Below are 138,820 nucleotides of genomic sequence, written 5' to 3'. Positions count from 1 at the left end.
TTGACGATGGCCAGCAGCCCCTGGTAGCCGCCGGCGTGCAGGGGGTAGGGGCTGTACCTCTGCCCCGTGGTGTCGTAGCCGTTCACCGTCCGGTTAAGGTGCTTGTGCTGGGGGACCCTGATGTTGGTGGGGAAGATCTTGATGGTCAGCGGGCTGTTGGCCACCTTCTGTGCGTAGGCGTCCAGCTCGGCGGGGCTGGGGTAGCGCGGGGAATGCATGGGGGCCGTCTCGCCTGCGGGGGCAAAGCTTGGGGTGAATCCAGTGCCAGCAGGGTGAGGGCACCCAGCACCCCAGCACCGTCCTCCCACCATCCTCCCCCAGACCTCTCCAGGCAGAAACCAGGTCACGGCACGAGCTGTCCCCTCCCGCTGACGGGAGTCACTTGTAAGTGGCCTAAAATAAACTCGGTGTGGAGAATGGAAATGTCACTTTACCCAACGGGGGAATCTTTCTCTGAGATTGGATTTAAACTACATTATACAAGCAATTTCATGGGTGCTTTGCGCTGCTACGAGAACCTCACCAAAAATGGAAAAGCATTGCATTTACCAGCCATAAATCAGCAGTTCCTATAATGAGCACAAAAATGTCACTTTTATGCAATTTTACAGATGAACAAAACTGGTGAAATTAACTGTGGTAACCTACTGGAGTCAGCAAAAGCCACTGCAGAAAAAAAAATTATATATGTATATAGTTTTGTTCCTTTCAAACTCTTTCCTGAGCAAGTTTCTGCCATTCTGGTGTGAAAACTCATTTGTCGTTCCCATTATACTTTCATTTGGAGTTTATCTTGAGTATCCAATGAGCCACCAACTGTGAAAATGATTAAATCTACAAAATCTATCTAATAGATGGAATAAATTAGGTGTTTAAAATCTCCACACACTCACACACACACACACACACGCAGGCACGTGCATGTACACGTCGGAACACGGGAATGAGGGTTGGTTCCCAGCTGGTTCCCAAAATTCCCAGCCCTGCCAAGGGATGTCTGTGACACACTGGTAATACCAGACCTGGTGCCTGCCCAGAGGAAGGTTTTGCAAGGGAGAAATGGTAAAATTGGGGGGTGTGTGGAGGCCCAGCCTTCCCAGGCAGTTCAGCCCCTCAGTAGTACCTGGAGCATTCTGCTCCCGATGCCACCAGCATCAGCAACCCCTGATGCCACCACACCCTGGGTGGCAAAGCCACTACAGAAGAGCTGCACCTCTGGGTACATTCCACATTCCCTGTGAGGGGATTGCCTGTCCCAGTCCCACTCTGAGTGACATTTCCATGGCTGTGACACGCCCAGACGAACCAGGCATTGGTTAAAACCAGGATTCAGCAGGAGGGATGCACTGGAATCTGTGACTCTCCACGTCACCCCTGCTCCCAGCAGCAGAGGGGGGACACAGCAGAGAGGCTGTGGCTGCTCTCCATGCTCTCCATGCTCTCCATCCACGGCCACTCTCCGTGCTCCCCATGCTCTCCATCAGGGCAGTAATTGCACAGGCAGGATGCACCACCTGAACCAGCCATTGCTCTCATTAAGCTGATGTTATGGGCTTTTTACAGGTGTCTTAAATAGACATTGTTATTAACGAGTGTATTAAGCCAATTAAAAGCAGCGCCTTTGAGGAGGATTTAGAGGAGCTGTCGGAACACGGGAGGAACCAGCAGCTCCCTCTGGCAGGACACGCGAGGACGAGTGGCACCAGGACATCCCAGACTGAGCCTCCAGCCTCTGGGAAGCTCCTGCAGAGCCAGCAGGGCAGTGAGGGCACACTGAGGGGGCTCTGCTGGGCATGGGAACCCCCTAAGCCAGTGGGTGCAGGGGGCTGAGAACGGGACCCCTCTGCCCAGAGGCACAGCATGGAATGGCACAGCATGGAACAGCGCAGCACGGAACGGCACAGCACGCACATCTGCATTCCCCTTCATGCCAGCACCACTGTCCTTGGAGGTGGCAGCATTGTGAATACTCAATTAACATGACACTAATTAGCTGGTGACACTTGCAGAATCCCTAATGAGCCCATACTGTAGAAACGCTCCTTTCCGAGGAAAAAACATTAAAAAACCAAGGAGCTGTTGCGAGAGGGAGGGAAGGAAGTGGTGTCACCTGTGGTCACCACAGCTCCCTGAAGGGGATAACCAAAACCTCGTCCCCAAGCACTGAGGCTACAGGTGACACTTTAGGGCTGGCCCTGTGCCATGGGACAAGATGGGTGATCCGAGCCTGGATCTGAGCCTGGATCCGAGCCTGGATCCGAGCCTGGATTCGAGCCTGGATCCGAGCCTGGATCCGATCTTTTTACTTTAGCAAACTGGGGCTGGGGCGCGTGCCCGCCTCAGCCTTTGTCACCTCTTTGCTCCAGCTGCGTTGGATGTGACAAGCCACCGATTCGGTTGTGTTGTCACATCTCAGGGTGACGCAGCGCACCCCCGCCGGGAAAATTACAGAGAGCCGCTCTGGTGGCGGCGGCGGCGCTGCCGCTCTCCGCAGTAATTACTGCTTTCCAGGGGCTCTAATTGCTGCGGGATGCAAACTCGCCTGAGCCACCGCGGCACCAGCGGGAGCAGCCAGCCCCGACACTGCCGCTCGCTGTTTGTCCTTCCTGTCCGTCTCCTCCTGAACCTGGAGCATCAGAGCCAGCCCTGACACTGCCGCTCGCTGTTTGTCCTTCCTGTCTGTCTCCTCCTGAACCTGGAGCATCAGAGCCAGTCCCTGACAGCTGCCGCTCGCTGTTTGTCCTTCCTGTCCGTCTCCTCCTGAACCTGGAGCATCAGAGCCAGCCCTGACACTGCTGCTCGCTGTTTGTCCTTCCTGTCCGTCTCCTCCTGAACCTGGAACATCAGAGCCAGCCCCAACGCTGCCTCTCACTGTTTGTCCTTCCTGTCCGTCTCCTCCTGAACCTGGAGCATCAGAGCCAGCCCCAACACTGCCTCTCACTGTTTGCCCTTCCTGTCCGTCTCCTCCTGAACCTGGAACATCAGAGCCGGCCCCGATGCTGCTTCTCACTGTTTGTCCTTCCTGTCCATCTCCTCCTGAACCTGGAGCCAGCCTCAACACTGCCACTCGCTGTTTTTCCGCTGTGTCCATCTCCTCCTGAACCTGGAGCATCGCAGCCTGCAGGTCGGGGATGCACGGCTGATCCCCCGGCTGCCAGCACAGCCATCACCACCTCTTGCCATCCCTAAACCCAGCCCAGGCACAGCCATCACCACCTCTTGCCATCCCTAAACCCAGCCCAGGCACAGCCATCACCACCTCTTGCCATCCCTAAACCCAGCCCAGGCACAGCCATCACCACCTCCTGCCATCCCTAAACCCAGCCCAGGCACTGCCAGCCACTCCTCCTCCTCCCAGCTCCTTCCCTGCCTCCCAGCTCCCTCCCTCATTCCCATGGGATGTGTCCGGCACCCCCCTCCCTGGCCAAGATCCCCCTCCCTCCCTGACCTGCTCTATTTTTCCAGCCTGCACTCAATAACGGCTAAATAATTGAATCTGCTCAGCAGCCGAAGATTTGGTTTGAATTTTATTGGAATTTTAAATTGTTTTGTTTCTTCAGTATTTTATTACTGTAAATGGAAAATGCATCGCCCGCAGTAATAATCCGATGGCTTTTTATATTACTCTGAGCTTCTGCTTGGAGCATTATTGGAAAGCCAAGGCAGCGAGGAGACCCCAGCTAATGGCAGCACGGGCTTATGAGATTATGCCTCCAGCTAAACAACTTTTTACTTTAGCAAATTGGCCACCAAACCCAGTCCCAGACACAGATGTAAATCCCAGACCCTGCTGGGGCCATGGTCTAGGATAAATCTCGGTTTATGGAGCAGGAGCTCCATCCCTGCTGTGCCCAGAGCAGCAGGATGAGGCAAAATGTCCAACAGGGACCAGGGACGGCTGCAGGAAGGGTGGGAGAGGTGGGAGAAACCCTCCCAAAACCTCCTCAAATATGCCCATCTGCTGCTGGCATCACTCACATCCCCCACACATCCAGCATTCCCTGCATCTCCCAAATCCCCCCCATGCACAGTATTCCCTGCATCCACTGCATTCCTCTGATCCCTGGTGTCCCCAGGGACACCCACACCAAGCCTGGCTACAGCCACAGCCTACGAGGTCAAGGATAAAAAAGGAAGATGGGAAGAAAAAGGAGAAGGGAAGCTAACCAGCATTAGCTTGGTTTAATTGGTTAAAGCAGTTGTGGGATCAAAATGGCACCAGGAAGGATGGCCAGGAGCATCCTGGAGAGGAATGATGCTCAGGACCAGGAAGGATGCTCAATCCTGGAAGGATGCTCAGGACCAGGAGGAATGATAAGAACCAGGAAGGACAGAGTGGATCCTCACTACTGGAGGATGCTCAGTACTGGAAGGATGCTCTGGACCAGGAAGGGCAGGACAGACACTCAGCACACAGCAGGAAGCTCCACTCAGCTCCCACAGCCCAGGTGCCTGTGTGACCCCCAGGATGGTACTGGAACAACATCCCTGGCTGGGCTCCCTCTTCCCTGGATGATGATGAACACGGGCACCAGCAATTTGTGCCTTCAGTTCCAGTCCCTGAGGCTGCACTGCCTGGCAGCTGCCCAGCTCTGGAAGGAGATGGGGAGCATGAGGATGTTTGGGTGCACAGAAGGAACAATTTGGGGATCAGCACCAGCAGCACCACAGCTCTGAGCAAGGATTCCTCAGGGAGAAGCTGAGAGGGAATGTGGCAGGCCATGGCACCTCAGTGGTTAACAGCAGCACGAGAGACACGTGCTGCTCCCTCCCTCCCTCCCCCCCATTCCTTCCCAGATAAGATGGGACAATCCTTATTTTTACACATCGAAGGCGCTACAATATTTTGCAATAAATGAAAGAAGTAATCTCGGCAGGGAATCTTTATAAAGCTGCCAAAGGCGACGTGTGGCTGGCTGGAAGCTTCCCTGAGCAGGGGATGGGCCTGGCCTTCCCCGTGGTCCCAAAGGAAAAGGCTTTTCACCCCTTTTTCAGATGGGAAAAAAAGCTGCAATGGAGGGCTTGACCCCAAAAAAGCAGCTCAAGAGAAGTGTCTTCCCCAGCTCTGTCTTCATGTGGTCCCACTGCCACATTCACCCTGGGAAGGGGCATTTTCCTGGAGCCCTGAGCATCCTACCCAAGCTCACCCTCCCTGCTCATCCTCACTCTCCATCCCTGTCCTGCCCTGCCCCTCTTCCAGAACAGCACTGGCATTTCCAGCCCTGAGCTCCTGGTTTGTTCCTGCCCAGCCTCTCTGAGCTGGCAGGGCAGAAGGGCAGCAATTAGGCAGGATTTTTAATTGGCACAGGGGCAGGAGGGGTGGGAAGCGGAGCGATGCCGGGAGGAGGCAGGAGCACACTGGGGACCTGAGCAGCCCTGCCAATGGCTCTTATTAAAAAATAATAGTGCTGCAGCCTCCAAATGAATTAAATTCTGTGAGAGCAGAGAGCTCGTCCCCAGCTTTGGGACCAGGATCCCTGTTCCCCTCGCAGTAAGGCAATCCCAATGCCTTCAAAGCTTCAAAAAGCATCAAAAATCCCCCTTTTCTCTGCCTGCTGCACTGGGAACAGATTTTGTAAAAGCTAAACCCTAAATATTTGCAAAACACTTGGAAGAAACCTCAATATTTGGAAAACACTTGCAAGAAAACAAACAAAAGCTGCTACATTTAACAAATCAAGACAGTCCTTCAAGTTTTGGGTCTGTGCCCCAAGCAGCAAAGCTGCCTGGCAGGATCTGGCTGCCCTGGAGGGCAGAGCTGGCACAGCTGGCACACGGAGCCAGTGACCCCAGCCAAGGGCAGGACACATTCCAGGGGGTCCCAGACGGAGCTGGGGGGTGGCTGGGGGATGCTGCCCTGCCCAGACTGGGGTGCCCAATGGGTGGGCATGGGCAGAGCAGCCATGTGGTTTTTTGGGGGGGGGCTGTGGGCACTGTGCCCCTCACTCCGGGAGGGTTGGGCGGCTGCCACATCCCCCAGCCCTCCCACCCTGCATCAGCAGCAGTTTCTATGGTGACAGTGTCCCCAGGATGGGTGGCACAGAGTGGTGACAGCGTCCCCAGGATAGGGGGTGCAAAGGTGCCATGGGGGTCCCTGCCTGCCCTCCCTATCACTGCAGGGACAGCACCACCCTGTGCTGTCCCCAAAACTTGTGTCCCCACAGCACAGCCCCCACTGCAGGACCCCCTGGGCCTGGTGTGGAGCATCCCCCGTGCCAGGAGCTGAGACAAACCCCAGCTCTGGGGGCTTTAATTAACCCAACTCCAGCAATAACAGCGGGAGGAATCCATCTGAATAACCGTAGGTGGCAAACCCCGCGTGGCGGCGGCAGCGCCGGAATCTGCAAAGACAACAAAATTCATGACAAAGCACAAAGGGAAGCGCCGGGCTCGCCGTCCCCAGATATTCATCCGTTAACACGTTCCCTTTTTAGGCTGACATGTCATTTCAGACGGGCCTTTCTTCCTCCCCTTTCTTCTCCCCCTCGTCGCGCGCGGCTCTGCCGAGGCGGCTGCTGAATTGGATCACCTCGGGGCGAGCACTTTATTATCTGCAGTCAAAGCGTCACCACAAATACCCGTCTACACACACACGTGTCACTTCCCATTTGTCTCCTCCACGAGGTATCAGCCCTGCACAGGCACCGTGCTCTGTGCCACCACAGCCACCACAGCCACCGTGCCCCGGTGTGAGGATGCCCCGGTGCCACCCCAAAGCCAGCGTGGAGCTGCCCCACTGTCACCCCAAAGCCAGCGTGGTGCTCTCCCACTGTCACCCAAATCCATCCTGATGCTGCCCCACTGTCACCCAAATCCATCCTGATGCTGCCCCACTGTCACCCCAAAGCCATCCTGATGCTGCCCCAGTGGATCCTAATGCTGTCCTGATGCCACCCTCACGATACTCAAGTGCCACCTCAGCACCACCATGATACTGTCACAATACTGCCCTAATGTCACCTGTATGTCACCCAACGCTGCCCAAGCACAGCCCTGAGGGCACCCCAGCACAACTGCCATCCCAATGCCATCCCAGTGCCGCCTCTCAGCAGCCCTGATGCCATCAGGAGGGGACCCCACCACCTCTGTTGGCCCTGCAGCTCATCCCAGCTGCCCCCAGCCCCTCTGCTCACTCATCCACAGCCAATTAATATTTTAATTAATTTAAGATACGAGTTCTGTATCTGCCAAGGGGAGCAGGGTGGGCACCCCCAAAGCAGGGTGCCCCATCCTGGGGTCTGCCAGTGCCCAGGAACCTGCTCTGTGGCCAATGAACCATCACAATCCTGGGAAGTTTGGACACAAACCTCCTCGTGCACTGCACCATTACCACCCAAAGCCACCCCAAATCCAGGGCTCTGACCTGGCAGGAGATGGGCACTGAGCAGCCCCAGCTCACCCTCCACACATGACCAATGGAAAAGTGTTTTTGCAGCAATTCCTGGCAGGGAAAGTGCAAGTCAACAGCACATTTTGGGCCCAGCAGTTAATTGAACTCCTTTTTATGGCACGTATATAAATACACAGAACCATCATTAACCGATCCCTTCCAGAAACTGAAAATGAAAGAATTAATCTTACTTCACTCATGTGTAACCCCTCATGAAATTAAAATGATATTTTATGGGTGTGTACAAAAGCAAAGCCTCGCTGCAGCCACTCTAATGAAAATGCCCTTGGAACAAGCAGAATTGGGTAACGAGAGGCCATTACATGGGGCCTCATCCCGTGTGCAATTAACTGGTTTAACACTGATGAGAGTCCCCACAGGTGCAGGGAGAGCTGTGGGTGACCCTGGAGCTGAGTCCCTGGCAGGGAGCCCTGGCCATCACCTCTCATTAGGGCCATCCCCTCGTTAGTGTTTAAATACCCAGATGGGCCCCGGGAGGGTTTGTGCCACCCCCAAAGAGCCATTTATCACACTGTCCCCATGGGGCCGAGGTGACAGCTCCCATGGGACCCCTGGCATGGAGGATGCGAATGGTGAAAGAATCCCCAGGCTGGTTTGGGTTGCAGGGACCTTAAAGCCCATCCAGTGCCACCCCTGCCATGGGCAGGGACACCTTCCACTATCCCAGGTTGCTCCAAGACCTGTCAAGCCTGGCCTGGGACATTTCCAGGGACGGGGCAGCCACAGCTGCTCTGGGCACCCTGTGCCAGGGCCTCGCCTCTCTCACAAGGAAGAACTTTTTCCTAAAATCCATCTATCCCTTCCCTCTGGCAGTGTGAGGCCATTCCCACTCATCCTGCCATTCCACAGTATTGTAAATAACACCTCCCCATCTTTCTTGTAGGCCACAGAGGATGCTCAAGATGTTCCCCTCTGTGAACTCCCCATGGCTCCCAGCCCCTTTAGGGGGACACACATCCTGCTCCCTGCCACACTCCCAGCCCCAGGCTGCCTGGAGGAGGGCATATGGAATATAACATTCCATTAAACACCATCCACTGCTCCGTGCCTGCTGAGAGAGTGGGAGCAACCAAAGAGTTTGGCCAAGCTGAGAGGGGCATTTGATTTATAATTTAAATAAAGCTCAGGATTCCTGTAACGCGCCCAGGATAAAATCAAAAGGGACCAGGCTGCTGGAGTTAATTGGACGTGATATTTTCCTGAGGATGCTGCTGCTCTGCAGGCTCCTGCTCCTCTGCTGGAGGAGGGAGGCACAGATTGGGCTGGAAGGGCTCTGGCACCTTCCTGCATCCTCCTCAAGGCATGCCAGGCTGGTTCCTATGGAACAGCCTTGGGAATACCGCTGGCAGCAGCAGCAAAGTCACCTCCAGCTCTGTCAGGATGGATTTTGTGGGATGCTCCGGGCCTGCTGGGATGCAGCCACACCGATGTGGGAGGCACAGAGATGGGGGGGACAACAGTCAGCAGGAAAGGCCAGGGGCAGAACCGAGGGGTGAAGGCACCAGCAGCTCCCTGCGTGGGCAGGGAAATGAGTCAGCTCACCTTTTACGTGAAATTAATACCAAAATTAATCAGCGGCGCGGGCAGGATAATAGGATTTCACAGTGGTGCCGGGCCAGACGGCCAATGTGCCGAGAGCCAGACTCATTTAATATCGACAGAAACAATGCCAGAGGACAGAAATAAGACCCATAAAGATAATTACTGAGATACTCAGGAGCAAATTAAGTAATCAGAGGCACTTCTAAATTGCGCCTGGTTTGAAGAGCGCGCTCTCCGTGCCGATTCCCCGGCGGGCGCTCCGGTGGCAGCACCGTGCCTGCTCCCAGCTCCTCCACCCTGCTTCCCACAGGTGCCATAAATAAGGAAGGGGAAATTGTATTCCAAGCCAGATGCGTGGCCCTGGATGTCACCTGCAATTTAATTTGCGCTGGCAGGAGGCAGAGAGGAGCGAGACGTGCCGGATTTGCCCGTAATGAGCGGAAACATACGGGCAGCTAAACTTTGATTAAGGTGACCTGGCTGGTGGCAGCCCGTGGTGAGTGCAGCGTGGGGGTCTGGGCAGGAGCTTGGCTGCTGCCACCCATTCCAGGGGACACAAATCTCTTGGAGATCTCAGGTGAGCACGGTCCTGCCTGAGGGATGGGGTGAGACCAGTCAAAAACTCTCTCCAGGGTACCCCACACTGCCAGGGCTCAAACCTCTGCCCTCGTCCCACTGGCAAAACTCCAGGACCATTGGGATCCTGGGGCTGGGACCCTCCCAGGACACAAGCAGCTGTATCCAGAAGCATCTCTCACACCCAGTGAGAGATGCTTCACACATGTGGTGTCGCACCCATGGCACCGTATGTGACACAACATAAGAGCTCCTGCTTCCCAAACCTCCTTATTTCAGCACCTATGGCAGGGAGGGAAATGCTAGAAAGCACCACCCCCCCAGCAGGAAGGTGCCTCTGGGCTTTGTTCCATGAGCTGAGCTGGTCCTTAGCTCTGTTGGGAATGCTGTGGGGACCAGCAGGTGTATCCTGACCTCAGGAGCACAAGGAGCTCACACAGAGATTCTCCATGCTGAACACCTCCAGTCTCCAGAAAACCCTGTCAGGCTCATTTTGCCCATGTGTCTCAGACCATGTGGGCATGGCTGAGCTCACTATTCCATGGCAACGAGGTGCTCCAGGAGCTGGACACCTCTTAGCAGCCCTGTGCTGCTGTGATGCTCAGGCATGACGGATTACGAATAATTTTACAAGAGCAGCATCCTTTTTCCTTCCAGACGCCAATAAGGAAGAGACCTGGGAGACATTGCATGCTCCAGTGCAGTGCAAGCTGCACTGTGACACCTGGGTGCCCAAAACCCCACCTCTGGTCTGGGTGTCCTACTCTCTGTGCTGGCCATTGGGGAGCTTCACACAAAAAATAATGGAATCCAGAATGGTTTGTGTTGGAAGTGACCTTAAAGATCACCCACTTCCCCTACTGACATGAGCAGGCACACCTTCTGCTCCTTCTGCTCCAAGCCCTGTCCATGGCCATGAAAATGACAAGTTTCAGGGATAAAAGAACTTCCAGGGATAAATAACCCTCCTGGCTGGCAGTGCAATGCTGAAACAATGCTGGGGGTCCCCAGAGAGGCTGAGCATCGTCCAAAATCCATGCCCAGCTTGCCCAAACCCCATGCCCAGCTCACCTGGCTGCTCAGAGTGCCCAGGTAGAGGAGGAAAAAAAAACATCTACAGGAAAATCCAGCTCATTAAACAAACACCCGGGGGCTGTCACAGCCTAACAAGCAGAGCTTTAGCAGCTGATTTGTCTTCAGCCAGCAATGTTTAAAAATCCAACTGAGACCAGCAGAAAAATATCCACTCCCCTCTTTAAAACACACATTCATCACTTGAGAATCTTAATGCGTCTTTCCCAGCCGAGGAGGTCAAACACGCCTGCCTAAAGCAGGCTCATTAAATATACATTTAATCACGGTTTGGATTGAGAGACAAAGGCTGGGAGAGACAGGTGCTTTGCTGGAGTGACCTTTTGGATCCCATTTTAATGTAACTAGTTTACAGCTTATCTGAAAGGCCAGCTCCTGGGGAAGGCGAGCTGTAGCACAAACGGGGAAAGTAATTAGGGGGGGAAGGGCCGGGGAGGTTTGGGGGGCCGGCTGCACCATCCTCTGCTGCCACCACGCTTCCCAGGCAGCCCTGCAACATTTGCTGAAGTTGGACTTATCAACCACAGAACCCAATTTAATTTGCTTATCTTGGCTCCTTCCTCCCCCTCTCCTCCCCGCTTCTCCTGCTCTTTTTAATTATCGGTTAAATAAATGTCTTTTTCAATAAGGGAAACAGCATCAAAGCGGGCGCCCGCCCCCGGGGCACTTACACTTGCGTGGCTCCAGCGCCTTGTTGGGGCAGGGGAGGTGCTGGGCTGGGGGGTTCTGGGTCCTCTGCAGGCAGGCCAGCATGGTCTGGGCTTCCCTGCGGGCGTTGCCGCCCCACACCCTGCAAGAGAGGAGACACACGGTGAGCCAGGGACCTGCCACCCCCTGCCACCACCCCCTGCCACCACCCCCGTGGAGCTCCCCAGCACTCGGTGCCTTCGCTCCTCTGGAGATAAACAACCAACTCTGAAAGCCTGAAGTGAATAGGGATGTATATAAAATAAATATGAAGGTCTCAGCAGGTGATTTGTGCTTCCTGCGGAGCTTCCCGCCCTTCCCAACGGGAATGTGGCGGAGCCGGGGCGTCACAGCGGTGCCAGGCGTGCCAGCCGGTGCCTCCTGGCACGGAGTGACCCCGGCCAAGGCTGGGGAAAGACAGAGCTAACATCCCCACTCGGGGTCCTGGGATCTGTCGCCAGCTCCCAGCTGGCATCAAAATCTGCGTGACAAAAGCTGGAGGGTCAGGCCAAAGCTGTCGTCACCACGGTGCTGCTCATTGTACATCCGTCCCCAGCCGCCGCTGCCGGGGCCCTGAGGTATAACCAGTTGCTGCTGACACCCTCCCACTGCTCCAGCTGGCGCAGGGAGCGATATTCCCACTCGGAGAGGGCAGGGAGACGTGGGCAGGAGCAGCAGAAAAGCAGGCGTGGTGCCCATCCGCCAGCGTTTTGAGTCCTGTGCTGCTGCTCTCTGGCTGAACGTTCATGGCTGGCTGGGGGTCACAAGTGAACGTCATAGATGGGTGTCACTGTTGGGTCCATCACTCCATCTTCTCCCTCGTGGGGGAATCGTGCCCTCCTGCAGCCATCCAGGATGTTCCCCACGTGTCCCAGTGCAGGGGAGTGATGCGGTGGCCTCAGGCACGTGGTGGCCTCCGGCAGAGCCCGTGACCATCAGCACCAGGAAACAAAGCATGGATTGATGCTCCCTAAGCTGTGCCCGGGGCTCTCCAAGCTCTGCTGGTTTAAATGTCACCCTTTAAAACACCTTTGCAGCCACCATGGGACCTGTGCTGCTCGCCCCTGCCCTGTGCCCTCCACCAGGCAGGGGGTGCCAGGCTCTGGGATAATCCACAGGATGGGATCCATGCAGGGTGTCCATGCCTCAGCTGGACCCATCAGGCTCAGGGTCTCACCCTGACTCCCCCAGCAAACCAGGGACAAGGAGAGACTCGTCGGGAAAAGGTGTGAGGAAGAGGAGGAGGAGGAGGAGGAGGAAGAGGAGGAGGAGGAGGGGAGGAAGTCATCTAATACCGAGCAGGTGTCTGGAGAACCCAAATTGTGCTGTTTTCTCCTAATAATGAAGTATTCATGAGTAAAAGCCTTTTTCACTACTTTCTTAAGATACTAATTTCACAACAAGCGCCTTGTTACCATGCAATTATTCCAATCGTGCATTTCTCCCAGATTCCATCTGTCCTCGCGCTCTCTAAATGAAAGACAATCATGTAACCACCTTTCATTATTCACTATTTTACTTTCAGCAAAGGTACCCTGAAAGAAATGATTTCCTCTGAAAGGGACTTTTATTCAGTTTCAAAACCAATTTTCTCCTATTACTGTCTTAAAAAAAAAAAGGAGGGGGGCAGGGAGGTGTTTTTATTTCATGCATTACATATCCTTTGTTAACGCAGCTCGCAGTAAAAGCAGCCGTATCCATTTTCTGGCTTCGATTTCTGGTAATTTTAAAATATGCCATTACAATCAGGCAGAAATTATACAATTTGAAAGGAGAATGAAGTGCTTCTTATTCAGAGCCTGAACGCACTTGACTGCCAGGAGTTCTCCTCTCCCCGCCGGGACTCGGGGTTCATTACGCAGCCCCACTCCCGGCGCCTCGGCTCCCCGGGAACGTGCCCAGCACCCGGATTTTCCGTGGTGGGACCTGCCACCCTGACCTCATCCCTGTCCCCAAAGGGTGGCCCTGGATCAAAGCACCCACGGCCGTGCAGGAGATGGATGGTGGCACCAGCTCCTGCTGTACCTGAGCCCGAGCTCTGCGGTGACCTCAGGGCTGGCGTCCTGCCGGGTGTCACCATCTGGCCGATTAGTGGCGGACGTCACCCTCTCCCTGTGCCCAGGCAGCTCCTCATGGGGACACTGACCCGTGTCCCTGGCAGACACGGGCAGCGTGGGCGGCTCGTGGATCAGTTCCCTGCTGGTCCTTGGGGCACGCAGGGCTCAGAAAGCACCCAGGGGGTCACCAAACCCATGTGTGGGCACAGAGCGGGTGTGAATGCAGCGTGTCACAGGAGCTGAGGGCCCAGCAGAGCCCTACGCTGGCACAGGTCGTCCCCACCACTGCTCTCTGTGCCCTGCCATGCACAGCCCAGCTCCCTCCTGGAGCCATCCCGACCCTGGGCTCGGATCATCACCAGCAGCAGGCGGGAGAGCCACACACCAAACTGAATAAAGGCACCCGATTAATTCAGACCCTGCTCCCAGCGTCTCGCAGCCCAGATGATTTTTCCGACAGCTACGCTGCGCCTCACCCCACCTTCCCAGGCAAGGTTCTGGTGCCACAACCCCAGAACAGCGTCCATCTGTCCATCCCAGCACCCTGCAGGGAGCCCCAAGCCCCAGAAGGCCCGTGGGCGAGCGGGTGGGCGCCTGGCACAATGGGCATCTGTGCCACGGTGGCATTTCGCTAATGCCGCTCCGAAAAGCCCCTGAATCAGCTGATGGGAATTGGGCGCTGGGCTGTCCAACGCTTAGCGCCGGCTTAGTTAGCTCCATCTGCATTTGAACTAATTCCAATCAGCAGGATCCGATTTAGTTCAAGCTGCTCTGGCTCTTTCGTGGCAGGGAAGGCAACACTCAGCAGTTTTGCTGGAACGCCCCGAGTCCGCGCGGCCTCTGCCCGGGCTGTGCACGTGGACACGCCATCACCCAGCACTGGGGCACAGGGTGAGTCCCACCAACAGCGGGGTCATCTTGGGGACATCTGGAGCAAGGTCCTCCAGGTGCCCCAACCCCACACCCCACACCTCTGGCATCATAGAATCACCAAATGTTGGAAGGGACATTAAAGCCCATTCTGTCCCACTCCTTGCCATGCACAGGGATGTCTTCCACTAGCCCAGGTTGCTCCAAGCCCTGTCCAACCTGGCCTTGAACATTTCCAGGGATGGGAGAGCCACGGCTCCATCCTGCGCCTCTCCCACCACTCCATCCTGCCCCACACCCAGCTAATCCATCTCGACATCACACTATTTATAAGCCCAAGGTCTTTGTGACTTTAATAAAAAACACCACCCTCTATGTCTAAAGCCCCAGTGATGGGAGGGTTTGGCACCTCCTCTGACATCAGCAGCTGATAAGTCGGGCTTATCTCCTCCGAGAGCCCTGCGAAGGTCCCTCCCGCGAGATAAGGCCAGCGCAGCTGTCGATAGAGGCTTTTGCAGGCGAGGATTTAGATAAAAGAAAATGTGACGGGAGGGGGGGAGAAAAGAAAAAAGGAACTTTTAAAGTCTCAGCCCGAAGTGGGTCTGTGTGGCTGCTGAGCTGTGGCAGGGGAGGGATGGTGAGGGACAAGGTCTTGGTCACCATCCAGGCTGTGGTAGAATACATCCAGATCCTTCCCCGGGTGTTACTGGGGTGCAATCCTATCAAAAGGGAGCTTTTGGGGTTAGGAGAGGAAAGGGGGGCAGGACCAGGGATGCTGCAAAGCTGGTGGAGCCACATCATGGCCATGACCCCCTGGCTATCAAAAGCCAGCACTGGGTTTGGCACAAGGACAGGAGGTGAGGGGTGACCCCGGCTGGGAGAGGCACAGGAGGCTCCTGACAGTGCCAGACAGACACATGGACAGCACGGGGGCAAGGTTAAGGCTGGCAGCAACCAGAGAAACAAAACAAAAGCCCTCACTGGCCCCTGGTGTGCAGAGTACAACTGGGAACATCCCCGTCCCTCGTCCTTACACAGATGGAGGAGAATCCAACCACCTCACAGCCCCGGGGACATCGGAGCTCCCTGTCACCACCCCCTGCCACTGCCACCACCACTGGTCCCACATGATGAGATTTCCCATCCCATGGTGAGGGTGAGGAGGTGCCAGAGGAGGAAGGATTCCCCTCTGCACACAGTTGATGCCCACCCCATGGCAGGGTGAGCAGGATTTTGGCTGGTGCTGCTGCCTGGCACTGCCGTGCCCATCTCCCATCCAGATTTAGGGAGGAGGGGATGCAGCGACACCACAGCTCAGCCCTACAAGGGGTGAGCACAAAAAGGTCACCCCACAGTGAACCACGGGGAGCATCAGGTAAAATAAAACCCAAAGTTTGTCACCAAAGGTCACCCCATGACCTTCCCTGGCCCAACCTTCCCTCATCCCGCCCGGCTAATCCGCTCCCCTCCGCGTGCTCCAGCCCCGGGGCTTTCAGGGGGCCCTGTTAATAATTAAATGTTAATCTAAAAAGCAATTTTAGCTGCAGTGCTGCAGATCTGGTTAGAGATTACATTAGCATGTAAGAGTCAAGGGTAATTTTCTCTAACCCCTCTTGTGATCTTTAAAACCCGCAGATCTTAAAGCAACACCAGCTCCTCTGATTAAAATTGGAAGCTGGGGTTTGCGATGGATAATGATGCTGGAAGTGATTATTTTGCTGCTCAGGGGTTCACTGGGATGTGGGGACTGTGAGGGGCTGGGGAGGAGACCCAGAGCAGCCAAGCGGCTTCTCCCAGCCCATGCTCTGAGGAAATGCTGGGAAGGTGCTGGGGCGAGCCCTGGACCCAGCACTGAGCAGAGCTGTGACACCCTGAGCATCCTCCTTTCCCACTTTTTTGGGCTGCTGTGACACCAGGATGGCACAGAGCCCACCAGCTGTGGCACAGTGCCAGGGACAGAGTGGACCCTCACTGCTGGCATCCTACAGCAGCATCTCATGTCTCTCCCATCCCATCCAGAAATGAGGTTTCTGCTCTTGTGCAGCTCCAAGGAGAAACCCCTTGGACTGTTCAAGAGTCAACATGAAAAAATACCCTAAAATAACCTTTTGCTCACAAGCAGGGTGAAAGGAACTGGGACAGGGCACGGCAAATCACCTCCTGAGCACTCCCAAAGACCCTAAGGAAGAAATAGGGTATCAGATGCGTCCGCAACGATGGAATTTAAAAAAACCCAACAATTCGAGTGCTGTTGAGCATTTGCAGACGTCCCTGTGCAGGGCTTGGGCGGCCTGGTTAAATTTATGTGTCAGCTTTAAGGAGGCCTCTCATCAAATGAGCTATTTTGGGCAGAGATTAAAGATCTATTTTCGCTGTGAGCGGGAACAGCTCTCGAACAGGTTAATAATGATTCTGGAAAGCCAAGCGCCTCCAGCACCCCGAGGCAGGACCCCAGAGCCCTAGGTGCTTTTGGGGGGTTCCTGAGGCTCCCCTAGCCAGGAGGGTGGGGGATCAGAGTGCAGCATCCCCCCGCCCTGCTGCCATCCTGCCGGGGAGGAAGGAGCCCCGCGTGCTGCGGCGGGCGCCGAGCAGCCGTGGGTAATTGGAAGTGGCAGACGCTGGCACGGCGCTGCCGAGAAGGTCATTACGTGGGACTGGGAACAAAATGCCAGGAGCAAGGGGGGGAGCAGCCCTGTTAGCAAAGGTCAGGGCCCCGCTCGGGTGCCGTCGGTGTTTTTGGCAGGGCTCAGCCCCGGCTGTGCGCAGCGAGGTCCCGGCAGGGCCAGCGCACAGCGGGCGGGCAGGATCTGCCAGGTCTTGCCAGACATGTACAGACGTGGCCCCTTGGATGTGGCACCAGCTCCTCAGAGCAAAACCTCACTGATGTGACACAGTCGTGCCATGCCTTCCTCCTGTACACAGATTGGGGAGCTGTCCCTCATGGATCTTGGGATGCTCATGGGCTTTAGTCCCAGCCCTAGCACAGACCTGGGATCAACCAGCAGAAAAGCCAAGTGGCTCCATGCAGCAGCAACTAAAAGCATTCTGGACTCCAACAAGCCAGGAGCCAGCTCCAGCACGGGCAACCACACCATGGGCACTGGCAGCATCCACAGCTCCAGCTGAGACCAAGCAAACTCAGCAGTGCAGAGAGCAAAGCTTCCCATCACAGCTCCTGTCCCATCTTGGCTCACTCCTGCCTCATCCCAGGGGTTTGATTGTCCCTGCAGTGACATCCCTGTGCTCCCATGGCCATGGTGCCCCATCCAGCTGTCCCACACTCGGCAGCACTCCGTAATTACAGCCCCAAGAGCCGGAGCTGTGAAAGAATCTGACGAAGGAATCCAGGGTAGATCGCGCTGCTGAAATTACTATAATCAAAGGCTTTCACAAAGGCTTCAAATGCAACCAATTACCCTGAAAGGCGAGGCAAGAAAGAAAACAAATTAACATGTTTGCACAGAGCCCCGGCGCAGCGCACACATCGCCCCGCGCCGCCCTCGACCCCGGCCGGCCGCTGCTCTCCATCCCCGCTCCTCCTCCTCATCCATGGCCACCTCTCCTCATCCCTGGCTACCAGCTCCCCATCCCCACGGCTGGGCCCTATCCCACATCCTGCTCTGCTCACAGCTGCACACAAAGGGGCTCTGTGCCCGTCCCTCAGCCCGCAGCCACCCACTGCCCCCCGGCGCACAAAAGCCCTGCCTGTGCCACGGCCGGCTCCGGCGCAGGCTCGGGGGCTTGCCAGGGTGGCCTGGGGAAACCTCCCTGCCTCCCTCCCTCCTCCCCCAGAGCTGGAGGGGTCCCCAGGCCAAGGGAGGAGTGGGGGGTACTCAAAGGCACCCATTGAGCACAGCCCTGTGTCGCCCACCAACAGCTGGGGAGGCTTCTCACAGCAGGGACCCCTCACCCTCCCCTCCTTATGTTCCACTTTGTCTGCACTGCCGGTCTGGGGGGGAAAAAGAATAAAAAATCAACTTCTTCCTTTTAATATTTAACGTGAGTCCATCACCCTCAGTCTATTTGGTAACACAAAGCTCTGGAGATTTAAACCCTTCTCACCCGGAGAGATGGAAATGAATGGTGCTCTTTAATGAGCTGGTTCAGCAGAAAAGATAGATTTCCAAGATTACTGTAGGAATTCTTATAATTGATGTGTACTTTTGTAACAAGGATTATTCCACCATCCGGCCAAGTAATTCCAGCTCTTTTCCCCCCTTCTCCCAAGTTCACCCTGCTTTTGGGGTTCCCTGGGGAGAGGGACCAGGCTGTGTCCCCGTGGGGGAGAAAGCAACTCGAGAGGGGGAGGAAGAAAAAAGACAAAGAAAAACTAAACTGGTTTTTCTTATTTAGCCATAGACAACCTAAGGCAGCCACTGAATGGGAAAATAAGGCATCTCTCCAGATTTCTCTATTTGTTTTACAAATCCCTACTTTCCCCCACCGATCGGGAGGCCGGATGAGCCGCTGAATGCCGAGTAATTAAAAGGAACAGAGAACAATACTCAGCGCTGCCGAAGAACACGGAGTTTCCCTCAGATGTTTATAGCAATTGTATGAAAATGTACCAGGCGGGATGGGGAGAGCTGACAGCCGGGATTGGGAGCAGCAGCCGGGATCGGAGCTGGCTGCCTCCCCCGCCTGATTGGCATTAATTGTGCGCGTTTGCAAAGCAGAACGGAAAGTCTGACACGAGCTGCGAGCCAACATTTCTTTCTAATAGTCTTAATGATTACGACGAGAGCTGATGATCATCGCGGGGTGTTAATAGCCCCGGAGAGGAGCGGCTCCCGGTGGGGACAAGCGGGGATGCCCCCAGCCCAGCTGCCGCGGGTGGGCTGGGGGGCGGTGGGATGTGCTCAAGTGGTCCCATGCAGCCACATCACTGCCTGTCAGGCTGTAAAACTCGGACAAGGGGACAGGAAGGACACGGAGGGGACAGGAAGGACACGGAGGGCACAGCAGCCTCCGGCTCCATCCATCCCCAGGCTCTGCCCCATCGGAGGGGTGGCAACAGCAGGAGGGAGGATGTGTCCCACCCTGAGCCCCCTGTGCAGCAGGAGTGTCCCAAGGCTGAGGGGGACACCCTGCTCCCACAGGTGCCCCAAACCAGCTGCCACAGCCCCATCCCCAGCAGGTGCCACAGGAGAGGCTGGGGCTGCTGCCCTGGGGAACCAGGAGAGGCTGAAACACCCCACCGAACAGCAGAGCCCGTCATTAACGGCTGATTAATGAATCCCGAGTTTTCCCCACTCTTTACAAGGCTGTTTCTCCGGATGTCCTTGAGTTTCCCTGCTGCAGAGGCGAGCGGGAGCTGGGTGGGATCGGGCACCAGCACGGGCTGCTCTGACCACGACAGACACAGAGCCAGACGTGCACAAAAACCCGACCGGGCCGGGTTTACACGGGAGGAAAAATCGATGGCCATCGATCTGCAGTACAAAGGGACCGTGGTGCTGGCAGACGGCTGCCATCTGATGTGACCGCGCTGTGCAGGGGACACGGCTGGGGTCACCCACCCTGGGACACAGCCAGCAGCACCCACGGCCACCCCACCTGCACCGGGCCGGGCCATGTGCCACAAAGCCTCGCAGCAGCACATCCATGGTGTGTGGGTGGCCCTTGGCCGTGTCCTTGCTGTCACCTGCTCAGCCTCCCCCAGCTGGATGGAGAGATGGCCTCAGCCTGGCTCTGAGCTGTTTGATTTGTTTTATCATCTGCACTGGCCAACAGATCACTCAGCTTTGGGCTTTCTGAGCTCGCTAATAATTGTTCCCTGATGAAAAGGAATCGAGACTCGGTCCCTTTCTTCTTTCCCCCCTCATCTTTTCCAAAAAAAAAAAAAAAAATCAGTCCGTAAAGAAGAGCTATAAAAATGGCTTGTTATCTCACCTAGCGAGGCTCGGGCTGTATGTTATTGCTAATTGGGTATAACATCCTTGTCTTGTTCTGCTCTCTGAAGCTAAATCAAGAAAGCACCACTGCTGCGAACTAATTATATCTCTGGACTGCAGACTCCAGCTTGTCTTCCCCTTTATTGAGTTAAAAAATGGTCACTAACCTTAATCTCTCATATTCCCAAGAATTAGGGCTGCTGGAAACCCACCACTTCCACCTGCATCCTGCTCTGTGCTGGGAAAGACAGAGCACATGGCCTGAGGAAGGGTTTGTGCTGCTCTGGGACACAGCCCTGAGCCAGATCCCAGAGCTGCTCACCCCTGTGGCATCCCGTGACAATCACAGGCACTGCTCAGGTCCCTGTGCCATGGACACTTTCCCACACACAGCTCAGAGCCGTTCTGTGCGGCACACGCTCAAAGCCTGGCCACCTCTCCTCACAGGAGACCTCAACCTTCTTTCACTGGGATGCTTTTAAAATCTGTACCCCCCTCAGCATTCCCAGGCTTGGCAGATGTGGGCAGATGTGAAGACAGGGGTCATGTGCGCAGAAACAGAGGGGAGAGGATGCTGCTCCCAGTTCATCCACGTCAGCTCCCAGTCCCAGCCCAGGATGGACCCCCACGAACCTGTTAAAGCTGCTGCTCACCCTCGGGGTGCCCCACAGGAGCAGGGACACTGCAGCCACCCAGCTGTGCCACTACACGTGGCTATGGATCAATCTCTCTGGTTACTGGCACAGCTGCACCCTCTGGCACTGCAGCCATGGCACAGGCCCCAGGAGAGAGGACAAGCAGAGCCACAAAGGACACCGAGATGAGCAGTGGAGCTTGGGCCACACAGGACGGCCCTGTTCTTCCCTGTCCCTCAGCACCAGCAAGCTGGGGTCAGAAATACCAGCAGCAACGTGAGGCTGTGGGACAGGAGCTGGAGCAGTGGCACCAAGCTCAGCATCCTGCCTACCTCCATCCCCCTGCCCGTGGGCACCCACTCGTACAGATGGTGCTACTTTCCAAAGGCAAAGTCAAACTCCAGCTCTCCCCGCGAGCCAAGAGCATCCCTTAAAAAAAAATTGATACTTCCCTGACTATTAATTAACCTGAACCACTTAAAACTGCCTTCAATTTGTCAGGTTTAACTGCCAGCTCTCCTCGGTAAATCAAGCGTCGCGTGCAGATGGAGGCTGCGTGCGCGAGGCGGCGGCGGAGGAGGAGGCGGGGAGCACGGCGAGAGGGGCGCCCTGTGCCACGCTCACCACCCTGTCCCCTGAGAGCCCTGGCCATGATATTCACACCCCACAATTAGCCAGGGCACGGTATTAAACACGCCAGGCAGGCAGGAGCAGGCAGGGCAGCCAGCGGGGCTCGGAGCGCCCCACACCGCAGCCTTCCCGTCTCCCCCCACGGCGCCCTTGTCGTGCAGCCAAGGCTGAATTGGAAAGCAATATGAATATTTATCTCTGACAGTGAAATCTCCCCGCTGCAGGGTATTAAGGCTTTATTAGTGTGTGGTTACCAGCCACGCTAAGCCAGCCCCTGCTCTTGCCTGGAGCACAGCAGAGAGATGACCTACAAGAGGCAGATGGCAAAGCCTTGGAGAGCCCCCGACGCTGGGACGTGCCTCCTCAAAAAGGGGGCTGTGCATCCCAGTCCCGTGCAGGGACACAGAGCCAAGGTCCCCCTACCAAAGCCTCCTCCTCACCCAGCACCAGCCCCTCTGAAATGCCTCCCCAGGCTGGGGCTGTCCCCCCGCCCCCGCCGCGCGCAGCTCTCGCCGTTTTGGGTTAAAACGTTGATGTATTCTCTCTTTAGCAAAAGGAGTCCCAGGGGCTATAAAAACTCCCAGCAGGCTCCTGTCAGTCTCAGGTCATTAACTTTCTTTCATTGGGAGTTTGTTTACAGCCAGCCATAAATAGCGGCGCCCGCGCCGCTCGCTCGCCAGCAGGACAGGCTGGGATGGGATGGGGTGGGATGGGATGCCTGGGCAGGGGGACCCAGCACCCCAAGCTCCAAGGTGTGGGGTCCAACACTCGCTCTCCTCTATCAACTTTTCCCATGCCCCGTGTTCCCTGCGCCCCGTCCTGCTCAGAGCAGCGGCACCGTGTGCTCCGGCGCCACCTCAGCCCTGCAAATGGATGGGGTCACCTTGTGCACGGCCTGAGGGAGCTGCAATGTGCCTGCGGCTCAGCCCTGGCCTTTCCTGGAGGAGGAGGAAGGAGGCAGCTGGCTGGAGCTGTCCCCGTGGCCACCTGCCCCAAATCCTGCCCCACACTCTCACCCAGCCGAGCGCCAGCCCCTGTCACAAGCACCAACCTCAGTTCAGGACCTCTGCGTGTTTGAGGTGACCCAGTGCCAGTGCACAGAGCCCTGGGGGGACACCAAGACCCCTCATGCCCCCCCTGCCAGCACCTCAGAGCTCTGCTTTTCCAATAGCACGGGTAAAAACACAAAATTGAGCGCGCCACTGGCACAGCTAGCCTGGCATTCCTGCCAGGATGTTTCCCACACGTGGCTCCTCTGCACCCAGGCACAGATGGGACAATCTCAGAGCACCCACACCCTGCTCTCTGTCCAGGACAGGCACCCACAGCCCTAACACGGGGAGATCACCCTGGACCCTGTTGATGCCTCGGCAGCTCCAGCGAGCCAGCCTGCTGGGATCCTGCTGGATGCAGGTGCCCAGGGCTGGCACAGGTGCTTGGGAGCTTCATTTGCCATGGCTGCGTGAGCTCATCCCATGTGAACCCAGCTGGGGCTTCGGTGGTTCCACAGGTACCCCCAGACACCATTTCCACAGGTACTCCCTGCATGGGGGGGCTGAACAAGAAGCTCAGGCTGTCCCCTCGTGCCACCCCCATCAGCCCCACGCTGGCACAGATGGCTGGAGTGGGGACTCGGTGGCACAGCCCCCCCATGCCTCACCCCAGGCTGCAGAGGGGGGTCCTGGGGGTCCAGCTGGTTCTGGCAGCAGCCAGGAGCCCACCTCGCGTTGTAATTCACGATGGGATGGCTGCAGGACCAGCCCCCGGAGCATCACCACAACAGTCTGCGCACTGGGCTGAGGGATTAAACCCCAAACTCACACACGGGTGACTTGTGCTCTTCCACCCATCCCCAGGCGAGCAGGGACTTGCCAAAAATCCCAGCCTCATCCCTGCCGGTGCCCGGCATCTATGGAAATATCTGTGTTTTAACCCATATACTCGCCCAACCTGTAATCAGAGCAACACAAATAGCCCCTGCTTCCCATGTAAATTAAAAACACCCATTAGGCAGATTTCAAAAGATGTCAGTAGGCTTATAATTATACACGACATCCTTCCGAGATAAAAGCGATTACCGGGGATGCAAATCACTTAGCAACCAATCAGTGCCCCCAGAGTGCGGAGCACTGACCAGCCATCCATTTTCGCCTCGTCCTTTTATTCCCTGCATCGAGCAAATACAAACACAGATAAAGAGAGGCACAATAGCTCTTGACACGCAAATAGGTTAACATAATAAAGCCAGCTTTAGCCGGCTCACTCGAGGGAGAAAAGCAATTCTCAGGCAAGCAGGAGGTAATAAAACAGGGCTTTTGTGTTCCTGGCTCCCATTCTCACCCCTTCGCCAGCTTTGCTGCATTAGCTGATAGGCATCGTGGTTTGATTGAATTACCTTTCATGAATATTAGCTTTTTGAGGAATGCGCAGGCAGAAGAGAAAGAAGAAATGTCTTATTTTTGCATGCATGCGCCTGCTGCAGACGGACATGCGGCGGCACAGATGCCGGCAGGGGCCGGGAGAGGGGTCCCGGCAGGTGCAGCCCCCGGCCCACCCCGCCAGCTGCAGCATCCCCAGCCCTGGGGGGGGGGGGTCACACACACACACTCCCTGCATCCCAGGATGAGACACCACCAGCAAAGGACCTTCCCCAGGGACACGCATCCCGCTGTCCTTCTGCCATCACCCTCCACGCTCAGCACCCCGCATCCCTGCCCGTGGTACCCGAGCGCCGGAGGGGGCTGGGGTGGGCTGGCTCCCAGCGCACATTCCCGAGCCCACCGCGCTCCCTGTGCCGCAGGATCACGCCGGAGAAGGAGCAGGGGCTGCCCGGCTCCACCGCAGATTTTTTTTTTTCCCACACAAGTTGAGGCCACGCAGGAAACCTGCTCCAGGCAAAAATTAACTCCGGCGCCTGGCAGGGATGCGAGCGGCCGCCGCTAATGCCGCACGCACGGCGGGGACAGCTCGGGGACAGCTCGGGGACGGGACACCTGGCTCGGGGACATCACCCCCGTGGGGTCATAGCACCGGGAGACCCGTCGGTCCCACTGCCAGAGCCCTTCTCCTGACAGGGCAGCAGCACGCAATTAAAAACCAGCCTCAGGAGGGAAGGGACTGATCCACAGCCCGCTCAGGGATGGATGAATTTTAGGCTCAGATAAAACAGAGAACCAGAGGGGCTTAAAAGCTGAGCTGATGTGGCCTCAGCAGCCTGGCAGCAGCCATTCATGTCCTCCTTCCATGGGCTTCCCAGCTCCAGCCTGAGGGGAAATATTCACACCGAGATATTGCAATTTTTAACGACACGCTTGGCTGAAACAGGGCCCAGCTCACAGCATCCAGAACGTGCCCTACCGGTACCGACCCTCAAAGCAGCAGGAAAGCTGCTCCTGAGGCTGGGAAAACAAGCCGTGCTCCCAGGGAATGGCTTTCCCTTCCCCTGTTCCCACACAAGGGAAGCACACGGCAATGAGAGCTTCCCTCTCCTTCCACCACGGCTTCGACCAGACCGCACCCGGCTCACACCGCGGCTCCCGGCACCGCCAATCCACTCCTCAAAGTTTTATGGATCATTCACAAGAAAAATCCCTCGCAGGATGCCGGGTGCCCTCGGCCAGGGACGTTTCCCACCTCAGCCCCAGCACCACAGCCTGGGTGTGAGAGCTTTGAGTCCCACCAGAGCGATGGCCACGTGTGTGGCCACTGACCAGAGACACAGCGGGCAGTCAAAGCCCACCACAGGGCCTTGAGAAGGGATGAGACACCACCAGCAAAGTCCCAAAGTGCCAAATCCCACTAAATTATCCCGAGAAAGATGCTGGACGGTCCTTGTTGAGAGAGGGGCCGCGTGGCTCTGTCCCCATGCCTGCAGAGCCCCACGGTCACTCCATCCTCCATGAAAGCTCCTCACCCACCCGGACAAGCTGCCTGCAGCATCCCGAGCAGGAGGATGCACATTAAAAATATACATAAAATATATATAAACATACATATAAATACGTATCAAAAACCTCCCTACGGAGATCCCGACAAGCAGAGCCGGGCAGACCACCACTGCCCAACGCCAATGAATTCATCCCTCGGCAAACACCAAGCACGGCTGGAAACTTTGCCAGTGCCTCTCCTCGGAAATACCCCGCAGGGCCGGAGCCGAGCCCCGGTGGCAGTGAGCTGTGCCGTGCCGAGCCGTGCCGTGCCGCCGGCTCGCTGCGTCCAGGCCCTGCCTCTCCAGCCATTAAATCTCCACGACGTGACGGCTCTCCCCGGAGCTGGATTGGGACGCTGGGGCTGAGCTGCTGGCACCGGCAGCACCTCATTTCTGCCGGGGACCGAGCCGGAGAGGCGGCACAGCTCGCTCGTCCCGGCTGGAGCCGGCGGCCGCCCCGGTGGATGCCCAGCCGTGCTGCCCAGGAGATCTCGGGGACCACGATGCCTCGTCCCCGGTGAATCGTATTCCCAGCGCCGATGGTCCAGAAGACGCCACAGGGATGCTGCCTCAGCAGCGGAGCTTTTCCCAGAGGGGATTTTCCCCGGCAGAGCCTCCTGACCCGGCGGAGGCAGCCAGGGAGACGGGTGTTAAATAAACCATCGCTGGGTGGGTCCTTCTTCCCTCTCCTTTGTGACCGGCGGGATCCACACCAGGCGCGGGGTCCATGGCGGGGTCCTGCTCTGCCACCACCCGCTCCGGTGTCGCGGTGGGATCGGGCGCTTTCCTGCCCGGGACGGAGGAGAAAAACCTTTTTTTTTTTTTTTTTTTTTTTTTGTCCCCAGGCGGAAAGGGGCAGAAAAGGGTCGCAGCAAAGGTGGCAGCTCCCGGTCGGCTCCCGCTGGAAGTGTCTCAGCTTTCCTCCTGGAGGCACCCGTGGATATTTTATTTCCACTCAAGAGTCAGGCGACCCAAAAAGCCATTTTAAAAAAATCAAAAATCGGATTAAAAAAAAAAAAAAAACCTCAAAAAAAACCAAAAGTTGTTGCCGTTCCTCTCCGGTAGCGACGGGCGAACCGGGCTCCGGCGGCGACGGCTCCGCGGGCACCACCGGGCACCGCGCTGCGGCGGCACCGCCTCCGCTGCGCTCCGGGAGCTGGCGGAGCCCCCCACTCCCCGCGCCCCCGCCCGGTAACCCCCCCGACCTCCCCGGTGCCCGGACCCCCGTTACCGTCAGAGCTGGATCCGGGCCGGCTGCGGGCGCTGCGTTGCGGGGCGCGCCGGGCCGCCCCCCCCGGGCCGCGCAGCAGCAGCGGCGGCGCCCGCCCGGCCCCGCGCCCCGCCGGCGGCCCGCCCCGCCCCGTGCGCGGCCAGCGTGCGGGTCCCGGCGCTCGGCCCCGGGGGGGGACGGCGGGGAGCACCGCGGGGAAAGGAGCGGGGGGGGACGGGGGGTGGACAGCAACAGCAAAAATATCCGGGGAGAAAAAAATTAAAAAATAAATTAACCCCAAATCCACCCGGCGCGGCTGAGCTGGGGCGGCGCGGCGACCCCGCGGGGCATCACACCGCGGCTGCCCCCGGTTCCTTTGTGCGGCGGCGGCGGCGGCGGTCGGTGCCCGGCGGGGCGGGGCGGGGTGTGGGGGGTGGGTGTCGCGGGGGGCAGCAGCAGCGGCGGCGGCGGCGGCTCAGCGCTCCATGGCGGCGGCGGCGGCGGCGGGCGGGGGTCGCGGCGGGGCGGGGCGGGGCGGGGGGCGCTGGCGGGGCGGCCCCGGCGCTCGCGGCTCCCGCCCGGCGCGCGGCTGCGGCGGCTCTGAGCGCCCCGCGCGGGGCCCGGCGGCCGCACGCGGCTCGGCCCCGCCCCCGGCGCGTTGCCATGGCCACGGCGCCGCGTCCTGCGGGGAGGGAGGGAGGGGGAGAAAAGGGGGCGGGGCGTCCCCGCCGGACGTGCGGCGCCTTCCCCCCCCCCCCCCATCGGCTTCTCGAGCGGGAAAATCCGAACGGCGGGACTGCGCTTCCCGGCGTGCCCCGCGCGCCGCCGCCGCGCCGCGGGGCTGAGGGGCGCCGTGAGGCATCATGGGAGTTGTGGTCCTGCTGGCGGGAGGGGTTTGCCGCCGGGGAGCACGTGGGGACAGCGAGGTGACAAGTCCGGAGTTAACGGGGGATGAGAGCCAGCCTTGGAGAGACTGTGTTTATCTGTGCTTCAGATAAACACAGTGTTCATACAAACTTTGAGTTAGCAGATTTTGAACCTCAGGGCTTCGTTTGCCATACAAGATGACTGAAGCCTCCAGCAGAAAGATTGTTTAGTGAATGGGAAAAAACAAACATGTTCTCTTTGACTCTGCGTGTCATTAGCTATCATTTGTTTTTTTTTTTTTAAAGTGTCCTATTGAGTTATTTTCCTGTTGAGTTATCTTTTCTTTCTCTTTAATTAATTGTCTGGTGTTATCAGTGAGACCCCTGGTCTCACCCGGCGACCCCAATGGCCATGGCCACAGACACCCCTGAGCCCTGTGCACTGTGAGGTCTGAGCAGGCACTGCAGCGGCTGAAGCTGTCCCCTTAGCACAAGTCCTGGAATGCATTATTGCTTCCTCAAAATCTTTGACCCAGGTTCTTTGTGGCACTTCACGTGTATGAGGGTCTGTGGGAAGGGGGCAGCCTGTTCACTCTTGTCCATAATGGTCCCACACGGGCATAGGGCAGCTCCATCAGCAGCCCAGTGTGAGCCTCCAGGGCCCTTTACCTCCCTCCATCCTCTCCCTCCATCCCTCCTCCCTGTCTCCTGCCTCTCAGCACTGAGGTTTGGCCACTTTTGGGGAGATCTGACTTCTCTACAGAGTTTTGAGGAGTTTTGACTGGATCTGGCTTATTCTTGGGGCTTCTCCACCTCCTTCATAGGGGGAAGCACCAGCAGCTTTCCAGACATCCATAATCAGGGGTGGCAAGGGGAGAGCTGACACCCAGGGCCCATTTTCCAAAAACATGAAGCTGCTCCAGTCACCACTCCTGATCCAGCAAATGCTGAAGGTTGGGAAATTAAAATAATAGCTAGATCTGCTTTCAGGAGAGCGACTCCTCTGTGCAATTATAACACGTATTATCCTCCCTGTGAAAATACATTATATTGAATAAATTCCCTCTCAGAGCAGGGCTATTCATACTGCTCATTTGTTTCAGTTCAAACATTTTTAGCTCATCTCTCTGGCAGGTTCTGGTGCAGTTTTATACCTTCTCTGCAGCTTATTTATCTGCTTCCCCGTGTTGCAATAGAGGCCGGCGATAAGAATAAAACCATTACAGATTTGCGAACAGCACTTAGATTTTTCAGAGATAATTTAATCAAAGCTATTAGGAAGGCAGGAAGAAAGATTGCTCTTTATTCGGGGGGAAAAAAAAAGATATAAAAGATATAAAAAGGAACCTTCATTCTTCTCAGAAAATGTTTTAGCCACCTGAAGTCACTCACAGGGACTTGAAAGGGTGACGGCGTCTTTGCCAGGGAAGAGATCCATCCCGGAATAGCAAACTTCAAAAGGTGGGTGTTTTGGCACTGCCTTCAAGGAGATACTATTAAGCAGTTCTGACCTCCCCATTTCCATCCTTTTTCTCCTTTTTTTTTTTCTTTTTTTTTTGAAGAAACACTTTTGTGATTCAGGGAACCCGTGAATACTTTGCCGGAACATAAATTTCCCCCAGCGATGTTGGGAACACAAGGAGAGCCTTAATCTGCTAATGAATGAGCTCTGCAAAGTGAGACCGGCCCCGCTGCCACTTCCAGAGGGATTGAATTGCAGGGAGGAAGCTGGAGGAGAGAGATTTTTAAAAGTCCTTCTGCTTTAGCACAAATAAATAATGCATCAGCACGTCTGGGGTGGCGGCGGGTGAGTCCCTCCCCTGAGGCACTGGCGAGCCCACCAGAAGTTTTCCATGCTCCCAAAACAGGAATAACACTGGATTGTAGTGACAGGACAAGGGGAATGGCTTCAACCTGACAGAGAGTAGGTTAAGATTAAATGTGAGGAAGAAATTCTTCCTTGTGAGGGATGTGAGGCCCTGGCAGAGGTTGCCCAGAGAAGCTGTGGCTGTCCCATCCCTGGAAATCCTCAGGGCCAGGTTGGATGGGGCTTGGAGCAACCTGGGATGGTTGAAGATGTCCCTACCCATGGCAGAGGGTGGAACAGGATGAGCTTTAATGTCCCTCCCAACTCCAACCATTCATTGATTCTCCTCTCTGATTCTGTGCTCTTTCAGATAACGATATCCCTTTAATTTAATATCATTATTTTTGACCGGCACTGGCAATTTGGAGCACGGAGTGTCTCCATCTCTCATCCTGACAAATGCATGCTGTAATTCTTTGCCCAAAATGTCACTCTGCCCTGGCAATGCCTGGCCCTCAGAACGAGAAAGATTTCCCGGGGATTAAAACCGGGCCATTACTCTCTTGCTTTAAATGCATTCAAGGTTCTGAAAGCTGTATCTGCTCTCGTTCTTTTTGTAGGAAAAGTTATTGACTTATCAAGGTTAAAATCCATTCCGTATGGCCCAATAAAACAGGGATATCTCCGCATCCGTGCTGTCATTTGCAGGTCCGTTTTCATGGCAACAGGGCTCTTTTCTGCACATTAAACGGTTCAGTTGTGCAAAGTTCAGACATTACATAAACACAGAGGTAACAACAACAACAAAAAAAAAATCAATGAGCTCATAGGCATGGAAAGAGGAGATAGCATTGATCGGGGCCGCTGTCGATATTTGGGATCGCTGGCTCCTGCCCCGCACGCAGCCCTCCTGTGCTGGCAGCAGGGACACAAAGGGATGATGAAGGACACGGAGGGGAAAATGGCACCTTCAGCTCCCTGCCAGCTCCTGCCTGTGTTTAATGTCACCAGCAAGGGGTGCAGAGATGCCCAGCCACCCCATTGAGGTTTTTGGTGCCAGCGGTGCTGTTGTCACTTCAGTAGGTTCTTCCCATGGCTGATTTTGGCTCTCAACCCCAATTTCCATTCCCATCAAATCCTTAGAGGCTTCCCCCAGCTCCCAGCTGGGGGAAATGCAGCACTCCAAGGAACGGGGCTCTAAGAGGTGGCTCCAGGCAAGGACGGGACTCAAACACTGCCCTGGCAGCACCACACTGAGGACACGGAGCACTGGTGGGGTGTGGGGTGTTGGGGCCAGGCACTTTGATGCTGATGGGAGATGTCAAGCTTTTTGCTTCCCAGTCAGAGGGGAGAGAGAGAGATTCCGGCATTAAAATGCTCGTTAGAGGAGAGACACCAACATCTGTTGGGAAAGCAAATGGAGAGCAGAGTGAGACGGCCAGAGGCAGCCAGGCGTGAAGAGGAGGAGGAGGAGGAGGAGGAGGAGGAGGAGGAGGAGGAGGAAGGAAGGAAGGCAGGAGTGGGGGTCTCTCCAAGCTGCTGCTGTGGCACAGAGGATCTGCTGCGCCTCACCCTGTGCCGGTGCACGGGCACATTCCTGGATCCCAAATCTCATCAGAGTTAGAGCAGAATTTGCCCACAAAGAAAAACTGGTCCCTTACAGCTCCTTGCTGGGATCCTCGGGGTCTGAAGCTCCCTGAGTGCTGGGGCCAGACTCTCCAGGGAGAACAGAGGGCATGGAGGGCATGGAGGTTGATCCATGCACATGGGACAGGTGGCTGATCCAGGCTCAGAAATCTCCTGTTTGGCCGAGGAGCTGTGTCCAGCAGCATCCTCCCTGCTGTCCCCCTAGATGCCACTGCTCTGGGTGGGCACAGAGGTGCAGCTGGGCAGCATTTTGGGGCAGCTGCCTGGGGTGCTGCAGGGTCAGCGAGGCAGAAGCTCCCGTGCTCTGAGCTTGCTTCCCCTCGGTTTATTTATAGATTCAGCAAGTTATTCAGCTGAAACAAATCCCCTTTCCAGCCGGGTCCCGGGGCCAGCGGCGCCTGCGTCCTCTCCCAGTGCATCAGGCTGCGTTTTCTGGGGGCACTGGCGGCCCCACAACACCACCCTGGCATCTGCAGGGCCAGGGGGTGGCCTGGGCAGGGTGACAGTCCCCGGGGGACAGGTAGTGACACAAAAGCCACCCGAGAGCAAGCCAGGATGGACTGCCCGTGGTAGGGGATCAGGATGAGGGGTGAGGGGTGGGCTGGATGGGGTGAGGGGCTGGGGTCCACGCTGCCCCCCCTTCCAGCCCCCAGCCCCCTGACAGTGATGCCAGGAGCGAGTGCTCGCTGCCAGCCTGAGTCTATTTTTACTCCCTGCTTAAAAATATCCCAGTCCGGGTCACTGGCACATGATGGATCATCCTTCCTGCGACTGCCCTCGGGGTCTTCCCAGCTCCAACACAAGGAGCAGAGCCCAGCTTCCTGCCAGAGTCCCCCTCAACCTTCTCATCCTGCAAAAGCACCAAGGGGGACACCACAGACCCCACAGAAATATCCACGTGTTCCTGGGGCTGGAATGTGATGAGCCAGCCCTGTCCCAGCGTGGCCCTGTGCCAGCTCTGCATCCCAGCAGTGACCAGGAGCATCCTGAGGTCACTGTGTCCTCACTCTCTGCTGTCACTTCCCGAGCAGAATCTGTGCCTTTTTTCTTCCCTCCTGCTGGTATTTTGTGAAAAATCCAACCTATTTCACCAGAATCTTGGGTGAAAGCTCCAGTGAGCAGAGCTGGGAGCATAAGGAGGAGCCAATTCCAGCCTGTGGAGCATTTTCTATCCCTGCTAGTCCTGAGGCTCTGATGCCACCCGAGATAAGGTGCTGACTGACAGGTGATTTGGTTTTATCTCACTGGGAATGTTTCACATCCTGCACAGGGGCTGTTCCACAGCCTCTTTGTGCTGGAGTGCTCAAAAGCATCACTGGGTGGAGGCAAGGCCAGGAGGTTTCAGGGGGTCCCCAGCCCCCAGCTGCAGAGGGGACCCTCTGTGGGCAGACTCCCAGTGGTGCCACTCCCAGGGAGGGCTCCGTGGGCACACCTGGGTGTTGTCCTGTGGCCATCACCTCCTCCCTGCTGGTCCCCAGCGTGCCAGGGCCTCAGAGCCCATCACAGGGAATTCAGCAGCTCCTTGGCAAAGCCTTTTGGCTCTGGGAGTGACCATTTCCCAGAAGAGGACACGATTAGGGCCAGGTCTGGTGGTGCTGCTGGGCTTGTTCCTGCCCCATCTCTTGCACATGGTGTTCCCTCCCTACACCAATATTTTATCCCCCTCCCCTTGTTCTTTAACCAGTTTCCTTCTGCACCAAAATTCTCGACTGGGGTGTTTAACTGCATTTATGGAGCAGTGCTGGGATGTTTTTCCAGCCTGGATACAGGGTGGTCCCTGCCAAGGGGGGCAGCCCCAGGAAGCTGAGCTATGGGAACGAGAGCAGAGCGAGCTGGAGATTCCCAGGAGATCTTCACCTTTAACTTATTTGCTTCTTTCTCCTCCAAATCTGCTGACATTTGGAAAAGGGGAATCGTTGCAATTTGCTTGTTTCAGCAGGTTCCCCCTCTCCCCCGTGCTGCTCCCAGCTCTGCCGGGCTGTCAGCAGCCCCAGCACCGTGGAAGGCACTGACTGTGGTGGGAGAAGGAAGGTGAATGATCCCTGAACCTTCCAGCGTGGGACAGAGCAGTGCCCAGGGCACCAAGCAACACCCAGCAGCTCCAAGCAATGCCACATGGTGGGACCAGAACCCCTGTGCCCCCCATCAGGGCTGCCAGGAGAGCTGGCACAGCCCCCTGGCCTTTCAGCCAGGGAAAGCACCCAATTCAATCCCCCTGACAGTCAGGAATTTCAAATGATTTATTAAAAATGTATAGAGCTGGGTTGTCGGTGTCACTGCTCTGATAAGAGCTCGTCTCCCGTGGCAGCCGCCGGGTTTGTGTTCCCCTCACTCAGCCAGCTCCAGGGGGAAGGATCCTTCCACCTGCATATTAATTTTTGGCACATTGCTGCAGGCAAACCCATCCATGAGGTGCTACAGCTGAGCCATGACCTCTGGGAAGGCATTGTTGAGTCCCCTGGCCAGCCTGGCCGTGGCACTGTGGCCAGGACAGCACCAGGCACAGCTCTTCCTGCTCCCTCTGCCCCTTTTGGCTCCTTGGGATCTGGGGGTCCCTTCCTGATGACCCACAGCACCCAGGAAAGGTTAATGGAGACAGAGAGAGCACAAGGAACTCCATTCCCCACATGGTGTATTCTAGAGAAGGAGAAATGGGACATCTCGGCAGTTCTGCCATCCATCTGTGCCATCCCTGTCCCTGTTACCAGCCACTGGGACCTGCCCATGTCCTCAGCAGGATGTGCCCAAGCCCACTGCCTCCACAGCAGATGATCAATTAAAAACAGGATTTTCTCCTGTATTTTTCAAAAAATTCTTTCTCTGTGGCACCCAGGCTTTCCCTGGAAACCCAGCTGGCAGCGTTGGGCATCCCCAGCCCTGCTTGGGCTGTGATTGTCCTGTGGGACCATCCTCCCCACCCTCCCCACCCTCACCATGCTCAGCGTGGGGCTGGGGATGAGGCAGCCGGGTCTCGGTGACTGAGCCAGCACATCCGTCACCATCAGCACGGCCCTGCCTTTGTGTGACACCAGGACCGTGCAAATCAGGCTCTGTGTGCCCCCGAGCCAGGCTCTGCGTGGAGCCAGCCCCAAAATCCCTCCTGGAAAAGGCACAGCACTCTTGGGCAAGAGCCTTGTTGTTCCAGGATAACGGGAGCCTGGCAGGGCTCCCACGTGAGGGCTGCCAAGCCCAGTGGATTGGCAGGACCACCCCACCTCCTGTGGCATTCCTGATCCCAGATCCCACTCCCAGAACCCTGCTCCCAGTACCATTTTCTGGAAGTCAGGAAGTCAGTCCATGTCCCCAGGAATGTGCTCCCAACATCCCATCCCTGCATCCCTCCTCTCACAGCCCACTCACGCCACCCCCTCTCCCAGTTTTGAGTCCAATTATGGCTCAGAAACTAGCACGGTGCCCAGGTGTACAATCCCAATTAGGCTTTGCTTAAAACCAATTAACCACCGTGATAAGTTTTCCATTTTGGAGCAGGTTTCCACGGGACAACCTCTGTCCTGCTGGGCCTCCCAGAGATGGGTGCCAGCAGAGCTGCCAAAACCTGGGGCTGCCCTTGTGTGGGGGGGACACTCCTGACCCCACCTCATCATCCTGGGGTGGCTTCCCAGACCTGAACCCCTGTGGATGGTGCTGAGCACTGGGCTGGTCCCTGTCCCACCCCTGGGGACACATGGGGACACCCAACATTGGGCTGACAGCCATGATGAGGTGCTGGAGGCCTTGGCTCCTGCTGCATCCCACAGCAGTGGGGATCCCATGGGAACAGGGAGGAGGTGGCAGCTCTGGATGGTGCTGGACATCTCCAGGCTCTGGGGCCGGGGGCTCATGCTTGGCTGAGCTTTCCATGCGCTGCTGGTGCCCTCCCGCCGCGGGCTTTGATCCTCACGGCCAAAGAGCAAAGGCAGCGCCTTTGTGCGCCGGGAGGCTTTGAAGTCTCCCAAAATGGGGCACAGGGGAGTGACCGGCCCCTCTCTGCCTGCCCAGCCCCACTTTCACTCCCATTTTATTTCCTTCTTCCCAATTAGGAGCCACCTCCGGCAATAAAACCTGCAAACTTTCCCTGGCTGGGGCTGGGGGCTGTGACACCTCACAGAACCCCCTGGGGGTCGCAAAACGCCCCCTGCCACCCTCTGTGATCACACTGATGTGTTCCCCCAGCACAGGACATCAAGTGACTTCCCCTGCTCCAGGAGGCAACAGTCATGTCCTGCCCAGCGGGTGACACTAATTATCTCTGTCCTTAATTCTCATCCCATTTTTAATTTCCCACTCCAAAAGCAAGCACAAAATGTGCCTCTCTTCCAACCCCTCCTTTCCCTTTCGGTGGCTCCGCTGAGCCCGGGAGGTTGAGCGGAGCCCGGTGGGGACGTGCGAGCCTGGGTTTTTTTGTGAGAAAAATGCGCATTGATCATTTCTGGGAATCAGGCTGTGTTTTTTACTCTGAAGCATCCATTATACACAGCTGCTTAATTGACGAGCGCTGCCGAGTCACCTCGGCTGCCGGAGTAAAACAGCCTAAAAGCTCCAGCGCAGAGGAAGTCCGCGCTTTATAAATTGATTCAGTGGGAGAGAGAGAGAGCAAGTGAAAAAAAACATTAATTACAGATGCTTCTGTGGGCACTGTTTTATGGCAGCGAGACCAGGATGTGGGCAATTCTCCTAAATGTGCTGATTAGACAGCACTTCATGTCTGGGAGCACATTAAATGGGCTCTGTAAAGCTATTAAAGATGCAGCGCCATAAAGAATTGACAAGAGCGAGCGGCAGCGGCGCAGCCCCGGGCTCCTGCCGGGCTCCAGCTCAGCTCCTGCCCCATCCCTGCCCCAGGCTCCTGCCCCATTCCTGCCCTGGGCCCCAGCTCAGCTCCTGCCCCATCCCTGCCCCAGGCTCCTGCCCCATTCCTGCCCCAGGCTCCTGCCCCATTCCTGCCCCGGGCCCCAGCTCTGCTCCTGCCCCATTCCTGCCCCAGACTCCTGCCCCATTCCTGCCCTGGGCCCCAGCTCAGCTCCTGCCCCATCCCTGCCCCAGGCTCCTGCCCCATTCCTGCCCCAGGCTCCTGCCCCATTCCTGCCCCGGGCCCCAGCTCTGCTCCTGCCCCTTTCCTGCCCAGGCTCCTTCCCAGTTCCTGCCCCGGGCTTCTGCCCCATTCCTGCCCCATTCCTGTCCCAGGCACCTGCCTCACTCCTGCCTCACTCCTGCCCCATTCCTGCCCCTGGCTCCTTCCCAGCTCCTGCCCCACTCCTGCCCCAGGCCCCAGCTCTGCTCCTGCCCCTTTCCTGCCCCAGGCTCCTTCCCAGCTCCTGCCCCACTCCCATCCCAGGTTCCTGCCCAGCTTCTGGAAACTCCTGCTGTCCAGAGGACGGACCCCCTGGGACCAAACAGGATGAAAGTCAGGGGGCTTTGGGTGCTGCTCTGGCTTCACCCCCCATCTTTTCCCACCCCAGGATGGGCAGGAGATGGGGAGGAAGGAGCCATCCATGCTGTGGCTCCAGGATCCAATCCTGGCAGGCCGGAGTGACCCCGGCGCGGTGGGCGCGGGGCCGGCCGGGCGTGCGATGTTAACACAGCTCAAATCAATTTGTCAGGACACAGCTCACCAATTAGCACTGCTGGGATTATTACTCATTTGCGCACTGCAGGTTTCAGGGAATTAATCAAGGGCTCACGGGTAGCTGGGACAGCCAGGGAGGGAAGGGTGACGGCAGCACCCAGCACAGCTGATGGTGCCTGGAGCTGTGCTGGAGGTGTCCGGTATTTCCCTGGAACCAGGGGGATTTGGCCCTTGAAGGACACCCCAAAATAACAACCACCCCCTTCCTGGAGCCACACATCCGCACCCAGACCCCAACGGTGCCAGATCCTGGCTGCAGTGGGACAGGAGCAGCAAGAAGTGAGCCCAAGGCAAAATGACACTTCCCACATCATCCTAGGGAGCTGACACTGAATGGTGTCACCCAGCCACACCTGGCCTGGGGAGCAAGCAGGGCCCTGGTCCTGGCACGGCAGTGAGGGTCCTGAGGGAAGCAGGCGCTGGTGCCAGGGGTTTTTGGCACCAAATGGGTCACCCAGGGAGGATTGTGAGCAGGAATGGAGTCACAACCTGTGAGCAAACAGGACAGGAATTCACAACCCAGGCTATCAACTAAAACAGTGTGGGCTGGGCTGTTCACCCCTGGATCCCACTCTCCAGCACAGGAATATCCACCTTCCCAAGGTCCCTGTCCCTGCCCTGCTCAGGGGAACACTGGATCCAGGTGCCCGGGGGGTTCCCCTGGCCCTGCCCTGGCTGGGGGTCCCTGGGCTGCCTGGCTGTGGATGCCAAAGCGAGCTGGGAGCTGGGAGCTGGGAGCTGTGTGCAGTGCCAGCTCCAGCCGCCGTCCCTCTGATGGATAATCGATCCCTCCGAGCCGGGGAGAGACACCCTGTCCAAACGCATCAGCCTTGAAATGCCAACCTCCCTAATGCGATTTTACAATCTCCTATAATCGAGTGGCAGCAAAACTTCCCTTTCCCCAGGCTCCCCTCCCATCACAGAGCACGTGGACTGAGGCTGCATCCTCCCAAAGTCCTGCTCTCCATGGGGGTCAGCTCCCCTCTGGGATGAGATGTGGCCTCAGGGTGCCAGGGGCAGCCTTCTGCCAGCCCCCAGGACTGATGAACCTCTGCCCCAAAATATGGCCATGCTGACATTTGGGACAGCCACAGCTGTCCCAAACCCACAGCCATCCCAAATGCACCTCCCTGGGGTCCCTGCAGCTGGGTGAGCACCCCTTGTGCCTTCCCAGCCCCCCAAAATTACAAACTAAGCCCTAAGCATTGCCGTGGGTATTTGGGAGTCTTGTACCCCACCACAGGCTCCACAACCTCTGCCAGGGCCCAGGGGAAGGTGCAGAGCTGTCAGAGCTGAGATCCCAACACCCTTTTTTGTGGGAACAAAGCCACAGCAGCCCCTTGACCCCGTGTAAACCCCAAAGTCAGGCTGGGGGGCTGCAGGGGGGTCTGGCAGGACCGTGAGGCTGAGCCTGCTGGGAACCCCAGCGCAGCTCAAGGTTAGTGCCGGTAATTAAGGGCTGGGATTTGCATGCAGCAAATGACTCCAGCTAATTGCAGGTTTAAAAGGAAAATGATCGGAGAGAGGATTGTTTGCAAAATTGGGGCACGGCGGAGGAAGGGAGGTGGAGGAAGGGACGCTCTGCTCGGCTCTGGAGGTCACCAGGCTGGCTGTGCCACCGCTGCTGGGGACAGCACACCTGGGTGGCCGTGGCAGGAGCTGGCAGTGCCACCACGGCCCCGCAGGGTTGGACTACCAGGTCAACGAGCCCCGAGGGATGCAGAGTGACCCCCAGCTCTAGAGCTGCCCCCCAGCCCCAGGCCAGGCTCCCAGACCCCCCACACGTGGGCAGAGCGTGGCACTGTGGCTGCTGGGCCACTGCCAACTTACACCCCAAACCCCCCCCCACCCAAAAAAAAATAGTTACAAATGCCAAGGTGCTGAATTGATTCATTTAATTTTCCCTTCTCATTTGATCAAGAGCAGGGTGACATTTGGCAAAAGTTGCTGATGAGGGATTGAATGATTAATTGTCATGACAACCATTCCTGGTTAATGACAGGGATGAGATTGTGCCGGCATAAAAGCCGGAGAGTGGCCTTGAGTGCCGCGGTGCTAAATTACCAGGCATGTCACTGTTTGTGCTTTTGGTAAAACGTGGCCATGCGTTTCTAATGAGAGGTTAACTGTGTCCCCAAAGTAATTACAACTGATTGAAGAGGTAGTTAGTAATTAGAGGATTAACTGTAATGAGTCTCACCTGCAGCTGTTGCCATAGTTACAGTATTTTAGATGATCGGAGTTAAAATAGGACGAGGTGCTGGCAGAGGTGGTTCTGCCCCTTGGGGCACCCTGGGGGCCTGGGTGGGCTGGTGCCCCCACTGCACCCACCAGCCCACGGGGTGTGCCATGGGCTGGGCATGGAACTGCCAGGGAATCCCATCCCAAAGCCAGGGATGCCAGAGCGGAGCATCCCCCACAGCCCTGCCAGCCCTGGGGAGCAGCAGGTGGGAGCCCCAGGGCTGGCTCTGCCAGCAGGAGATTGCCAAGGGCAGGAAAGTCACCAAAAAACCTCAAATCTTCAAATTCTGACAGCCAGGGCTGGCTCTCTCGGGGAGCTGGGAAGGGGGGAGCACAAGCACGGGGATGGCCTCAGAGCATCACTGGTGTCCTCCAGAGTCCCTGAGCTCTGACTGCACCAAAGTGCCACCTCCACTGCCCAACCTGAGCTTGTTCCAGCTCTCCTGATTCTCTGCTCTCACGGCTGACAATTTACAGGCCCATGTAAAACCTCCAAGTACAGTATCTTTAATTATTCCATCCATAAATGATAAGAGCCATTCATTTCAGGGCTCTCATTACGAATTTATACCCCTGTTTAATGTGCTCACTAGCAGCAGACATCCCACAGCTCGCAGAGAAATATTGAACAATCCTTTCTGGAAGAGCCAAGCGGATACCAACGGAGCTATTTTGGACTTGGGAAGAGAGACGGGCAAAGCAGGGGGGATTGGGCTTTAAAATCAAGAGCAAACCCCTCACCCCAGGGAGGTCTGGGGGCTCCAAGGGCAGGTGGCTCAAAGCTTTTCATCCAGGTGCTTCCCAAGTGGAATTCTGCTGCTGGTTTTTTGAGGTTTTTTTGTTTTTTTTTTTTTTTTTGATATGCTGATGGTTGAAAGTGAGCTTCATTTTGATAGAAGTATAAAAATAGAGCTTCATATTTATATATATGACTATAACTACGGGGAGGCTTTTGCAAACACTTAACTTGAAATAAAAAAGTAAAAGAGAGAAATCCCAAATATTCACATTTCCAATCAAATACCCTGAGTTGCTTTGACCTTTCACAATTTTTTCCTGGATTTTTTTCCAGCACCCGTGTGCTCCCAGGTTGGAATCAACCCCTCCCACACAGTTTGCCTTTGGGAGCTGCCACCTCTGTTGCTTCTTTTCCACAGGGACAAGTGCATGTGCCCAGTTTTCGTTTTCCCAGGATTTCAAGGCATTTCCCCTCCTGCCCTGTCCTGCTGGTGATGTCCTGAGTCCCACAGGTGGGACCACAGTGATGGGGAAAAGGAGGGGGCATCATCCTGCCCCCAGCACCACATCCATCAGCCACGCTGGTGTTCTCCAGCCACCAGTGATGGAATCATGGAATCCCAGACTGGTTTGGGTGGGAAGGAACCTTAAAACTCATCCAGTTCCACTCCCTGCCATGGGCTGGGACACCTTGCACTAGACCAGGTTGCTCCAAGCTTCTCCCCAAACTTTGGGCTAGGATGTGTCTTTATGGAGACTTTCAAATCACTTCTGCAGAGCCTGGAGGGAAAACACACCGTGCCTGCTGTAAATTGGCAAAAAAACCCAAATGTAATGTAATTAATGGGAATATTGGCTCTCAGGTCTTGGGGTTTTATCAACAAATCTTAAATTTAGAAGCTGCCAGGGCTCTTTTAAAGAGGAATTAATCGGAAGTGGTGCTGTAATTGCCCACGAGGAGTAGCCACAGTGAGAGATAAGCTCATAATGAGCTGTCACTGCCGGTGGCTTTGGAGTATGAACACCCAAATTAATAAACAGGGATAATTGGAAGGAATCAGGAAGGGACCTTGCTGGTCCCTGCAATCCCTGCTGGAGCTGGAGATCACTGGGTGTGATGATGGATGGATGGATGGATGGATGGATGGATGGATGGATGGATGGATGGATGGATGGATGGATGGATGGGATGGATCCATGGATGGGATGGGATGGGATGGATGGATCTATGGATGGATGCATGGATGGGGATCTCTCCAGGTGGGATGGTGCCTGGCTGTGGTGCTTGGTGGGTGAGACACGGCCCAGAAGCAAAACCTGGCGTTTGGGATGCTCAATGGACGGGATGCCCAACAGGTGGGATATTCATGGGACTGGATGCTCACTCAATGGGATGCTCAGTGAATGGGATGCTCACCAGGCAGGATGGGATACCCCGTGGGTGGGACACCCCTTGGATAGGCTGTCTCAGGGCAGGACACCCACTGGATGCGATTCTCCCACGGGACACCTGGAATGCTCAGCAGGTTCTCCCTGGACACCATGGGATGCAGCGTGCCCTGCTCACCTCCCCTTCCAGCCCAGCTCCCACCCCTGCCCTGGGCTGAGCACCCAGAGCATCCCAGCCACGCCAGCCCCACTTCCCACTGAAATTAAAAATATAACTCATGGAACCCCTTCCACTTGTGCTGGGCTCGGAAAACACCAGGCTTCCTCCCCCTCCTTTTTAATAACATCCAAACTGTGGAGCTAAACTACTTGACAGAGGCCTTTAAATATGTGCAAATATATATTTGGACTCGGTCGGTTTTTTTTTTTCTTTCCTTTTCCCGGAGGCTCTTCCATTAGGTAATATTTGTTGCCAACATTAATTTCATTAGATTTTCATGGCATTTTAATAGGAGCCCCGGTGGTTTTTTGCATATATTAGCATGCGGGAGGAAGGAGAGTCACCAAATTAGAGTGTAAAAAAAAAAAATCTGGTGTAAGAGGCAGCAAAGGGAAATTCCTGGGACTGGGGGAGAAGGGGAACCGCGGCATTCCAGGTCTGGCATTCCAGGTCTGGCTCTTTCCCGTCGGCTCCGGAACCTGCCAGCCCTTAATGAAGATATTTCCACCCTGATTGTCAGCGGCGAGCGGAGCCTGATTAGAGCCCGAACCCGCGTGGAAGAGCTCGCAAATTAAATACGCGTTGATTATGCAAACTCGATCCCGGGTTTATCCCTCATAAATAAGGCATGAGCCGGGCTCGGCTCTCCGAGGGCAATATTTATTGTATGCAAATCGGGCACGGGGCTGGGAGGAGAAATAATCAAGTGTTTATCAGGCCAGGAGCTTGGGAATAATCACCCGGGTAAAGCTGGGGACGGGTGGAGGAGGAGGTGGGATGGGGGCGGACAGGGGTGGCACCGGCAGGTGACCGAAATGCCCGCGGGCACCTGCCTGGCACCGAGCCCGGGGCAGGATTGTGAGGTGGAAATTAATATTTTGGTGTCTAAAGGGATATTTTGGGGCGTATAGGGATATTTCGGGGTGTATAGAGATATTTTTGGGTGTATAAACTGGCACCAGTCCGGGAATCTGCAGGGAGGGATTTTAGGGCGGACATGAATATTTTGGTGTCTAAAGGGATATTTTGGGGTGTCTAGGGGTATATAGAGATATTTTGGGGTGTCTAAACTGGCACCAAGCCGGGAGTCTGCAAGGAGGAATTTTAGGTGTCTAAAGGAGGGATTTTGGTGTCTAAAGGGATATTTTTTGGGGAGTATAGGGGTATTTTGGGGTATATAGAGATACTTTGGGGTGTCTAAACTGGCACCAAGCCGGGAGTCTGCAAGGAGGAATTTTAGGTGTCTAAAGGAGGGATTTTGGTGTCTAAAGGGATATTTTTGGGGAGTATAGGGGTATTTTGGGGTATATAGAGATATTCTGGGGTGTATAAACTGGCACCAAGCCGGGAGTCTGCAGGGAGGGATTTTAGGGTGGACGTGAATATTTTGGTGTCTAAAGGGATATTTTAGGGTGTACAGGAGTATTTTACTCTGCATGGGGATATTTTAATGTGTATAGGGGACTTTTGGGGTGCAGGGAGTGTTTCAGGGTGTACAGGAATGTTTTTGGGTGTATAGGTGTATTTTAGGGTGCGTAGGGATCTTTTGGGGTGCACAGGAACATTTTGGTGTGTGTAGGAGTATTTTACTCTGCACAGGACTATTTTGGTATATATAGGTGTATTTTAGGATACAAACAGGTGTTTTAGAGAGCACAGGACACTCTTAGTGTGCACAGGGGTATTTCAGAGTGTTATAGGTGCATTTTAGGGGTATTTTACTCTGCACAGGGGCATTTCATCACCCACAGGTGCCTGTTCCTGTGCTCAGCTCTGCTCCACCCGATGCCATGCAATTCCCAGGAGCCGAGCTCCAGAATGTCCAGCACCTCCAGATCTCCCATGACCTTCTAGCAGAATGAAAAATGGCATTTAAAGTTTTTAGAAAAACCAGCCCTGGCAGCCTGTGTGGTCCTGCCCAGCGGTGCCCCTTCAGGGAGCTCTGGCAAGGAACATGTGATGATGATAAATGCATCCAGGGCGGGTTTTTCTTTTTTTTTTTTTCCCTCTTTTTCTTTTTTTCTTCCCTTTCCCCCCCACATCATTTTATAGGAAATACATGTTGGAAATGAAATTGAAATGAAAATGAATAAATATTTCATAGAATACAATTACCGTGGCTCAGGACCAAGACAACTGCAGCAGCTCCTGCTGCACACAGCACGTTTGCAATTCAGTGGCAAAGAATTGCTCTCTGGGCTTTTAATCTGCTTTTTTGCCAACACAAATAATCCCCCCAGCCCCCAGCAGGGAGGTGCCCATGGCAAGGCCTGGATCCAGGCATTCCCCATCACCCCAGGGTGCACGCTGGATTTGCCACCCCATTAAAAAAAAAGTCAACTTGAATTCAATCCTTCTGCCATAAAAGTGAAAAAGAGTGAAAAACCCAGCAGGGAACAGCCTGGAAGGGCTCAGCCTCAATAAAAGGTGACTTGGTGTCTGCCCTCTCCCTGCTGCTGCAGCTCCCGTGGAGCCAGGGACAAACATCCCGAGCTCTGGCGTGGTTTCCAGCCACCACCAGTCAATGGAGAAGAAAAAAAAGCTTTTTTTTTTGTTCCAGAGCACAGCGGGAAGTGGAGAATTTATGGGAAACAATTTGGTGTTGAGAGTTGGGTTTGTTTGTTTGCTTTGGCTGCCGGGGTGATGTGAGAGCGCCCCTGGGCTGTGACAGCAGCTGGGGCTCATCCCGAGGGATCCTGCTGGGATCTCCCAACTTCTCCGGCTCCGGGGGCATCAGTGGGTGCCCAAGCCAGGGCTGGCTGGCACTTCCCAGATCTCCAGGTGTTGTGTTGTGATTTCATGGTTTACCCCAGAACCCCAGGTCCCTCCCCTGATAATTCCCTCCCAGGTGTGTCCGTCACCTCTCCTTTCCCCTCCCAGCACTGTCTGTCAATCCTGGAATTCCAGAAGGGCTTCGAGTGATTGGCAGACTCAAAGGATGCCCTCTACCCCTGGGGGGCATTGGGCCATCCAGGTGTCCTTTGTCCCTTTGTCCCTCCCCTCCTGTCCCTGCTTGGTGCCTCCCTGCCCCTTCCTGCCCCTCTCCCCGGGGTTCAAAGGAGCAGCAGCCACAGGCTCAGGGAGTTCTGTTGGAGCTGGTGCTGCATTCAGAGGCCTGAGGGCCAGAATAAAGCTCTGGATCCAAACCCTCCATCAGAACCGACTCCTTTCCTTCACCATCGCCTTAAAGCTTCTCCACAGAGGTAAACCCCAGGAGCAGCCCTTGTTATGGGGGGAAGCTCCATCCCAGCACCACCAGAGCTCCTGCAGGCCTGGACTCATCTCCACGTGCCCAGCTGCAGCACCCAGCCAGCCAAAAGTGTCTCTGGGGTGAAACACCACACACCCAGCCAGGCAATAGTGTCCTTGGGGTGAAACACCACACACCCAGCCAGGCAAAAGTGTCTGTGGGGTGAAACACCACACACCCAGCCAGCCAAAAGTGTCTGTGGGGTGAAACACCACAGTTTCTGCCATTTGGTTCAGCACCAAGGGCCAGACAAGCCAAGGCACATCCCGCCTGCAATATTGGTGATATTCCAATAGCCATGAGCATCCTCCTCCCTCTCCCGGGGGGACACTCGGTGCTGTCACCCTGAGGGGACGCTTTGCCCGGGAATTCTCCCCATGCTCCCCTTCAAACCCAAGGAGAATCGCACAACCCCCGCACAAGCCCGCACCCATCCCCATCCAGCCCCCCCGAGCTCCCGGTGGGGCTTTGATGCCGGCGGCGGCGGGAGCGCGGGGCCGCGGCGCCGCTTTGAACAGGAATTACAGGGAAAACTCAACAAAATGGCACAGCCGCGGCGGCGGCGTCGTGTTCTCCCAAAGCAGGAATAAAACAGACGCGCAGACGGTGCTTTGCAAACAATTTAATTTGCCTGATGCTTTGATATAGATGAGGATGCGGCGAGGCGGGCGCGGGGAGAGATGAAACGGCGCTGTCGGAGGGAGGGGGGGGATGCGCCGTGGGAGATGTGCCGAGCACCGTGAGAGATGTGAGATGTGAGATGTGCCTGTGTGAGATGTGCCCGTGTGAGATGTGCCCGTGAGAAGTGTGCCCGGGAGAGATGTGAGATGTGCCCGTGTGAGGTGTGCCCATTAGAGATGTGCCCATGTACGGTGTGCCTGTGAGAGATGTGCCCTGCAGGGTGTGAGATGTGCCCCTGTGACATGTGCCCGTGTGAGGTGTGAGATATGAGATGTGCCCATGAGAGATGTGCCCTGCAGGGTGTGAGATGTGCTTGTGAGAGATGTGCCTGTGAGAGATGTGAGATGTGCCCATGAGAGATGTGCCCCTGTGAGTTGTGTCCCGTGAGAGATATGCCCATGTAAGATGTGCCCCTGTGAGATATGCCCGTGAGAGGTGTGCCCATGTAAGTTGTGCCCATGTAAGATGTGCCCCTGTGAGATGTGCCCTGCACAATGTGAGAGGTGCCAGTGGTGGCCAAAAGTGCCTCTGCCCATCTCTGACCTGCTGAAGTGACCACAAGCTCCTGCAGGACTGGAGCATCGTGTGATGGAGGGACACCACTCCATCAGGGACACTCTCTGTGGCCAGGGCAATGTGACACTCCAGGCTGTGACAGCAGCTGGAGCTGGGGCAGGTGCAAAACCTCATATCCTGTTGGGATATGTGAATATGCCCAGCTCTGAGGGGACATGGCAGTGTCACCCCGCCCTGCCCAATGCCCACACCGGGCTGGGTCTGTGAGAAACCTTCACCTCCCACCTCCTGCCATCGGTGCCAGGGTGACTCCAAGCTCCTGCACTGTGAGCATCCCATGCAGGGACACAGGTGACACTCAGGGACACGCGCGGTGCCACCCAGCCCTGCTCGACGCCCACGCCGGGCTGGGGCTGTGGGAAACCTCCACCCCCAGCAGCCGAAGAGGCAGGGCTGGGAGCGTGTGAGGAGCACTGCTGTCAGATATGGGGCACGCTGAAATATTAATGGAACTAACATTTCAATTACCTTTTATCTGTACAGGCTCAGGCTGCGGCGAGGGGGCTGGGGCGGGCCCCCCCCCGCGGGCTGTCACCCAGACATTCATGCTGTGCTGGTTCTTTTTATTGGTTTTCATCACTTTTGACATTGCCAACAATGAACCTTGAAGTAAATTTTCAGTAGTGACTGTGTCAGTGGAAAACCGTCTCCCTGTCATTTTTCTAAATTAGGCAATGATTCCAGTCCTTGGGGCTGGGGTGGGAGGGGGAAGGATGGGGCTGAGCAGCACGAAGGGGTGGCCATGGGGAGCCTCCTCCAGGCCCCCCTAGCAGGACAGGGGGACTGTCACCTCTTGCAGATGCCCCTCACCTCCCTCCTGACACTGTCCAAACCTGCCCCAGATGTGCCCTGAGCAGTGCCCAGATGTGCCCTGAGCTGCTGATGCTGCAAAACCTGCCCTGAGCAGCACCAGATGTGCCCTGGGGCAGGGCCAGCAGCAGAGCCACGGTCCAGCCGCCCACCCTGGCCCCCCATGGCACCTGTGACCCCCTCCCTGCCGTGCCATCAGTCACCCCATACCTGGCACTGCCACCCCTGTGTGACAGCGCTCAACCCAGGGCTGGCCCCCTGCTCCCAGCATTTCCTTGCCTTTGCTGGTCCCGGGAGCACTCAGGGCTGCAACGCGTCCTCTCCATCCCCACCCATCGCACCCCACACCCCTCGGTGATGCCAGGATCATCCCTCAGCCTGGCAGAGCCCTGGCACATGGGCGCCCCTCACCTCTGCTCCACCGCGGCCCCTCCTCGCCCCGAGGGGGGACACTGAGCAGAACTTTAATTTTAATGTTCATTGAGCATGTAAAGGGGGAAAAAAAAAATCAATTTAATAACCTCTCTTCACAAACAGTGCCTGGAGGCTGCTCGGCACACGCGGCTCCGCGAATTTCACAAAGTCTTTTGTGCCGGTTTTTATGGCGGGCATTAAACGGGGCCGGGAGGGGGAGCAGCTCCGGCGTTCCCGAGGGGACCTGGGGCGGCTCCAGCCCCACATCGGCAGCACCGGGTCCTGGAGGCGAAGCCAAGAGGGTGTAAAGGGGTGTGAGGGCTCACAAACATCACCGGGAAAAACTCCTCCCTCGGCTTTTCCAAAAGGAACGCTGCCCCTCCGTCACCCACTCCCCAAAAGCGGCTTCGGGGAGCCCCGAGGATGGAGCAGGAGTGGGGGGCTCTGGCTGGAGACCCAGGGAAGGATTTATTGTCGAGCTCCATGTGATTCCTGGAGGAATCATTCAGCAAACCCCCTCGATGCAGGGCAGGAGCCCCGGTGCTGCGGTGGGAGCAGTTTGCCTCCCAAAATGCAGCCCCAGAGCTGTGAGGGAGTGATGGGCACCGTCCCCGTCCCTGCAGCACCGTCCCCCTCTGCACAGAACAAGTGTTTGCCATCAGCTGTTGATTACAGCCTCCTTGTCTGCAAGTTTCAGCGCGGTTACAAATCCCAGTGTTATTCAAATTGCATCAATTATTCAATTCCTGCTGCTGGGAGGGTGATGGGAAGGTGGCTGGCGCTGAGCAGCACCCACCCAGCCTCCGTGGAGCGATTTCTGATTCCCATGGGAAACCTTTGATCCCGTGCCTTTGGCTCCTGTGGAATCAGAGAACTGCTCCCGAACCACTCACAAGTTCGTATCCAGAGGCAATTTGCAGTGGGAATGATCGAATAATCTTTCTGTTGGCTTTCTGAGCGATTTTCCCAGCATTTTTCCCAGCCCAACGCCTGGCACCCACCTCGTATTGGGCTTTAACAGCGGGGGGGGAGCGATGCCAGGGTCCTGTCCCCCCTCATCCCATCCCCATTCCAGCCCCAGCGATGCTCCAGAATCACTCCCAGGGGGAAAATCCACTCCCAGCATCATCACCGCGAGGGTCTTGGCCCCAAGGTGCCACCAGCACAGGGATGCCACCACCAGCCCCGCCGTGCCGCCCCCTCCCGCCCCGTTTGTGCCCTGCCGGGTGTCACGCAGACACAGAATTGTCGCTGTCATCGCTCCCTCCTGTCCCCAGGAGGTGTCACCGGGATTTATGGCACTGCCCCGGGCCCTGCTTGTCCCCAGGGTCGGCTCTGGGGACACCGGGCCTGTCCCTGTTGGGGACTCTGGGTGCTGCCAGCTCTTCCCGCGGGGTGCTGGGGGTCAGTAAATCACATTTATGCGGGGTTAAAAAGGGGGCTCAGGGCTCCTCTGGGGTGAGCCCGCTGCAGCATTCCCGGGAGAGGAGCAATCCCGGATTCCCTGCATCCCCCCTGCCTCGCTGCCTCCATTCTCGAGGCTGAGATTCCCGATGGGATTGAGGAGGAACAGGGGAATGCTCCGGGGAGCTGCGAGCTCCAGCGTTCACCCACAGGACCCTCCGAGGCTGAAATATTCCCTTGGTGCTCCAGATTCTGCTCTGCACAGCCCCCCCCTCCCCCTGCTTCATTCTACTGGAGGAAGCCAGAGGCAGATTTTGCCCGAGATCTCCAATATTGGTTCTTTCCCGCTGGGAAATTGTATAAAATTCCAGAGAAAACGCCACAGACCCAGAGCTGCTCAGAAATTGCCTCAGTTAAATGAAATCGAAATAAATTCAGAGACGTGGCTGACATGCAGAGGTGAGGGATGGCACACGGGTCCCCCTCCGTCCCTGCTCCATCCCCATCCCACCCCAGCATCCCGACCCCGCTCCTGCCACCCCCGTGTCGCTGCCTCCCCTCAAACGGGGGCCCAGATTTCTTTGCTTTCGGTGACTTTTTCCAGGCACGAGGATGATTAACACATCAAAAGGCTGTTTTGCTTTGCTTAACAATATTATCTGCTTAACTGCCCCGTTAATTGAATCAGGCAGCGTTTGTTTGCGCAGGGGGAGTCACCCCAACAAGTCTGTTTTATTTTGATGACTTTTGTGTCCTATTAGTGGTTTTTAATGCTGCCTCTGCCTCGCAGCAGAGCTGGGCAAGGACAAGCAGGATGGACGTGGAGCAATCCCGGTGTTTCATCCATGAAATCCTGGCTGCTGGATCCTATCCAGGGCACAAGGGGCAGGGATGGGACCCTCAGGGAGGGCAGAGCCCTGCGAGGTGAGCTCCTCTGGTGCCCTGAGTGTCCCCAGCTCCTCAGTCCAGGCAGATTCAGTCCCTGTGCCAGGTGCCAAAATCATTCCTGCCTCCACAGCTGGCAGATCCCTCTCCAGGGCTGGGAGCAGGGACAGGGACAGTGTCACCCCTGGGGTTGTGGGACCACAGGGATGCTGGGGGTGGAGTGGGTGCTCAACAACCCCAGTTGGTGTCCCAGTTTCCCAGATTTTGTTTGTTCTGGGGGGGGGGGGTTTTTTTTGTTTGGTTTGGTTTTGGTTTTTTTTCCGGTTTTTCTGCAGCCCCTCCATCTCAGGGTGGAAACCAAACTCCGCCGGATTGGGAGAACAGCCCCGGGGGTCCCCCCCAAAGCTCCCACTGAGGTTTTTCCCCCCCGGGCCTCTGAGACCTCCCTGGAGCTCCCTGGGCCCGCTCTCCCCCTCCCCTCCCAGGGCTCCCACGCCTGAAGTGCACGGAATCAGATGAAGGGCAGCGGAGAAAGCCCCGCACAGGAACAAACCCACGGGGCGGGAAGGGCCCCGGGGATGGGGTGGCCGGGCAGGGAACCGAGCCCCGTGTTCCCCACAGGGTCCCTGTCCCACCCCGAGGGACACAGGGACATCCCCCCGGTGAACACAGAGTGGGTTTCCAGGGAGGGTTTCCAGGCCCTGCTGGCGACAGGAGATGCGGGGATGTCTCAGGTGTGATGGGGACACCTGGGGACAGTGACCCCGGGGCAGGACCCGGTGCTGCAGGTTCAGGAGCTCAGGGCTCGGCCCCTGCAGGGGTTTTATCCTTCCACTGCTACCGGGGCCGCCACATCCCCGTTTTCCTTTGGTTCCCGGTGTTCCAGCCGGGCTGGGCTGGGGACAGGTTGGGGACAGGTTGGGGACAGTTGGCGGACAGGCTGGGTGATGCTGGGAGCGGAGGAGACGGGATCGCTGGAGAATCCAGACAGCAAATAATCTGGCTCTGAAAAGAGCTGCTGATGCCTCATTAGCAACTTTGAAAAGCATCCGGTGAAAAAGCCTCTGCCCTTGTGCTGGGGGGTTTCTGCTCATTCCTCCTCTTGTCCTTGATTAATAAGGACATTTGCATGTAAATTGGCTCCTGGATCCTTCCCAGCGGTGCCGGCTCGGCTCTGGCCCCACCTGAGGCTCTCCCAGTCTGTACCCACTGCCCTGGGAATGTCTGTGCGCCCCTGGCACGGCCTGGCACGGCACGGCTTTGTCCAGGATGGCACATGGAGCTGGGACGCGAATCTCTGCTCTGCTCTGCAGTAACAGCTCGAGTCACCAATGCCTGCAGGGCTGGGACACGGGGCAGGGACACGGGATGGGGACATGGGACAGGGATGCAGGGCAGGAAGATGCAGCTGGGATGGGGAATGGGTTGGGACACAGGACAAGGACACGGAGCTGGGATGTGGAATGGGGCCACAGAACAGCGACAGGGAGCAGGGACAGAGTGTGGGGACTCAGGGCCCCCTGGGGGAGCTGCCAGCCCAGCAGTGCCCAGATTCCTGCTGCTGCTGCCCAGCCGTGTGAGCAGCTCCACTCTGGATCCTACAAAGGCTTTTCCAGTGTTGGAACTCGCTCCCTCTCCCACCCGCACTCCCCTGGGATGGCATTTTCCAAAACAAATGCATTTGCTGGATGCATATGGGGAAGTGCCTCTCTGCCTGTTTGATGGCTGTTCCCACATCGTGTCCCGTTAAAAGGCAACTTTTTGTTCATGGAAAACACTGCCTGGCTCCTCCCTTTCCTCTCTCCCACCCTCGTTTGGTGGGGGGCAGGACAGAGGGACAGGGCATGTGCCACCAGCACTGCCCATGTGCCATCTGTGCTGCCACTTTCAGAGCAGTGGTGTGAGGAGCAGCAGACAGGACCCTGCCTGTGGGAAGGTGGCACAGGGAGCAAAGCTCAGCCCCCCAGCCACGGCAGGGAAAGGGGACAGTGGGGACAGCCAGGGGACAGAGGTGTCACTGCACCCTCCCATTGGGTACAGCCAGACCCCCATGGCAGGAGCTGTTCCTCCAGGGTCCTGCAGAGCTGGAGGGGTCCTACACTCCCAAAAGACACAGCCAGGCTCCATCTGCACCCCGACCCAGCCTTGGGAACCCCAACACCCATTCGGGCAAAGCCAAGCCTGCAAGGGGCCTGCAGAGCCACCAACTGTGTGACATCAGTGCCAACAGGGACTGGAGGCAAATCAGCAGGAGAAGGGCACTGCTTCTAGCTGGGCACCGAGTGCCACCACCACTGCCGTCACTGTCACCGCCTGCCAGCCCCTGGCGGTGGATGGAGGGGGCCGGCTCGGGGATGGCCCGGAGCCAGCGCTGCCACCGCTCGCTCGGGTGACGCTGATTTCCCAAACACGGCACAGCGAATTCCCCAGCCCCCGCTAATCAGCAGCCGGCGCTTAATTGGCACAGTTCTGCCTGGCTGGGGTCTCTGCCAAGGAGGGAACCTCGGCGCTGCCGGCAGCCGTGGCCTCCCGTGCCCTCGGTGGGGACAGAGCGGGGACAAACAGGGATGACCGCGGCCGCCCGCTTGGCTTGGCTTGGCCTGGCCGCATCCCTCATCCTCGGGTGTGCCCATGCCGGGGGCATCACGGAGTCCCCCGGAGCAGCCGTGCCGTGGCAGGGGTGACGCGGGTGACGCCGGCGGTGGCGCTGGCGCGAGCCCCCGGTTGTGTCGCTCCCAACCTGCCAGCGCGAATCAAAGGAGCTGCCACGCACGCCGCAGCCCTTTCTTCTCATATCACTCACACCACTGCCACGCTGCATTGTGACAATGGGGTGTAATTAAGGTGTCAGCATATCATTTAGCCTTTTCAATATAGAACCGGCAGAGAGACAGGCTGGGAAATCTGCGGTGTTCTCTTTAATGAGGAATGTAGGGGGGAAAGAGGAGAAGTGGAGGTAGTGGCTTGGCAAGGGCGGGACAAAAGGCACCTCTGTGGGGTGTGGGGTTCTGGAGGGTGCAGGGCACTGGGCTGGCACGCTGCTCTGTTCTGCTGGGACCGTCCTGCCCAGGAGGGAAAAGGGACCCTGCCAGGGCCAGGCACTGCCAAGGCTGTGGGAGCATCCCTGGGGGGCTGCAGGAGCCACCAGCACCTGGAGAAAGGGCCTGGCAGTGCCATGCAGGGCATTCCAGGCGTGTCCCACCTGGAAGTCGTGCTCAGATGTCGCTCCCACCCCGTGGGGGCCTTGCAGAGCTGTGTGGGACACACAAGGAGCTCATGGCATGACCATGACAAGGGATGGATGTGTGCCATAAGCTCACTCTGGTGCCACAGCAGCACCGGGTTTGATCAGTGCTGCATCCACCACGTCGCTGTTGGGGTCATCCCGGCCCTGTTAATATTTTTCCCCAATTCCCAGCAGTTCAGACCATGGCTGCATCCCCCCAAAAGTCACACATCCCTGTTGCCCCCACCATCCCATGGGCACCGAAGCTCTCCAGGGCCGGCTGCGATCCAGAGGGCAGCCAGCGAGTTCAACACCATCAATAATCCCTGATGGCTACAGAAAGAGCTTTCCCGAGGAATAAATTCTTGCTGCATCAAAAGGAAGCTGCAAATCAATGCGGGAATCGCTCATTCTGAACGATGGGAACTCGTCTCGCTACAGTGGGAAGCGTTAGCTGGGAACGGGGGGAGGACACGGGGCCGGGAGCACCAGTCCCGTCCATAAAATAGGAACAAAAATTAATGATGGGCTGGAACGGGAGCGGGATGATCCATCCCGGTGTCCCTGCTCATCCCTCCGCCGCGCCAGCCCTCGGAGCATGGCTGCAAACTCCTGACCCCGCTGCCTACGGAGCAGCAAATTCCAAATTCCATCGGGATTTTTTTTTTGTTTTGTCTTTGTATGATCCCCGACAACTTTTCCGCGCGGCGCATCCCGCTCGGGCCGGGCGGTTCAAAGCCGCAGCGGTGGTCCCGGAGCTGCCTCCGCCTCCATCCCCGCCTTTGTCTGCGCCGGCTCCGGCTCTCAGGGCACTTTGGGAGAGATGGATGTGCGGCCCCGCCGAGGCAGACATGTTCCAGGCGAGATCCTGGGAAGAGGTTTCCTTAGCAACAATAATGAAGTGTGAGCGAGAGAAAAGCTCTCCCGGCTCTGCTCCCTCCTCTGGGGACTCCCAGCAGGTTCGGGGACCCCAGGAGGAGGGAGGCATTCCAAGTGTCCGGGGTGAGTGCTGGAGCGGGAGTGGAGCTGCCGCAGATCCTGGCATCGGGATCAGCCGGGAGAGGGGATCTGGGTGTCAGTGCTGGTGTGTGGAGAAGCCAAACCAGAGCAGGAGTGGTGACCCTGGCACTGCCTGAGCATCCCATGGAGCAGCCTCACCTCCCAAATCTCTGAGCTGCACCTGCTCAAGAGGATGGAGATGTGCCATGGAAGCAGCCCCCTGAATCCCAGCTCTGGTGGGAAACCCTGGAATGCGTGACCCCATCCCTGGCAGCACCAGGAGGCACCCCCTGCCCGGCAGCTCCTGCTGGGATCCTTGGGAAGTGGGATGTGCTGTCCATACTCCGGGAAACATCTGCTGAGCAAGGGACGGGGGTGGCTGTGCCAGGACAGCCCCTGCTCCGTGCCCCATGTCCAGCAGGACCCTCCAGACCCCTCGGGGAGCTCCAGCCTGATCCGAGCTCCAGCCTCAGCTCCACGCCCCCTCCTCCCGGCCGGGGGGATGGCACTGTGCCTCGAATCACAATTACAGTAAATAAATCCTATTAGAAGGACTTTTACTACCGCATGCTCCTCATTACAATCTGCCCAAACCCCCGGCTCCTGGGATCGCCCTGGTAATGAGGCCGGGATGGATGGATGTGGGGAAATTAACGCTGCTACAAGTTAATTTGTTTTTATTAGCAGGCGGCGGCTGGCAGGGGGTGGGGGGTGGGTGCCATCCCGCTGGAGCAGCGCAGGGATGAGGATCCCTCGTGGCACCTGGATCGCTGCGTGTCACTGTCCCCTCAGCCGCTGCCTGGCTGCTCCTGGCCTTGGGGACAGCACTGTCCCACCCCAGGGCGGGACGGGCAGATGGCAGTGAGGAACCAGCTCGCTGGATGAGGTCACATCTCATTAATAAAGGCTAATTAAGAGTAAATCATCAAAAAGGGGGGTTGGAGTTGTCTGAATAACCCACGCAGGTGCTGCTGGTAATTAACTCGGGGCTGTGACAGCTCCTGTGGCACCGGGGGGTCACCTGGAGCATCCCCATCCCCATCCTCCGCCCTGTGGCCACCAAGTGTCCCCTTGTGCCCCCTGTGGCACCAAGAACTGTTCCTTGGGAACAGCTGGCCCTGGGAACAGCTGGGCCTTCCTTGGGCTTGGAAAATATAGATCCCACCGTTAATAATACATACATTTATTAAAATTAAACCACCGGCAGATATTACATCCAGCGGCACTGAATTATGGATAGACCTCAGCCCAACCTTTGTTTTTAATTAAAAAGCCCCTTTCAGTAATTCCATTAAAGCAGCAGCTTATGTTTTCCTCCTCTTCCCTCCCTTTCAAGCGCAATCCGGCAGCGTTCGGGTTGCGCTGATGAAACGGCTTTGAAGTTTCATGAATTGCTGATGTAATTGAATAAAAATAATATTAAGGGGAGAGAAGGGGCGGGGGGAGAGACAGAGACAGAGACATAGAGAGAGACTTTTCTCTAAACCTAAATCCTAATGAAATCACCTTAGTGCGCCCAGCAGAGTGACAGCGAGCCGCTGGATTTGCGCATATTCCCGTAATCCTAAACCCATTAGCCAGGAGGCTCCGTGTGAACCACATGTTGCGGATTACAGCCGGGAAAAAGGCTCCCACAAAACCCCAAACCTCCCTTTAACTGCCAGGGCGAGGTGCAGAGATCCCCCCACCCCGAGGATGGGAGGTGCAGCTCAGATTCCCCCTTGCCAGCAGCTCATTAATGGTTTTTTTTAAGGAATTAAAGTGGGGATATTTCCAATTATTTTGTCGTGTGTTGTCATTAAGGGAAATTGGGATTTTTGCCATCACTCACCTGGTTTTGGAAGAGCAGTGAGGGATGGCTGCCCCCAGGATACCCAGCTGGAGGGGATGCTTGGGATGAGCTCTGGTGCTTCCAGAGCCCAGGTGGGAAGGGGACCATGATCTCTGGGATTGGGAAGAGAAAGAAGCTCCTCTCCCCATGGAGAGGAACCTGCTCTGGTGGAAAGTGTCCATGGCATGGGGTTGGAACGAGATGATCCTTAAGGTCCCTTCCAACCCAAACCACTCCAGGATTCCATGATCCTATGACAAACTTCGCCTCTCCTTTCTTCTCTCTCTCCTAATTCCTTCCTTCCCAATTTAAGCTCCTCTCCAGAATAATGCAATAAAGACATGAAGCACCTAATTTTCGGTGGGGGACAACAGACGCGACGGTGTATTTACCCAGTCAAACCATTATGAAATCCTACAATTAAGGCTTCAATCAGATAAATGCAATTACATAATACGATCTTATACGATATAATTAAAAACATCTGCAATCAAACCGAAGCCGATGGTACAGTAATCCTCAATCAGAAATTACCCAGCTCCAGCAGAGAGGTTCCGTCCCGGAATCTGGTGGGACACGGTGGTGACGGTGCCATCCCTCACTGAGGGAGGATGATGGTGGCCATGGGGAGCTGGAGGGACCTCTAGGCCAGCCCATCTGGTCCCTGCCTTGCTGTGCCCCCAAATCCATGCCCACCTCCCCTGGGACATTGGCTCAGCAGGCACGGTGGCACACAGAGGTCATGCCACAAACAAGGAAGGTGTCCTCAGGCTGGCAGTCCCTGCCTGCAAAGCGACCAGGGATTTCCACTGGGAATGGACATCAACATCCACTTTTGGTTGTGCTGGCCATGCCATCCCCCATCCTGCTGCTGGGCCAGGCTGCAGCTCCAGGGCGCTGTGCCCAGCCCTGGCACGTCCCCGCAGCCGCCGGCTGGCACCAAATGAAGACAAATGGGCTGGGTGACACATCAGCATCCATTAACGGCAGCGCCGTGCCAGGAATGCTGGGGATGTGCCAGCACTGTGCCAGCACCAGCAGGAGGAGCAGCAGCACTGGGGCCAGCACCCCACCCCAGGGTCACAGGGGGTCAGCAGGGTCAGCCTTGGGCTTCCACACCCCCAGCTCGGCTCTGCTCGGAGCTGTTGGCAAGAGAAGGAGCTGGGTGGGATCCAGCCCTGGCAGCACAGCCCTGCCACATCCCCGAAGCTCTGAGCCCCTCACCCCTGCAGCCCCAGCTCCTGCCCTCCCTCACACCTGCCTCTCACAGGGAGCTTTTGGGGGTGCACACGAGAACCCTCTTTGCCCGTGCTGACTCATCTCTCAGCTGGCTCAGGTATACCAGAACAGCACGTGGCATTCCCAGCACTGGAAGGGATATCTCAGGCACTGGAATGGATATCCCAGCACTGGAAGGTATATCCCAGCACTGAAAGGGATATCCTAGCACTGGAAGGGATAGCCCAGCACTGGAAGGGATATCCCAGCACTGAAAGGGATATCCTAGCACTGGAAGGGATAGCCCAGCACTGGAAGGGATAGCCCAGCACTGGAAGGGATATCCCAGCACTGGAAGGGATATCCCAGCACTGGAAGGGATATCCAGCCCATGCAGTGTCTGTGCTGCAGTTGTCCAGGGGGCTCAGGAGCAGCCTCAGGATGAGGCAGGAGCACCGACCCTGCCAACCTTTTCCACCCCCTGACCTTTCCCCAGCCCCTCTCGGAAATGCCACGGAGCTCCTCGCCCGGCCAGACGAAATGTCAGGAAGGTGGATGGAATATTTCCAGCCGCTGAGCCGGGCGCTGCGGGCGGTTTTCCCCAGCGCTGTGAGTGGCTCCAGAGGGAGCAGGGGCCGTGCTCCAGCCTGTCCCCATCCTCGTCCCCATCCTCGTCCCTGTGCCACCCCAGCGCGGGGCCCAGCCGCGCTCGGCTGGCTGCGAGCGTTTAAGCAGAATTGAGTGTGTGTTCAGGCACTTTCAAACACAAGTAATCTTCATCTGGGAGACGGGAAGTGAAATATGTTATTGCCGAGCACAGTAAATTACCCGTGCCAGCCCCGGCGGATAAAACATCGCCGTCGCCGGCCGGCGCAGTCACTCACCCGCGCCGGGCCTCCACCGCCCCATCAATTACAAAACAAACGGCTGCTGGTCAGCCTGGACACTGCACTGGGACTTGTGTGGCCACTGTAGCGCTGGGACCTGCCTCAGGACTTGTGTGGCCACCGCGGCACCGAGCTGCCCCAGGACCAGGCAGGCACCCGGTGTTGGTGGATGGATTCCTCCTGGAAAGCACCAGAAGGGCAGCGGGAGCTGGGGATGGACTGGCTCTTCCAGCAGCTCCTCCAAGCAGCTTGTGCCGGCTGGTTCAGCCCCCGCTCCCCGGAGTGGCCCCAGCGGGGTGTCCTTGTCATCGTGGTGATGCTGCTTCGTCAGGGCTAACGAGCTGCTGAGCTGCCGCGGCGAAGCACCCGGGGAAGGCGGGAGGCGAGAGCGCAGCTCCCTCTCCTTTATTTTCCTGGGAAAGACCTTCAGAAAGCCAATCCCTAGCCCATAAAATAAATAAAATAAATTCCTGCAACTTTAACAATCATTGTGTTGGATTTGGGAGATGTTATTCCTCGTGACAGACAAGGGCAATTATCTGCTATCCGCCAGCAGTTTTAGCCTAATTTCATTACTGCTGTGCAATTCTTCCCGAGCCGCCAGTCTATCACTGTCTCCCAGAAAGGATTAGCCGGCACTTTCTTCATCTTCAAATGAATTTTAGCTGTCATGCCCTTGATGAATAGAAGAGGGAGGATGGTGAACCCACGCCGGTGAGCAGCAGCCTGGCTGTGCCAAGGCGCCAGCACCGGGACCGTGCCAGAGCATCACCAGAGCTGCCTGGCTGTGCCCTGGGATTTCCTGCCATGCAGGATGAATCAGCCATGGGGTTTTCTTGGAGAGCACCCTGGAAATGGGCAGGGCTGGAAGCTGGTGACCAGCATCCAGGAGGGATTAAAATGACAGGATCTGTAATACAAGGAAATAATGAACACGCCGTCCTTCCCCCTCGCCAGGAGATGCTTATCTGTCAGCCCAGGCCACTGAGGGATAGAGAAAAGCAATTTCAACTTCAGAGCTGAAACTGCAGAGGATGTTGCAGGGAGAATGTCCAGGAGATGGTGTCCCAGGAGGATCCACCACAGTCCTGAGCTGGAAGAATTGAGGGTTCGTTTTCCTGGCCGAGATGGAATAAGGCACACAGATCCCAGCTCAGTGTATGCTGGGATGCCTTGTCCCCATAGCCTCAAGCTGTGCCAGGGGAGGGCCAGGATGACGCCAGGAGAAATTTCCTCATGGAAAAGGTGGTCAGGCCTTAGCAGGGGCTGCCCAGGGAGGTTTGGAGTCCTTATCCCTGGAGAAGTGTCCAAAGAAAGCCTGGATGTGACACTCAGTGCTCCGGGCTGGTGACAAAGTGGGGATCGGGCACAGCTTGGACTCGATGCTCTTGGAGATCTTTCCCAAACTGAATGATCCAGGGATTGTTTGAAATACCTGAGCTTACCAGCAAGGAGGGCCCAGCTGGACACCCAGAGGGGGTGCAGAGCCCATCCTGGGTCCCCCCGGGACGTGGGACGTCACCTCGCGTAAACGGAAGCTGCGGAGCCGGGGGCTGGCACCGGCCCAGGGCTCCGTTATTTTTGTAAACGCTCATTCCCACCCGGCACAGCATCCTGGCAGAATATTTTAGCACCTTTAATGCAATTTCCTTCTCCCTCTGAAATATCATTTTAATAGAACCCAGCCACACCGTGTACCTGCTCCCTAATAAACCTCTGCGACTTTAATGAACTAAATAGCAAATTACTTTTTTATTCAAGAATGAAATTTCATCATATTCATAATTCATATTTTATTTCAGACATCTGCTGCTGATTACATTACATTTAACTAAAATTAGATGATGCTCAGAATGTAATTAAGCCCCTGCCAAATTCTCTGGCCCACCAATACCAGCCTCGCTCAGCGGGGGCCGCTTGGAACCTAATATGTAATTAGGAGCTATTTTCTAGCTGTTTTTAAAGTCTGAAAATTAGCTGCCTTTATTAATCACACAGACAAATATAAAGCAGAGCCAACGCTTGCTGAAATTTCTAAAAAGGATTTTTTTTTAATTATACACCACATAGCGCTGAGACTCATTTTGAATGTTGATTTGTTGTGCACTGACATTTTGACAACTAGTTCTCAATTTGTCTGTCGTAGTTAGGCAACAACAAAGCAGACGGTAATACTTAACTTTCAAAACCTTCAGCGTGCTGGGAGGGGAGAGGGATGGGGGGGAACACGGGGGACGGGCTCCCCACGAGCTCTGGGAATGGGGGAGCCCCAAAATCCCTTGGGATGAGAAACAGAGGGGACAAGGGAGGTGCCAGATGCACAAATGGCCCTTAAAATGGCTCTGGGGGGGTCCCTACTCGCCCCAGGGGACCTCCCAAACCCTCCAAGTGTGTCTGAGGACATGGCAGTGGCCCTGCAGGCCGTGCAGGGGGTCCCAGTGCCACCTCCTGTCCCCAGGAGGGACCCCTGGAGCAGCGGGAGCCCCGGGGGTGTGAGCAGCCCCCCAGCCCCGCCTGACTGCGCGCTGACATTTCCCCTCTCTCTCCCTGACCCTGTTCCTGCTCTCTCCGTGATCTCCAATAATGTCACTGCCTCCTCAGCATCTACTCAGCGGAGCAGAAAGAAGGCACTGCTGACACCGAGTGCAAACAAACAATAATACCATCTGTGCCTGCCAGGGCCGGCCGGGGAGCGCCGGGTCCGGCTCAGGGGAGGACGTGCAGGGAGGGCAGGAGCCCCTCGGGGCACCGGGACATTCCCCAGGGATAGGGGGAGACACCCCGGCAGAGATGCTGCCCCAGGCACTGGCTGTGAAGGACAAGGACGACTTTAAAAGGTATTTTTATTCAAAGTGTTTTCTTTTTGTTGTCACTAAACACCGGTGACCCCCAGTTCTCACCTCTGCAATTCCTCAATCCCTCCTTTAGGCTGGAGCACAGCCTCCCCTCCCCGTCCCTGTGCTGGCTATTAGAGGCAAAGCCAGGCTCGTTAGTCTTGCTGCAGAGCTCGTAATGTGAAAAATGAAGCTCAAGAAAAATTAGCCAAATTACCAGGCTAATCCTTCAGCAGCAATCGCTGCCCTGCTGCACATCCGTCCCGCGGGGTGCCTGCGAGAGGAGGGGCTGATCCGTGGGGAGAACACGCTCCACAGGCTTCAGTTTTGTTTCCAAAGCAGCAAAACACACAAGAGACAGAGCTGTGCCTCCTTCTGCCCCTCTCTGTGTCCCCGTGGGGCACCAGTCCCACGGCAGCAGCTGCTCCTGCCCCAGGCTGAGGAGGGGCAGGGATGGTTTTGTGTGTCCCAGGGCTCAGGAGTCGCAGCAGGAGGTTGGAACTCTGAGTGCAGGGGCGATTCCCGTGTGGAAGGTGGGGTCAGGGACATCCCAGCCACCCCTCGGGTTGTCCCTCTGGGTGTAGCAATGCCCCTGCAGAGCGTTTGATGGAGCTGGTGAAGGAGGAGTTTGGAAAGGATGGAATGGGCACTCCCGTGCTCACAGATGGATGTGAAATCTGTGCTCACTCCAGACTGGGACCGGCTCCAGCTGCTGACTTCGGCAGATCTGGTCCCTGTGGCACAGGGAAGGCAGATCCCAGCAGTGCCTGTGTCACCCTGGACCCTTCCCACAGACCCCAGCGTGGGTCACCCTGCTGCCACGACACCTGCCACCACCCTCCCTGCCCCAGAATGTCACCGCTTCCACTCTGCCACAGAGCAGAGCGGGATGAGGACTCAGGTTGGACATCAGGAGGAATTTCCTCATGGAAAGGGTGGTCCCTTTTGGGGAGGTTTGGAGTCCCCATCCCTGGAGGCATCCAAGGAATGCCTGGATGTGACACTCAGTGCTCTAGGCTGGGTGGGAAAGCGGGGATTGGTCACAGGCTGGACTTGGAAAGCTTTCCCATGCTGAATGATCCTGGGATTCTGTGAATTTCCCCTCAGTTCTACTCCCCAGCCCTCAGAGCCAACAAGGCTCAGCCCCAGACATGCTGCTTTGAAGGGAAGTTCCCCGTGCTGGATCTGGCATCTCTTTGTGCCAACATCACAAAGTCGACACATGTAAGTGGTTAAAGTCAACACGCTCCCAGATCCTCACATTGATTACACTGTATTAGAAAATGGTAAATTATTTATCAGCCTTTCTGACTTGTGATTAGTGTAAAGCAGCTCTCAGATGCAAATTGGAATTGTAATTAGACATGTAGAAAGGCAGCATCTGAGACCTGCTTTCCTGAAGCAGTGTAAGGTGCTTTTTTCCTTTTGTATCCAGCATAATTATCAAAGAACACTTTGCACTAAAAAAAACCCATGGATTTATTAAAACCAGAGACAGTTTTACATGGGATCAGGGAACTAAAGCTGGTCACCATGACGCTGGGAGTTTAGAGCTAGAACATCTCAGCTTCTCACAATTAGTTTTTTTTAACCCTGGGTTGGAAGTGGAAGGCAAATTCCCCACCTCTGCCAATTCATTACTCAGCTTTGAGTGAAGCGATTCTTGAACACAGCTACACTTAAAAACCCACTTAAAAAACCCACCCCAGACAAAGAGAGTGATGATAAAACCCCCTTGGCAGGTACAGCAGAGACCACAGTCCCTCAGAGTCAGCTCATGACTCCCAGAGATTCTGGCCTCAGCCACTTCCCTTTCATTCTGTGGCACAGCTCATTAAAATTTCAGGAGTAAAAAATGCATTTACATTTGTGTAATAAGTCTAAATGCATTTAGGTTTTAGAGTTTGTCAACTGCAACTTATGGTGAGCTTTTGAGGACGTGGTTTGGGTTTCTTTCCCCTACTTAATTACACCAAAGTAAACCCAACCCCAGGCAGGGTCAGGGACATGCTGGTTGAAGAGTGAAGTGTGAGAGAACAGCTTTTACAAGGAGGAATTTTAAGCCTGCCCTTGGCCTGGAGCTGCCCTCCTTGCAGGTGCTGTTTGAGCCAGACCTTGCACATGTGAATAAAAACCAGAGCCTGACTACAGCACTCTGCTTATCAGCCCAGGCAGAGATTATGGAAAAGAGTGAAAATCAGTAATTTCACTAGAATTGTGCTTTATCTTGCATTTTAATTACCCAACACTTAACCAATAGCAGGGAAGAGCTGTATTAAAGGTTTCCTCTTCGCTGGGAATGTAGTCCAGAAGAAACAGAGACCTGAGCATCAAGCCCTGAGCTGCCAAAGATGCTCTTCACCCAAAAACGTCAAAGCACCATGCACATCCACCTTGCCAGCTCCCACAGGACAGCAGGGATGAGGGAAGAGACACCACATGCATCTGAAGCAGCAAAGTGTCATTATCCACCCTGGAATCCAGCCAAGCCCCTCTTCTCCTGCCCCTTGGGATCAACACAGCAGTTGAGGAAGGAAATTCAAACCAAGATTTTTGAGAGCTTTGGTCAGACACCACTGGGTGGGTGCTCCCAGGTCCCCATTGCAGCCCCAAATCCCAGTGACACCAGGCCCCAAACTGGCTCCATACCCACATCTGGAGGCCCTCAGCCACACAGGAGAGGGGAAGGAAGTTTCCAGGCATCTGGGCACGCAGAGCTCTGAGGAGGTGGTGCCAAGAGGCAGCAGCTCAGCTCTGGGCGAGCGCGTGCAGCACTTGGGCACTCAGGGAGGAGCAGGAGTGCAGGGTCACCCCGGGGGCCCCAATCTTGGTCTCCCAGCATTCAAATCCACAGGCACACAAGTCTTGCTTGGCTGCTTCCACGGCCAGAGGGGAGGTGTCTGCCAAGAGCAAGGCAAGAGCAGCCAGCGAGTCAGCTCGGCCACTGCAGGGAGAGGGAAAGGGCCATGGCTCCTGCAAACACAGCCCCTGGCACAGGGCCAGTGCCCTCAGGGGCTGACACACATAAATGAACACTCTGAATCGGCCCTGGATCACACACTGCAACCCACAGTGCCAGGCAGTGCTGGGACACATCCCACCCATCCCTCCAGAGCCAGACCAGGGCTGGCAGTGATTCCTCTGCTCCCAGACCTGCCCCACCTCCCAGAGCTGTGAGGAAGAGGAAGATGCCCAAGGGGCTGTACTGACCTGGTGGCAGCAGGGTGATGCCACAGCCACCCCCACCAGCCCCTGTCAGTTTGCTGTGCAGGCTGTGGGATGCTGTCACCTGGCACAGCCTGTCCAGGGAGGGGTGGCCCACTCCAAGCACATTTAAGTGGTGTTGGTTTATGTCAAAGAATTCCTAAAAGCAACACAAAGAGAGGAGATGAGCACACACAGAGGCAGAGGCTCTTTACAGCAGTGGCAGCCCTGCCTTCCCAGCCATCCCTTCACAACCACCTCCTTTATGCAGAAATTTGGCCACCAGCTCCAAGGAGCAAGGTCAGGCCAGAGTGTGAGCTCTGAGCTGCTCATGTATCCCTGTCCCCCATCACAATTTGCACAGTGACAGTGGTACAACACTCCTGCACCTTCCAGGAAAATCCTGATCACTGCAAGCTGCCAGCAGGAATTTTTTCCAGAGCTCTCCAATGCCTCCTGACTGCTTCTCCTCTGCCCTGTCACTGAGTGCTGAGCAGGAGGCTGTGCAAGGCCCCTCGCTGGCCGTGGGAAGGGCACTGAGCCAGCAGCTCTCATTCCTGGCTGTCACCCTGCCCTGCTCTGCCATCCATCCAGCAAGGCCAAATCCAGGGACTTCTGACACGGCTGAGGCATCGCTGGAGAGGTGACACAGAGGGACGTCCCTTTGTTTGCTCTGTGCTGCACTTCTCCCTCCTCAAGGGCAGGGCCCGGGCCGGGAGCCAAAGAGCAGCACCACGCTGGACATCTGGCACCCAGCTCAAGTGAGGTCAAGAGGGTCCTTCCCTCTGGGAGCAGCACAGGCCCCTCTCTGAGTGAGCCCACCCTCCTGGCAGAGCTGTGGGAGCATCCCTGCCACACTTCCCAGCCAGCCAGACCTGCTACTCCTGGAGAAAGCTGCCCCAGCAGCAAGGTCCAAACAGCCTGAGGGATGGACAACACCACACAGAAATGGAAGTTACAGCTTCTCCCCTCCCAGCAGGACAGGTGAGGAACTCAGGAGCAGAGGGAAGGGCCTGGCCTGTGCTTGGAGTAAGTCTGGAGCAGGGCCAGGAGCAGACATCAGCTCCCTGAGCACCACGGGGCCCTCCCGGCCCTGTGCTCCCTCCCCCAGCAAGCAGCACTGAGCTGTTCCCTGCTTGCAGCTCCCTGTGAGCCAGGAGGGGCTCTGTGCACAGGGAGCACGGGGACAGGTGTCAGCCACAACCCCCTCCCTCAACTCCACCCGGGAATCCTGCCAACCTCACACAGGAGGGGACACTGCAGAAAGAATCCCTCTCCCCCCTCCAGAGAGAGCATTTCTGCCCAGTGCTTAAGGAACTGTGGGAAGAGCAAGGAGCGGGTGGCAGGCAGGGCTCAGCCACCACCCACTCCAGGCTGGGCAGGACACACGTCCATCCAGAGGCCTCTTTATATGCCTGAGTGAGGGCACAGCAGTGCCTGTGATGATCCAAGACACCTGTCATCTCCTGATCCAAAATCTGCCAGGAATCCGATGACAGCTTATGACACACTAGACTAGTTCCATGGTTCAAATACAGCGCTGGCCAGAGCTGCACATTTCAGAAACAGCCCAAAAGATGTATTTATATATCTGTGTGCTGCATCTAATCAGCTGGGCCCCTCTGGGCTCTTCAAGCACAAGACAAAACAACAAGATTCAAGACAGGAATCTGCTCACTGCAGTGCTGCTTCCCGGGTGTGGGACACAAGGATGCTTTGGCATTTTCCATGTGAGGAGCTCAAAGCACAACTCAAATTATCCCCTCTCTTCCCTGTCCCCTGACACTTCTGACAGCCTGAGGACGTGGAATTAAGATGAGTTATGTGAAGCTGTGCTGTGAACAGACCTCCCTCAGCTGATGGCAGCTCAGCCCACTGTGAGGGGTCCAGAATCCCACCCTGGTGCCACGGGAGCAGGACTCTGCTATGAATCCCATGGGAACAACCCAGAGCAAGAGCAAGGACAAGCAGAGATCCTCCTGAGAGCCAAGGGGAAGCATCCAGATGCCAACAAGGACTGGTACCAAATGGCTCCTGAGTGTCCAGGCTGGCTCCCAGGGCCAGGCCAGGTTTGCCTCAGCTGGGACACAGACACAAATCCCTCCCCCACGGTGCTGTGGAGCAGCATTACAGCACTCTCAGCACTTCTTCCACTCGGAAGCCTGTTCCTCCCCCCTCCCCAGCCTCTGCTCTTTGCTCAAAGCCAAGACAAACAGATCTTTGTGTGCACCTCGTGCATCAATGTCAGGTCAGCTCTGGGCACAGCTCTGTCTGTGGCTCTCTGGAGCCAGGATGAGCCTGGAGCACCAGGAGCTGGCTGGGAACCAGTCAGTCCATCACAAACCAGTGGCTCTGGGCTCTCCTCACCCCAGCCCTGGCAGTGACAGAGCTGTTGATTCACAGGCAGTGACTGCCAGAGCTGGGGCACTCAGTGTAAGAGAAACAAACCCTCCAGAGCCACAGGTCCCCAGAGCCCCAGGCCTGCCCCTCCCTCCCTGCACACAGCTGGGAAGAGGCACCAGCAGCAGCTTCTGGCTCCAGGAAGGGCATTAAAAGCAGCACACCCAGACCATGGTTTCACTCAGAACTGAACATTTCCTGCTATCACTTTTTTTTTTCCAGACCTAATGTTCTTTAAATGACATTTTGATGTTCAACAGTAACAGTGGCTAAAAATACTGGCGAGCAAGCCCCTTACCTCCAGCACAGGGTAATGCTCTGGTGATGGATTTGCAGGCATCGCTTCCAGAACACTTTGGCACTCCTGAGAAACGGCATCGATGGAGTCCAGCACCGGGTTCATGATGGCAGGGAACTGGAAAGGGGGAAGGAGGGATGTCAGGTGCCTGCTTGCTGCTCTTCCAAAACCACTGGGAGGAAACTGGTCCCAGTGTCTTTGAGCTGGGCAATTCCTCGCTCATTCCCAGAGCAGGGTGATGATAGCCTGCTCCTGGCTGCAGAAAAGGGAGGAAGAGAAGGAAACAAGCCAGAGGAAGGAAGTGCTCTTTTCATGGTCGCAAATTGGTGATTTTAACTCCTGTTAAACTGGAGGAAGGGAGGAGATGAGCTGAAACCCCATTCCCAAGCAGCTGGGAGACAGGAATACAGTGGCCACAGGAGAGATGTCCCAAAAGATCCTGTGGGACCTGCAGTCCAGGGTTATCTCCCAAAGGTTATCCCCCACTTCTCCATCCCACAACCACCTGCACCTTCAGGATCTTCTCCTTTACACCAGCCACCAGGACCTTGGTGCTCCGAGGGACTTTGGTGTTGGTCAGCAAGATCCTCAGTGTGGGCACCCTGGAAGCAACAGGAGACAGAGAATCCCAGAGTGTTTTGGATTGGAAGGGACCTTAAAAGCTCATCTCATTCCAACCCCCTGCCATGGGCAGGGAACATCTCCTGGCCTCTTTCCTTCACACTCCCCAAGGCTACAGCTTATTCTGCCTCAAAAGGCCTCCTTGAACAGGAACCTAAGATAAGGAGTCCCACTCATTTTACAAAACTTCAGCAGGTGTTTCAGTGCTGGCTGGGATCAGGCTTGTTCCTCCTGGATACAAGGAACAACTGTACTAGAGCTATAAATAGGACTCTAATGTATTTACTAAAATCCGTGTTTTTGAAGCAAATTTTTTCCTTTGAAATACTCTCTACAAGAGTAGCCAGCAGTGGCCATTAACTGCTAATAGAGCAATTTCATGCACTGTGAAAGATTTTAATGGAGTCAGATTATACTTCTCTGGCAGGAGGCAGAGGGAACACACAGGACCCAGATTTCTCTCTGCCAATGGGTTTTCCCACCACCAGGTAAGCACAAAGTTCCCCCTCCCCACAATGTCATTTGCTGCCAGGAGCAGATCCATTCCTGCTGCCCATAATGCCATGAAATTAATATTGATCCTTGCTGCTGTGTTCATCTAATGTCAGATAATGACCAAACGTTTTATTGTCCCCATCCACCCCAACAACTGAGGCTGCCCATACCCAAAATGGGGTTGCAGAGCCCTTCCCACACTCCAGCCATCTCCCATCATCCTCATACCCTCCAACATCCACCCAGAGCCTCTCTGACATGTTCCACCCACCGTGTGTGAGGGTTATTTTTAAACTCCAATATTACCTCTTTAACGGTGTGATTTTTCCTGCTTGGTATCTCAGGGCTCCACCTAAAGTAAAATACATGTTATTGTCTCAGCAGAGAGCGAGCTGAGAGATTAACACAGAAGGTCTTTCATCTTCAGAACCTCACCCAGAGCCTGTGACAGTAATTGCAAGAAACACCAGCTAAATGAACCATGTTCTCCAGCAGTACGGCCCTGCCTCACCCTGCGGCCTTAATGAGAGGGTCTGGCTGGACATGCTCAAGCCAAGGCCTTTCCCTTTGCTCTCCTCCTCCTCCAGGATCACATCAAATAAGTTTTAAAAAGGCAAAGAGTTTGGCCAGCACGAAACCTTTCCTGAGAAAACAGAATCCAGCAGAGCCAAGCACACGGGATTCCAGGGACTGAAGTGGTGTGCACTGGTGTCAGCAGCCATCCTGCAGCATGGAATTTCATTGTCCAGAAGGAATGTCTCACTTGGCTCCTACCCTCACACAGGCACTGTGATTAGGTCTCATTAGAAAGATTATTAACAGTCTCCAAGGACACTTTCAAAACACTGGGAAGTCTCTGCTAATTGAAACTAAATGACAGCTGTCCAACTGCATTTTCCCCTGCATTATCCCTGGGACAGGATTAGGTTTCTTTGTTCACTGCAGAATGTTTAAATATCAGTTATTTGCAGCAAGGTCTCTGCCCTGTGGCACCTGCCTGGGGGGGGGACAGAGCTCTGGTGCTCCTGCAGCCCATTCCCAACATTCCAGCTGGCTCCAGGCCCAGCTCACAGATGGGGCAGACTGAGACAGGGGTAGGATTCCCTGTGCTCAGGCCAGAACAGGGAGCTGAATTTGGGAGTTTCTGCCTGAGAAGCAGCAACCACACCTACCCCAGGTGCCAACAGCATTGTCCACACCCGATGGATTGCCATGGATCACCTGCTCCCCTCGGAAGGCCCAGCTGTTGATCAGTGTCAGCTCTTCTTCTGTCCACCTGGAAGGCAAGGAAATAACTCCAACCAAACAACTCCAAACCAGTGGATAAGGAGGAATCAGGTTCAGGGGGAAGATCCCAGCTTTGGCCTGGTGTAGATCAGATTTAATGGAATTCAAGTCCAGACTCATCCCCACCTCACCAAACAGGGTGTGTTACCACACACACTGGAAAGGCTGAGGGAGCTGGGATTGTTCAGGAGAGGAGTAGCTTTGAGGACACCTCATTCCAGTGCCTGAAGGAGCTACAAGAAAGATGGACAGAGACTATTCACAAGGGCCTGGAATGACAGGACAAGGGGGGATGGCTTTAAGTTGACAGAGATTGACAGGTTTAGATTGGATACTAGGAAAAAATTCTTCCCTGTGAGGGTGGTGAGGCCCTGGTTGGGCAGGGACACCTTCCACTGTCCCAGGTTGCTCCAAGCCCCATCCAACCTGGCCTTGGACACTTCCAGGGATGGGGCAGCCACAGCTGCTCTGGACAGCCTGTGCCAGAGCCTCACCATCCTCACAGGGAGAATTCCCAGTATCCCATTTAATCCTGCTCTCAGTCTGAGCACAAAAACACACCTCTGACCCTCCCTGCACACCACAAGTCCATTCAACAGGTATTCCATGCTGGGGCAGAGGCACAAATTCACAATTTGGGAAAGCCTTGCAGCGTCTTGCAAGGCAATGCAGAAATTCCAAGAGCCACCTTCTATCCAGAAACTGCTCCCCTTCACTCCTGCTTCCCTGGGCCTTGGCTGAATGTCCTTATCCATGTCCACACACCTTGCATTCCACCTGCCAGGATTTAATCTGGGAGCACTCAGCAAACAGCTCACAGCAGCAGCCTCAGGAACAGAGTAAACCACTTGTTTTTAATCCTCTTTGAGAGGCTGCAATTCCTCCCGACACAGGAGGCTTTCTATCCTGCTGTTCTTTTCTTGCCATGGGAAGCAAAACCCTTCTGAAGTCTGACAACCCCAGCTCTCTGCACACCAGCTGCAAGGCAGGAATTATGCTGGATCCATGCTGAAGCCACGGAGGGTGAGCAGGGAATGAAGACATCCTTGCTGCAACACTTAGAGCTGCCTTTTTATTTCCCAATTTGGGAGATTTGCTCAAGTGCTCCCAACAAGAACCTGTTTCTGGGTCAGGCTGCAAGTTCTGGCTCAGAAGCAGAACACAGAACCACCCTCCTTGCTGTCTCACTCTCAGCCCCACACAAAATCCCACACAACAGAGGTTCTGCCCCTCCAGCTTTGATTTTAAACAGCTTCAAACAGAGCTCCCTCTCACAGGGGCACAGCACTCCAGGTTTCCAAAGGGGAGCTCCAAGGGCAGAAGGAAAGAAACTCTCTTTCATCAGGTACTGATAAAAGGGAAAGACAGGCAGGAGATCAGGAGGAAATGTAGCACATGCAGAAAAGAATTCATGGGAAATGCAAAAGAAACCCTAGAAAGGATCCTCGAGGACTCAAAGCAAAACCTGGAAGATGCTCAGAGCAAGAGGAAACTGAGCTTGAAAATTTTCAGTGTGTTTTATTAGATTGAAAAAATAAGGGATTTCCCCCCCTTTTTAGGTATGGTTATCTGACCCTAAACAAGGGAAACGGGGAGTTTTACAAAGTCTGGGAGAAGGCTGGGAACACTGGGCATGGACAGGAGATGGGCTCAGGGTGTCACTTGTGGTGACAGCCAAGAGAGACCAGCAGAGGTGGCAGTGCCAGAATTCGTGCAGGCAAAAGGAAAGGTGGGGCACAGAGCTGTGCATGCCAGGCTGGAATTCCTTACCTGGCTGTGGATTCTCCCTCCTGCAGTGGGCAGGAGATGGCTCCACACAGCATGAGCAGGGCTGCAGCCAGGCACACAGCATAGGCAGCACTGGATCCCAGCCCTGCTCCCGTGGGCAGCTCCGACCACACCACGATATCCACGCTGGGAACATCCCTGGGGAAACAGACACACACACAGGGACTGGCACCAGCACCCTGAATTCCACCTCCACACACAGGGACTGGCGCCAGCACCCTGAATTCCACCTCCAGACAACACAAAAAAGGCAAAGAAGCCAGTTAGGAGGGATCACAGGGAAAGGTGGGTGAGGATTTGCAAATCAGCACGTGCATCTGACACACTGGGGCTGCAGGAGGGCTCATTCCTGAATGGGGCAGCCTGGCCAAGCCCTTGTGATGGAATAAAGCCCTCCTGAGCTGGATCCATGATAGGCACAGCTTGTCAGGCTGCTAGGAGGGGCTCTTGGTAACTAAATACCTGAGCAGCACCATAAAGAGCCCTTTCAGAGGTTGTTATAAACATATTTCTGAATAAAGTGTAAACATCCCAAATCTGTATTTGCACAGCCACATCCCACTGGAGCAAGAGGCTGGTGGGGGAGATGGAACATGAATCCACATTCCCTTGCTCCACTGAACACACCTGGGTTGTGTTACTGACTCCAAAATCAAGCCCAGGAGCTTTTCAGGGCTGCTGAGTGACAGTCCCAGTGCCACCCTGAGACTGCAGGGAAACCACAACCCAGCTGCACACCACAGTTCTTTATCCTTGGATTTCTTGGATGAGAAGATGGAAGTTGGGCTCTGCTTTGGTTTCTGACACTGCCCTGAGCACCCATCCAGTCACACAGAGATGGTGCTGGGCAAGGCTGAGAACTGGAACAGCTCCAAATTTTCAGAGTTTTAGGCAGATTCAGCCCATAAAGAGATCAGACTTAGTTCAGACAACAAATTCACAGTTTATTTCTGCTTTTCCAGCCTAAGCCAGGATGACAGGAGCTGCCTGCTGTGGGGAGGGGTGTGTGTGTTGTGTCTGTGGCATGAACTGCTCTGGTTTCAGCCCTTAAAACTAAGTGAGAGCAGAGGCTCCCAGCTCACCTTCCTGAAGCACCCACCCACCACTAAAATTTTGGGGCAGGAGCAGAGCCTTACCCATACTTAGCAGAAATAGCCAGGCACATATACAGGAAGGCAAGAGTAGCAAGACTTTCTGGAGCTGTGGCCCCGGCAGCAATTCCAGCAAACTCCCTCAGTGCATCCAGCTGTTCTGCACTGGGGGACTTGGACTCATCACCATCAGCTATGGAAGCAAGCAGGGGAGAGTTTAAACACTTAAACACCAGGGAATTGCTACACTGAGAGCAGTATTTACAACAAAACCTTCTGTTACAGCAGGCAGAAACAGCTGGGGCCCATTTCAGGTTCTACCTGAGGATCTGTGATGAAATAAAAGCAAAATCTCCACCAGGCACTCTGAAATCCCAAGGTTTCCACACTCCATATTTCCAAATGTTTCCCTCCCTACACCTGCCAGTGCATCCATCCATAATCACTATGGAAAACATGGCAAGTCACAAACTCTTCACTAAAGGATGTAGATATCTTGGGGATATCCTGGGGCTCCAGCCAGTGAAAGGTGCTGCAGAAATTCCTGTCGGGAGCTGGTGTGGGACAGACAGGCAGGAAAACAGACCCAGGCTGGCTCGAGGCACAACAGCACCAGAACAAGTCCCTGGAACCCAAACCAGGAGGGGACAGGGCCGCGCACGGACACCTGAGCATCAGCGGGGCCATCAGGGGAATGAATGTAAATAACTGTGAGAGGCAGGGACAGGTCAGTGAGCAAGGTCAGAGACAGCGAGGCCTCGAAACACTGCAGGGGGGACAAATAACCCCACAGGGGTCCCTGCAGAGTCACCCCACGGGAGGGTCCCAGCACGGTCACCGGGGTGTGGCAGGCACCGAACGGTGCCGAGAGCCCCTCAGTGCCCCAGGGCAGCTCCTCCTTCCTTCCCCCGGGCCTTGCCTGCGATCCGCTCCCGCAGGGCCCGGAGATCGGGGGTGTCCCAGCTCCTCCGGACGCCGACGCCGGGCAGGGAGACGCTCAGCCGGCCCTCAGCGCCAGGCCTCAGGCGGAGAAACGTCCGCAGGTCCAGCGCCACGGCCAGGGCCACCTGCGGGCGGAGAGCGGGGGTCAGCGGGGCCGGGCAGCCCCGGTTACCGAGCTGGGCAGCCCTTTCCGGGCCGGGCTTCCCTCGTTTCCCCGCCGTGCCCTCACCTTGCCCAGCACCACGGCGTGCTCCCCGTGCAGGATCACCTTCCCCGGCGCCGACACCGCCAGCTCCCGCGCCCACATCGCCTCACGGCAGCTCACGGCCCGCGCCGACTGACAGCCCCACCCACCAATCCGGGCCGCGCCCTGCCCCGCCTCCCTGCGCTCAGCCAATAGCTGGGCGTCGTGCGAGGGCGGGACTTTGCGGACGGCCAATGGGAAGGGGGCGTTGCGGGGTGGTGCGGCGCTGGGGTGACAGCGTGGTCTGAGGGCGGGACGGTGGCCGCGCGGGGTCACGGCGCGGCGGCGACGGCGGCCGGCAGGGATGTGGCGGCGGGCGGCGGCGGAACGGGGCCTGCGGGGGATGGCGGGGCGGCGGTGGCGGAGCGGGGCGGGCAGGTGAGCGTGTGAGGGCCGCGACCTCTTCACGGTGTCGTTCCGTCCCTCTCGGTGTCGCCGAGTCCCTCACGGTGTGTCCCACCCCTCACAGTGTCCCCTCACGGTTTGTGCCTCCACAGCTCCGAGCGCGCCGCTGGCGAGCGGGCCCCGAGGATCTACACGAGGACGGGAGACTCAGGTAGAGCCCGGGGGGCCCCGGGGGCCGCGGGCAGAGCTCCCCAGCCGGGCCCTGAGCGCCTCCCGCCCTTCCCAAAGGATTCTCCAGCACCTTCACCGGGGAGCGGCGGCCCAAGGGCGACCGGATCTTCGAGGCCCTCGGAGCCACGGATGAGCTGAGCTCGGCCATCGGGTAAGGACCGGCTGGGAGTATCCGAATCACATGGAAAAAAGTATGTTTGTTATGATTTCTTCATTCCCAGCTAACTGTGTTTTGCTTTTTTCTCTCTACCCAAGGCTGGCTGGTGAGTTTAGCAGTGAAAAGGGTTACACATTTGTTGATCAACTTCATAAAGTGAGTATTAATGATAATCATCATTCCAGTGCTATTAAAACATGAACTCCTTCATTTTAGCCGCAGTACTCACACTGACACACAGGAATTCAATACATCTAGTATTTTAATATATAAATCTTTAAGACTCCCTTGATTGCTCTCTAAGAGGCAAATTTCTTTAACCAAGAAGGAAGCTGGTAGATCAAATTATTAGTTATGGGCAGACAGATTAATCTCTAGGTTTATTCTAAGTCAGATCCACATTATTAACACGAGTTTTGTTGTAACAGAGCTCCAGCTTTGAAACTGGGACACAAACAACCACAAGGGCACAGCAGTGACACAGGTCCTGCCTGGGCAGCCTGTGAGTTTGGCTGATCAGCTCTGCTGAGCACAGCAATGCAAAAAGCCATGGCTGGGAGTGACAGCAGTTGTGGTTTTTGTCCAGGTGCAGTGCATGCTGCAGGATGTGGGCTCCAACATTGCCACACCACTCTCCTCAGCCAGGGAGGCTCACCGCAGTAAGTCCTGCCTTTCCTGGGGTGGCACAGCCTGTTGTGGGTGGTGGGATGCTGAGTATTTGGTTTCTTAGGACTTGCTGACACAAGAAAGCAAAGTGAGAGCTCAGCTTGTTGTCTGAATCACTGTTTTCCATCCGGTTCTTCTCTCCCCTCTATAGAGCGAACATCGTTCAGCGAGAAGCCCATCCTGGAGCTGGAGCAGTGGATTGACAGCTACTCAGAGCAGCTGCCTCCTCTCAGAGCCTTCATCCTGCCTGTAGGTGCTGCCTGTGCCACTCACCTCCTTGGGGTAGCCCTGCTGCTCTGCTTACCATGGGAAAACAGCCTGGGAGGCTGCTATTCCCATGGGTAAATGCCAAGAGAAAAGCAGAGCCAAGGAGCTGGGAGTTACATCTGCCCACCCTGCTGCACTGGGCTGTCCCTGCCTTGCCTGGCCATGGCACAGGGCTCAGTTCCCTGTGTGTGGGAGGGCAGGGGGAGCTGTCCCTGCTGGTGCAGACCCTGAGTGGTGTTTCCTTGCTGTTCCAGTCTGGAGGCAGGAGCAGTGCTGCTCTCCACTTCTCCCGAGCCGTGTGCCGCAGGGCTGAGAGGTGGTGAGTGCTGTGCTGGGATCACCCTGAGGAAAGGGGATGGGGACGCCCCAGTGACAGCAAACCAGGGCTGGGCTGGGCTGGGCTGGGCCTGGGGCTCAAGCCAAGCTTTTGTGTGTTTAGCCCAGTTCCAGGAGTGCAGGAGGCACAAAGCCAGGCTCTGTTCTTCCTTCCCCAACCTACCCTTTTGGGATTCTGCAGCCCCGTCCAGCCTGACCTTGGATGCTTCCAGGGATGGGACAGCCAGAGCTTCTCTGGGCAGCCTGTGCCAGGGCCTCACCACCCTCACAGGGAGGAACTTCTCCCAGTATCCCATCTAACCCTGCCTCTGGCAGTGGGAAGCCATTCCCTGTGTCCTGTCACTCCAGGCCCTTGTAAAGTCTCTGTCCAGTGATTTCCATGGATGAGTATCCTGGGAGGAGCAGAGCAGGGAGCTTCCAGGACAAACACAAGCATTTCTGGCATCATTTACCCCTCCCAGATCCCCCTGGGAAGCAAAGATCCTTCACTTCTGCAGGAGTCAAAGTGGGGACTCCATGGGGAGGTTTGGGGTGGGAAGGGGCTCCAGCCTTTGTGCACTCAGAGCTGGAAAATTAAACACCAGCATTTCCCTTTGCTTTTCCCAGTGTGGTCCCTTTAGTCCAAGCAGGGGAAGCAGATCCAAATGTGGCCAAGTATTTAAACAGGTAAAAAAATAAAATCCCAAACCATTGCCCTGCCCTACTGAAGCATTCCCTTAGTTCTGGGAATAAAACTGGGGGGTTTGCTTCTCAACAACCTTCTCTTCTGGAATAAGATCACTGGTTTTCCTGCTTTTCCCCTGTTTTCCAGGCTCAGTGATTATCTCTTTGTCCTGGCACGTTATGCTGCAATGAAGGAAGGGAAGGAAGAGAAAATCTACATAAAACCTGAGCCCTAGCTGGGAGCTGGAATGTTTTTTTCCTTGATCATGGGAAACTAAATCCAGTTGACTGCTTTTGTCCATCAAGGAAGGGAGAGAGAACAAGCCTGGACTGAAAATGGGAGCTGCCAAGGATTTCCATGTGAAATAACCAGGACCTTGTTGATAAATCCTGAGAGGAACAGAATCACAGAATATCCTGAGTTGGAAAGGACCCAAACACACCTGTCCTATTCCCTGGGCCTGGCCCACACATCCCATGTGGAGATGGCTCTGGAGCCACTGCTTCTCCTAGCTGGGAGTAGAGGCAGGAGAATTCCATAACATTTTGGAGATGCCTTCATTTCCCTGGGCAGCAGCAGGTGCTGTGGGAAGGCTCTGAGGGGACTCTGAGGGATGATGAAGGGAAAACAATCAGGAAAACAATCAGCTCCTCCTTTGAAGTCACAGTGCTCGTATGGAGCAGCAGCTGGGACCTTTGGGAATTTGTGTCCACAGCTCTGAAATAATAAATGTGAATTTCCTTGTACCAAAGGGCCACAAACTGTCACGTTTTAACACCGAGCCCTGTGAGCTTTGCTGCTCCAAGTCCCTTCCAATCCATCAGCTCTGGCTGGAGCTGAGCTGTACAGATTTACAGGAATGCACCAAGAATTCCTTGGCTCTGGCTGCCTCTCTTTGTGCATGTGAGGAATTCTCTGTGCTGACAATCCAGGGCATCCTCTGCCAGGCACAGGGGTGAAGCAGGAAAGGCCAAACCCCAGGGTCTGTGTGCTGGGGGTGTCTCCATGTGGAGATTGTCCCTTGGAATGGTGGGTCCAGCTGCCCCTCCAGCTGGGGGAGCAGAGCCCAGGGTCTGGGAGCACCCAGGGCACTGAGGGTGCAGGAAAAGGGGCTGGGGTGAGGAGCAGGGCCCTGCTGGAGCTGGGTGAGAGGGGCAGCACCCCGAGGGCTCCTCCCAGGGGGTCTGTGCTGAGCCTGGAATGTTTCTGCATGGAGCCCTCAGCAGAGCAGGCTGGAGAGAGCTCACACCCACATCACACACAATTCCAGCTTTGCACTCATTTTCCAGCTTGGAAATACAGCTGGGAAGAGCCCATGTGAAGCCTGCTGGTGTAATTTTCCCCCCTGGGAATGCTGTGGGCTGCAAGGTGGTGATGCCCATCCAAGGGCTTGTCCTGCTTTTAGTGGAGCAGCTTTTAAATCCATCCTGCCCCTTTTCCCATTCCATTATTTGAGTAGAACCAACCTTAAACTTGTTCTCCAAGGAATCTCTGGCTCTGTGTCCCTTTTTGGGCAGTGAGGAATGCCCAGGAATGAGTGAGGAGTGCCCGGCACTAACAGATCCCCCATCTCATCACTCACCTGGGTTTGAGGCAGATATTTCATGGCTCTTGTTAATGCACATTTTTCATGGAGTAATTTTCCAAGCCTCAGCCTGGAACACATCCCAGTGACAAATGCTCTGGATTTGGATGGTCCCATCAGCTGCAGTGTCACCTCAGCCATTCCCTCTGCCTGCTCCAGCCAGTTTTACGAGAGCTCTGGCTCTGGGACTGAACCTCAGGAATCAAGAGGCTTTTCAAGTTTAATTTAATAAAATCCTTTGCAATATAAATTCTTCATGAATGCTCCATAAATCAGCTTGGGGAGGGATTTATAGTATTTCCTTTTTTTTTTTTTTTTTCCCAGCTGGGGGGAAGAAATCTCACTACTGTTTTGGGACCAAAGCTGGCATTGTTTGGATTGCAAGGAGAAATAAATCAAGCTGCTACACTTAACATGATAGAGAGATTAAATTTACTGGGGTGCTCCCAGCTGCCCCCTCCCTCTCTACCCACAGCAGTTGTTTCTGGAGGGCTGAGGCAGAGGGAGGTTGCTGGGGTGACCCTTGGTGTGTCACTAAGCAGGGCTTGACTTAAAGAGGGAGTTGAGTCAAGGCCTGCAGCTCAGCAGGGCTGGGATATTCTGCCCTGAGAGTTGTCCCCAAGGTCACAGGACAGCCATGGGCTCTTGAGCTGGGGAAAAGGAGGCTCAGGGGGGACCTTGTGGCTCTGCACAGCTCCTGGCAGGAGGGGACAGCCGGGGGTGTCAGGCTCTGCTCCCAGGGAACAAGGACAGGAGAGAGGAAACTGCATCAAACTGTGCCAGGGGAGGGTCAGGCTGGACACCAGGAGGAATTTCCTCATGGAAAGGGTGCTCAGGGACTTGGAAGGGGCTGCCCAGGGAGGTTTGGAGTCCCCATCCCCAGAGGTGTCCAAGGAATTCCTGGATGTGGCACTCAGTGCTCTGGGCTGGTGACAAGGTGGGGATCAGGCACAGGTTGGACTCGATCTTGGAGGCTTTTCCAACCTGGATGATCCTGGAATTCTGTGATTCCCCAGGGCTCTGGTGTACCCTCCTCACCAGGCTGGAGCAGAGGCACAGGGCAGCTGAGCTGCCCCTGCTGCTGACCCCACAAGGTCAGCCAGGCAGCAGCAGCAGCAGAGTGACCAAAACAAAACCCAGCCTCTCAATCCAAATAAACCTCCCTTGCTCTGGGCTGGCAGTTGTTTTTCCAAGCTCTTTGTCTCTTCCCAGCCATACAGCATAGGGATTCCAGTGCCTGCACCTCATTAATATCACGGGGGAAGGCAGATGCTTTGTCCAGGCTGCCCAGCTCCAGCGCCCAGCAACATTCCTGCCTCGCAGGGTGCCTGATCTGGGACTGCTCTGGAGCTGCCAGCACAGCCATATGTTGCTAAGGGTCGTTTATTCTTGTTTGTAAAATGTATGGCTGCTCCCAGCTTCCACACTGTCAAAACGAGAAGAACTGGCCCCAAAATCTCTTGCTGCATGATTGGATCAGACGCCCGTACATCTGTTAACGCTGTAGGAGCTGTAAAATGGAATAAGTTGGGCTATAACTCAAGCACCTCGATTACCACCACGATGTGGGAGCAGCAGAACGGCTGCTGCTCCGCCAGCAACGACACAAACATCCATTGTGCCAAGTCAGATGTAAATTTACACAAGGCAGCATTTCCTGGGCCAGGGCTCAGAAGGGAGGAGAGGGATGAGAGCCCCCACCTTGTCAGGGTGTGCTGGAGCCCCAGCATGGCGAGTTTTGGGGTGCACAGCCCTGGCAGTGGGGAGCCAACAGCTCCACTGGAGCTGCAGGAGCAGAGAGAACCACAGGGCAAGTCCTGTGGGCTCACAAGCTCCTGAAACCGCCTTTTAGCCTGGAAATGGGCAAAGAAAAACCCTCCCCATCCCAGGGCAGGAACCATCAGCTCTGTGCCTGACAGGAGCAGGCTGAGCCTGTCTGTGGAGGAAGGGGCTGCCTGGGACCCTCAGCTCCCCCCTGTGCTGCAGCCTGGCCCAAAGTGCCCACCCCAATGCCCACCTCACCCCAGTGCCCCATCCCTGCCTTGGCAGGGCAGGCACAGAGAGGCAGAGCAGCACAGGGAGGGCTCAAACCACCCCAGGGACACTGGAGAGGGTCAGGCTTGAAGAATTTGACCTCAGAAACAGCCACAAAAGCAGTTTGTGAGCACCAGTTCAGTGCCACTTACCCAGGTGGTGACAGTGCCAAGTGCCACATGGTGTGACCAGTCCAGCACCTGCTGCAGGAGCTGCTGCACCTCTTGGTAAATGGGAGCAAACACAAAAATGAGCTGCAGAGACATCAGGGATGTGGAGACCAGAGCACAGCATAGCTTCGTCTTCATCCTAACCTGGAATCCAGCAAGGGGCACAGGTGCAGAACAGAGGGATCAAGCAGAGGGAACACCAGCCTGGGTGTGAGCCAGGGGTTTGGGACAGCCTGTAGGAGCAGGAGAGGGGCAGCAGGAGCTGCTGTTTGCTCCTGAACACTCCATGCCTGCAGCAGGTTGGGACACCCAGCTCTGCTCTGTGCCAGCACTGAGTGAGCACCAGGTTCCAGGGATCTCTCCCAACCTCCAGGGATCCCTCCCATCCTCCAGGGATCCCTCCCATCCTCCGGGGATCTCTCCCAACCTCCAGGGATCTCTCCCATCCTCCAGGGATCCCTCCCAGCTCCTCACCCCACAGTTCCCGGTTTTATGGGGTAGCCACGGCCGCATCTCCCCTCGGTGGCCCCGAGTGATGCGTGCCCAGGTCCCGGCCGATGCCAGGGAAGCTGGGGCTGTGCAGGCCTGGCTGCTGCCAGCTCTGCCTTGGCAGCAGCTGCTCTGGGCTTGCTTTTTGCTGTTCCTGACAGTGCCAGATGCCTCTGTGTCAAAACAATGGCACTTGCACACTGACTGGGAGCCTCTCCCTCGCTCCCACCGTGCTCCCGCTCCCAGCAGAGCCAGAGAGGGCTGGGAATGGCCAGGGGGGCAGGAGGGCTCCAGGCAGGGATGGAGGGGCACTGAAGGGCTCCAAACCCAAAGTCAGAGGGAAGCTGGAGCAGCAGGCACAGCTCTCACTCCTCCAAGGAGCTTCCAGCAGGCAGAAACACACAATATTATGATATTGTTATTAACATCAAAGCCATGTCAGCTCCAGTGGCTGCTCCTCGGGACTGCCCCCACTCCTGCACTGGGGGATCCCACTTGGATTTCCAGCCTGTTTCCCTCTCCCCCAGTGGCTCCAGTCACCATTCCCAGATGTGCACTGAGCATTGCTGATTGCAGCACTGCCCCTGCACCCGAGGAGCACCAACACCCTCAGGAAGGACCAAAGTGCCAGCACTGTGCAGGACCAGGCAGGACTTCTGCAAGCATATTCCAACATGAGAAAATCCTGCTTCAAACAGTGCTGCCAGGTCCCTTTGGGCTCAGCAGGCCTCTTATCCCCCCATCTGGAGCACCCCACAGCTCTCAGGGGCACCAGGAACCAGCCTGGCAACAGGAATTGCCATGGGAGCAGAAGGCTCCATGCCCAGACTCACAGAATCCCAGACTGGTTTTGGCTGGAAGGAAACTCAAAGCTCATCCCAATCCACCCCCTGCCATGGGCAGGGACACCTTCCACTAGCCCAGGCTGCTCCAAACCCTGTCCAGCCTGACTTTGGACACTTCCAGGGATGCTCTGGGCACCCTGTGGCAGGGCTTCCTCACCCTTGGAATAAAGGCAGGTGCTCTCTGAGAGGTGCCAGGGCCCCAGTGCCCTGCTCTGCTTTGCCAGGAGTATCCCACCAGCACATTCCCTGCCCTAGGAAAGGACCAGGAGACACCCAACCACCTGAACTCATCCCAGCTTTATTTTCTCTGCAGCTCAGACACACAGGGATGGAACCAAGGTCTCCACAACAGCAACTCTTGGATAGAAAAGATCCTTGTGAATCTCCTGTGGCAAAACCATCCCTGGGCAGAATCCATGGAGCAGGCAGGGACTGACACAGCCTCCCTGGGACACAGGAATCAGCCCCTCCACAGGAATCCTTGCCTGCATCCACTGGGAATTCCCCAGACATTTATCACATTTTCCACACCAGCTCCAGCACGGGAGCAGTGTCTGTAGTGCAACATCTCCAGGTTTGGAGGGACCGAGCTTAGTCTGCAGTAAGATTTTTCCTAGGAATTGCACTCCTGAGGAACAAAGGGAAAAGGGGAGCAAGGGTTTGATCTCAGTGTTCAACAACTCATTTCACTGAATGCTCATTGTGCTCTAGTCAGACACACTGCACTTCCTAGAAGGAAAAAGGAGATTTTGGGTGATATTTAAACTCTGAGAGGTCCAAGGCAGTGCCTAAACCTCCCAACTACACAGTCACCAACTGGTTAATGCCGAAATGTTCTATGTATTAAAAAAAAAAGAAATTTACTATCATCTTTAATTTCTGTGACTCACAGCCCAGTGTCCTGAACTCTCTGGATGCAGACATTCTTGTCTGCACCAACACTTCCCATCACTCTGTTTAATCTCACTGATTTGACAGAGAAGAATCCTGACATTGCTTTCCAGATGCATTTCCAGGCACTGGCTCTAAAAAAAGGGTTATTTCTCTGAAATCCATCTGAAGCACGACAGGAGGAGGATGAAGCCAAGGCCATCCCGCTGCTCGGTGCTGAGGGTTTTCTGACCCCTTGGAAATCTTGTGAAATCTTGTAGTTAAGGGGATCTTCCAGAGCCTAGGGTGTGGAGATCTGTGCTCTACTGAGCTCACCTGGGCACAGGAATCCCATGGGATGGACCAGGCAGGGCAGCAGGAGAGGTGGGATATGGCCAGGGAGGGGAATGAGGATCCCCAGTGCCACAGGGAGGGAAGGAGGGAGAGAAAACCCTGGGCAGAAGCCAGAAGCCTGTGCAGGAGCTTGTTTTAGCAGTGAGGTGAAGGGCAGGAGGTGACTGGCTTTTAACCCTGCCCCAAAAGGGCAATGCCATGGCTCTGCTCTGTACCAGAATCCCAGCAGGGCCAGGACAGTCCAGGAGCAGCCCAGTCTCTCCTCTCTCCAGCCTGGGCCAGGGCAGGGCTCACAGCAGTTCAAGGGACCAAAGATGGGAAGCTGCAGAGACACTTTATGAGTGTCTCAGAAATGGCAGGAAGGATCCACACCTTCCCAAGTCACCCCCTGCAAAAGCTGCCTGCTCCAGGCAAACACCAACTGACAGAAATAAGGCCAGAAAGAGACAAAGCGACAAAATAAAAGAGTTTGGCAACAAAGCAAATGTGGCCATTACACAGAGAGCCTGCCCTGGGTCCAAACAACTCCCTAAGAAAGGGCCTGCAAGCAAAGGGAAACTTCCATCCCAGAGGGATTCTGCCAGTGGAGGTTCCCAGAGGATTTGACACATTCCCCTGGTTCCAGAGAGGAACCTGCCCCACCTGAGCACCGTGCTGGAGAGCCAGAGTGTGTGCCAGCTCCTCTCCTCTGGAAGCCAAGGAAAATGAATCCTTTCCTGCTCCTGAGAAATTGAGACATGACTCTTTCTGTCCCAAGGCCTGGTCTGGCAGGAGCCTGGCAGAGGCACAGCTGGCTGAGCCCACTCCCGCTGCTCCAGCCCTTAACCTCCAGCATTCCAAAGCCTTCCTGAGAGCCACAGGGTCCATCTGCTCCTGCTGAAGCTGCTGCTTCCCTGTGATTCCTTCTCCAAGACACACCTAAGACCCTGCAGGAGCAGGGACACCTGGAATCCCCCTGTCCTGAGAGAGCAGTGCCCATCCAGGCACTTCCAACGCTGCCATCTCCTCGTGGGCTCTGCCTCCCCTGTGCCTTTGTGCAGCTTCCCAGACTTGCTTCCAGCCAGCCCAGCTCCTGGGGAAGGAAAAAGCAGCACTCCCATGCCCAGCCTGCTGGGGGGTCTCACTGTCACTAATCTGGGTGGCACTTGGAGCATTCCTTCCATGCTCCCTTGGGGTTTGCTTTTAAGGACAATTTCCGTGGGTGTCAAGTGAAGGGCTTAAAGTCAGGCCCATCCCCTCCTCCAGCCTGGAGCCGTGCCTAAGTAAAACCAGCCCTGAGCCCAGCAGCTCTTCCCTGGATCCCTGTGAACCTCCACTAGCAGCTGCCTCTCCAGGCCTCCAGCGAGCACTCAGCTCCCGCCGAGCTGCTCCGGGCTCCACGTGGGAAGGGCTCCCCCTTCCTGCAGCAGCTCCAAGCCCCATCCCGAGCCCAGGCCGTGCCTAGGACAGCTCGAAGCCGGTGTTCATGCTGATGGCGTAGCGCAGCTTCTCCCTCAGGATGCTCTTCTTGCTGTAGTTGGGGAGCTTGAGGAGGTTGAAGCACGTGGAGGAGGTGGGGAGGCGCCCGCCCGGCTCCTTCTTGCGGATGGTGAAGAAACCGCGCAAAACGCTGCCCAGGGTGTCCCCCGTGTCCTGCAAGGGCACACAGCTGTCACCTCCCTCTGTGGGCTCCTGGCACAGAGGCACGGGGCAGAGGCGCCAGCACAACATCTGGCACTGGGAATAGGGAGAGCCACAGCCCAAAGCTCAGTTTCCCACCCTTCTCCAAGGAGCTTTGCTGGTAACTCAATGGCTGACACGGGCAGGGTGTGCAGGGAGACAGGAGGGACACAGGGAGATCCCAAACACAGCCCTGGAGGAACCCAGGGAATCCAGGCAGAAGAGTCTGGAGCTGCTCTGTGTGTCTGTGTGTGTGCAGCCATGAGCATCCTATTGGGGTAGGGCTGTTTTCAGGTACAGAATCCCAGAACAGTTTGGGTTGGAAGGGACCTTAAAGCTCATCCCATTCCATCCCCTTGCCATGGGCAGCAACACCTTCCAGTATCCCAGGTTGCTCCAAGTCCCATCTAACCTGGCTTGGGAGGGACCTCTCCAGGGATGGGGCAGTTACAGCTCCCCTGTGCCAGGGCCTCACCAGCCTCACAGGGAGGCATTTCTCCCTGATATCTAATCCTAACATCTCATCTTCCCACGTTAAGGGTCTCCAGGTCAGATGGAGGGGAGGAAGCTGGGCAGGGAATTCCCAAGCCCTGAGAGCAGGATGCCTACCTGGTCATCAGACACTTCCACGCAGCGGATGGAGAAAGGAGGCTTGAGGTAGGCAAAGCCCAGAAGTGGAGGCCTGGAGCAGCTGGTGACAAACTGCAAAGTGCCACATGGTGATGATGGGAGCACAACAGCCACACAGTGACACAGTCCCAGCACTTCTGGGACTGGCACTGAGCACCCCCAGTGTGTGTCTGACAGCCTTTGGGGAGTGCCACCTCTGCAGGGCCACTCATGATGACACCACAGCATCCGCAGAGCTCTGCTGGGCACTTCCAGGTGTCAGGAATTCTGGTACTCCTTCAGAGAGCACCCAGCTAACTGGACAACAGCCCTGGCCCCACCACCCCAGATCCCAGCTGGGCGGGGATGGCTCCTCACTCACCTTGAGGAACATGGCTCTCTCCTCAGGGCTGAAGTCGTTGGCCAGGATGTCCCAGAGCCAGATGATGACACGGTGACTGCCATGGAAGCCCCCGTAGTACACCGTGTGTTTCCTGGGGAGGGAAAGGCTCTGACAGGCCTGCCACTGCAGCAGGAGGGGCACAAGTGCTGGAAAGGTGGGATGGCTTGGAAGGGTCCTTAAAGCTCATCTTGTTGCACCCCCTAATTCCAGTAGCCCAGGTTGCTCCAACACCTGCGATGGGTCAGGGTTCACTGCTGACACTGAGCCCCCAGCACTCCCAGGGCACTTGATCAGAGGAAAGGGAAAAGCAGACAGGAATGCTGCTCCCAGGAGCCAATGGAAGAAAGGACCCGTCCCAAATTAGCCTTAAGGAACACATTCCAAAGCTCTGCTCCTCCAAGTAGGAGCAGCAGAAATTGTGGCCAAGTCACTGTCCTGCCACCTCCCAGGAGCTCTGCAAAGGAAAAGCTCAGCTCCCAGGCCAGATGAAGGATGCCCAGCAGCCCCAGGTGTCACTTACTTCAGGTCCTCGAGGTCGATCTCGGCGTTGTCCCCGGAGATGAGGCGCTGCAGCTCGGGCGCGGAGAACATGCGGATCCACTCGGGCTTGATGATGGCCCTGAAGCCACCAATGAGGGCAGAGGTCTGGCTCTTGATCTGGGTGTGCATCCGGAAATGAGCCATCAGGTGGATGTAGCTGATCCTGGGTGTGAAAAATGCGTATTTTATTATTGGTTTTGGAGAATATGAGGATCCACTCGGGCTTGATGATGGCCCTGAAGGCACCGATGAGAGCAGAGGTCTGGCTCTTGATCTGGGTGTGCATCTGGAAATGAGCCATCAGGTGGATGTAGCTGATCCTGGGTGTGAAAAATGTGTGGTTTATGATTGGCTTTTTGCAAATATTAAAATGAATATTAGATGTGTTATGTTAAAAGTCACGCTGTATTAATTTTTTTTAGTAGTGCGTTAAATATAGTTTTAAGTTATAACATAATGTTAAAATAAAAACTATGTTATATAAGACACTTTTCTTAAAGAGAGGACTTGCAGTGAGATAGCAGCCACAGGACACCTAAATCTTTCAGAGAAAGGGAATTTATTGCTCTCTTATCAGAAGAAATGAACTTCTTCCCACCTCGCTCAGCCATGAAGATATTGTTAGGATTAAGAGGAAGAAGTTGATGCTGACCAGACAGAATCCTGTGTTTTAATGGAATTTATGCATCAAGTATGAGATGTATGAGTATGCAACAGGCTATTGCTTTTAAGGGTTAATCCTTTGTTAATGTGTGTCCTTTTTTGGGCTTATTTTGCCCAGAAAGATGTACCCAGACATCTGTAACTGTTTGTTTTTATTGTCTCATATTGTCCTAATCCAAACTGTCCAAATTATTATTACTCTAATTATATTGCTATTTTTATAACCATTTCGTTATCATTAAACTTTTAAAATTTTAAAAAAGAAGTGATTGGCCTTTTCACACTGTGGGACAGGCAGGTGCCACGGGGGACATGCAGCTGACAGGGACACCCAGCACTGAACTGGCCTGATGAGCTTCTCCAGCCCCAGAAGGACTGGGGCAGCCTGGACAGGGCTGTACTTCTCCCTCCAGGCCCTGCTTGTTATTTAAGCAGATGAAGATGTTTTATCTGCCTCTTTCCCCTCCTCTGGGACTCTGCTCATTTCTCAGAGCTCCTGCCCAGCTCAGGACTAATTGGCTTTAATAACTCCTTGATCAACCTTGGCTTGGACAGAGCTCCGAGTCCTTTTAACAGCTCAGCTCTCCTCTAGGTCTGACCAACAGCTCACTGGGCTCTGCTGCCCCATGGCTGGAGAAACACCACAGCAAAACCATGAAGCAGTTTCCCACCTTCCTGCAGGATGTGGGAAAGGTGAACTTTTGTTAGAGAGAGGCTCTTCCTCTTCTCACCTCCAGGCAAAACACCTGAACTTGCTGATTCTTCTTCAGTAGCTCCCACACAGACCCCACCTCAATTCCACTGCCTGGGTTTTTGGCAAGGTCACCTCAGCATCCCCAGGCAGAGCTGTTTCCAGATTGCTGCCATTCCCAACACTTCTGCTCCCTCCCAACTCCCAATTTGGGTGCAAAAGCTTTAAATTTCTGCTATAAATTACTAGAGCAGCATCCAGGACTTTCAACTTTTTTCCCCCTGAGCTGACTTTCGACAAGCCAGAGGAAAATCCTTTCAAATGCAAACTCCCTGGTCAGAGCTGGAGAAGAGAAAAGCCTGGAAACATCAGACTGCATAGCGCAGATCCAGGTGGGATCCAGCTTCCATTTGTCAGGGAAAAGATAACAACTCCCAGATCACCAGTTCAAACACACATTTGCTTAATAGATATTTCATTCTGCTTTTATGAGCACTGAAGGGGATAAGGAATGGAAAAAAAAAAGAAGGAACAAAAAGGTGGGGTTGGTTTTCAGGCTCCGGAGTTGACATTTCTGATAACGATCTAAAAGCCGGTTATCTGTGAAAACAGCCCCGGGGCTCGGTGTCTCCTCTGATTTCCTGGCTCTAAAGAACGACTGTCGAGTACATTTGAATTCAGCACTGTCTGCTCGGAACACGGTGCTTTATACAACTGCCACATGTTATCATTCTGAGGAGATCTGTCTGCTCCAAGGTGTCTTTGAGCATCTGTGCCCTCTGTGTTCACGACTGTGTGCCTGAATTGCTTTGAATCCATCTGTCTGTATCCATCACCATCATTAAATCCTGCAAAATCTCCCTGACTGGGTGCCTTTGACCTCAGAAGTGCTGTTTCAAGAAGTAAATTGTCAATTTTTATTTTGCAAATCAAATTTAATACAATTTCTGCCGATGAACTGTAACCAGCAAATTCTATTAAGATATTTATGTGCTCCTTCTGCTCCAATCTATCTCAATTCATTCCAGATGCAAGCCCAAGGAACCAGAATAAAGTATTGTGCAGTGGTGACCTTAAAAATCTAATTGCTGTACTTACTTATTTTCATTGGTAACAGGAATGGTCTTCCCTCCAGGAACAAGTTCATGGCAAACCAGCTGAGGGAAGAAATGATTGGATTGCTAATTACTGCCTGGAACCACAATGGAAGGAAATGCCATGCTAAGCTGTTACCTCCCAATAAAACATTTATTTTTACAATAAAACAGCAGGATTTAAAATTTAAGTAATAATCCTGCTTCTGCCTTGAACCAGTTTCACTTAACTATTAACAGAGTAATTGAACAGTAGGAACTGCAGCTCTCCCACCAGTGCAGCCAGCCCTTCTCCAAGGAAGCCTCCTCTGCAGTCTGATCCATCACTGCTGAACCACACACAAATCAATTCCAAGAGCCCTGGGGGACTGTCACAATCCCAGAATCCAGAGGCTGAGCAAGCTCAGAGAGCTCAGCCTGACAGCACAACCCCAAGCTGGCTGAGCCGCAGGTCCCATGCAGGAGCTCTGTCCCTGCAGCTGGGCGCTCCAGGCAGGAAGGCAGAGAGCCAGGAGGGATCTCCCAGTGCCTGCTGATCTCCTGCAGCTCAGGGCCAGGGCAGGACCCTCCAGGTGCTGCCTGCAGAGTCCCTACTCCTCTTTGCCCACTTTACAGAGGCCTCTGTGTGCGGCTCCAGGAGAATTCCAAGGTCAGACTGAAGCCAGCACAGCGAATGACCTCAGCTGTGACATGGCTGTGGCTGCAGGGACACAGAGTTCAGTCAGGGTGACCCCACCTGGCTCCTTCAGCACGACCAAAGCACTGGGGAAACAGGAGTGCCTGGGTTATTTTATTTTTAACCTCAGTGAAACACAGCCTGCAGCGTCTCATTGCCGGGCTCCACATCCTGCTCCTACCTTCATTTTTCACATGGAAGAACCCTCCAAGCTGAAACCTCAGCAATCCTGCAGCAGCAGCAGGTGTCCCCCATGGCTCCCCATGGAATTTGCAGCAAAAAGCATTTTTATCTTATCTCTCTCCAGATTTTCCAGCTCTGCACACACAACTTCACAGGGCTCAAGTGAAACCAGGTGCCTCCAAGTCTTCCTAAGGGACTGCCAAACAGCTTTTCATTCTCTAGGCCAAGAGACCTCCTGACACACTTGGGAGTTTCCCTGACAGAAACATCTATGTGGGAAGAAAAGGAATTTCTCCCTATTGACAGGCTCTTCTTTTAAGAGGGGAACACCAGTTATGCAGGGGAAGCATTAAACACTTTTCAACCCTGGAAGCAGAAAAATTAAGGGTCAGAGGGGAACCTTTTCTTGTGGAAAAAGCTGCTTTCTGCCCACAGGTACATATTGAATCCCATGGCTGAGTTCAGACAAGCTGAGAGGACAAAGCAGAGGTAAGGTCAAAAAAATCACTGAATAAAAACCTACCTGACCCATCACATCTTCATCATAGGACAGTGTCAAGCCCAGGTCACTGATATCACCATCATAACGCTGGAGAACAACAAGGAGAAGGAAAAAAAAAGGGAAAAAAGGTCAGGGCTCAGCAGCAGAACCACCAGTCACTCCCAGTTTGTAACAACAGGAAGCAATCAGGGAGGTGAATGACAGGAAAATTCTTGCTCCAACCTTAATTGAAGTGAGATTTTTATAGAACTCTGAGTCCAAGGAGGGCAGCTCATCCACGGAGCTGTAGAAGACACTGTGGTGGTGCCCAAGGAGCTGACTCAAAAAGAAGGAAGCAAATGGCACATCCACAACTATGCCCTGTGGACAAGAAGAATGCACAGGTAAGGTCCTGCCACACACTTGTGTTTATGGCATCTTTGGTTACCTGCAAGGCAGATCTTGTGATGTGGAACAAGTGCAAAGAGCACTTTGCAAGGCACCAAAATCAGCTACAAATCCCACATTCTCTTAAAATCCATTAATTAGTAAGGCAGGTGCAAAAAGGCACTTGGGGAACTCAGTGTGTTCTTTAAAAGAACTGCATTGCATGGTTTGAACTGAAAGAGGAGAAATTTAGTGAGATACATGGAAAAATCCTTCCCTGTGAGGGAAGTGAGGCCCTGGCACAGGGTGCCCAGAGCAGCTGTGGCTGCCCCTGGATCCCTGGAAGTGCCCAAGGCCAGGCTGGACAGGGCTTGGAGCACCCTGGGACAGTGGAAGGTGTCCCTGCCCATGGGAAGGGGATTGGACTAGAACGTTCCCTTTCAACCCAAATCATTCTATCAGAGTCATTCTGTTATTTCATCCTCCTTTTTGCCTCATGTCCCTTTAAGGTATCCACAAATGGGTGTTTGTAAGGTGTAACACCAAAAAACCAGGCTGGTGTCCCAGCACCATGAGGAACATTCAATGCATGACCCAGGTTTTACCTCCAAAATTATTTTAAACATATGCCTAAAGAAATTCCAGTCTGTTCCACTAAGAGGATCTTTATCCAAGCCGTTTTCCCAAACTCCACTCTTCAATAAAACCCCCCCAAGCAGGACAGGTGCCCTCAAAGGCACCATGACTGACAAGATCCCAACCTGGTGCTCCTGGCTCACCTCATACACAGCCTTCCCAAGCATCTTCCCCACAAACTCAAAGAGCTGCAGGTAGTTCTCATGGATGTAGGATGTTGGGGATGGATACAGCCTCTCATCACCACTGGTGGTCTGCACAAAGAGATAAGAGCCCAGTGAGGCAGAATGGCTTTGCCTGCATCAGGTCACCTCAGGTGGCACCTGTGTCCTACCTTGAATAGGTTCAGTGCAGGGTCAAACACCTTTTTAATGATTTCTTCCAGGAACTCTTTGAAGACCCCATCTTGATCAATACCAGCCTCATCAACCCCCAGGTCATTGACAAACTTCACCCTGATCACTCCCTTCATGGCGTTCTGGGAAAGCTGCCGGAGCTGTTCGTACCCATCCTACACAGAGCAGAAAATCCAGAGGATAATCCCAGAGAGAGACACGTGAAACACCCATCCAGAGATGCAGCAGAGACAGGACACAGGCCCACCAAAGAAATCTGAATTTGTCATATGGTCTTGAGCTCAAAAAACCAGCATTTTCCGAGTCAAAATTCCAGGTTTGCAGGCAGCCTGAGCTGAACGAGGATCCAGCATTCTCCTGGAATGTCAGCTCTGGGTGTGGGTGCCTCAGCAGCCACAGAGAAGGTAAAATCACACCTCCCTGCCCTGTTTTTGTCAGGCCAGGCTGCTGCCCTGTGGGCTGGCTCGTGTCCCTCACCTCGAGCATGCGGGAGCGGCGGATGGTGATGTGGGTGACGTGAGGGGACGCCGAGCTCGTCTCCACCAGCCCCAGCTTCTCCTTCTCCTTGGTGACCATGTTCCGGAAGAGCAGCACCCTCTGCACAAAGAAAACAAATGGACAATCCATGGGGATCCTTCATCCTGCAGGGCAGCAGGGGTTTGGGAGGCTCCTGACACACAGAACTGCTGCTGGTTGTCCTGATCCCAGCTGTTCCCAGTGGTGCCACTGTCACCCACTCACTGCGTGCAGCTGCACACACAGATCAGTTCTGTCTCAACACAGAGATCAAGGCATTTGAAGGAAATGCACTGGGAAGGGGTGAGGACACAGATCAGTCCTCTCTCAGTGACAGAAATCAAGATATCTAGAGGAAATCTGTTGGGGAAGGTGAGGATGAAGGAGAAGATTTTTATTCAGCTGGCATTTCAAAAGAAGCTCCATGTCACAAAATGCTCCAGACATGTGTCCCTCCCACCACAATGGTCACCCAGGCTATTGATTCCCAGCCTCCACCCTCTGCCCCCATCCCACTCACGTTCTTGTGGGGAATGACATGTGGGATGTACTGCAGGAGCAGCTGGGCTCGTTTCTTGTCCTTGTCCAGCTCCTGGAAGAGCACACTGGGCTTGAGGTCCCTTGACAAAGAAAGGCAGAGATTCAGAGATCCCAGGTATGAAAGAGAGGGAACAGGCAGTGATTCCAAAGATGACTGCAGTGCTCAGTTTACACACTAAGAAGGTAAAAGGGGCCAGGGACACCCAAGCTCTTGGGTGCTGAGTCAGTTTTCAAAGCACCACCTAAACCTCCCACCACAGAGAAAAGCACAACACGAGGGGCGTCCTTAACTGCAAATACAGGCAGCAGTTCCACCTCGATCCCACAGGCAGAATGTCAATAAGGAATCCCAAATCAGGCTCCCCAGAGGATGTGGGGCAGTGGGACAAGCCTGGAGCTGCCCAGGATCCCTGCCCTGGGCCACTCACTTGCGCAGCCAGTGATCCTCGGGAGCGAAGCGCCGGCGACAATCCCGCTCGTACAGCACCATGAGCCAGCCATGCACAGAATGGAACAGCTCCAGGGTCTCCCCTCGGGCATTCTCTGCACAAAAGGAACAAGGCAGCAAAGTCCAGGCACCCCTGGCACCAGCAGGAGCCACGCCTTGATTATCCTCCCCACAGAAACATCACTGGGGTGCTTTCCTGATCTGCACGGCCTCTGGAGGGAAGGATTTTGTGCCTCTGGGAAGAGAGATGGTCCCTTCTTTAAACAGAGCTAATCAAAGCCATCTCATTTCACATCCGAGCTGGATAGCTCAGCTAATTACCAGAGAGCTGAGCTCTACCCAAATTATACCAGCAGAGAGATCCACAGCAGATTCTACAGAGACCCAAGCAAGCTGCTCTGCCTGGTCACAGCACTGCCCTGCTCTTGTCCAACACATGGCCCAGCCTTGCTAAACCTCATCTCTGCCAAAAACCAACACGCCCATCATGTCTGTTACAGAAATCCTTACTGGAAATAGGGAAGTGCTCTGGATTTGGCACAAAGCATGATCGTGGCATCTGGACATCAAAAGACTGGGACATATTCCCACATTGAAGTGCTTTCTGTGCCAAGGAATAATTAGCAGAAGCTTCAAATTCCAAAATTAATGCCATTTGTGGTTCTAAGAGTAACATCAACTCAATCTACTAAAAGCACTCACCTACAATTCCATCCCAGATCATCTTAAACACAAAGGAATTCAGGAAAGAGGAGATGGTCACCAGTTCTTCCAGTTTGAATGAAATCTGCTCTTCGTAGACCTCGATGTCATCCAGAATCCTGTCAGAGCAAACAAATGCAAATGCACAAGTGTAAATTTAATTCCCTGTTGAAATTTTCATAAAGGCACATTATCCTTTAGCAGCAGCTCTTATTTCTATGACAACTGACACCCATGAGGATCCAAAGTCATAAACAACCAAACCTTATTTATGGATTTTGACTGATAGCAGATCCTCACAGAAGATTGTATGAGAGGCTGAGATACAAGCAAAGTCAGTGTTTCAGGCTTAAAAAAACCTTTTCCATTCCAAAGAAAATTTTTATTTTTTTATTCAAGAGGAGAGAATTGTCTCTAGTGACCAGCAAGGGCAATTTTCCACCCCCTTTCCCACTTTCTGCGTTGTTTCTTTTCCTCTTCCTGCCCAGTTTTGTCACCAGCTGCAAGCAGCACATGGCTGAGGGAAAAAAGTCCTTTTGAAGCCTTTTATTTTTCAGGAATCAATCCCAAAAGCTTGCTGCTTTACCCTGCCTACTTATCTTCATGAAAAGACATAAACCCTTAAATGTTTCTCTTGAACCTGAAGGACCACAACAGCTCCATGTCACAAATCCAGGGATCCCCATCCAAGTGCTACCTACGTGATGAGGTGACGGGAGCAGTCACAGAAGAGCATCAACATGGCCAGCAGCCTCTTGGATTCCTCTGTGTCGTTGTTCAAACACTCCAAAAAGAGTTTCAGGCCTCCCTGTGGTCCCAGCTCACAGATGAAAGCCCACAATTTGGGCAGCAGATCATCCAGGTAAGTGAGACCTATGAAAATATAAAGTGCACCCAGTAAAGCTCATTCTGCTGCTTGTGAAAGCTCAGAGAGGTGAAGCTTGAAGCTGAAAAAGCCTTTTGCAAAGCAGAAGAGGAACATGAGCATCCGAATTGGCTCCCAGGCCTGTCTGCATTAACAGGAGAGGGACAATCATCCAGAAAAGCACAAAAAAACCCCCCAAGCTTTTAGTGAGGCATTGTTTGCACATCTTAAACCTCTTCCCCCTAATTCTTTTGCAGCTTTAGAAAATAATGAATTCGTGTGATCCCATATCCACCTTAGGGATGAGAACACAACAGGGCTGCACCCATGGTCACTACAAAGCACCCAAAGCTCTGGACTCACTCCCTGCTCTACCCAACAGACCAAAACAGTGATCTCCTCCTCCACCCCTTCCCAAGACAGGCAATTTGTTCTCAAGACATATGAAAGCATTCAGTGTTCCCATCACAGAAAGATTAATATTGCCAGGCTCCCCAAAAACCCTGACTCAGGCTGAAGATTGAGAGGGAGTAGGCAAGGTTTCATGAGAGGAAAACTTGCTTTAATTTGTATTCTTGAGAGTTTGTGCTTGATCAAGTGGTGCTGAATGTTATTGATCCCACGGATGATTCAGGATGGAACAAGCCTTCCCCAGCCAGTCAATAACGTGTTGGCAGTGATAAAACTCCCAACAAATCAACAGAAATAAGAAAAAAAAAAAAAAGGATTTGAGCAGCAGGGAGGTGGCCTGACCTGTGAGGATCTGCAGGCGGATCTGGGTGAGGGTGGTCAGGGTGGTTTGGTACAGGACACAGATGCTGCAAACCTTCTGCACCTCGGCAGAATCCACGCGCTTCCCTCCCACCGGCTTCAGGATGTTCCGGACCGAGGCCGACTTCTGGAAAGCTCTCTTGAACAGGTCTGGGGGCAGAAACACAGGAGGAATGCCAGAAGGCAGGGTTAGAAGGGATTTTGGGAAGGAATTCTTCCCTGTGAGGGTGGGGAAGCCCAGGCACAGGGTACCCAGAGAAGCTGTGGCTGTCCCTGGATCCCTGAAGTGTCCAAGGCCAGGCTGGATAGGGCTTGGAGCAGCCTGAGACAGGGGAAGGTGTCCCTGCCCATGGCCCCAAATCCCTTCCAATTCACACCATTTCACAGTTCTGTACATGCTCTACAGGACAAGGTGAAAAGAATGAGCTGTGAGTGCCCTTCCAACCCAAACCACTCGTGATCCACAGTCCTGACCACAGCAAATAACGACCACAGGATCCTGTGTTATGAGCAACAGCTAGAAAATATCAGATTTACAGTTATCTTATCCCAAATCCTTTTCTGCAGGACCACCACACCTCACAGGTGCAGGATCCAGCTTCACCTTGCTTCCCACATGGGAAGCTGAGCTCTCATCTCCCCTTGGAAGTCTTAAGTTTTGCCAAAAGCACTTCAGCTTTTTGAAAAGAAACTGCTAAAACAAGCAAATATTTTTCTAGCACTAAAGAAAGAGACTTGCCCCAGGTCACAGAAGCATTCCAAGGAGGAATTACAAATAGGAGGCATCACATCTCCACCTAAGCAGCAGCAGCTGCTGCAAGTAATTATTCAAAGCTTTTGGCATAAGTGGAAAAGTCAAAGCTCTGCAAGTCAGGGGAGAGATCCACATAAACACACACACACATGGAGACAAAAAAATCCCAAAACCCTCCAGAACTGACTTTTCATAGGAAGGCTGTTCTGAGGGGAGATTGGCTGTGCTGGCAGCTGAGCTATCTCCTGATTTTCCAGCAGTTTCTTGCTGAGCACATCATTGAAGAGGATGCGGATCATGTGGACCCCCCAGAGGTGCTGCAGCTGCTTGGTCAGCAGGGGCATGGACTCGTTCAGCCTGGAAGACAGAGCAGGGAGACAGCTTAGAAGGCAGCTTGGAATAAAACACCAGGCAGTGATACTGATCCATATAGCTCATAATCCCAACTGGAATATGCACCCACCCATGGAATAGTCTGTGCAGGAATGCTGCAGTTTATTGTGCAGCTAGAACCTGAAAGAGCTGAGAAATTCTTCTCACTGTTCATCTCAAAACATACAAGACTTTGCAACATATTAAAAAAATTAAAAATAAAAGGAGAGGCTTCATCATCTCTCCCTGAGAGGTCCTTCCCACTCACCCATAATCCACAGTCTGTGAGAACCAGCCCAGCACAGGGTGCCAGTGGGTGAGGTTGGATTTCTTCTGGGACACGTACTTCTGGCAGTAGGAGAGCATCTGGATGAGCACCCCCACAAAATGAGCTGTCTCCTCCTCCAGCACCTGGTCATTCAGGGAGCCCAGGAACACCAGATTGCCTGGAGGAAGACCAGCACAGCAAGGCTTAAGGAGGAACAGATGCTGTGGGACAGGGGTCACAGGTCAGTGAATGCTCTCCCAGTCCCAGGAGAGGATTTGTGTCAGCAGTGATCTCAGAGGCCACCCTGCAGGAAGCCATTTCCAGCACACATCAACCCCTGATGTGACATGTCCCTTTGGCCACCTTCCCACCAACACCTTCTACAAACTACTAGAAGTTACAACCCACGGTTATCCCAGAGTCCCAACTGGTAATCTTGTTACTTTTGCAGAAATGTGAATTTAAATATGTAGCAGCATTTAGAGGATGGAGATCCAAGTCTGCCACACTCCAAGACTTGCTCAGAGTCCAAGTGAAAAGCTGGCAGAGACGATGCATGACATGGGTACAAGAACAAATCTCTGGCCCTTCTTCCCTTTGCAAAGGTCTCAAACCTTTTCTGTAACATCCCAAAACACACCTCACTTATTACTTAGAGAAAACTATCAAAATAACAATTAAAAATACTGAGTTGGAGGCACTTCTGCCTCGTGAAAAAAGAAGATCTGAATCAAAACTCTATTTCAAAGCCAGCAGAAGAGGTGGAGGTGCTCACCCAGCAAGCAGAGGGTGTGACTGCCCTCCAGGCACACGCACACGTCCCGGCACTGCGACTCCCGGCTCAGGAACAGGATGAACTTGCGGAAGAGATCGTGGGATTCCATCACTGCCAGGCGCTGGAACACAGCATGGAGGGGCCACTGAGGCTGGAGAGCAGCACAGTCCCTCTCCTCACCTGCCAGCAGCACCTGGCACTGGCTTTTCTTCCCAAAGAAAGCAGCAAGTTGAGGCTGTTTTAGTGTCAACACTCTGCCCCATAGAGTGTTTGACACGGAGCTGGGCTGGGAAATAAAACCCCTGGCAGGTGAACAGGTCATGCTGGAGATAAGAGCCAGATCTTTGCCATGATCTGTCTGCAAGAACACAGGATTTGCCCATTTGGCACAAAACCTGCCTGTCTGCACCAAGCAGATTGAATTGGATTAGTGGGCAGCACACTTGTCACCCCCACAGAGCCTCTGCCACCCAAAAGGGTGATTTTGGCTTTGGGTCTGTCTGTGGTTATGGAAAAGGAAGAGCAAGGACATGAAAAATTCAAGCTGTGGGTCATATATGCCTTTATTATTTATTTATTTAGGTATTTTAGGGCAGTTCAGCCCATCATCCCACTGGTGTTAAAACTTCTGCATTAGAAATCCAGAGTATTTGTAAGGCTTTCACAACAGAGAATTGAAACAGGCAAAGAGAAATGCCAAAACTCTGTTCCAAGAGCTAGTAAAATGGAATAACAAGTGGCCTGATGTGATAATTAGTCCTCTGAGATCACCCACTTACCTCAGGGGTGAGAGTAGCAAGGTGAGTCATTATAGCAGGCACAGACATGACATGGATCAGGAAGGACCTCAGCAGATTGTCTGAGAACTGTGCAGCAACCACAGGGCTACAGAGAGAGAGAGAGAAACACTTCAGAGCTCCACTCAACCTGGGAAAGCAACACAGCCTCCAAATGAGCCATCCAGAACTGGATCCAGGGAATTCCCTCAGCAAGAACCACAGACACAGGGAATGGGTTGGGCTGGAAGGGAACTTAAAGCTCAGCACATCCCACACCCCTGCCATGGGCAGGGACCCCTTCCACTATCCCAGGTTGTTCCAAGCCCTTTCCAACCTGGCTCTGAAGCATCCCAGGGAAAATATCAAAAGATCATTCACTCACACTTCTGTTCTCAGAGCAAGCTCACCCTGAACTGAACTGCACCCTCAAGTTTAGGCTCACACTAATTCCTGACTTAAAACCACTCTAATCTGAAAAAGGGTGACAGCAAAGTGAGCCATTTGCCTAGAGCAACTTCTTTCCTCAGGGTGATATTCTCAATGGCAGAAAACCACTGAAAGAATGAGAAGTCTTAAAAAAAACCAAAAAAAAACAGTAAAAAAGGACAAGTTTGGCTGCAAATCCCCCCAGGCTGCTCCAGCTGACTCACCGCAAGGCGAGTGAGAAGATGGCAGTTAAGGAACCTTTGGACAGGGAAGGTCTGGATCTTGCCAAGCCATTAGTTAGCAAAATCTGGAATGGAAAAAAAGAAATAAAAATATAAAAACCCTGTAGTACTCAGAAAAAAAATACTATTACTCCTGAAAGAGATTAAGGTTATTTAATGCAGAGAAAAAGAACAGCAGAGCAGCCTAAAATCCAGTTCTTACAAGTTGTTTGGCACAACTAGAAGGGCTTCAGGTTAATAATGGCAGAAGAGAGATACTGCAATGAAATCAGACACTCTGCAGGACTTATTTCCCTAGAACCTGTGCTCACAGGCTTTAAAAATTAACAGGCAAGGCTCAGAGTTTGGTAATGTAATTCTTATTTAAAAGATTCATTACATCAGTTCCTTTTCCCAGCAGAGCAGCAAACAAACCCAACCAATACAATGTGGCAGCTGCAAAGTCTGGCAAAATTATGTAGGACTTGTCCCTGTTCATCTCATGATGAGGTGATTGAGCAGGATTTAGGTTCAGCAGCAGTGACAGAAGGGGAAGGGTGGATTTGGTCTCAGGTGGGGACACTGCTTTACTTGAGAAACTTGAGAGATTTTTGCTTTGCTTGAGAAAAATATAATTATGCACAAATCACCAGCAGCTCATCCCTGAGACCCCAGCACAGGCCCAAAGAGCTCCTCAGGAGAGGGGCACAGGCAGGGCTAGGGCTGGTTTGGGTGGAGCTGGGGCTGTGGCAGCCCAGACTGACCTGCAGCACGGAGTAGAAGCCCTTCTGGTTCAGGTGGCCCATGATGTTGGCACAGATGTGGTTCATGGCAGGTCTCAGGGTCTCACCTTTGGGTTAAAGCACTGATGTCACTCCCACTGGAGGTTTGTCACTGTCCAAGCCCTCCTGACACAAAGTCCTTGTCCTTCTACACAAACCCATCATTCTGGCAGCATTTCACACTGTATTGTTCAGGCTCTAAGAGTCTCATTTCCTCCCACTACTTGTCTGCCCTTTCTACACCTATTTCCCACAAGACCCCAGAGCTAGGAGCACATTCCCTTATCCTCTGAACACTTCTTGTGTGGGGGTTTTTGGAATATTATAAAATGCTGTAACAGCTGTTGGTGTCCTAAGGGAAACGGCCTAATCCCAAGGGGAACCAGACTAATCCCAAAGGAATCCTTGTTTTGGGCAAACACAGGAGCAGAATGAATGTTTGTGGCAACCAATGAATCTTTGTGGAAACTGTTTTTTTTTTTCCTGCAGAAACAGAATCCCAGAACAGTTTGGGTTGGAAGGAATGTTAAGGATCATCCCATCCCAAACCCCTGCCAAGGGCAGGGACACCTCCCACTATCCCAGGTTGCTCCAAACCCTCTCCAAGGCCAGCTTGGACACTTCCAGGGATGGAGCAGCCACAGCTTCTCTGGAACTTGTGCCAGAGCATTCAGTAAATTTTAACATCAAGCCCCAAATCAGTGGCTTAAAGATTTGGATGCACCAACCTTTTCCCCGGAGGATTTTCCAGGTGGAAGTGTCTGTGAAGGTGACCAGCATTGTGAGGTGCAAGTTCACCAGTCTGGAGTCCTGCAGGATGTCAGGCTGGGATAACAAACAGAGAGTTAACAAATCCCCTGAGCCTTGTGCCACCTGCCAAATGCAGGGAGAGAAAACACAAGAATAGTCCTTACCTTGAGCTGCTTGAGGAATTCACAGCAAAACCACAGGATGTCTTTGATCTGTTTGATCCAGAGTAGTGTGAGGTCCTTGGAGAGTGCCAGTGACACATACCACACCTGAGCAAGGGAGGGATGCACAGAGGGATCAGGGTTTGTGCTGCTGCTGGGCAGAGTTTGGGAACTGAACACAGCAGTGGGACCAAGATACTCCTCTCCCCAAATTCTCACATCCCTCACCCCAGAAACCAAGTGTCCTTCAACTCCTGTGGCTGTACAGAGTAAAAATAACCTAGGAATACTAAAGGATTTGTCCAAACTTTCCCTGTGGAATCTCCACAGTGCTCATGGGCTTCTGAAAGCTGAAAATTACATACTAGCAAAGTGAATCCCCACACAGAGAGTTAAAAACAAGCACCAAGCCCTCCCCACTCCAAACCAACCTCCCCTGCTGACCTTGGGCTCGTTCTCCACATCCATGCTGTTCAGGATACAACGGCACAGCTTTTCAAACCTCTGGGAAAATCCAAAGGTGGGATTAGTTCTAACTACAGAAAGAGCTGGAAAAGCACAAGAACAGCTCAGCAGAGGGAGGAAGATCTCTCTGTCCCAAATCAGCAAATGTCCCAGCATATTCCCTACAGGAACCCTGATGGCTCCTTCCCTGGGAGCACACACATCACACTGCTGCTGTGTGCAGGATTCCCTCCTTTTTTTGGGTTTTTTTTTGGGTGCTGTACCTACAGAAAACTGCATTTGAGCACAGATTTCCATGGGATAGAGATTAACAAATCCCTCACTGCTGCTGCCATTGGAACACAGCTTTCCATCTTCCAGCTGGTTTCCTTCCAGTCAGCCCTCACAGCTTCCTGGGATGATCATTTCAGGGCTTCACTCTGAACCCACAAGTTCAGGGCATGGTGAGAAAAGCTGCTGGGGGACAAACAGCCTTCCCTGTGCCAGCTCTGATCTCTGGGAGCTGTCCCAATGTACCTGGGGTGTGCCAAAATCCCCAGGCACTGCTCAGCTCCTGCAGCTGGCACAGTCACCAGGAAAAACATCCATTAAAGGACGTCCCAAATACAGAACCACTGCTGAAAAATTCAAGGCTTCTCCTGTTTCAATTCTTCAGGAAGAGCCAGGAGTCAGAGAGAACATTGCTGAAGGGAAAATATATTGCAAGAACCCCCAAAATCACATGGTAAGGAATTAAACATATTTAACCTGTTCCCAAAAGCAGGGCAGGATGTCAGGGCAGTGTCCTCACCTCCTTGTCCTCCTTGGGACTGAACACAAACAGCAGCTTCCTGGCAATCCTGAACACAGACAGGGCACTTCTTTTACTTGAGCCACATTCATTTGTCCCAAAGAAATCATCCACCTCTCTCCTAGCAAAGAGGGAAAAACAAGGAGTTAAAAAAAGCAATCACAGAGCAAAGAATTCCTTCCCTGAAGGGCCCCATGAGGAAGATGGAGAGAGACTTTTACAAAGGTCTGGAATGACAGGAAAAAGGGGAATGGACTCAAACTGACACAGCACAGGGTTAGATGGGATATTGGGAAGAAATCCTTCCCTGTGAGGGTGGAAGAAGCTGTGGCTGCCTCACCCCTGGTAATATTCAAGGCCAGGCTGAAGCAACCTGGGCCAGTGAAAAGCAGCGAGGGGTTTGGAATGAGATGAGCTTTAAGGACCCTTCCAAGCCGACCCATTGCATGATGCCATGAATCCCACACACCTGATGTCCCTCTGCAGGTGGCAGCGACACAGAAACCTCCTGACCAGGGCCTGGAGCTGCACTGCTGCTCTCTCCCTCTCCTTCAGCTCCCGCCTCTCCTCCCGCGCCTGCCGCGCCTTGTCCAGGAACTGCGCCCTGGAGGATTGGCTGGCACTGAACATGGCAAAGGGAGCAAAGGATCCTCACAGCAAACACCTGGAAAAACAGAGCAGAGTGGAAAAAACACCCATAGAAAGGCAGTTCTTGGCTCCCTGCAGGGGAGAATCCGACAGCAGAGGGAAAAGTGGGAATAAAAAATCGCCAGTGACTGTCACGGGGCTGCAGCAGGGACACAAAAACACTGGCAGGGAATCCTTCCAGCACAGCCCACAGCCTGCTGCAGGCTGGGAGGTTTTAAGTGGAAAAATAAACAAATCAGTGGTTTTGACACTGTGCTCCACCCTCCCCTCTCCAGCCTCTGTTCTTTCCTTGGTAACAGATAAGAACAATTCCCCGGCCAGGGACAGGAGGCAAAGGGCACAAGGGACACTGATTTACTGCCACTCACCAGATAAAACACCCAGGGCCAACCAGAGCTTTATAAACAGCAACAAAGAACTCACCTGAGGGGTCACTTCTTCGAGGGAAGAGTGTGATGCTCATTCACACACGCACATGATCCTCATCCAGAGGCTTTGGGCAGCTCCTGCATGGACGAACACATTCCCTGCGGCTGATTTGGGGATTTAGACTTTCCCTCCACACTCCCGAGTCCTTTGGACCCGATTTACCCCTCCCTGCACCCGCAAGGAAAACGGTAAGTGGGAGGAGAAGCAGCACCGCGGCTCGGCAGCGGTCACCAGCACAGGCAGCTGGAGGGGACGGATAACTCCGTCTGTGACAGCACGGAAGGACAAAGCGACCCAGGCCGCCGGGGACCGGAGCAGGTGCCACCCCCGAACAGGACCCGAGAGCCACCCACAGCCTCGAGCTGGGCTGCAGCTCCTGGGACTCGCCCACGGCGCAGCCACCGAGCCCCCTCAGCCCCTGTGACAGCGCCCGCATCCCTCCCACAGCTCCCGTTCGCAACCCCAGCATCCCCGGGCCCAGGCTCGCCTCGCCGGGCCCCGCCGCTGCCGGCAGCCTCCCCGCAGCCCCCAGGCGCTCACCCTCGTCCCGGCGGACACCGGGCCGGGCGGGCCGGGCCGAGCGGCCCCGGAACCCCCCGGTCCGTCCCGGTTCCCCCGCCCAGGCCGCGGCCGCAGCCCCCTCCGCGCCCCGTGTCCGCGCTCCCCGTCCGGCCGCCAACCCGCCCCGCCGCTGCCGTTCCGCCGGCCCGCTCACCGGCTCGGCGCAGGCAGAGCAGCCGGCCCTGCGTCGCGGTGATACCGGGAAGGTCGAACCAAGCCGGGCCGAACCGGGCCGGGCCAAGCCCGTGAGGCGGCAGCGCAGCGCGGCAGCGGCCGGGGGGGGCCCGCGGACCATCGGACGGGTTTGGGGGCGCACCCGGGCGGCGCCGGAAGCGAGGCGAGGGGCGGAAGTTCCCCCGCCCGGCGCTCCCGCTCGCTCGGTCCGAGGGGCTCGGTCCGTTCATGGTGAGGGGGAAAGGGCGGCGCGGGGCCCGGGGGACGCGCCTGCTGGGCCGGGATGGGCTCTGGTCCTCGCAGGGGAGGAGGGGCTGCAGGGCTGTGGGGCTGGTGGCGAACGGGGGAATGGGGAGGAGGGTGTGAGAGGCTGTGGGGCCTCGGTGGGGCAGGGGGAGCTGAGGGGGCTCCGGCCCTCAGGGGGGTTTTAAGGGACTCTGGGCCGGGGGGCTCAGGGAGGTTTGGGCCATGGGAGGGGGCTGAGAGAGGCGGAGGGGCCGGTTGCGGGTAGCGGTCCTGCCCGGGGGTGCGTGCGGGGGCCGCTGCCCTAGGGAGGAGTCGGGATGAGGATTTGGGGGTCCGGATGAGGATTTGGGGCTCCGGCCCCCAGAGCGATGCGGGTGTTGAGGAGCGGCAGCCCCCAGGGCCGGTCTGGGCCAGCCCCGAGGCTGGAGAGAGTGGCCCGGGGGGAGTCTGACCACCGGTCATTGTCCGGTTTGTGTGTGTCCCGTCCCCAGCGTGGTTTGGGGACGGCAGGGCTGCGATTTGGGGTCTCTCAGTGGTGGGATCGATCCCCTCTGGAACCCCGAGCCCATTCCTGCCCAAGCTGGGGCGTTCCGGTACCGGAGGGAGCTGGAACGTGAGCTGAGGTTGCTGCCGGTGCATGCCGGAGATGATGGGATCGTGTCTAGGCCATCCCTACCCCTCCTGCTCCCTCTCCTGTTCCGCACAGCTCCGGCTCTTTTGGGAGTTTCATGGCCGTGAAGCAAAAATCCTTCGGTTCGGCTCATCCTGGAGCCGTGGGAGCTGCAGGAGCAGGGATGGAGGGGGTTAATTATCCCACCCTGTCCCATCCTGAGGAAAGGAGGCTCCAAGTGATTAAGGATTTATCGGCTCTGGGGGCATTTGTGCAGCTGAGCCTCCTGTGCCAGTGTGACCTCGGTGACAGGGAGGTGACAGGAATGTGGCTGGAGGCTGCTCTGTCCGGCTGGATTTTGGTGCTCTGAGCAGCGTGGGAGGGCAGGGAAGAGCAGGAAAAGCTCCTGTGTGCTCTCCCTGTTTGCTCTGAGGGAAAAAGCCTTGAAAACCTGCGGATATTCTGCATTTTAGCACTGGGGAATCTGTTGATTTCTGCATTTGAACTCGCAGGAATCATCTGTTCCACTTGTGTGTGTTGGGAATTGCCCAATTCCATCCCAGATTATTGATGGAGTAAGAGCTTTAAGCTGTGGAGTTGTGTAAGAAATGAAAGCAGTTGTTGTGGGGAAGCATTGGCTTTGCAGTGCAAAACCCAGCTCAGCATTCCCAGGGTTTTTCCCCGGGAAAAAAACGGGGGCTGTGTCCACGAGTGTCCTTCAGTTCCTGAGAATGAAACATTTAAAACGCTTGAGAACTTCTCACAGAGAGCCAGGGGAGGAGCCAAGGTGTGAAACACCCGGTGGGAACGGGGGTGTCACACTGCAGGGTGGGAACTGTTCCTTTGGGCTGGGAGGTCCTTCCTTGAGCTGGGAACTGCACTCTTGAGCTGGGAACTGCTCCTTTGAACTGGAAAGTCCTTCCTTGAGCTGGGAACTGCTCCTTTGAACTGGAAAATCCTTCCTTGAGCTGGGAGCTGCTCCTTTGGGCTGGGAACTGCTCCCTTTGAGCCGGGAAGTCCTTCCTTGAACTGGAAAGTCCTACCTTGAGCTGGGAGCTGCTCCCTTGAGCTGAGACCTCCTTCCTTGAACTGGGAGCTGCTCCTTTGGGCTGGGGAGTCCTTCCTTGAACTGGAAAGTCCTCCCTTGAGCTGCAAAGTCCTTCCTTGAGCTGGAAATTGCACTCTTGAAGTGGGACCTCCTTCCTTGAACTGGAAAGTCTTTCCTTGAGCTGGGAGCTGCTCCCTTGAGCTGGAAATTGCACTCTTGAGCTTGGAAGACTTTCCTTGAACTGGAAAGTCTTTCCTTGAGCTGGGAGCTGCTCCCTTGAGCTGGGAGCTGCTCCCTTGAGCTAGGACCTCCTTCCTTGAGCTGGGAATTTCTTCCTTGAACTGGAAAGTCCTTCCTTTGAGGTGGGAGCTGCTCCCTTGAGCTGAGAGGTCTTTCCTTGAGCTGGAAATTGCACTCTTGAAGTGGGACCTCCTTCCTTGAGCTGGGGGCTGCTCCCTTGAGCTGAGAGGTCCTTCCTTGAGCTGGGAATTGCACTCTTGAAGTGGGACCTCCTTCCCTGAGCTGGTGACCCCGTTCCTTGCAGGAAGAGATGTCGGGAGAGAGCGTGGTGAGCTCAGCAGTGCCGGCGGCCGCGACGCGCACGACGTCCTTCAAGGGGAGCAGCCCCAGCTCCAAGTACGTGAAGCTGAACGTGGGGGGGGCCCTGTACTACACCACCATGCAGACCCTGACCAAGCAGGACACCATGCTCAAGGCCATGTTCAGCGGGCGCATGGAGGTGCTCACGGACAGTGAAGGTAAGGATTGGGGTGTTCCTGGTGCCCTCCACGTCCCTCCTGGGCAGGGAAAGTCACAGGGGTCATGGGAAGGGCAGAGGAACTTCTGTGCCCTCCGATGTCCCTCCTGGGCAGGGAAAGTCACAGGGGTCATGGGAAGGGCAGAGGAACTTCTGTTGGTAGGGTGAAGGTAAGGATTGGGGTGTTCCTGGTGCCCTCCACGTCCCTCCTGGGCAGGGAAAGTCACAGGGGTCATGGGAAGGGCAGAGGAACTTCTGTTGGTAGGGTTGGAGGGATGGAGGATGACTCCTGCAAGGGAGGGTTAGGATTGTTCAGCCTGGACAAAAGGCAGGTTTGGGGTGACCTAATTGTGGCCTTACAGTGCTTGAAGGAGCAACAAGAACCACAGAGAGAATATTTATAAGGCCCTGGAGTGGCAGGACAAGAGAATAGGTTTGGATTAGATATTGGGATGAAGTCTTTCCCTGTGAGGGTGCTGAGGCCCTGGCACAGGGTGCCCAAAGCAGCTGGGGCTGTCCCTGGATCCCTGGAAGTGTCCCAGGCCGGGTTGGACAGGGCTTGGAGCAACCTGGGGTAGTAGGAGGTGTCCCTGCCCATGGCAAGGAGTGGACTAAATAATCTTCAAGGACTAAATCATCTTCAAGGACTAAATAATCTTCAGTCTCCCAACCCAACCCATGCTGTTGTTCCATGATGCCATGATTATACAGCTGGGAAAAATGTGGAACAAAAGACAAGGATGACCTGAGTGGTTGCTTGAACAGCAGAAGGACACTAAGAAGTGCCAGAGCTCCTGTCAGGCCCAGGTGACACCTGGAGCATCTTTTCCTTTCAGAATACTGACACTAAAGCTCTGAAGCCCATGGAGAAAGGTGGGGATGGTGATTAGGAATCTTTGAGTTGGGATCTGTGTGTCCTTTGGAAGCTCAGGATGCTATTCCCTCTTATTGTCTCCTTGCTTATAAATAAAATATAAAATATGCTCTGAACATAGGTATAAATGAGTTAAAAGCTGATTTTTTAAAATGAAACACTTTTCTTGTGGGACTATTGACAGCTGATTTCCCTATAACAGAACCAGTTGCAGGATTTTCAAAAAAATTGGAATTTTATCTCCACATTCCCACATTGTAGGTGTGCCAGAGTTTAATTGGAAGCTCAGCTTTATTTTCACTCTGATGTTTTACCCATAACAATATTTAAGAACCTTTGTCTTTAACTGCAGCCTCTGCAAAGCTGATCCTGGAGATTCAAACACCTCCCTTGGGATTAGTTAATTATTATTAGAAAATTTTGTTAGAATTTGCTGAAAATAGAGGAAATATATTACAGGGTGGACTGAGTTTTGAGTGCTTTAAAACAGTCTGTTTAGAGGTTTATGATAAGCTTTCCTGAGATAAAATGAAGTGGATTTGAAGGGGAAAAATGTAAAAATAGAGCCTGATTAGCTGAATATTCCTGGTTTAGCCAGAAGTCTTTATATTTAAGCTGGGGAAAACAAAGCTGTGTTGTTCCAGGTGTAATTCCAGGCCAGGATAAAGCAGGAATGTGGATGCTGTGATTTGGATCAAAGGGTCTCTGGGATACTTATCCTGGATACAGACCATGGAGGTTGCATTGAAAAAGTCAGTCTGTGGGTCAAATTTGGGGAAAAAAGTCAAATGGGAATCCACACTGGGTCCAGTTTTGGAAATAAACTGTCAAATGGGAATCAACACCTTGACTGGGAGCACTGGAGCAGTGGAAATGTTGTGAACATTCTCCCTTTGCTAAACTTGGGCTGGATCTTCCTGTCCCTCCCTGAAGCTGCTGTGCTGAATTTGATAATTCCAGACTTCCTGTGGTTGGAAATGGATTGGAAATTCCAAATTCATTTTGGAAACTCACCCTGGCATGATCCCAGTGTCCCGGGCAGGTACAGGAGGGTTGGGACATCCCATTCCCAGGGCTCAGAGGCTCTGGAAGTGCAGGTGCTGTTTGCACCCCAAATCTGAGGATAACTGGAGTTTCTCCCACTAAAATACCACGTTTGGGATGTAAAATCCCAAGTTTGTTTTGCTGTGACTCCCACAGTGTGTGTGTGGGATTGTTCCATGGAACCAGTTTGTGTTTTAAGAGGAATTTGATACTTCCTGTGTGTTGTAACACAGACACTCCCATTGCAGGAGTTCTTGCTTTATCTCCCCTTGCCTGGAAACTGGGACAATAGCACTGGGGCTGCTAAAGGAAACACTTTTTATCTGGAATTCTTCAAAATCCTCCTCATTGGTCACACCCTAAACCTGGCACCAAACAAAATGTTTCTTAGGAGAAGAAGCCAGGCTTGGGGAGCAACTGGAAGGAGTTGAGTTTAACCAGTCTGGAATTTGGGTCCTGCTTTGTGTCTGGGATTGAGATCGCAGCTCCTCCTCCCAGCTGAACAATTCCAACCTGCTGCTCCTCAGGCTGGAGGAGAACAGTCTGGGCTTCTCTGGCTGTGGGTGGTAGATGATTGTTTTCAGCTTAGAAATTATTGATGAACTGTAGCAAATCAGCATATTTGGAACATTTTCTTTGGACGGTAATGAGCAGGGAGAAGGATGTGAGTTTTCCAGGTGCATCCACCTGTTTCCAATTCTCTTTTTTTCCCTGACTCCCTGCTGCTGTTGATGGGGAAGCTGTTCCTGGTCCTGCTGCTGATAAGAGAGTGGAGCCTCAGGCAGTGTCCAGTGTCAGGCTCCTGTTTCACCTGCCAGGGCTTGCTTGGAAAATATCTGTTTTTAGCTGGAGTGTTTGGATCCTGTCCCTAAGAATTCCTATAAGACAAAGATGAAGTGCCAAAGGTGATGTGTCCATGGACAAAGGCAGTGAGGGGAGGGGGCTCTGCCCCTCTGCCCAGGTGAGACCCCCACCTGCAGAGCTGCCCCAGCACAGGGAGGAGCTGGAGCTGCTGGAGGGAGCCCAGAGGAGACACCAGGATGATCAGAGGGATGGAGCAGCTCTGCTGGGAGGAAAGGCTGGGATTGTTCAGCCTGGAGAAGGGAAGGAGCTGACAGAAATGAGGGAAAGGACTATTTGCAGGGCTTGGAGTGACAGGACAAGTGGGGATGGCTTCAAATTGCCAGAAGGCAGGAATAGATGGGATATTGGGAAGAAATCCACCCTGTGAGGGTGGTGAGAGGCTGGGATGGAATTCCCAGAGAAGCTGGGGCTGCCCCATCCCTGGAAGTGTCCAAGGCCAGGGCTTGGAGCAGCCTGGGATAGTGGAAGGTGACTCTGCCCAAGGCAGGGGGTTGGAACTGGATAAACTTTAAGTTCCCTTTCAACCCAAAGCATTCCATGATTCTATGTTCCATAGAGCCCATGGATTCCATGCCCATGTTCCTAAATCGATCACAGGATGTTTTTGGAACACTGCAATTAAAAAAACGGCTCCAAAAGACTTCAGCCCACTTGTTGGCTCTGCTGTGGCCGAGTGGCACCGGGGTCACTTCCCTGTGACTCATCTCCTTTGGGCTGTTTGGGGGAAGCAGAAGGGTTTTTAAAAGCTCTTCTAGTGGTCACTCTGATTTTGCAATGCTACTGGAAGTGTTTTCTCATCCCCACATGAAAATGAGCAACTCTGCTTCAGTTTCACCATCTGTAAACATGAAGTTGCAGCAGATTTTTGCAGCCTACGAGGAATCACAGAGGAGTTTGGGGATGGTAATTCTGCTCTCAGCTGGCCCTTTACCTTCCTGTGTGCTCCAGTGAGCTTGGGAAGAAGCTGCATTTGTGGATGTCCTGGTTTGTTACCATGGCTTGTGCTTCCTCTTTATCACAGAATCCCAGAATGGTTTGGGTAGGAAAAGACTTTAAAGCTCACCTTGTTCCACCCCTGCCATGGGCAGAGACACCTTCCACTAAACCTCCCACTAAAATGGGATTTCTTGCTTTCCATAGTCTGCACTGCCAAATGGGCTTTTTTCTGCTCCAGTTGGATTAGCCATTAGTTCGGATCAGTCCTTTCTTCCATCATTTCTTTCTCTAGTTTGTTGTTCCAGCCTGTAAAATCACACTTGGAGCACACTTTGTGTTGTCTGTGGACAGCAGGAATGAGGGAGCTGGGAAGCCTGGAGTGAGCTGCTGCAGAGTGTCTCCTTTTCCCTCAGAAAGGGCCGTGTTCCCTCTCCAGACTGAACCAAATGTTCAGACTTTCCCTCGTAATTCCATTCATGCAGAGCACACAGGGGCTGCTTTAACCTACTTTCCTTATTTGTCCAAAATATGACTCCTTCCCCACAAGCGTTTCCTCATTGCATTCCTGAGCCTCAGCCCGTGAGAGTGGCCATCTGTTCACTCAGGGAAACTCCAGCCTTGGCACTGCCTGACTTCTCCAGGGTCCAGCCTCATCCCAGCAGTGAGAGGTGAAGTGTGGATGCTGCACCCACAGCTTTGGTTGTAGCTCTTTTCTTCACTGGAGAAGAAAAGGCTCCAAGGAGACCTTGGAGCATTTTGCAGTGCCTAAAGGGGCTCCAGAAGAGCTGGAAGAGAGACTTTGGGCAAGGGCATGGAGGGACAAGACAAGGGGGAATGGCTTCCCAGTGCCAGAGGCAGGGTTAGATGGGATATTGAGGAGAAGTCCTTCCCTGTGAGAGTGCTGAGGCCCTGGCTCAGGGTGCCCAGAGCAGCTGTGGCTGCCCCTGGATCCCTGGAAGTGCCCAAGGCCAGGTTGGATGGAGCTTGGAGCAGCCTGGGATGGTGGAAGGTGTCGCTGCCCATGGATTTAAGGTCTCTTCCCACCCAAACCATTCTGTGATTTCCATCAGCCTTGAACACCCCCAATGCCTCTCTCTGGTCAGGGCAGGGTCAGGGGTTATTTTTACTCACCCTTCACAGACTCCTCAGTAGGAGGAGAACACATGAATATATTCCTAGGGACTGGATGGGCTTTAAGTTCCCTTCCAACCCAAACCCTTCCATGATTCTCCTCCCGCCATGGTCCAGCTGTGCTGCACTCCCTGCTCACATTCCCCATTCCATCCTCCCACTCGCAGTTCCATCATGTCCTTCACCAGTTTGCTCTGCCAAGGCCTTTTGCCACATTGATCTCAGCTTGCCCTCACTGTGGCCTTCCTGTGTCCCCAGGCTGGATCCTGATCGACCGCTGTGGGAAGCACTTTGGGACAATCCTGAACTACCTGCGGGACGGGGCCGTGCCGCTCCCGGAGAGCCGCCGGGAGATCGAGGAGCTGCTGGCTGAGGCCAAGTACTACCTGGTGCAGGGGCTGGTGGATGAATGCCAGGCAGCCCTGCAGGTGGGCACGGGGCTCAGGGGCAGCTGAGGGTGGGCAGGATTTTCTCCTGGTCTTCATGTGGTGATTTTGGAGGCTTGGGATGGAAATGGGAGTAGTTCACGTTGTCATCTGCTGGAGTCTGGTCACATCTAGGAGAACCAGCTTCTTCCCAGAGCTGCTGGAGTCCTGTTGTGATCTTTGTTATGCTCTGAGGTTGCCATCTTGGGTTTGATGCCACTGTCACTGATGTCCTGTTTGAGAGAAGCCCCATTCCAGATCCTGCTGTTTAACTGGGCACAGAACATTCAGTGGTGGAGCACAGGAGTGAACACACATCAGGTGCTCCCTGAAGAATGGTACCTGGCCAGCCACAGCTCCCCAGGGACACCACAGGGACAGAGTGGACACTGACCCCTCAGCAGAGATCATTCCCAGGAAATGTGGCTGTGCCCTGGGAGCTGCTGTCACTCAGCTGCTGTTTGGTTCTTCTCTCACAGAACAAGGACACCTACGAGCCCTTCTGCAAGGTCCCGGTGATCACCTCCTCCAAGGAGGAGCAGAAGCTGATTGCAACCTCCAACAAGGTGAGAGAGACTGAGGTGTGCCATGGAGAGAGCTGGGGGTGTCCAGCCTGGAGAGGAGAACCTTTTTTGGAGACCTCAGAGCTCCTTCCAGTGCCTAAAGGGGCTCCAAGAGAACTGGAGTACTGGACAAGGGACGGAGTGACAGGATAAGGGGTGATGCCTTTAGGCTGAAGGAGGGCAGGGTTAGATGGAATTTTAGGAAAAAATTCTTCCCTGTGAGGGTGGTGAGGCCCTGGCTCAGGGTGCCCAGAGAAGCTGTGGCTGCCCCTGGATCCCTGGAAGTGTCCAAGGCCAGGCTGGATGGGGCTTGGAGCAACCTGGGATAGTGGGAGGTGTCCCTGCACATAGCAGGGGGTGCTGATAAGACAGAGGGAAGATAAGAATAGGTGAGGATCCAGTCCCAGAACGGGTCAGGAGGGATTGCAACCCCATTGCCAACCTGTGCATCACAGGTTTGCAGCAGCAGCAGTAACACCACTGAAATCCCCCTGGGAATTTGTCATTGCAGTTTCTCTGTGGGACCTTGGGCTGAGCTGAGGTTCCAGCTCAGGCTGTGCTCCCTGGAACTCATCTGTGCTTTGTTTTTTACAGCCAGCAGTGAAGCTGCTCTATAACAGAAGCAACAACAAATATTCCTACACCAGGTAAGTGACTTCAGCTGGAATTGTTGGAAGTTTTTCATAGACTAAAATCTACTATAAAAGTTTCCTTTTTCTTCCCCCAGACCCAATGACAGATTGGTGTTGGCAGGCACTCCATTTTTTCCCAATTAATTTCAAACTGAAGTCAGAAGGGAGTCTGCTGCCATCCATGAGCCTGTGCTATTTCTGTGCCAGAGGAGTTCCTCTAATCCTTAGGTGCAGCTGGCAGAGGCTCCTGGCCAAGTGCTGTCTGCGTTCCCATGGACTGCAGTGTGGTAGTTGAACACAGGGAGCTCAGTGAGTGGTGAAATCATCACACTGGGGCCCTTGTCCTTTTTCCCTTATTCCCTTATAAGTTTCATGACATAACAGTGCCCATCCAGGGTGCTGAGCTCAGGAATGGTTTGAAGTGAAATAATAAGAATAAATTTCTTTGGTTTGCCCCATGCCTGGAAGTATCCAAGGCCAGGTTGGATGGGGCTTGGAGCAGCCTGGGATGGTGGAAGGTGCCCCTGCCCATGTCACAGGGTGGCACTGGATGGGCTTTAAGGTCCCTGCAACCCAAACCATCCTGGGATTCTGTGACACAGGAATCTGGGACCTCAGAGCTGTCAGCACTCACTGCTCCCACTCTTTGCACGTGCTCTGTAAATTCCTGCTGCTGCCTCCATTCCCACAGCAACTCTGATGACAACATGCTGAAGAACATTGAGCTCTTTGACAAGCTGTCCCTGAGGTTCAACGGGAGGGTGCTCTTCATCAAGGATGTCATTGGGGACGAGATCTGCTGCTGGTCCTTCTACGGGCAGGGCCGCAAGATCGCCGAGGTCTGCTGCACCTCCATCGTTTATGCCACCGAGAAGAAGCAGACCAAGGTACAGGAAAACTGGGAATGCTCCAGCCTGGCACCCTGACAGCTGAACAGGCTGGCACTTTGTCATTGTTCAGCACCTCTGGAGGGTAATCAGTGCATTGAGAGTGGGGCAGCAGCTGGAGCTCACCCTGGGGGTACAGCAGGAGCTGCCTGCACTGGGCAGTTGGGATATTCCATAAAGCCCTGTGGTATTCCATAGTGCATCATGACATCCATAATGTTCAGTCCAGCTCTATCTCCAGACAAACTGGTGCATTTAGCTACATTTGGGTTTGGGAGTTGCAAGTAGATGACCTAGGGATGAAACTGATGATTTTTAAGGTCCCTCCCAACCCAAACCATTCCCTGGCTCTACACCCCCATGTAAGGAGGGATCCAGCAATGCACACCTTCCCTGTATTCTTCCCTTTCCCAGGCGAGATCTGCCTGGTTCTGGTAAAAACCCAACTTGTTGTTGGACTCAAAAGCTGGAAGCAAAAAATGGAATAGGAAGGATTGTGCCTGAAAGGGTTTCTGTGGCTGGGGTGCAGTCAGGGAACTGCAACACCGGGTGTCAGGAACCCAAACCGAGGTAACCTGGCCCCTGCAGTCAGCGCCCTTCTCTCCCCTCCCTGCCAGGTGGAGTTCCCAGAAGCCCGAATTTACGAGGAGACCCTGAACATTCTCCTGTACGAATCCCAGGACGGGAGGGGGCCGGACAATGCCCTCCTGGAAGCCACGGGAGGGGCTGCAGGGCGCTCCCACCACCTGGAGGAGGACGAGGAGCGGGAGCGCATCGAGCGCGTGCGGAGGATCCACATCAAGCGCCCCGACGACAGGGCCCACCTGCACCAGTGAGCCAGCCTGGGGACCCCCTCAGCCCTGGGGAAGGGGCTGCCCTGCAGCAGGACCAGGCAGTGCAACTCCTGTCCAGCACAGTCTGTAAATTGGGATTTGTAACAAACTCTAGGTTATTTGGGGTATTTAAACGCGGTAGTTGTAGGGCGAGGATCCGTGAGGTGACTGGGCAGCCTGGAAGGGCCTGTTGAGCAGCTGGAGAAATGCCCAGAATTTTTAGCACTCTTGTCTGTTGCTGTTTTGTGCTGGAGAGGAGGAGGACTGGCTTCCTGTGACTTTGGTAATGATCCTGCACTTTAAAACCAAAACAACAAACAAAAGGTCAGCCAGCCACCCTCCTTCCCTCCAGGCACTCCCTGACCCTCCTGGGCTGGAGGGAAAGGCAGGAACCTGGACCCAGGGCTGCTGCAGAGCTCCCTGGCTCCTGGGAGAGAGCTTGGGAGTGCCTTGGGTGACTCCCCAAAGAACAAATGGCACAGGCTGATGAGATTCCTGGAGTCTGGGGGCAGAGGATTCCCTCAGAGCAGTGGGAGGGAGCAGGGGTGCTCCCTCAGGTTCCCCACAGCTCTCAGGATCTGCTCCTCCAAGGGTTCAGTGGGGCTTCTGCAGCACTGAGCTGGGAACACCCATCCCTGTTTTATCCCTCCAGTTCAAGGTTAAAATTCCTCCCAAACGAGGAGAATCAGGAGCAAACTGTCCACGGTTGCTTTCCCTAGGAGTGGTGTTGGTACTGGTCAGTGCTTAGAGCTTCTGCCTGAGCCTGGATCTCAGCTGGGGGGTTGGTTTCCAGCAGCTCCCAGGTACCAGGAGTCACAGCAGGTTCAATCCCCCCATTTTGGGGGTGCTGGTGGGGGGCAGCAGCCCTGGTTCCCTTCTGGAGCTGATCCAGGAGCATTGCCCTGCTCTGAGTGAGGGGAAACAGAAGCAGGCAGTGACCCAGAGGCAGATATTCCCTGTTTGACTTCACCCTGAGGCCGTTCCAAACCTTCCCAGCCTTGGCAGCTGTGTGTGGAAGGGCAGAGCATGGAGAAGGCCACTGCACTGTGGTTTTCTACAAGTGCTTTTCTCTTTCAATGAATATTTTATCTACCTCCTTGTCTCCTGTTGCCTGTTGTGGAGTCAAGTGACAGCAGTGGTGGGAGGTGGGCTGTCATTCCATAGGGCTGAGCAGAGCCACAGCTGTGACAGTTCAGGTCACCAGTCCTGGGAGGGAGAGAAACCTGAGGTAGGAAGTGTTAAATTTGCACTGCAGCAGCACCCACGGGTGACACCAGAGCACTCTGCCCTGGGCTAGAGTTTCTTTTGACCCTTTTTCTGGAATATTTAGCACTGGCTTTAACAGCCACACTCCTCTGGAGCATCAGCTCTGTGTTCCTGCTCCAAGGATCCCTGCTCCTGGCTCAGGGCTGCTGAGGACATGGGAACAGTGAAACCAAAGGTGCTGCAGCAGCACCAGCCACGTTCTTCTGTTCCACAGAGCTCGTTGGTAGAGGCTGAAACACACCAGGAAGTGGCTGTACAGTTTTGGATCATCAAGTAAAGCTCAAAGATTTTCAATTTAATGTGAGGCCATCTTTCTAGTAACCAAAGACTTCTCCACATTGCAGGCAGCTGCTGGCTGTGGCAGGTGGGGGTGTTATACCTGCCTCCTCTCCTCTTTCTCCTGCAGCTGCTGATTGTTCACTGAGAGCTCCACAGTCTCCTGGGGGTTCAGCAGCTTCAGCTCTGTCCTGACACCTCAGGACTTCCAGTTTGAGTTGTACTTAAACCTGTTTGCAGCACCCTCTAGGGCTGGAGCAGTGCAGAGGGGGAAGGAGCCAGTGCCTCTCCCCTCAGGGCTGGGGTAAGCTGAGGGTGAGGCAGGGAAGTCCTGGATTGCTGTTTCTCCAGCACTGTGTACTTTGGCACTTACTGGTGATTACTGGGCTGTCACTGGGCTTCTCAGCATCTGGAGCAGCCCTTGGGGGTGGAGGCTGTGTCCCAGCAGAGGGGGACCAGGGAGCAGCCCCAGTCCTGCAGCAAACCCTGCTCACTCCAGCTGGGAGCTGCTCTCCAGCTCATCCCCGGCTGTGCTGACCTGCAGACCCCAGACCCAATCCAGTCCTGTGGGGCAGAGCAGCTTCAGCCCCAGGAGGTGACACCAGTACTAAGCACCTGACAGGTCACAGCTACGTGATTAACTTCTCTGTAAATAGATCCTTAACTGGCTTCAGGCTTTTCCCTTTCAGGATATGCAAACTAAGTTCTTAAAAACCAGGGGAGGGCTGTTTTTAATCTTTGTACAGCGCTTTGTAGAGCTGTTTAGCAAAGTCACTCCAGGAGAGTAAAAGTTTCCATTTCAGCTTTGTTACTTCGTTTGTGGGCAGACTCTGTCTTAACTCACTCCTGAGCTCACCCTCGGGGTGCTGGAGTGGTGCAGCCAAGCTGTGCTGTCCTGGGGCCTGTCCTTTACCTGCTGTCCCTGTCCTTGCTCTGGCCACACCCTGGTCATGCCCTTGCACAAATGCTCTCAGCCCTGAGCCTCGTTACTCTAAATGGTTTTACTCTGAGCTCTCAGGTGCAGCTGGGGCTCAGGGCAGGTGTCCTGGGCACAAGCAGCTCTTCAGATTATCCTTCCCTGCCTCCCAGTGCCAGGGAGAGCAGAGCTGGCTGCTTCCATCCCCCAGCACCAGCAGTGCCAGCACGGCCCAGGGGAGCTGAGCAAAGTCCCCCTGGGGAAGGGATTTTGTCCCCTCCCAGCTCCTGACACGGGTGGGGCTGCACAAGGAGGGGACAGGGACCAGCCCTGGTGCCCCTTTCCCCCCTCTCTCCCTGTAACAGCTGCTCCTGCACTTCCCCAAGGCAGGTTTGGATCCCCTGAGCAGCACCTGGGCAAGGCTCCAAGCTCCCATCCTACCTTAGAGCAAAGCATAGGTAGAACCTTTCAGTCTTAATGGAATTGTTTCATGGACAACAGCAAATTCCTGTTCTGTACAATCATTCCCACCTGTCCAGACTTCTGCACAGAACAAGCTTCAGCTGGATTTCAGTGTATGGTTGATGTTTGCAATATGTACTTTTGTTTTTTTTTTTAATATAACACAATAAATTAGAAGATATTTCATATTTACATGCGTGTCACTTTATTACTTGCTTGGAGCTCCATGGCCTCATGGGCTGTGTGACTGGAGGAACTTTTGGGATGAAATATCAGATCTCCATCCTAATTAATGTCAGTTTGACCTCCAAGCCCTCCCTGTGGGAGAGGCCCAGCTGTTGGGATTCTCTCTGGTCACTCTGCCTTGAGAAAAATTGTTTTTAGACCAGGGTTAATACTGCTCTGCACTTCTTGCAGTGCTCCTGAGTAGTGAGTCAAATTACAGCAAGAAAAGCCTTTTGGCTTCTGTCCTAATCCTTCCTGACCTCTCAGAGATGGAGATTTTTACCTTGGAACTTTGGGGATAAACGTCCCTGTGACCATGTAATGAGCGTCTCCTACTGGGAACGTTATAGCAACATCAGGGATTTTATTTATCTATAGTTGAATAGTTTTAAGCTATAAAAAAAAAGAGCCTAAAAGATGCAAACAAACTCTCAAATCACAGCAGCCCTGTGGCATCAGAGATTCCAGGGGAGATGTGAGGGCTGGTCCCATCCTGCAGGCTCCTTTCTGTTCCCAGCCAAGGGAACAGCAACGGGTTCTCATCAAGACTTTTTTGGGGTTGACACCTGGGAGGAGAAGAGGAAGGAGCCATTAAATCAGGAATTCTCAAAGTGCCTGGGAAGAGAGGTGGTGGTGGAGTTTCTATTTGCCCATTGGTAGATAGAGACAATTCCCTCCATCTCCTCTGCAGGATGGAGAACTCCACTTGGAATTCTTCCTTGGAGCTGTCAGCTCCTCAGAGGACCTGCTTGGGTGACAAGAAGTGCCTTCCCTCCATCCCCCAACTCACTTCAGGCATAACTTGGTTGAGGGAGGTGGAAAACATCCCCTGAGGCCTCATTTTGCTGGTTCACATTGAGTTTGGGTCAGACTAAATTCTCTGAGTGCCCCCACCAGGAACCAGCCTTGCTGCCCCCCATCCCGGGCCAATTCCTGCACAATCCCTGGACCTGCAGCTCCCAGCCCTGTCTTGGATCACCTCCTGCAGGTGACACTGACGGGGTGGTCACCTCCTGCTTTGGGAGGGCACTCAGGCCCTCCTGGACTCCCAGGAAGGGGGGGCTGTGCTCTCTGCAGGTGGAGATCCAAAGGGGGAAGCACCAGGTGGCTCCCTGTGCTCAGCTGAGGCCTTACCACTGTCAGCTGTCCAGTTTTGTCCTTGAAGACCTGAGGCTCTGGCCCCACGGTGAACACCATGGTCCCCTCCTTCCCGGAGCCCACGCGGAACCGGAGGCTGGAAGCACAGGAGGGCCCTTGTCATGGACAGATTTTATGAAAAATCCTTTCCTTTGGATTTTTTCTCTTGAGAAGCTGAGAGGCCTCAGAAACGAAGTGTAAACAATGGTTATCTGCTGCTGTGGAATGCAACAGGTGCATCTGTGGATTGGTCTCGTGTGGTTGTTTTTAATTAATGGCCAATCACAGCCCAGCTGTCTTGGACTCTCTGGTCGGTCACAAGATTTTATTATCATTCCATTCCTTTTCTATTGCTTTGCTAGCCTTCTGATGAAATCACTTCTTCTATTCTTTTAGTATAGCTTTAATATATCATTTTAATATAATATATATAATAAAAAAATAAATCAACCTTCTGAAACATGGAGTCAAGATTCTCATCTCTTCCCTTGTCCTGGGACCCTGTGAACACCACCATAGCCCCTGGAGTGCTCTTCCCACAAGAGGCTTTGCTCCAAACCCCCTTTATTTCTGTTCCCTGGGCAAATCTCGTTAGAGGAGCAGATCAGAGCCTCCAGCTTAGGTGAATTTCCTAAACAATTGCATTATCCCAGCGAGCCCAAGGGGTTGATGAATGGAACAAGGCTGCCCAGCCCAGGCTTTTTGAGTCTTCTTGGTGCAATTAAGCACTGGAAGCTAAGCAGATCTGACCTGGAGGAAAGCACTGAGCACACCAAATCTAATTAGAGCTGAAATGCAAAGGCCAGGCTGAAAAGCTGGAGCAGAATTGCAGGTTTCACCTGCCAGCTCCAATTCTCAGAGAGGCTGGAGACATGGGCTGCATCCACCTGCCAGGAGCACTGGGAGGAATCACATTTTGGGCCTCCTCAATCTGTCTGGGAGAGGAGCATTTGTCCTGATGTGACCCACAGCTTCCCAGCTGGCTTTCCTGAGGCTAATGGGATCCCCTGTGGAACCACTAAAGCCATGACCTCATGCCCAGGTCACATCAGAAAACTGAAAAAAAAAAAGTGGGTTTAAAATAAAATCACCTAGAAATAGGTTGGGTTTGGGCAGGTGGGGCATGGGCAGCTGTCAGAGCAGAGCAGCACCCCCAGCAAGGTACAAGGACTCTTTGGAACGATTTTTAATACATTTTATCTCAGTGCATCCCATTTCATCTCCCTGTGCCTCTGAAAGTCACAAAAACAGAGATGGTGCTGCACAGCTCTGGGCACTGTCTGCTGGGGTGATTCAACAGTCTTGACCTAGTCCAGGCCTAAAAGGTTTTCCCATAAAACTGAGCCTGCCCAGTGCTACCCATCCACCTTCCTGCCTTCCTTACCTTCCCTTCACCACTTTAACAACGCTTTGCTTGTTGGCCAATATGCAGAGCTTGGTCACTGTCTCAAAGATGTGCTCACACTGCAGGATCACATCTCCCTGGAAACAACAAAAAAGAGGGATAAAGTCACCTGGCATCACCCCAGCACCTGATGGTGCAGAGAAATTCCTTTGGAATGACTACCAGGCAGAAGTGACCGATTTAAACACCCTCTCCAGGGATTATTTAGGATTTATTTGGTCTGAAATAAGGAAGGAGCGTGTCCAGAGAAGGGGATGGAGAATCAGCCACACCAGGAAGGGCTGAGGGAGCTGGGGAGCTCAGCCTGGAGAAAAGGAGGCTCAGGGGGGATCTTCTCATTCTCCACCACTCCCTGGCAGGCTGGGATTCCAAGTGAAAGTTTTCACGTTGAGACAGCAAGGATGTAAAGGCCTGGCTGATTACACACTGAATAAACACCAGGAATTGTGTCATTCCAGGAGTTCATAGGATGGTATTGGAGGCATCAGCCCCATGGCCTCACTGGAGCCACCATCCCCATTTCCTACCTTCTGCTTGTTGTCCTCAGGAACATGAATGACCACGATCCCATCACTCAGGTTACTGGTGGAGATCCCTTCAAAAGAAGCCCAAATTTAAAGGAAAACACCAAACCCAGCTCCACACCACCCTCAGCTGCTTCCCCCAGGAGAAGCAACTCCAGCTCCACATGGTTAAAGGGGAAATCACATTCCTGAAGGAGGGCTCTGTCCTTCCTTAGAATGAAGGATATTCCCATTCTTAGAGCAAAACACACAAAGCTCCTACTTAGATTGATTAATTAATCTGAATTTTCAAAATATCTTCTGAAGGTCCCTTTATGTCACCCATTGTCCATAGCACAATTCCAACAGTGGTGATTTAAACCCCTGCATGAGCTGTTTGCCCCAAACCTTTCCCTGGTGCCTTGGTTTTGGTAACAGGAGAGGGGAAAGGATCCATTCTACCCCTGAACTGTAGTTCCAACAGTGCCAGGATTAAAAAATACCCACAAACCAGGCTAGGAAAGGTTTGGGTTATTTTTTCTCCTCTCTGTGTCAGCAGAAAGTGACGTCCTCCTGCATTTAAACATTTCAAGGAACTCTTACTCATAAAATCATCCTTCAAGGCTTTGTCCAGTCCCCAGGAAAAGAGGGACAGATCATTCCAATATCTTTGCAAGACAAAGTTTCAGAATGTCATCCTTCCTAAAGGATGCCTGGCAGGACAGGAATCCCCACAACAACCCACAGAACCATCACGGAATGGTTTGGGTTGGAAGGAACATTTAGGATCATCCCATTCCACCCTATCCCACTAGTCCAGGTTGCTCCTAGTCCCAATCCAGCCTTGGACAGCGACTCCCAGAGGTACCTTTCAGGGTGGAATACTCGATTTTCTGTTTGATCTTGGCCATCTCCACCACGTAGGCTGAGCTCTGGGTGAGCACCAGGAGCCGCTCCCGCGCCTTGAACCCATTCCTGTCGTATTTCACCACGGGGGTCACATACTGAAAACAGCGAGCTGGAATCAGCATTTCCACCCCTGCAAGCTCCTGATCCAGGGGTTTGGATTTTCCTGGCTGGAAGCAGCTCAGAGAGGGGCAGCTCTGCCCGTGGAGTGCAGGTCTGAGCTCACAGGGATCTGGATTCCCTACACTGGGAAATTCAGGAGGCAGAATCCTGGGAATGATGGGGTCCCTGTGCCCTCTATGCCATAACCATGGGAAGTGCAGGGACACTCCAGCTCTGCTCCTCCCCTGGACAGGGCTAGGAATGTTCTTTAAGCTTTCATTAAAAGGAATCTTAAGTAACTCTTAATTAGGTTTTCAATTATTTCAGTTATTTTTCTCAATTATTTTGAGACCTGTCTCAAATTTAGAAGCAAGGAAATGGTGGCTCTGCTGCTCTTCACCAGTCCCTGAGTGAGCAACCAGCTCCAGGACTCCAGTGAATGTAATTCCAAGAGTTCTGTCCTTCCCTTACCTTGATGTTCTCCCCACGGATGAGCTGCAGCACTTTGGGGTTTAGGTCATTCTCTTCTGAGGAGCAAACCATAAAAACAAACTGGGTGTGGGTGCCAGAGCCACAGCCCCAGACAGACACTCCCCACTCCCCAGCAAACTCCAGAGTGCTGGTTCAGCTGTCTTCATCCCAACTGGCTTTTCCCCCTTGGAATGCTCCCTTCCAAACTGAGGGCGGTCACCTCCAGCTGCTCCCAGACCCATTTTGGTGACTTTTCCTGCCTGACAAGTAAATTCACACCGGGAGTTTCTGCCTGGTTTTGGGTCTGCTGTTGGTTCAGACCCTGGTCCATCCCAGCTCCCATGGAATTCTGCTCAGGTTTGTGGCTTTCTGTCCCAGAGGGATCCCAGTACCCCCAGTTTGAAAACAACCCAGCAGTGATGTCACTCGATGTGACAGGGAGGAACTCCACTGGCAGGTGATGCTGCCTCTGCCAGGAGGGAATTTCTCTTGGGAAAAGAGAGTCTGTTTGGTTAAGCAGGAATTTCCAGAGCCAGGAAGACGTGGCTGAGGCCTGCAGGGGTTTGCTGCACTCACTCAGGCGGGTCTCCAGGAAGGGCTGGCTGAGGCTCTCCAGGTACCCCTCCTTCTTCCCACTGAAAACAGCACTGGTCACCACCTTCTGCTGCAGCTGATGGGAGAAGGAACAGCCTTGACCCTCAGAATTCCACCACAGGGAACACCAGCAGGGACAATGCAAACACTGCCACTCCCACAGCATCCTTCTGCTCATACGCTGCCTGCCTGACTCATGGAATCTTGGAATTGTGCTGCTTTTCTCCTGGCACCTTTGGGTTATTCTGGGAAAATCCTACAGATCTTTGGTATTTATGGATCTTTTCCAATTCTATGCAGAGCAGATTTCATGCCATTAAATTAAGCTCCACCTGTCTGCTCTCTCCATCATGAGGGACACCTGGCTCCAGGAGTTTGCTCTCCTATGATGAGGAGTTTGCTCTTATCCCTGAAGGACTGACTGGAGCAGCAGGATCAGAAGGTGCTGCCTGTGTCCCAGGTGATCCTCAGGGATCACACCTGTTTGAACTGCCACATTTGCATTCCAGGGGTTGTTACCTGCACTTTCCTCTCAGCACTGAGCCCTCGGCAGTATTTCCTCACCAGGTTCCTCACGCAGATTTTCTGGAGCATCTCGGATGTCTGCATTAAAAAAAAAAAAAAATCAGGAAAAAATAAAGTAGGGAAGTTGTACAAACAGCTCTGCCTGTGCCATGAGCCTAGAACCCCATGGGGTTAATTTTGTGTTTATTAGGGCTTGTAAATTCACTCTACTGTCAGTGCATTTTCCCTTTTTATTGTTTAAACCAACAGGGAGCTTCATCATTTCTCTTGCAAGGACCAACCACTGTGCTATTCCACCCATTCCCACCCAAACACAGCAGATCTTGGGGTTTTCCAAAGGCTCTGAACAGAGGATGAGCCAGCAGCAGATCATTTTCTCCCACCTGGAATGTGCACACACATGGCCACCAAACATGGGCCACCTCCACATCTCCCAAAGCCTCCAGGACCCCTCACCTCTTCCAGGATGGAGGGAGGCTTGAGCCAGCTCTTGTCCAAGACATTTTTTGGGAGGTGGTCTCGGAGCTTCATCAGGTAGTGGTACTGTGAAAGCCTCACAAAGTCCCTGTTCTCTTCACAGAGGGGTTTCTTCCGATTGATGAAGCCGATTATGAACCTACAGAAAATATCCTGTGACCTCCAGAAATCCATGGAAATGAGGGGAGGGACAGGCTAAGGATCACTGGTGTTAGCTCAGGTACACTGAGGGTCAGCCATGGAAATCTCAAGCTTTAGAATATTCTAAATATTAACAGGTTTTTACCAAGTTCTGTTGGCCAAACCACAGCGCTTTGGAGCTCAGGAGGAATCAGCTCAGGAGCTGGGTTTAGGGGAGTGGAGAGGGAATGAGAAAAATTACGAGGAAATTCTTCCCTGTGAGGGTGGTGAGGCCCTGGCACAGGTTCCCAGAGGAGCTGTGGCTGCCCCTGGATCCCTGCAAGTGTCACAGGCCAGGCTGGACAGGGCTTGGAGCAGCCTGGGACAGTGGGAGGTGTCCCCTTGGCAGGGTGGGGGAACTGGATGGGCTTTGAGGTCCCTTCCAACCCAAACCATTGTGGGAGTCTGTGGCTGGGCAATATGGTTGGGACAGTTACTTCCTGATGGTCTGCACTGCCCACGTCCTCTTCTTGGCTGCCCTCCGTGCCAGGGCTCCTCTCCAGCAGGCCTCCAGCTTGATTGCTGCAAGAGGGAACCAGTCCTGGGCTTTGGCCTTCCCATTCGCCCAGCAGGAGCTAAAACTGGTTATTTTGCAGCTCTAAAAGCCGGCTGGTGGGAACAGCAAGTTTGGAATGTTTTTCTTCTCCGTGGTGGATCAAGTTCCACTGTGCTGTGGGGCTGAGCAGCAAGGCCAGCCCTTGTCCCTGCTCTGCCTCCTGCTGTCCCTGCCCACAGCCCAGAAAGCTGCTTTGAGCCTGCACTTTACATCAGCCTGCTGTGATAAGAGGGGTTTTTCCCTCAGCAGCTGAGGATCAACCCCCAGGTACCCCAGAATGTCCCCAGTGTGTGACAGAAGCTGCTGCTGCTGCTCAGAGCTGCTCCCACAGCTGAGCCAAGAGCAGCTCGTGGTGTGAGGATCCAAACAGAACCAAAGGAACCTCTGGAAAAGATCTGGGAATGCTCTGGGTGCAGCTGCCACCTCCTGTGACCCCAACAACCCCAAGTGCTGCCACAGAACCACGGATCTGGGACCTCCCAAGGCTCCAGGCCCTGGGGAAAGCCCCCAGCCCTGAGAGAATCCCCCACTGCAGAGCCTGTACCTGCTTTCCTCTTCTTCTGGTAGGCTCTTTTCCCAAGGAATCCTTTGTATTTGGCCTGGAGTCTTGAAACTGGAAAGAAGGCAGAGACATCACTGGCACCTGCAGGGTCAGGGGGGTGAGGAGCTGAGCTCCTGCCCTCCATGGCACAGGGGACAGAGGGGACCAGAAGCAGCCCCTGTGGGCACCATGCCCTCCAGTTCTGCTGCTCAAGGAACCCCTAGGATGAGACAGAAGAGACACCAGTCCCAAGGGAAAGGCACTTGGTGCATCTGGGCACGGACAGGGAGGTACTCATAGGACTGAAGAGCTCCAAAGGAGCCACAAATACACAATTCAAGGGATTTCCCCCCAGCCTGGAGCAACATTACTGAGTTTTCCATAAATTCTGAGAGCTAGGCAGACCAGGCTTGGGAGAGACCTTAAAGCCCACCCCACTCCATCCCTGCCATGGGCTGGGACACCTTCCACCATCCCAGGTTGCTCCAAGCCCCACCCAAGCCAGAGCCAGGAAGAAGGTCCCAGGCCAAGGGAACTGGAACCTTACTCAGCAGGTGCTTTCTGTACTCAAAGGCATCTTCTGTGGCAAACAGGGTCTTTGGGAAACGGATGAATATTTTGGTTCTGAAAAAGAGACCAGGAGCAGGTTATCCATGGTGAGCCATCCTTCCTGAGCAGGCTCAGAGCCCCCCAAACAGCTGTAATGCCACTCAAGCCTGAGCTGCCTTGGACTGCCCAGGGAAGCAGGAGAAGCTGGAGCCCTAACACAGAAATGGAAGAAATGAGGTTGGATTGAAGCTCCCATGGAAATAGGTAAAAATAATGAGGAAATTTGTGCATCGGGGGTTTTATCTCTCTCCTTCCTCCTGTCACAGACAGGACAGCAAACACTGAGCAGCCAGAGCAAGGAACTTACCTTCCTAATTTGTACTCCTCAGGCTTGTAACCAATGTGTTTGATGAGCCTCTCCACACCCTCTGCTGCTGGCCCATGCCAGTGTGGCCAGGTAGCTGGGCAGAGACTTTTGTACCTGAAAGATCAGCAGGACATCAATGCAAACAACCTGAAGTTTGAAGAAATCCTTCCTGAAACCACCCCTGAAACTCCCTCTGCTTCACTCAAGGCGGGAGATGCCAAAGCAGATCAAAACGATGCAGACAACAACAGGCAAAGGACATTTTTGAAGCAGAAGGGGTTCTGCTGACAACTCTCACTACTGGGACTGGAGTTTTGCTTGCTCTGCAGCCCTCAGGAGGGCGGGATTACCTGGCCAGAGGGGAGGCAGCCCCCTCACCTTTGCAGGAAGAGCTCGTACTTGCGCCGGTAGGCGAAGCCGGCGCGCCTCACCCGCAGGTGCTCCATCAGCCCCAGGTACTTCACCTGGTGTCGGATCAGGAAATCATCAAACTTCCCTGCAGTAAGAGCACACCTCCACTGGTCAGTTCTGCCTGGGGAAGCTCACCCACATCCCCATGTGCTGGGGGAAATCAGGAAGGAACCAAATCCCCAATTACCCATGGGGACAAATTTGCTGCCAGCTTGAACAGTGTTTACTTCCCAATACCTATCACCTATGTTAGACAGTGAGCTTCTACTCCTAACCAATCTAAAAGTGCCAACATCACAGCAGAAGATGGAGGCCAAGAAGAAGAAGGAGAAAGGCTGGACATGCCCAGATCCCTCCATTTTGCCTCCTGAACCCCCATTCTAAAAACCCCAAAATCTACTTTTTCACCCAGTGATAAATTCACTATCATTCTACTTAAACTGTCATGGCTTGTAACCCTTCATGTAAAGGTTGGTAATTGTTTTTTCCAAGGGCTAAATCAAAGGCACAGGGGTCTTGGGCTTTGTGCCAAGGTCTCTGAGCCCCCTGGCAGGGTCTCGAGTCCTCCAGGGCAGCCAGAGGAATTTCCTGGGTTCCCACACATCTCCACAACATACACACACTGCACCCTGCTCCAAAGAAATCCCTCTGCCCACTCCTTGGAGTCAGCAGAGCCTCCAGGCCCAGCCTCACCAGGCTCCTTGTTCTCATTGGGTTTGATGCAGCGGATGTACGAGGGCTCCTTGGACATCAGGATCTCGATCAGGCTCGTCAGGCTGTTCTTGAACTGGGTTGCAACCTAAGACAGCATCAAAAGGACTTCCTGAGCTCTGGAACTCCTCCCTGCAGGGAGGGAAATTGACTCCCTGCATCCAGCTTAACCCTGGAAGCAAAAGCTGATGGTGCATTGGTAGCCTGGAGTTTTTGGAGCGTGGTCAGTTGTGTCAGTGCTGAGCTGGAGCATTTGAGCCCTGGCCATGCAGCTGGACTCATCTGGACATAGCAGGCAGCCCTTCAGCTCCTTGGGGGATGTGCTGTGGGATGTGACTTTGCTGGCTGCTGTCTCAGCAGCACCACTGTTCCTCTGCCAGGGAGCTCTCAGGGGTGGATGGCAGCAAAACCATCCACCAAGTGCAGGAATCCCAAAATCCCACAATTTATAGGGTGGGAAAGGCCCTCTGGAGATCACCCAGTCCAAGCCCCTAGCAAGGCAGGGTCACCCAAAGCAGGTGACACAGGAATGTGTCCAGGTGGGTTTGGAATGACTCCAGGCCCTCCCTGGGCAGCTCCATGGAAAGCTCTTCCTCAGGTTGAGGCCTTGTCATGTTTTAGTTTATGTTGTGTTTTAGTTTATGGCCATCAGGACTGAGGAAGGGATCAGTGATTAAACCAAGGCCTGGGGAGCTGAGATGATATTCAGAATTAAGATTAAAGACAGAACTCACAGTCTCTGGTCTCCTCCTGTTGTCCAGCTCTGACAGGAGGAAACAATCCCTGATGATGCTGTTCTTGGAGTTGCACAGCACCTAAAACAGGAGGAGATAAAAGCTGACCTATTGAGCAGCCCTTCTACTCCTCCTGGGAGCAGTACAGCCCTAAAGATCAGTGCTGAAGAGAAAAGGATGTCTTTGTTTGCTACAGAGAGTAAATAAATCTTCTGCACCAAGCAGGTGATGTAAAAGAGCAGCATCCCTTTTTTGTGCTTACCTCCTTCAGGTTTCTGTACAGCAGATCATTATTCTTCTCCAGAAATCCTGAAAACAAAAAAAAAAAAATGAATTAAAAGAAAATAAAAAAGAAAACAGGAACATTCACATCCTCAAAATTCTCACTGCAGCCACATTATTTAAGACTTGCAGGTCAGTGCCTGCAGAGGGCAGGTAATTTGTAATTCCTCTGCCCATCAAGTCACCATCACCCACAGCAGTTCAAGGAGCTCAGGAGCTCCAGCCTGGCCATTCCCACTCACGCACAGCAGCTCAGGAGCTCCAGCCTGGCCATTCCCACTCACCCACAGCAGCTCAGGAGCTCCAGCCTGGCCATTCCCACTCACCCACAGCAGTTCAAGGAGCTCAGGAGCTCCAGCCTGGCCATTCCCACTCACCCACAGCAGTTCAGGAGCTCCAGCCTGGCCATTCCCACTCACCCACAGCAGCTCAGGAGCTCCAGCCTGGCCATTCCCACTCACCCACAGCAGCTCAGGAGCTCCAGCCTGGCCACTCTCACTCACCCACAGCACAGTAGGTGACCTCTCCAGCGTAGTGGAGGAGGCGGAAATCCACCCAGTCGATCGATTTCCGCGTCTTCTGATCCGCCAGCTTGCGCCTGCCGGGGGAAAACCCAACAGAACACCAGGAGAAAGAGCAGCAAAGAGATTCCCTCAGCTTGGGGACAGCCACAGCTGGGGGAGAGCTGGAAAGGTGGTGTTTGATCCTATTGATGGGGCTCTGACTGTGGAGTTATGGCCTTTGAGCAGACCTTCATCTCTCCCTGCTGGCAGCTCCCATAAACTCCTCAGGATGTCTGGGATCTACTCATGGCCATTTGGCAGTGATCACCCATTCCAGAAGCATTTCTATTTCTTCCATAACATCCATTTAAATACATTTTTACTGCTTATGTGGGGGGAAAAAACCACCAGCTTCCTCAACCCCAAAGCAAACCCAGGGGGGAAAGGATTTCAGACATTTTTGCCCTAGAGCAAGAACCCAAATACAACGAAAGAATCCCAAATGTTCAAGAATAGCAGGAATATTTCAGAAAGCAAGGATTCCTGGGGGGAAAAAAAGGAACCAAACAAGAAAAAAAAAAGAGCAACTTCACAGCTGAATTTTCAGCTTTGTAAGCAGTCACAAACAGCAGAGCTGAGTGTCACAACAGCACGTTCGTGTATCAAAGCTCCTTCCAAGAGCAGATCCCGTGGAAGTAGCTCCAGCACTTCTATTTAAAGCTTTTAATCAGGCAGAACAGCATTAAGGCACATTGTGGTGACAAGGAAGTTGGCTACAAATTTTCCACTTGGCTGTGGTGGAGTTCAGAGCTGCAGGAACAGTGACAGCTCAGCACTGTGACTCTCAATTGATGACTTGTCACAGCCCTTCAGCAGCTCCTGCAGGGAAGTGCCAGCACAGCTCGGCGCCAACGCACTCAGCTGCCACCAAAACGGGATCCAAACCCCCTCCAAATGGAGTATGAACCAAAATGTCACTCATCTGGGGGAGAGGAGCACAAGCGTTTTCTCTCCTCTTCGTACTCCAAGCTCACACAGAACAAGATGGGTGTAAATATTTACATATCCCCCCTCAGCTTCAGGCATTTGGCTCCTTGTCACAACATCTTCAGCTTTTCCTGGAGTCCCTGGGGACCAAAGCCATCTATGGCCAAAGCCATTTAACCTTCCTGGGCTAAAATCCTGGGTTAAAATCCCCTGATTTTGGTGTGGAATGACAGACTCAGAGCTCAGCATCAGAGCAGTGAAGAGACAGAGCCCTGCTCACACCTCCCAGCACCCCGGATGCACCAGTGGAGATTTCCAACATCAGACACGGGACGGGCTCTTTGATTCCCTCTGGGACAAGGCAGAGATTGTTCCCTCCCCAGCCCTGGCATGGATTTGGGATGGGAAGGGTCTGGGATAGGATACAGAGGGTAAATGCATACGTCACGAAGTGGGCATGGTCTCCTACTTTCTCTTCCAGCTTTTCCAAGAAGCTCAAATCAGTGGCTTCCCCAGGCCGTAGGCACTCCTCATCCTGCAACAGCAGACACTGGATCAGAGCTGCTCTGAGCTCATATTCCCTCCTCAACAACAACATTTAGGGCAACTCTGCCCCAGAAACCCAAAGCTCCATTGCGGGGGAAGCAGAACATCCCCCACCTTTAACTCCCCCCGAAATTGGATCCTCTGCCTCATCCTCTGGGTTTGTTACAGGAATCTGTGTTGATGTTCTGGATAACACAGACCCATCCCATAATTAGAGGGTAAAATGTGATTACAGCAAGGCACAGGCCTGCATTTTAATTTAGTGCAAACTCTGTTCTTACCAGGATGGAGATTATTCCTTTGTGCTTCTGCTCAACCAAGTCACAGATTATTTTGTTGTTAAAATATGGGATTGGTTCCCACTGGAAAAGGGAAAAAGGAAGAAAAATTTTAGATTAAGACTTTTGTTTGCAATTTTTAAAGTTCTTTGGAACTTAAATAAGATACAGCCTCAGATCTCACTGAAATGAGTGGTGTGATTTAGGATCCACTGAGGGAAAAGGTGACAGCACAGTGATCCACAGTCCCACTCCAGAGTTCTCCTGCTCCCAGCAGCCCACACCATCCTCTTGTTCTCTACATAAATCCTCTCCATCTTTCCATGTTTTACACTGCTGGAATCCCTCATTCTCCAGGGACATTGTCACTGCTGAGCATCTGAGTTCTGGGGAAGGTCCTACTTCTTCCTTAAACGATGTCAATTAAATCTGGGCTAAATTGCACTTCAAAAGGGCTACAGAAAGAGACCTCTGCAAATCCTACACTTCCCATGGGAACAACAACAATCTAAAAAAGCAGGATGACTTTCACACTGGTGATCAAAAGCATTCAGTGCAATGGCAGTTCAAAGGGAAAAGGGAGGGTGAAATATAATTTACCTCAATGCCTTCCAGTTCATATTCCTCCTGCTCTGCCTTCAGGGTCATCTCAATCAGCAGCTGCTGCAGCTTCTCATTGCAGTAATTAATGCAGAACTGCTCAAAACTTCAGGGAGGTTAAATGAGCAGCAGGTTTGATGCGATCCAGGGGCACTTTTGCTTCTTCCCCCACCCATTCCATAGAGAGACCAAGCCCTCATTTCCATAGGGACCAAATTCCCCATTTTTACATGGACCAAACCCCCCATTCCCACACAAACCAGCCCACCCTTGCTCCCACACTGTTGCACCACAGCCCAAAGCAAAGCTTTTCCTGAGGTCCAGCAAACCCTGCACCCAGGTTTTAGTGCCCTGTACTGGGCTGAGGGCACTCTCAAAAATTCATGCAGGAATGTCCTGTACCCCCAGGTCACCCCAAATCCCCAGAACAGCCCTTACCTGTTTGTGTCCAGCACTTCAAAGCCATAAATATCCAGCAGGCCAATAACTGTTTTCTGAGTTGGGTCCTGTCAAAAACATCCCTGCTCTGCTATTGCTCCTTCCCTGCAGGTGGCTGCTCTCACCTGAACTTCAAACTTTCTCTTTCAGAGAAATCTCAGTGGAGAAGTCACTTTAAGGCAGGTAATGAACTGCTAAAACTCTTTAACAGGGAGTAACTAAAGGGTTTTCCAGCTCAGGGCTGGGGGATGTCCCAGCAGCAATTATCCAACATCCCAGATATTTGGTGATGGGGGTTGTGGGGCCTCTCTGGAGAAACTGCTCAGCATTTTAGGAGCATTCAGGACCCCAGACAAGAAACCAACCTTGTTGGCAAGAGAGCCATTGATTTTGTTGACCAGCCAAGTGAAAGTCCTTCCATAAATTGCTTTTGCTACGGCGTCCCGGGCATAGAATGCCAGATCCACGTTCAGTGGGCTGAGCACCTGGAAATAAAGATATCCCAGAGAGGATGAGCACCATGGGGATCAGAGCAAACCTCTGCACAGCCAGGTCACCTCTGTGGCTTGGAGAAGCAGCCACATTGTCCCACAGCACAGCACAGCCACCCCTGGACTGCAGCCATTCCTGCAGGGGGTAAGAATTGGACCATTTAAGGTCCTTTCCAACCCAAACCACTCTGGAATTCCCTGATTTTCCCTACAGCTTTATTTTCCACTAGTGTTCCTTCAGCCTGGTGTATCCCCAGCTGCCAGCAGGTTTGGGGCACTACATTTTGGTGAGTATTAATTTAGACGAAGCAGGAAAATATTCTGACCTCGTTTTACTTCTATATTATTAAAATAAAAATATATAATGTTCAAAGAGTGGTTTTCCCTGTTTGTGCAGCCCAGTTTCCCAGGAAGGACCGTGGCCTGGGCAAGGGGAAATTGTTTGGCTCAAATACAATTCCCTGTTTCAGTTTTTTACCAGCTCCTGCCTTATTGCAGTCAGCAATAAAACTCCAATATATTCTAGTTTAACGTCTCAGGCTGGAAGAAGGGATGTGGAGGAGGAGAGGGACAGTCAGAGGGATCTGGTTTACACTCAGAACTGGCTCCTCACCCACCCCCCAGCTGGGGGTCTCCCAGATTAATCTGGGACCACACAGAACTCCCTGGTACCTCCTCGGATCTGGCTTCAATCTTCCTGTGGGTGAGAGCTTCGTGCAGGATGGACAGGTGAGCACCGAGGAGCTGCGGGGAGAGAAATATCTGCACTCAGAGCACAGCCACAGGAAATAAGGAATAATAATCCTCCCTGTTCAAATAAGCAGCACTGTGTGATCAGCAGGGCACAACCTCCACCCCCTCCCCAGCCACCCCCCTCTTGGAGCCACAGGAGATAAGGAAATTTCAGGGAGAAAACTCGAGATGCTTTACAAGAAGAGCTGGGTATTTTTAGAGTTAGCCTTGTGCTTTTGGGAATAAATATTTTGTACCAATAAGAAAATCCCAGCAAGGTTCAGGTTTTCCTCCCAGCACTGGGAATTCTGGGCCCATCTGGGCAGAGGCACCTTGGAAATCCACTTGATCTGGGAGCCGTCGCGGATGATGGCGTGGCCATTGCTGTCCTCCTCAAACTGGATGTTCCCAAGGTGCAGGACACTGGCAACGATTCCAAAGAGATGCTGATAATGGGAGATATTCCATTAGAACATGATTTCTCACAGCCCTGTGGGGTGGTGCTGATCTTTCCCGCCGTTAATTAACAGAATTTTGGCCGGGCTGAAGGAGGTGAACCAGAGGATCCAGTGCCACCCCTGGAATCGTGCCCTTCACCACCCACTCCCTCAATCCCACCGAATCATGGAATCCCAGAGTGGTTTGGGGTGGAAAGGAACTTAGAGATCATTCAGTTCCACCCCTGCCAGGGCAGGGACACCTTCCACTATCCCAGGTTGCTCCAAGCCCCATCCATCCTTGGACACTTCCAGGGATGGGGCAGCCACAACTTCTCTGGGCAGCCTGTGCCAGGGACCCAATTTCTTCCCAATATCTAACCCAAACCTACTGTGTGGCAGTGGGAAGCCATCCCCCTTTGTCCTGCCACCCCAGGCCCTTGTCCAAAGTCCCTGTCCATGTTTCTTGTCAGCCCCTCCAGTCCTGACTACCCAAAGTGTGTCCTGTTCCACCTTTCACCCGTCTCCACAGCTGCTCCCATCACTTCAGGAAAAGAGCAGTGCCCTCCTCTCTGAAATCCCCTTGCTCAGTTCCTTTTCACCAGCAGTACCTCGATATCTTTTTCAGTGAAGTCAATGATGGAAAAAGCTTTCCGGACAATTTTCCAGTCATTCTTGTCATTGATAGAAAACACTTTGGCACATCGACCCTGGGCAGCAAAAGAAAGATGAATTAATACAATTAATTGATAAAGAACTTTTATTATCAGCAAACAGACACTTCTGGGTACACTGCTTTCATTGCCAGTTCCCTCAGTGAGTTTTCTCACTGTTATTAATCCTGAGCATGGCTCCTTTGATCAAATCTTTCAGTTTCTACTGGAAACCCCAAATAAATCAAACCCCTGAGAGTGGACAGCATCACCATAAATTGCCTGAAGCTGTGCAGAGCTTGATCTTCCAGCCATCCTTTATTTTTAGGGTAAGAATACCTTCTGCCCAAGCTGCATTTTCCATCCCTACAATTCCTGATGAGCCACAGAGCAGCTGCAGCTCCCACTGACCTGGATGAGGTACGTGTATTTCTGGGGGTTACGCTCCAGCCCGAGCCAGCCGAGCAGATCCTTGTCTGCCCCCTCCAGCAGCTGGTAGAAAATATGGAAATTCCTCTCTCCATGGTTCTGGTGGACAACTCGAGATTTCTCAATCAGGTAGCTGAGGATGTGCCCTCCCACTGGAGCTCCCTGGCAGAGCAAAGCAGGCAGATCAACACCAAAAATATCAATAATCCCCGTGACTGCTGTTTCTTTACTCCCAGGAATGAGGAACAGGCTCAGGAAAAGCCAAATTCCTGCTGTCATTTATCTGCCACCTTTTGTTTAAGAATGTCCAGCAACAGCACAAGGATTTGCTGTAAAAGTAACCTGAGCTTTAAAACTCTCTACCAGCTTTCTGTGGAGCACTGCCAGGATTGCCAGCAAGGCTGGAAGTTTTCTGGATGGATAACCAGTGACCTCACCTGCAAAATGCAAGGTCTGCAAAAACAGGGTCAGAAATGTGCAGGGTAAGAATTAATAAATCCTGGGCTGCCTGCTCAGCATCCAGGAGGTTTCTCAGGCACAGCTCCTTTCCCCAGCGCTCCACTGAGTTTGTTCTCACCTTAAAATCAAACTGGATGTCCATGTACTTCCCAAATCTGCTGGAGTTGTCGTTGCGCAGGGTTTTTGCATTCCCAAAAGCCTGGGGGCAAGCAGAGAGGGAAAGTCACTCCCCACCTCACTGGGACCAAGTAACCAAGACTTGCTGCTTCAGCCAAGTCCCACTGAATTTAGTGAGATTAAAAAAATACAAACGAATGCATTTGCATAGCTTTAAAGTGGAATTCAGCTTAACCAATTACTGATTTTTCTTATCTAGCCCTAAGGAACTGCTGCACAGTGCAGTTTTCTTTTATTTTCTTGTATTTCTTCCAGCCATCCTCAAATCAAACCCACAAATTCCAATTTCCGAACATTAAATGATACTAAATCCCAAATATTCTTTCAGAGGCTGTGCCAATATTGGCCATTCTTGCTCAGAGCTGCAGATTTGCAGGGAATCCTCGAGCAGTGGGGCCACCAACTCCAACCCCACTGCATTTTTGGGTCTTCCTTTGGTTTCTCACCTCGAGGACGGGGTTGGAGAGCAGGAGCCGGTCCCGGACAGTCTGGAGCTGCTCTGTGGTGGGACAGGTGACTGCATAGTACTGCAGGATCTTCTTGGATGCCTCTGTCTTGCCGGCCCCACTCTCCCCAGAGATGAGGATGAAGTGGTTGTTGAACTCATTGCACATCACCCTGTAGGCGTTGTCAGCTATGGCATAGCTGGGACAGGCACAGAAGGGGAAACATCCATTAGGAATGGCACAGGAGGAGGAATGGCAAAGGTTTCCAAGAGTTCTTATTCCTGGTTTAGTGTTGGACAGGGTCATGGAATCCCAAAACGGGTTGGAAGGGATGGTAGGGATCATCTCATTCTGGGCAGGGATACCCACTGTGGAAGCTGGGCTCAAAACCTGAGCCTGACTCAAGGCCTGACAGTAAAAACCAGGCCTTGTGACTGTGGACGACCCCCGTGGTGGCAGGAGAGCATTACAGGGAAATCCTGAATTAGGAATACCCACAGAGATGCCAGGGGAACACTCACAGGTGTGGGGGCAGCTCAAAGAAGTTCACGCCCCGATAAAGCTGCATCTGAGACACTGTGTAAATGTCCAGCTCCTGGTAGGGGTTCACAGACACGAGGAGAGAACCAATGTAGGTCTGCAGGGAGAGAGAGCCCAGTGGGACACCCGCTTCACCCCAAAATCCCAAAGGAGGAGCCAAGGGACATCCGCTTCACCCCAAAATCCCAAAGGAGGAGTCAAGGGATGCCTGCTTCACCCCAAAATCCCAAAGGAGGAGCCAAGGGACACCCGCTCCACCCCAAAATCCCAAAGGAGGAGCCAAGGGATGCCTGCTCCACCCCAAAATCCCAAAGGAGGAGCCAAGGGACACCTGCTCCACCCCAAAATCCCAAAGGAGGAGCCAAGGGATGCCTGCTCCACCCAAAACCCAAAGGAGGAGCCAAGGGACACCTGCTCCACCCAAAATCCCAAAGGAGGAGCCAAGGGACACCCGCTCCACCCAAAATCCCAAAGGAGGAGCCAAGGGACACCCGCTTCACCCCAAAATCCCAAAGGAGGAGCCAAGGGACACCTGCTCCACCCCAAAATCCCAAAGGAGGAGCCAAGTACCTCAGGACATTATCCACAAATAAATGTCAAAACTGGTACAGAGCTTGTTGTGAGAGAACCAAACCAACCAAGAACTCTTCCCAAACTGATACCAAACTTCTTCCAAAATCCCCTTGGTCATGAGTAAAGCTGAACCATGAGAGCAAGCTCAGAGCCTGACAATTTGAATGCAAGGATTTGGGATCCCTTGGTGCTTCCAGGGCCCTTTTCCCACTAAAGTTAACACAACACACAAAAAAACCTCTCAGCCCTTCCCAGACAAACCTTGTCCTGCCTTCCTTCAATCACAGCGTTCCCTTTTCCATTCCCTCCCTATTTACTGCACATCCTTTAAAGCTCTGCAAGGCAACTCAGAGCAAGCTGAGATTTATTTTCAGGAGTTCAAGCAGATAAATTACTCCTGGGTGATCGCTCTGCTGGGCACTACCAACACCTTGTTAGATACACACAGGATACTCAGCTCTTCCTCCTCGACCTGACCAGCAAGGCCACCTCAGGGACATCTCAGCAGCCACAAGGCCCCCTCAGGGACATCTCAGCAGCCACAAGGCCCCCTCAGGGACATTTCTGCAGCCACATGGCCCCCTCAGGGACATCTCAGCAGCCACAAGGCCCCCTCAGGGACACTTACATAGATGAGGTTCTCCTGGTAGCGCTTGCGAAGGTTGTTGAGGAAAGCAGCCTCGCTGGTGTGGGAATCCAGAAGGACAAAATCCTGCACCCCGACCTTGTCCCGGGCTATCAGAGCCCCTTCCATGATGGGCTCGCCGTTCTCGTCCACCTCCTCCTTCTACAACAAAAAGATTGTGGGGTGCAAGGTCAGGAGGGGGAGAGAGGGCCCTTCCCAGGGACAAAAATCAGCCTTGCACAGGTAATTCCAAGAGATCATTATTCCAGCTTGTCCAAGGATGGCAATTCCATCCAGGCTCTTCTCAGTCCAGACTCGCTGCTGTGAGCAGGAAGGAAGATCCCAGTTTCCATAAAACTGAGACAAACCCACCCCTGGAGATGCAGTCAGGATCTGAACACTCAATAACTCAGTCTAGACAGAATTTTCCATGTATAAAGTTGGAATAAACAGTGGAAGGCACCAGAAAAATACCCTTAGTTTTTCTCCTTTATACAGATCTAGGCATGAAAATGGAGAATCCCTGGAAAAGGCTGCGAGGAGTTTGACCTGTAGGCAAAAAAGATGAATCCCACAGCACCACCCAGCACAAGAATGTGATTCCCAGTGCTCCCAGCAGCAGGCTCCAAGCCAGCTTTCAGTGCTGGCAGCAGATGTCCCCATACGCCAGCGAGAGGCACGGCCACTGCTGATAAAACTGATCAGAGAGGGACCTGGGGATGTTAAACCCTGCCCAGCATCCCCCATCCCTCTCCAAAGGCTGAGAGGTGCAAAAAAGGCTGTCCCTGACACAACCAAATCCTCTTGCACCCTCCATTTCTGACCCCTCATGGTAGAAATTGAATTCATCTGGGAAATTCTCACTGCTGAGGGTCAAGCTCAATTCCCAGGCTATAAAAATAAACTGTGCTTTTTATTTACCTAAACCAAGCTACTAATTTCATGCTAGCAAATAAAATAAGCATTTTTGTGTACATATTTCATACATATTATGGTATGACAAATTATGGTATGACAAATTACGTCTCCATCACACATATAGTGGTAATATTCTGCTAAAGTTGGATTTTCAGGGTTTCCTTTTGTTTTTACAGACACCAGGGTTACCCCGTTCAGAGACAAATTCCTATCCTAAGGCAGAAATGGACAGAAATGAATTCAGTACATTTGGAGCAGCTTACCTTGGAGTAAACTGCCTTGGAGTGAGCTCCCTTGGAAAGTTCCAGGGTTGGAAAATTAAAGGTGGAACGTGGCTGAGCAGCCAGAGCAGCTCCAGGCCGTGCTCACCAGCCCAGCACCTTTGCTGTTCTCCTCCTGCCCTCAGGGACATTGCCTTGTCCCATTTTGCTGCTCCACTGCTCAAGAGGACCTCGTGGTTGCGTGTGAGGTTTTCACCAAGCACTAAAAGGACAGGGATGCTCTGCTTGTGCAGGTTCTGCCCCCTTTTTTTAAATTTAATTTTGATTTTTCCAAAGCAGAGGCTTTGCAAATTGGAAATAGGCAGCAAGTTGAATGCTCCTGCTGAGCTCTGGCAAGCCCTGACTCTGGAGGGAGGATTTTGGGATGAGCCTGCAGGCACTGGTGGATATTGGGGCTCAGTGGATTTGGGAGCAGGGTTGCAAAAAATGAAGAGCAAAGGACGCAACCACACAGTATCCTGTATGACTGTGGCAAACTCAGGAAAATCAGTTCTTAAACAGGAATTTTAAGGTTATTCTCATTTTAATCCAGCCTGTTCTTTGCATTTGTCTCTAAGAGTGAGCTGAGTTTTGAGATTTATGCTCAGCAGCAACAAGACCACAACACTCCAGAGAGAAAGATCGCCTGAAACAGGTTATTTAAATAACAAATAAAGAAATCAGACCTGCACTCACTTCACACACAAGAAATGCCATTTTTTGCTTTGCTGACCGTCCCCAGCCCCAGGATTCAGAATTCCCCATTTTTCCTTAGCCAGGGAATGACCTGATTGTGATCACTTTTCTGTCAGAAAGTTCCCTACTTTTACTTTAAATATTAACATCCCTTTTTCCCCTTCCCCTGCACGTGACCACTCTCATCCATTTGTTTTGCCTGTCCTTAGCTCAGGCTCCATTGGTTTGGAAGACAAAATAAAGGATGATTTTTGTTTCTCAAACCAACACCTGGACAGAGCTCACTGCCAGTTCAGGGAGGAACACGGAAGGGGGAGAGAGAAAAGATACTACTACTACTACTAATAATAATAACTCATCAGTATTATTTTTATTATTTTTCTTCTGACAGAGCTCTCAGGAAAAGGCACTTTTCCTTTCTCTCCCAGCTGGGAAGCAGGAAAGGATCAACCTGACTCCCCCTCAGCATCTGCCCTGCTCAGGTTTCCTTAACCCACTTCTCTCACGTGTCTGTTAATGAGTAAATGACACTGCTCCCCATCAGACAAAACTCCTGAACTCTTTTCTGGGCTGTTTTGTGCCCAGATTTTCTCAGTATTTTGCTGGTGCTGGTAATTTTATGATGCCAGCACATTTTAGTGTCCTGTTCCCAGCCATTTCTGGAAGCTCACTGCAATTTTTGTGTTTCCCTGAATAAGAGATGCCCCAGGACTCATCAGTGCACGTGAGCCCAGCAAGACACTGCTCTTTTAAAGGATTATTTCCCTTCCCTCATCACTCAGGAGCCAGGAGATTTCTTTCTCTCCTAAAGACACGGCTTGATCAGGAAACCTCTCCCTCACTACAATGAAGGGTTTTGCTTTTCCCACAGGGATTTGTCTGTCAACAGGGAAACTGCAAGGAACTCTGTGTGATCACAGCACAAATTCCTGAGCTCTGCAGCTCCTGAGAAAGAGTCAGGCAGAACAGGCCAGCTCCTTTGACAAAGTTTGCACCACTTTGAAGCAAGATCTGTCAAGAAAACAACTTAAAAAAAAAAAAAAACCCAGAAAGAAACTTTGTGAAATTATTATTTATCGTCACCGGAGGATCAAAACTTCATTTTTCAATTGATGCTCCATTGATGCTTCTCTGGTTTAATGCCATAGAACAGAAGAGATGAGGGTGCAGGGGGGGAGGAGGATCACTTATGAGGCCACAGCTATTTTGGAAGCGCTGGAAAAGCCCAAACCATGCAGGTGAGAGCCTCAGGTGGGCATCAGCTCATCCCATGGACCTTTGAAAGCCTCATAGCTCCCACCCGCGCAGGGAACTGCACCAAAAGGTCCAAGCCAGCAAACCCAGCTTTACTGGGGCCACCAACAGCAAAAAAATCTCCTCAAGGATCCTCCACACCCCAAACCATCCCGGAGCTGCCGGATTTCCCTTCCACCACCCTGCAAATCCCGAGGTGGTTTTTATGTCACACCTGAGTCCTGCTTTACCTCCACCCTCCCCTCACCTCCTTGTCCAGCCCGTGCTGCTTCCACAGAGTTCCCGGGGCTGGA

At 53.8% G+C, this 138,820-nt stretch overlaps 6 protein-coding genes across 8 annotated transcripts in view; 2 read left to right on the top strand and 4 right to left on the bottom strand.

Moving 5' to 3' along the window:
* FAM222A (family with sequence similarity 222 member A) overlaps positions 1-26,976 on the bottom strand; it is a 28,024-nt gene extending 1,048 nt beyond the window's left edge. Inside the window, 3 exon segments of the mRNA XM_036393459.2 lie at positions 1-232; positions 11,293-11,411; positions 26,829-26,976. The exon segment at positions 1-232 is cut by the window's left edge and continues 304 nt beyond it. Coding sequence (XP_036249352.1) covers positions 1-232; positions 11,293-11,374 — 314 coding nt within the window. The 5' untranslated portion in view covers positions 11,375-11,411; positions 26,829-26,976.
* Positions 26,977-58,980: 32,004 nt separating this feature from the next.
* MVK (mevalonate kinase) lies at positions 58,981-72,541 on the bottom strand. The gene is made up of 10 exons (XM_036393395.1): positions 72,437-72,541; positions 72,185-72,332; positions 71,311-71,458; positions 70,157-70,312; positions 68,272-68,375; positions 67,406-67,451; positions 66,495-66,585; positions 65,984-66,100; positions 63,292-63,445; positions 58,981-62,981 (listed from the first exon to the last, which is right to left on the bottom strand). Exons 1-10 carry the CDS (start codon positions 72,512-72,514, stop codon positions 62,830-62,832), a joined length of 1,194 nt encoding a protein of 397 aa, XP_036249288.1. The 5' UTR covers positions 72,515-72,541; the 3' UTR covers positions 58,981-62,829.
* A 237-nt stretch (positions 72,542-72,778) lies between these two features.
* MMAB (metabolism of cobalamin associated B) lies at positions 72,779-77,115 on the top strand. Its single transcript, XM_036393506.2, has 9 exons — positions 72,779-72,829; positions 72,949-73,007; positions 73,085-73,178; positions 73,283-73,340; positions 73,771-73,843; positions 74,002-74,099; positions 74,372-74,436; positions 75,060-75,119; positions 75,265-77,115. Exons 1-9 carry the CDS (start codon positions 72,795-72,797, stop codon positions 75,350-75,352), a joined length of 630 nt encoding a protein of 209 aa, XP_036249399.1. The 5' UTR covers positions 72,779-72,794; the 3' UTR covers positions 75,353-77,115.
* Positions 77,116-80,522: 3,407 nt separating this feature from the next.
* Positions 80,523-102,118, bottom strand: UBE3B (ubiquitin protein ligase E3B). 2 transcript variants are annotated; one of them, XM_036393004.2, is made up of 28 exons: positions 102,020-102,118; positions 101,299-101,381; positions 100,697-100,891; positions 100,228-100,348; positions 99,417-99,476; positions 98,976-99,080; positions 98,790-98,886; positions 98,044-98,129; positions 97,283-97,365; positions 96,633-96,738; positions 95,854-95,974; positions 95,079-95,256; positions 94,626-94,795; positions 93,667-93,834; positions 92,750-92,921; positions 92,049-92,167; positions 91,327-91,441; positions 90,879-90,978; positions 90,320-90,439; positions 89,821-89,997; positions 89,630-89,740; positions 88,707-88,844; positions 88,506-88,571; positions 87,128-87,186; positions 84,656-84,838; positions 84,115-84,226; positions 83,733-83,825; positions 80,523-83,096 (listed from the first exon to the last, which is right to left on the bottom strand). In XM_036393004.2, exons 3-28 carry the CDS (start codon positions 100,855-100,857, stop codon positions 82,905-82,907), a joined length of 3,213 nt encoding a protein of 1,070 aa, XP_036248897.1. In that variant the 5' UTR covers positions 100,858-100,891; positions 101,299-101,381; positions 102,020-102,118; the 3' UTR covers positions 80,523-82,904. The 2 variants fall into 2 exon arrangements, with proteins under 2 accessions (XP_036248897.1, XP_036248896.1); XM_036393003.2 differs by lacking the exon at positions 102,020-102,118 and adding an exon at positions 101,845-101,949.
* Positions 101,605-116,001, top strand: KCTD10 (potassium channel tetramerization domain containing 10). Of its 2 annotated transcripts, none has more exons than XM_036393007.1 (7): positions 101,605-101,622; positions 104,488-104,701; positions 109,808-109,977; positions 110,454-110,540; positions 111,132-111,184; positions 111,861-112,056; positions 112,674-116,001. In XM_036393007.1, exons 2-7 carry the CDS (start codon positions 104,494-104,496, stop codon positions 112,890-112,892), a joined length of 933 nt encoding a protein of 310 aa, XP_036248900.1. In that variant the 5' UTR covers positions 101,605-101,622; positions 104,488-104,493; the 3' UTR covers positions 112,893-116,001. The 2 variants fall into 2 exon arrangements, with proteins under 2 accessions (XP_036248900.1, XP_036248898.1); XM_036393005.2 differs by lacking the exon at positions 101,605-101,622 and adding an exon at positions 102,167-102,270.
* A 371-nt stretch (positions 116,002-116,372) lies between these two features.
* MYO1H (myosin IH) lies at positions 116,373-136,744 on the bottom strand. Its single transcript, XM_036393330.2, is given in 33 exon segments — positions 116,373-116,600; positions 117,169-117,268; positions 118,556-118,653; positions 119,104-119,171; positions 119,948-120,083; positions 120,559-120,614; positions 121,135-121,228; positions 121,672-121,755; positions 122,134-122,293; positions 122,772-122,856; positions 123,435-123,503; positions 123,979-124,055; positions 124,348-124,461; positions 124,726-124,843; positions 125,452-125,557; positions 126,204-126,284; positions 126,466-126,512; positions 126,989-127,083; positions 128,419-128,510; positions 128,803-128,883; positions 129,400-129,505; positions 129,838-129,905; positions 130,203-130,322; positions 131,001-131,072; positions 131,393-131,506; positions 132,109-132,207; positions 132,562-132,741; positions 133,157-133,237; positions 133,662-133,860; positions 134,183-134,298; positions 135,403-135,561; positions 136,581-136,645; positions 136,648-136,744. Coding segments are annotated over 33 exon segments (3,246 nt in total). The 5' UTR covers positions 136,730-136,744; the 3' UTR covers positions 116,373-116,576.
* Positions 136,745-138,820: the final 2,076 nt, after the last annotated feature.

The sequence above is a fragment of the Molothrus ater genome, chromosome 18 (genome assembly GCF_012460135.2).
Source record: "Molothrus ater isolate BHLD 08-10-18 breed brown headed cowbird chromosome 18, BPBGC_Mater_1.1, whole genome shotgun sequence".
NCBI classification, from domain to species: Eukaryota; Metazoa; Chordata; class Aves; order Passeriformes; family Icteridae; genus Molothrus; species Molothrus ater.
This window is presented reverse-complemented; position numbering and strand designations above follow the sequence as displayed.

Coding starts and splice junctions, on each gene's coding strand:
- MVK (XM_036393395.1), bottom strand. CDS start 72,514: ATGTGGGCGCGGGAGCTGGCGGTGTCGGCGCCGGGGAAGGTGATCCTG. Junction 68,376..70,156: donor GAGGGAGAATCCACAGCCAG/GTAAGGAATTCC, acceptor CTTGCCTTCCAG/GTGGACAGAAGAAGAGCTGA. Junction 63,446..65,983: donor AGCATTACCCTGTGCTGGAG/GTAAGGGGCTTG, acceptor TGTTGCTTTTAG/GAATTCTTTGACATAAACCA.
- UBE3B (XM_036393004.2), bottom strand. CDS start 100,857: ATGTTCAGTGCCAGCCAATCCTCCAGGGCGCAGTTCCTGGACAAGGCG. Junction 93,835..94,625: donor GAACAGCCTTCCTATGAAAA/GTCAGTTCTGGA, acceptor TTCTGCCCCCAG/ACCTGTTCAAGAGAGCTTTC. Junction 88,572..88,706: donor AAAATCTCACTTCAATTAAG/GTTGGAGCAAGA, acceptor GTTGTTCTCCAG/CGTTATGATGGTGATATCAG.
- KCTD10 (XM_036393005.2), top strand. Junction 109,978..110,453: donor AATGCCAGGCAGCCCTGCAG/GTGGGCACGGGG, acceptor CTTCTCTCACAG/AACAAGGACACCTACGAGCC. Junction 110,541..111,131: donor TGATTGCAACCTCCAACAAG/GTGAGAGAGACT, acceptor TGTTTTTTACAG/CCAGCAGTGAAGCTGCTCTA.
- MMAB (XM_036393506.2), top strand. CDS start 72,795: ATGGCGGGGCGGCGGTGGCGGAGCGGGGCGGGCAG. Junction 73,008..73,084: donor CACGAGGACGGGAGACTCAG/GTAGAGCCCGGG, acceptor CCCTTCCCAAAG/GATTCTCCAGCACCTTCACC. Junction 74,100..74,371: donor TCAGAGCCTTCATCCTGCCT/GTAGGTGCTGCC, acceptor TTGCTGTTCCAG/TCTGGAGGCAGGAGCAGTGC.